Source organism: Trachypithecus francoisi, unplaced genomic scaffold (assembly GCF_009764315.1).
Source record: "Trachypithecus francoisi isolate TF-2019V2 unplaced genomic scaffold, Tfra_2.0 Lachesis_group6, whole genome shotgun sequence".
Lineage (NCBI taxonomy): Eukaryota > Metazoa > Chordata > Mammalia > Primates > Cercopithecidae > Trachypithecus > Trachypithecus francoisi.
This window is the reverse complement of record NW_022681471.1, coordinates 27,160,998-27,274,300: the sequence shown is the minus strand read 5'-3', so window position 1 is coordinate 27,274,300 and position 113,303 is coordinate 27,160,998. Positions and strand designations below refer to the sequence as shown.

At 41.8% G+C, this 113,303-nt stretch overlaps 2 protein-coding genes, 1 non-coding gene and 1 pseudogene across 3 annotated transcripts in view; 3 read left to right on the top strand and 1 right to left on the bottom strand.

Annotated features, from left to right (window-relative positions):
* The first annotated feature begins 22,346 nt into the window (after positions 1-22,346).
* LOC117078469 lies at positions 22,347-23,192 on the top strand (annotated as a pseudogene).
* Positions 23,193-25,514: 2,322 nt separating this feature from the next.
* GAB3 (GRB2 associated binding protein 3) lies at positions 25,515-95,451 on the bottom strand. The gene is given in 11 exon segments (XM_033202082.1): positions 25,515-27,655; positions 29,230-29,346; positions 42,468-42,570; positions 43,671-43,752; positions 45,805-46,024; positions 46,471-46,526; positions 59,951-60,217; positions 60,220-60,422; positions 60,925-61,141; positions 63,677-63,980; positions 95,328-95,451. Coding segments are annotated over 11 exon segments (1,758 nt in total). The 5' UTR covers positions 95,400-95,451; the 3' UTR covers positions 25,515-27,538.
* A 10,231-nt stretch (positions 95,452-105,682) lies between these two features.
* Positions 105,683-113,303, top strand: part of DKC1 (dyskerin pseudouridine synthase 1) — a 14,238-nt gene continuing 6,617 nt past the window's right edge. The window contains exons 1-9 of the mRNA XM_033201961.1: positions 105,683-106,007; positions 107,853-107,920; positions 108,394-108,480; positions 108,859-108,950; positions 109,163-109,347; positions 109,962-110,026; positions 110,222-110,348; positions 111,141-111,271; positions 111,681-111,824. Coding sequence (XP_033057852.1) covers positions 105,743-106,007; positions 107,853-107,920; positions 108,394-108,480; positions 108,859-108,950; positions 109,163-109,347; positions 109,962-110,026; positions 110,222-110,348; positions 111,141-111,271; positions 111,681-111,824 — 1,164 coding nt within the window. The 5' untranslated portion in view covers positions 105,683-105,742. The remainder of the gene's footprint in view (positions 106,008-107,852; positions 107,921-108,393; positions 108,481-108,858; positions 108,951-109,162; positions 109,348-109,961; positions 110,027-110,221; positions 110,349-111,140; positions 111,272-111,680; positions 111,825-113,303) is intronic.
* Positions 111,367-111,498, top strand: LOC117078653. Its single transcript, XR_004435091.1, has one exon. It is a non-coding gene; the product is annotated as a small nucleolar RNA SNORA36 family (small nucleolar RNA).

Here is a 113,303-nt window from a genome sequence, read left to right as displayed (position 1 = left end):
TTCCTTCTTTCTTTCTTCTTTCTTCTTTTTTCTTTCTTTTTTCTCTTCTTCTCTCTTCTTTCTTTTTTTTATTTATTTCTTTCTTTGTTCATTTTCCATTATTATACCTTAAGTTCTGGGGTACATGTGCGCAATGTGCAGGTTTGTTACATAGGTATGCATGTGCCATGTTGGTTTGCTGCACCATCAACTCGTCATTTACATTAGATATTTATCCTAATGCTATCCCTCCCCCAGTTCCCTACCCCCAGAGAGGTGTGGTGTTCCCCACCCTGTGTCCAAGTATTCTCATTGTTCAATTCCCGCCTATGAGTGAGAACATTTGGTGTTTGGTTTTCTGCGTTTGTGATAATTTGCTGAGAATGATGGTTTCCAGCTGCATCCATGTCCCTGCAAAGGACATGAACTCATCCGTTTTATGGCTGCATAGTATTCCATTGTGTGTATGTACCACATTTTCTTAATCCAGTCTATCATTGGTGGACATTTGGGTTGTTCCAAGTCTTTGCTATTGTGAATAGTGCCGCAATAAACATACGTGTGCATGTGTCTTTATAGTAGGAGGATTTATAATCCTTTCGGTATATACCCAGTAATGGGATGGCTGGGTCAAATGGTATTTCTAGTTCTAGATCCTTGAGGAATCGCCACACTGTCTTCCACAATGGTTGAACTAATTTACACTCCCACCAACAGTGTAAAAGCGTTCCTGTTTCTCCACATTCTCTACAGCACCTGTTGTTTCCTGACATTTTAATGATTGCCATTCTAACTGGCGTGAGATGGTATCTCATTGCGGTTTTGATTTGCATTTTTCTGATGACCAGTGATGATGAGCATTTTTTCATGTATCTGTTGGCTGCATAGATGTCTTCTTTTCAGAAATGTCTGTTTATATCCTTTGCCACTTTTTGATGGGGTTGTTTGTTGTAAATTTGTTTAAGTTCTTTGTAGATTCTGGATATTAGCCCTTTGTCAGACGGGTAGATTGCAAACATTTTCTTCCGTTCTGTAGGTTGCCTGTTCATGCTGATCGTAGTTTCTTTTGCTGTGCAGAAGCTCTTTAGTTCAATTAGATCCCATTTGTCTATTTCGGCTTTTGTTGCTATTGCTTTTGGTGTTTTAGTCATGAAGTCCTTGCCCATGCCTATGTCCTGAATGGTATTGCCTAAGTCTTTTTTTTCTTTTTGGTTTTAGGTCTAACATTTAAGTCTTTAATCCATCTTGAGTTAATTTTGTATAAGGTGTAAGGAAGGGATCAATTTCAGCTTTCTAAATATGGCTAGCCAGTTTTCCCAGCACCATTTATTAAATAGGGAATCCTTTCCTCATTTCTTGTTTTGTCAGGTTGTCAAAGATCAGATGGTTGTAGACGTGTGGTGGTATTTCTGAGGCCTCTGTTCTGTTCCATTGGTCTGTGTCTCTGTTTTGGTACCAGTACCATGCTGTTTTGGTTACTGTAACCTTGTAGTATAGTTTGAAGTCAGGTAGTGTAATGCCTCCAGGTTTGATCTTTTTGCTTAGGATTGTCTTGGCAATGCGGGGTTTTTTGGTTCCATATGAACTTTAAAGTAGTTTTTTCCAGTTCTGTGAAGAAAGTCATTGGTAGCTTGATGGATGGGGATGCATTGAATCTATAAATTACCTTGGGCAGTATGGTCATTTTCACAATATTGATTCTTCCTATCCATAAGCATGGAATGTTATTCCATTTGTTTGTGTCCTCTTTTATTTTGTTGAGCAGTGGTTTGTAGTTCTCCTTGAAGAGGTCCTTCACATCCGTTGTAAGTTGTATTCCTAGGTATTTTATTCTCTTTGTAGCAAATGTTCACTCATGATTTGGCTCTCTGTTTGTCTGTTATTGGTGTATAGGAATGCTTGTGATTTTTGCACATTGATTTTGTATCCTGAGACTTTGCTGAAGTTGCTTATCAGCTTAAAGCTGCGACAATGGGGTTTTCTAACATACAATCATGTCATCTGCAAACAGGGACAATTTGACTTCCTCTTTTCCTAGTTGAATACCCTTTATTCTTTCTCTTGCCTGATTGCCCTGGCCAGCAGAACTTCAACACTATGTTGAATAGGAGTGGTGAGAGAGGGCATCCTTGTCTTGTGCCGGTTTTCAAAGGGAATCCTTCCAGTTTTGCCCATTCAGTATGATATTGACTGTGGGTTCATCTAAATAGCTCTTATTATTTTGAGATACGTTCCATCAATACCGAATTTATTGAGAGTTTTTAGCATGAAGGGCTGTTGAATTTTGTTGAAGGCTTTTTCTGCATCTATTGAAATAATCATGTGGTTTTTGTCATTGGTTCTGTTTATGTGATGGATTACGTTTATTGATTTGCATATGTTGAACCAGCCTTGTATCCCAGGGAGGAAGCCAACTTGATTGTGGTGGATAAGCTTTTTGATGTGCTGCTGAATTCGGTTAGCCAGTATTTTATTGAGGATTTTCGCATCGATGTTCATCAGAGATATTGGTCTAAAATTGTTTTTTTTGTTGTATCTCTGCCAGGCTTTGGTATCAGGATGATGCTGGCCTCATAAAATGAGTTATGGAGGATTCCCTCTTTTTCTATTGATTGGAATAGTTTCAGAAGGAATAGTAGCAGCTCCTCTTCGTACCTCTGGTAGAATTCGGCTGTGAATCTGTCTGGTCCTGGACTCTTTTTGGTTGGTAGGCTATTAATTAATTATTGCCTCAATTCAGAGCCTGTTATTGATCTGTTTAGAGATTCAACTTCTTCCTGGTTTAGCCTTAGGAGGGTGTGTGTGTCCAGGAATTTATCTATTCCTTCTAGATTTCTAGTTTATTTGCATAGAGGTGTTTATAATATTCTCTGATGGTAGTCTGTATTTCTGTGGGATCAGAAAGGGTGATATCCCCTTTACCATTTTTTGTTGCGTCTATTTGATTCATTTTTTTGAGATGGAGTCTCACTCTGTCGCCCAGGCTGGAGTGCAGTGGTGTGATCTCGGCTCACTGAAAGCTCTGCCTCCCAGGTTCACACTGTTCTCCTGCCTCAGCCTCCCAGGTAGCTGGGACTACAGGCGCCTGCCACCATGCCTGGCTAATTTTGTGTGTGTGTGTGTGTGTGTGTGTTTGTGTGTGTGTTTAGCAGAGACAGGGTTTCACCATGTTAGCCAGGTGGACCTTGTGATCTGCCCATCTCAGCCTCCCAACGTGCTGGGATTACAGGCATGAGCAACCGCACCCAGCCTATTTGATTCTTTTATCTTTTCTTCTTTATTCATCTTGCTAGAAGTCTATCAATTTTGTTGATCTTTTCAAAAAACCAGCTCCTGGATTCATTGATTTTTTTTGAAGTGTTTTTTTTGGTCTCTCTCCTTCAGTTCTGCTCTGGTCTAGTTACTTATTGCCTTCTGCTAGCTTTTGAATTTGTTTGCTCTTGCTTCTCTAGTTTTTTAAATTTTGATGTTAGGGTGTCGATTTTAGATCTTTCCTGCTTTCTCTTGTGGGCATTTAGTGCTGTAAATGTCCCTCTACACATTGTGTTAAATGTGTCCCAGATATTCTGGTACATTGTGTCTTTGTTCTCACTGGTTTCAAAGAACATCTTTATTTCTGTCTCCATTTTGTTATTTACCCAGTAGTCATTCAGAAGCAGTTTGTTCAGTTTCCATGTAGTTTGCGGTTTTTAGTGAGTTTCTTAATCCTGAGTTCTAATTTGATTGCACTGTGGTCTGAGATACAGTTTGTTGTGATTTCTGTTCTTTTACATTTGCTGAGGAGCACTTTACTTCCAATTAAGTGATCAACTTTAGAATTAGTGCAATGTGGTGCTGAGAAGAATGTATATTCTGTTGATCTGGGGTGGAGAGTTCTGTAGATGTCTATTGATCCTCTTGGTGCAGAGCTGAGTTCAAGTCCTGGATATCCTTGTTAACCTCCTGTCTCATTTATCTGTCTAATATTGACAGTGGGGTGTTAAAGTCTCCCATTATTATTGTGTGGGAGTCTAAGTCTCTTTGTAAGTCTCTAAGGACATGCTTGATGAATCTGGGTGCTCCTGTATTGGGTGCATATATATTTAGGATAGTTAGCTCTTATTGTTGAATTGATCCCTTCTTTGTCTGTTTGATGTCATGGGGTAGTCTTATTTGGATTCAATCTGATTGGTGTCCTTTGACCTTTCAGTACCTGAATATTTATATTTTTCTCCACTTTGGGAAATTTTCTGCGATTATTTCTTTAAATAAGCCTTCTACATAGTTATTTTTCTCAGTCCTGCTTGAACTCTGATGACCCAAACGCTTGCCCTTTTGATGCTGTCTCATAAATCCCTTAATTTTTTCATTCCTTTTTATGATCCTTTTTTGCTCCTTTGATTGGATATTTCAGATGTTCTGTTGTTGAGCTCACTACTGCTTCTTCTTCTTGATCAAGTCTGATGTTGAGGCGTTCTATTGACGTTTTAGGGTTCAATTATTGTATTCTACAAATTTTTTTGAGACAGAGTATCTCTCTATCAACCAGGCTTGAGTGCAGTAGTGGAATCTCAGTCACTGCAACCTCCACCTCCTGGGCTCAAGCAATTCTTTCACCTCAGCCTCTCAAGTAGCTGGTACCACAGTCTTGAGACACCACGCCAGCCTATTTTCTGCAATTTTTGCAGAGACAGGGTTTCACCATATTGCTCACGCTGGTCTCAAACTGTTGAGCTCAATTGATCCACCTGTTTTGGCATCTCAAAGTGCTGGGATTACAGATGTGAGCTACCAAGCTCCACAAGCAATTGTATTCTTCATCTTAGGATCCTATTTGGTTTGTTGTTGTTGTTGTTGATTGTTTGGTTCCATTTCTTTGTCAAATTTCTCATTTTGTTCATGAATTGTTTTTTATTTTAATTATTTGTATTTTTGTAGTTCTCTGAACTTCTTTAAGAGGATTATTCTGAATTATTTCTCAGTTATTCATAGATCTCCTTCTCTAAAGGGTCTGTTACTGAAGCTTTATTAGTTTCTTCTGGTGTGTTGTACTTCTCAGGTTTTTTCATAATCCTTGTGTTTTTACATTGATGTCTGTGCATTTGAGGACATAGCCACCTCTTTCATTCTTTGCAGGTCTTCTTTGGTGGTAATAGACCTTTACTATTTACTCTAACCTGAGATTCTGAATGGGCCAGCTGGTTGCAAACATACCCAAGCAGTCTTTGGTGTCATGTTCTTGAGTTACTTCCCGTGCTCTGAGTTTGAATGGTAGTGCTGCCTCGGCACCATGGTCCAGTGAGACTGCTGGCTGGAGTCCACTGCCAGGTGGGGCTGCTGGCTGGGCTCTGCAATCAACTCTGATTAGGCAGGGTTGCAGTTGTCTTCCCAGGCCATGTGGTAATATTGTTTGGAATCTGTGTCGTGTTTCCTAAAGTGTGATGCCGTTGGCTAGTTTCTCCAGTGTAGTGCCGCCATTGGCTGGAATGCAGAGCAACCACCAAAATCTGTTCCCTTGTCAGTGTAAGCTCCACCGTATCCTCCATCTCCAACTTACCCCAAGTGTCCAACCCTGCTGGCACTCCCAATGTTCCCTGAAGTATGTGATAAGACTAAGCCTCCTCAAAGGGGTTCAGAATGGTGGGGAAGACAAATGTCAGCCTCCAACTCACTGCTCCCACGGTAGAAACTATGAGCTCAGAAAATTCTCTGTGTGTGGTACTGTGCCAGCCTGGAGGAGGGGCAGCAAGATCAGAAAGAATTGTTCCTCTTACCATCTGATTGTGGGCTTTCTAGATTCTGTAGTTCAAAGGGGTGTCTCACATTCTCTTCTGAGTTCTGTGGTGCTCACAATGGTAGTCTTGCCTTTTGATAGTTACTGATTGGATTTCTGTTTGGGAGAGTAAAGCTGGAGAATTCCTATTCTTCCACCTGGCTGAGGTCATTCCTATACTTAGATTACAATTTCTTCTTATTTATTGTTTTCTTTTCTTTTTTTTTAAGACAGGGGCTCATTCTAATACCCAGGCTGGAGTGCAGTGGCATGATCTTAGCTCACTGTATTATCAAACTCCTGGGCTCAAGTTTTTTTTTTTTTTTGAGACGGAGCGGAGTCTCACTCTGTCGCCCGGGCTGGAGTGCAGTGGCCGGATCCTGGCTCACTGCAAGCTCCGTCTCCTGGGTTCACACCATTCTCCTGCCTCAGCCTCCCGGGTAGCTGGGACTACAGGCGCCCGCCACCTTGCCCGGCTAGTTTTTTGTATTTTTTTAGTAGAGACGGGGTTTCACCATGTTAGCCAGGATGGTCTTGATCTCCTGACCTTGTGATCCACCCGTCTCGGCCTCCCAAAGTGCTGGGATTACAGGCTTGAGCCACCGCGCCCGGCCTCCTGGGCTCAAGTTATCCTCCTGCCTCATCCTCCCAAGTAGCTAGGACTACAGGTGTGTGCCACCATGCCAGGCTAATTTGTTGTATTTTTATTTTTGTAGAGTCAGGGTCTCACTATGTTTCCCAGGCTGGTCTCAAACTCCTGGCCTCAAGCAATTCTTCCACCTCAGCCTCCCAAAGCACTGCGATTATAGGCATAAGCTACTGTGCACAGTCTAATTTGCTTTCCTGTAGCTGATTTTCTAAAATATTGTTCTATCAGTTACTAAAAGGGGAGTGTGAAAATATTCACCTCTGTGGGTTTATGTATTTCTCCTTTTTTTTCTATGAGGTTAACTCATGTATTTTGAAGCTCTGTTATATTCAGTGCACACATATTTATTGGTCTTCTTCATGAATTGAACCCTTTATCATAATAATGTCCTCTGTCCCATTTTCTTCTGTGTATTCCATGGGTGATGAGAAAGGCATCCTGATGCGGCTGGTGGGGACCCGGTTAAGGAGCCATCTCCTAGGACTTGGCCGGTGCCCATCTCATCCCCACAGGCTGTCTCCCCACACACTGGCCCAGGTCCTGAAGCAAACCCACCCAGCTGTCGTGATTCCCCACTTTCCTCTGTTGTACCCCAAGCTGACTCCTGCATGCCTTTCCAAGGCCCTCCCCACCATGACCCCTGCCGCATCAGCCGGGCCCCTCCCCATCGCTTGACACCCCCATACAACCCACACCCCAGCCACCAGCTCTCACCTTGCCTGCTTTCTGCTACTTCCTCTATCCCTGTATTTCACTCGGCTGGGCTCTCTAACTTGAAGTTTCTCCAGTGGTGGGCTGGGGGGTGGGTGTTCAGGAGAGGAGGGTCTGTTCGGAGCTGCAATCTAGTCCTGCTTACTGTCCTCCATGATCCCAATTTCTACGCAAAATACATTTAAATACAGCGTTGCACACATTGTCACCCTCTCAGAGAGGCTTTTCTGGCCAGCCTCTTTAATACCGCATCCGGCCTTCCCCGCCTTCTGCCTGGTCCTGTCTGTCACTCCCTCTCCTTTCAGGCCCAGGTGTGCCGAGACATCCTGGCCAGGGTGACCTGCCCCGCAAACACCCAATTCAGGGCTCAGCCCGGGGACCCAGGCTTGAGCCAGCCGCTCCCCAGGACAGGAGGACGGCTCAAGACTGAGAGCCCCCTCCTCACCCATTCCACCACCCATAGCTTTCACTGGCACGAGGCTGACGATCTTCCAGCTTCTGTCACCTTGAGGCATCTCGGTCCAGAGCCGTGAGAATCTGGGGGAAGGGATCCCCTGGAGCTGGGCTCTGTATGGGGGAGCAGCTCCTCCCGTGCAAAGCCCCCATTTCCCAGCTGGGCTCTTCCCTCCCACACACCTCCCCCTCCGTTCTCCTCCACAGCACCCGTACAAACCACCAGCTCCTCCTCAGCCCCAAATGCCCCCTCCAACGACAGCACTTTCTCCTCCTCCTCTCTAGGCTAGGGTGCGGCCCTTCCCCACTGTGGTCTGGACTGTGGACTCGCCGTGCCCCACTCTTCTTCCCATTCCTTCCTGGCCCAATCATCTCAGCTTTTCCTCTTAAGACCCTAGAGAAAAAGAGAAAGTTAGCCCCAGACAAGCAGGAGGAGGACCTAATAAATCACAAGCAGACATCAGTGAAACAAGTCAAAGGCTAGTAAAAAATGCTATTGGCCGGGCCTGGTGCCTCACGCCTGTCACCCCAGCACTTTGGGAGGCTGAGGCGGGCGGATCACAAGGTCAGGAGATCGAGACCATCCTGGCTAACACAGTGAAGCCCTCTCTACTACAAATACAAAAAAACCAGCCGGGCGTGGCGGTGGCCCCTGCAGTCCCAGCTACTCGGAGACTGAGGCAGGAGAATGGCGTGAGCCTGGGGGTGGAGCTTACAGTGAGCCAAGATCGCGCCACTGCACTCCAGCCTGGGCGACAGAGCGGGACTCTGTCAAAAAAAATAAAATAAAAAATAAAAAAGGAATGCTATTTAACAACTCTGTGACAATAAATGCAATGACTTCGATGAAATGTATATTTCATTGAAAGATACATATTACTAAAACTGACACAAGAAAAAAAAAGGAGTTTTACATCAACTACCCATATCCGTTCATAATTAAAACCTTCCCACATAGAAAACTCCAGGCTGGATGCTCTATTGGTTAATGAATCAAACATTTAAGAAAGAATTCTGGCCCCCTGAGGTGGCTCCTACCTGTAATCCCGGCATTTTGGGAGGCCAAGGTGGGAGATTGCTTGAACCCAGAAGTTTGAGACCAGCCTGGGCAGCATGGTGATACCTCGTCTCTACTAAACCCAGAAAACATTAGCCAGGCAATGTACGCCGTGCTTGTAGTCCCAGCTGCTCGGGAGGCTGAGGTGGGAAAATCACCTGAGCCTGGGGAGGTGGAGGCTGCAGTGAGCCTTGACTGTGCCACCGTACTCCAGCCTGAGCAACAGAGGAGGTGCTGTCTCAAAAAAATTTTTTTAAATAAGGGGATGAAGATGTCCCTCTTATGGGGCAGACCATGTCTCAGGTACTACAGTCAGCCAAAGAACAGATCAAGTGGTCACTCCTTCTGAATAAGTCACCATTTCTGGCTCCTCACCTCCTTCCAAACAATGCACGTCTGCCGTGAATTTTCATCAGGTTCCCCAGCTGATGCTCTCAGGGTCATCTCGGGAATCACAGGGATCCTTAAATCTCCATCCTGTCTGTGGTTGCCGCATCCCTCCTCGCCCCCGCTCCCAACCCTCCCTATGCCCTTCCTGTTCCTTTGCTTCTTTGGCCTCTTTTTAACTTGAATTATTAGACTTTTTTTCTTTCCCCCCTACAGCATTGTTTGAGCTCCTTATGTATTCTGGTCATTAATCCCTTATCAGATGGGTAGTTTGCAAATATTTTGTCCCATTCTGTGGGTTGTCTCTTCACTTTGTGAATTGTTTCCTTTGCTGTGCAGAAGCTTTTTAACTTGATGTGATCTCTGGTTAAATAATTTTTGACAAGAGTGCCAATCCTGCAATCTCTTCAACAAACAGCGCTGGAACAAGTGGAATTACTCCTGCAAAAGAATGATGTTGAACCCCCATGTAACACGGTAAGTAAAAATTAATGCAAAATCGATCAGCAACCTAAATGTAAGAGCTAAAACCATAAAACTCTTCAAAGAAACCACAGGGTGAATCTACATGACCTTGGATTTGGCAATAGATCCTTAGATATGAAACCAAAAATACATGCAGCCAGACAAAAGATAGTTAAACTGGACTTCATCAAAATGAAAAACTTCTGTGCGTTAAAGAACGTTATCAGAAAGTTGTTTTAGTTTTTTATTTATTTGTATTTATTTAGTTTTTTATTATACTTTATGTTCTAGGGTACATGTGCACAACATGCAGGTTTGCTACATATGTATACATGTGCCATGTTGGTGTGCTGCACCCATTAACTCGTCATTTACATTGGTATATCTCCTAATGCTATCCCTCTCCCTTCCCCCCACCCCACAACAGGCCCCGGCGTGTGATGTTCCCCTTCCTGCGTCCAAGTGTTCTCATTGTTCAGTTCCCACCTATGAGTGGGAACATGCGGTGTTTGGTTTTCTGTTCTTGCGATAGTTTGCTGAGAATGATGGTTTCCAGCTGCATCCATGCCCCTACAAAGGACATGAACTCATCCTTTTTTACGGCTGCATAGTATTCCATGGTGTATATGTGCCACATTTTCTTCATCCAGTCTGTCATTGATGGACATTTGGGTTGGTTCCAAGTCTTCGCTATTGTGAATGGTGCCGCAGGAAAATATGTGTGCAGTGTCTTTATAGCAGCATGATTTATAATCCTGTGCGTTTATACCCAGTAATGGGATGGCTGGGTCAAATGGTATTTCTAGTTCTAGATCCTTGAGGAATCGCCACACTGTCTTCCACAATGGTTGAACTAGTTTACTTTAGTTCCTTTAAAATGGAGAGTACTCCTTCAGCGATTAGACGAGCCAGAAGACAGAAACAAAGAACTTCTGTTACTCACAGGTTATGGCGGCTACACGGAGGTCAATCAACATGTGCAGAGAGCGTGCGTGGACCTGGGGCACTTGCCTTTATTTGGGTCCAGGGAGGTGGTCAGAGCATCACAGTAGGGGGTGAGAAGATTAGAGCATTCGAAGCAAATGCCCAGGAAAAGGGGCCTAACCAAACTACATGGACCTAACCTAACTTTACATTTGGTCAAGCAGCTGGGTGTGTGTGTGGTACTGGTGAGGCGGCTTTTAGGGGAAGGAAAGTGGAATCGAAAGGCAGCGGTTGGGAACTGGGCTTAGGCTATTAACCAAGGGCATTGTGTGGCATCTGGGGACTCATGTCAAGACAACCAAATGGATGCCGGGGCAGCATGGTAATATTAAGCCTCAACCCAAAAGTGAAAAGACAAGCTGAAGAAAGTGAGAAAATATTTGCCAATCATATATCTGATAAGGGTTTAGTATCCGTAATACACAACACACTCCTAAAACTCAACTCATAATATACAACAAACTCCTAAAACTCAACTCATAATACACAACAAACTCCTAAAACTCAAGCAAAGCGATAAACAATTGAATTAAAGAATTGACAAAGACTTAGACATTTGCTTTAAGGTTATAACTTGCTTCTATGTGTTTTGCTGCCAAAATTTATGAAAGAGCTCTAATTAATTGCTTAAGATATAATAAGGGCTTAAATCATCATATTGTCAGAAAAGTAGAAACTTTAATGGCTTTAGGTCATCTGACTCCAATAATCTTTGAGAAATAAAGACAGTTTAAAGATTATTGGTAAATTAAATAAAAACTAATAAAATAAAAACATCTTCAAAATTTAGACATTCGGTCTAATTTAGGCAGGTCAGATACTGTTTGCTAGATGCTTTAAGGTTATAACTTGCTTCTGTGAGTTTTAACAATTGTTTGACTTCTCTGTTTTACATCCATTAGATTCTAGGTAAGGCCTGAGGACATATGGAGTTTGCCAGGTTCCCTGGCTAGGCTGGGAAGAGTCAGACATTGTCTGAAGCTCCGTGTGTCTTGGTCCTGGGCTTTGCAAGCTGATACATGGTTACAATTGCTTACTTAACAGGTTTTTCACCAAAAATAAAAGTTGCTGAGAATTAACACTGTAACATATATAATTGAGACTACTGGAGAAACAGTTTGACATGCAAAGTGGATAAGGAAAGAGGAATGTGTTTCTGACAAAAGGTTATAAGAAGGCATGGATATATAGTTTTTGTTCAATGGAAGGCAACTTTGGCTAGTTCAAAAGTTTTGAAGCATTGTCCTAAGCAGGAAGAATAAGAAAATACTGAAAGTTTAAACAAGTTGTAAAATATTTGTGAAAGATTGATCTTGTTAAGGAAGTTCTATGGGTATGAGCAAGCTGTCTGAAATTTGAAGGGATTATTTGGTTTTCCTGTAAATTAAACATTAAAATAAAAGCACATTGATGCAGGGCCAGAATCTGAGCCAATGTATCTGGTTTTCTTATAGCATTCGTCTTTTCTTTAACAAAAATTGTAAAGGATTATAAAAGTTTATGGAAATCTTACCTTATGGTCAAACGAATTGAGATTGGATAGATTTGTTTATAAGATTTTATTAAGAATTGGGTTAAAGGCCGGTCCTGGTGGCTCATGCCTGTAATCCCAGCACTTTGGGAGGAGTTCAACAACAGGCTGCGCAACATGGCAAAACCCCATCTCTACAAAAAAAATATATAAATTAGCTGGGTTTGGTGGCCAGCACCTGTATTCCTAGTTACTCAGGAGGCTGAGGTGAGAGGATCAGCTGAGCCTGGGAAGTTGAGACTGCAGTGAACCATGATCATGCCATTGCACTCCAGCCTAGGTGACAGAGTGAGACCTTGTGTAAAAAAAAAAAAAAAAAAAATGTGTTTAACATTAATAGATGGTACACAATTCAAAGGTGAAATTTGGCTTCTGTGTTGAACAAGATTTTCACGTACTATTAAAAGACAATGAAAGATTTTTGTTTTCCTTTTGAATAGATGACAGAAAAAAGAGGGAAGAAAAGACAGATTTAGTTGGCCTCATGCTACCTTTATTGGGTCTTGTTTAGAAAGCCAAGTCTTTCCTCTACCAACAAGTAAAGATTTTTGCCTTTTTAAAATTTTTGAGTTATCATTTTGTCTAAATAAATGACATATAGTAATCCGGGATTCTATTTTGTAATGTCAAGTGGTTAAATCTTTGATATGTAACAAAAGTTCCAAAGTCAAATTCTAAATTAAGTCCTTTTTTGACCTGGTCAACCCTTTTGGATATGAGATACCCTAAAGTCCAAAAGAGACATATTTGGCTTATTTGGTCTATTGAAGCCATATAGGAAACATTGTCAAATACAAAATCGTGTTAAGCTTTCTTTGGGTTATAATCATATAAATATATTCTTAGTATGTGTTCCAAAGTTGTATAAGATTCCTATAATCCTGATATGTTATCAGTAGTAATTATGATTGTTATGCTAAATTGTTTGTGCCACAGAGATGACCAGATTTCTTTGTTGTTTATGTCTTTAACTGTGGCTATTCTGAGGCTCATGTCACCCATAATCGCTTTTTTACTCTGATTCTTTATAATCAGCTCTAAGACTCTGACAGGTACTCTTGAATGCAGGTTTCTGATAACTTTGGAGACTGTGATATTAGAAAAGAGAAAAAAATTTCCAAGACTCCCATGGAGAGCTAATGTGTTCATGAATATCCAGCAAACCTAGAGTTAATTACATAGACTGAACTAACAAAAGACCAAAATAATCTTTTTATGATTTCTTGTTTGAAATATTGCTAATTCTTTTGTGTTTTCATGTACAGAAAAGCATAATTCTTTTGAGCTATTTACAGCTTTTAACAATTGGGTAAAGTACACTCCTGTGAGTGAAATTTGGAGTATATTTCTTTCTCTCTATCTGATTTATCCAGAATTTGAAAATGGTTTGTAAGTGTACTTAATTAATGGCAATGTGGTTACTTACATAAGTTCAATAAGAATCGTTCTCTGTTGTAACAGGACACAATTAGAGACAATGGTTATTTCCCCAAGGCTTTGACTGGAATGGCATGCTTTTAGCTATAAACAGACTGCTCTAAGGAATCATGATTGATTTGTAGAGCTGATAAAAGCCCCTTGGAAAAACTGGCCTCATAGCTTGTCTATGCAGTCCCTATATGGGGTTCCTGACCTGTGGTAAGTAAAGAATGTCACTTTCCTACAGACCTAGGATCCCCAGGTTATCTTAGGACCTCGAAAGGAGAGATGTTTACCCAGTCCATACAAATATTTGCAAGCACAGAAAAAACCATGCCTGGGCTTGAGGCCTTGAGAGGTCTCATCTAAGATTCCTTATGAATAAAAATTCCAGCAAAGCCGATTTTTAAAGGAACCTATTTGCCAAATAATTATTCTTCCTGCACTTTATCCAAATAATCAGGCCAAGCATCATAAGACTAAAATTTTGAAAATAAGTTTGTCCTACTATGATTTGTGTTTAGTAAGAATGGGGACTGGAGAGAGAAAAAATATGTTTCAGAAAAAACTATATAGTACACCTCTTGTTAGATTGTAGTCTTGTCCATTATCTTTGAGTTTTGCCTTTTAATATTATTATTACTTTCTGCAATGTGGACTAAATTGTGAATTCTTTCCAGACTATGAGTCCCTAAACTAACACTTTCAAATTTTTCTTCTATTTCTCTGATTTGGAACCAGTGAAATTACTGCTACCTCATTCCTTGTAATACAGATGAGAAAAACATGTTAGTCTGCCACCGACTCCCTCCTCTGTAACTAAAGACACTTTGAGTGTAAGATCTGGATAGGCTGTGCCCAACATTAACCTTTGTTTTTCTTTTGTTTCCATAAAAAATGTCATCTCCTGGATGGGATGCAGCTATTTAACTAAACAGACCCATTCTCAAGAACTAAACAGGGCTTATGATCACCTTCATGAATACTCATAGCTCCTTTTGCAACCTGTTAAATATATACTGAGCCAGGTGGTCATCATATCATCACAGGAACTCCAGTTACAATTGGCAGTGGGGAATGTGCACGATAGTTAAGACTAACTGCTGTGGATACATCCCCAATAATTAAAGAAATGCCTCGATAGCCCTGAGAGACATGCACCAACAAATCAAATCTACATCTGAACGAACATCATCGAGAGATCATTCATTAGCATCCTGGATCAGATCTGGATCATCGTGGTGGCAGAAGCTACTTTCAACTTTCGCCCCGGTTGCAAGAACAGTCACACTTCTTTGTGGTAGATTTTTACTTCTGTTGCACCCTCTGTATGGGAACCAAGACAGGTTTTCCCAGAGACTTTCCAGATCTTGTACCATAATGCTCCAACAAATCTTTAGAATGCAATCATTACTTTTGCCTTCCCTGCACCAGACACTCCCTACAGGGCAAGCTCTCATCTAACCATGTACCTACTTAGAAGCTCCAAAGCCGGAAATCTCTCCCATCAGGAGATTGCCTCAAGAGAAAACAGTCAATTTACAACCTAAGGTATGCCCACCATGAAACTCTGTCCCATCTGGAGTGTATCTTGAGACAGCAGCCACTTTACAACCTAGCTCTTTGTTCGCGACGGTGCCAGCTCGGCCACCTGATAGACAAGGCACTGAGGAGAGAGTCACATAGACCCCACATGTGCTCACTCCCTCCCCTGCGTACCCTTCATGCCAAGTCCCCCTTTAAAACCGCTGCTTTCAGTTACAGACATGATCATTGGATTGTGAGTCCCCTGGAAATCCACCAAAATCTCTTGTGGACATCACTGCATGTCCATATATACAAAGCAAGAGTTAAAGTCACATTTCTTAGTTTCTAAAAGCAGAGTGACCAGAGGCAATGTAGGGGTTCTCTTGTAATGATGTTGCAGCACTTAGCATGTTAATAAAATTAGTACATCTCAAGCCATGTGGAATGTCATTGTTCTCTTTTTTACCCCTGGGGATTTCAGGATTTGCTTCATCTCAGTAAGTATGTCAGAAAGATGACTCATTTTATCTCAGATGTGCTGATTATAAAAGTAAGTTCTGATTTATAGGAAGCTGCTAAATATTTCACAAGCGTTTTCCATTGCTATGGAGATAGAAAATTCACAAGGAGGGACTGTATCCCAAATCTTTCCATTGTTTTATTAATGTAAACTCAAAGAAAATCACAGAGGAAGTGTGGAAACGTGTTCAAATGGGAAATGATGATCATGAAAAATCATATTGGAGTATATTTCTTTCTCTCTACCTGATTTATTCAGAATTTGAAAATGGTTTGTAAGTGTGCTTAATTTATGGCAATGTGGTTACTTACATAAGTTCAATAAGAATCTGTTCTCCATTGTAATAGAACACAATTTGAGACACTATTCACAATTACAGACACTATTATTCACAATAGCCAAGAGGTGGAAGCAACCCAAGTGCCCATCAGCAGATGAATGCATTTGCACTGACGAGGATACATATTCTAACAAAATATGGATAGATAAGTAGTTACCATATTTGTGGTTCGTACTATGTGTATAGCTTTACTGAGTATGCACTGAGAAAAGCACAGCGCACCCCTATCAATATTGGTCAAGATCTGTGTTTCTCAAGGTGTAATCCAAGAGCACCAAGGGTTTCATAGATCAGGCCACCAAGGAGGTAGATATTCCTACATTTCCACTTGCTTTTATTTTTTTGGCAGGGGGTTGGGAGGATATGGTAAGATTTTATTTGAAGAAACTATCCCACATCAGAATTATTTATAAACCATCCATCCATTCCATGACAATATTTTAATTGGGAATAACTAAGGGTAATAGATTTTAGTGTTAAGATACCGAATATATCTAAAGAGGTACGTTCTGCGTACTGCATCTTTGTGTGAACATCTTAGAGGGTACTTACAAAACTTAGATGATATAACCTCCTACACACCTAGGCTGTATGGTGGAGCCTATTGCTCCTAACTACAAACCTGGATAGCATGTGACTGAACTGAAGACTGTAGGCAATTGCAACATAATGGTAAGTATCTGTGTATCTAAACGTATCTAAACATAGAAAAAGTAAGGCAATGCGCTCGGCAGCTAAGGCGTCACTAAGTGACAGGAAATTTTGAGCTCCGTTATAAACTTATGGGACGGCTGTGGTCTATGCAGTTTTCCGTGAACCAAAATGTCATTATGTGGTGCACGACTTTATTAAAAGGAATGACTGTCTAACACAGTAAACCTCTGTAGACCCAATGAATAGGAAAGAGTGAAGAGCTTTTCGAGTAGTATAATGCATTAGTCCGTTCTTGCATTGCTATAAAGAAATACCTGAGACTGGGTAATTTATAAAGAAAAGAGGTTTAATTGGCTCATGGTTCTGCAGGCTGTACAGCAAGCATAACAGCTTCTGCTTCTGGGGAGGCCTCAGGAAGCTTTCAATCATGATGGAAGGTGAAGGGTGTAGGGGTCCAGCCCCACGGGGTCGGTGGGTTTTTCTCCCCATGTGCGGAGACAAGAGATTGTAGGAATAAAGACACAGGACAAAGAGATAAAAGACAAGACAGCTGGGCCCGGGGCACCACTACCACCAAGACGCGGAGACCAGTAGTGGCCCCGAATGCCAGGCTGCACTGATATTTATTGGATACAAGACAAAGGGGCAGGGTAAGGAGTGAGAGCCAGCTCCAATGATAGGTAAAAATCACGTGGGTCACGTGTCCACTGGACAGGGGGCCCTTCCCTTCCTGGCAGCCGAGGCAGAGAGAAAGAGAGGAGAGAGAGAGAGAGAGAGAGAGAGAGAGACAGCTTATGCCATTATTTCTGCATATCAGAGGTTTTTAGTACTTTCACTAATTTGCTACTGTTATCTAAAAGGCAGAGCCAGGTGTACAGGATGGAACATAAAGGCGGACCAGGATCGTGACCACTGAAGCACAGCATCACAGGGAGACGGTTAGGCCTGCGGAGAACTGCGGGTGGGCCTGACTGATGTCAGGCCTTCCATGAGAGGTGGAGGAGTAGAGTCTTCTCTGAACTCCTCCGAGGAAAGGGAGATTCCCTTTCCCAGTCTGCTAAGGAGCGAGTGTTTTTCCTCGACACTGACACTACCGCTAGACCAAGGAGCCCTCTGGTGGCCCTGCCCGAGCATTACATAAGGCTCGCACTCCTGTCTTGTGGTCACTTCTCACTACCTTCCCTCAGCTCTAGCTCTGGTTTTTCCTAGGTTATGATTGTAGAGCGAGGATTATTATAATATTGGAATAAAGAGTAATTGCTACAAACTAATGATTAATGATATTCATATATAATCATATCTATTATCTATATCTAGTATAACTATTCTTATTTTATATATTTTATTATACTGGAACAGCTCGTGCCCTCGGTCTCTCGCCTCGGCACCTGGGTGGCTTGCTGCCCACAGAAGGGGAAGCAAGCACGTCTCACAGGGCTGGAGCAGGAGAAAGAGAGAGAGGGGGGAGGTACTACATACTTTTAAACAACTAGATCTCGTGAGCACTCGCTCACTATTGCCACACCAACACCAAGGCGGATGGTGTTCAACTATGAGAAACCGACCCCATGATCCAATCACCTCCCACCAGGCCCCACCTCCAACGCTGGAGATTACAATGCAACGTGAGATTTGGGTAGGGACACAGTTCCAAACCATATCACATAGTGTTTGTTTGATATCTTAAAACTAGTATATTTTGTCATTTTGAAATACATTAGATTAAGCAGGTGTGAGCTACACTAGGTGCTCTGGGGTCTCAATGTCCTGCCTGTGCATGGCTCTAAGGCTTCTTTCCAAGTTGATGTGTGTCTGCTTATATCTCTGTTCTTCAAATATTTCTTGCTCACACACATCTGAAAATATGTTCCAGGTGATTTTGCTATCAAGTGTGTATAGTTGCAAGGGGTAAGGTATCTGGTCTAGTGTATATAGCATATGTGTTTGAAGTGCATTCTGTGGGAATGCTGGAGTCTATATTCAGCTCATCCTAACGACAAAACACGTATGCCAAGTAACCCACATCATCAGTAAGCCAGTCTGACTTTCTATGAGAGAACGTTGCACTTTGTTTTTCCATGGCAATAAATGTGTTCATATTGTTCCATGACCACAAACTAACTTGCTTTTGATACATAATAGAGATGATAGATGGAGATAGATATAGAGTGTTAACTGAAGAAAGATGGACATAGAGGCCAAAGAAAATAACATTTATTTGGGAAACAAAGAATTGCAATTCAGGTACACTGAATCAGGCCAGCCCTGATAAGGCAAGGGCAGAATAAATTTTATACAGATTTCCACAAAAAGTTATTTTCTGAGGCAGTTCATTGGCTGTGCAGAAATCCCAAATTACAAACTTGTTCAGACTGGTTATTTAATGGAGGTACTCCCAGCTGAGAGATGTTCAAGGCTGGCAGATACTGACCTCAGTTGTGTATCAAACTCTACTGGAACATTCTGTGGTTTGAACTTTATCAGGTGTGAGTGCAATCTTCTCTCAATCTCCAGACTCCAGTTTACAAAGCCCTACTCTTAATTACTTCATTTTCTTTCATGATAGAGATAGATAGGACAGAGAGATGAAAGAAGGAAGGAAGGAAGGAAGGAAGGAAGGAAGGAGACAGGGATGGAGGCATAGAAGAAAGGAAGGGAAGGAAGGAGGGAGAAAGGAAGGAAAGAGGAAGGAAGGAAAGAAAGAAAGAAGGAAGGAAAGAAGGAAAGAGAGAGAAAGGAAGAAAGAAAGCGGGGAGGGAAGGAGGAAAGAAAGAAAGAAGGAAGGAAGGAAGGAAGGAAGCAAGGAAGGAAGGAAGGAAGAAAGGACTTTTTTCCATGAGTGTATCATCTGGATGACTGTGTATGCTGTCCGTTCAGCAGTTCTTGAGGTTTTTTTAAATTGTGGTAAAAAAACAAAACAAAACACATAACCTAAAACGTGTCATGTTGACCATTTTTATGTGTACAGTTTAGTAGTGTTAAGTATATTCCATCAGGCACACTTGCAGTCAGTGGACAGAACGTGCGAGGCTTTGCTGCTCTCATGGAATTGAGAACTTTTGTGCTTTGTCCTCTGAGACACAGATAAAGCACTTCATAGTCCTGCTGCAGAGTCCACTGTATCTGTGACACCTGAGAGAAAACATCTGGTCATAAATTTATTGAGTCTGCTATTTGCATCTCTATTAGCTAAGGTAGGGTTTCTCAAACTGTTGATGGAGACACCTGGGAGGGGAAAGGGAATGAAATCCATGTAGTGGGTTGCAGTATGAGTATGTGTGTGTGTCTTGACAGAGGGACAGATGGGAACTACAGGGAATTGTTTCACCTGTTTGTTTATAAAGGCAATTACATCGGAGCTGAGGAGGGCATCTTCACTTTCACAGTCATTCTCTTGATATCCTGGTCTAATCCCATGGATAAATTGTGTGTGTGTGTGTGTGTGTGTGTGTGTGTGTGTGCGTGCGTATTGACTCATGTTGAGACATAAATTATACACAGGCTCTGACCCACTAAATATTACCACCTGTTATTTATAATGAAAGTTAGATATTATGTTAAATGTGCACATAGGCATGTGTGTGTGTATAAATTATGTCTCTAGACTCCAAGACACACTCCACACTCATAGATCCAACTGCCTATCCTGACATCTGCAATTGCTTGAGAGAGAAAATTAACATTCCAAAACTGAACCTCTAATCTTTCCCCACTTCCAACTCTCTACACAGTGATTAATGACAGCTGTTCAGATCAAAAATAATATGCTGAATTCTTAGACTTTTCTCTTGGCCACACATCCCTTATACCATCTATTAGCAGATCCTTAAATTCACCTGTCAATAAAGCTGGCCTTGATAATATCTGCCACATAGTGAGGATTTCATCAGCTATAACATGCAAAGCATTTAAAATAATATCTAGCTTCCATTAAAAATAACAAGTGGTAATATTTTGTGGGTCAGATCCTGTTGTAGATGTATCACCTCTTTTATGTCATCTAACAACAACCATGACTCAATAATCTCTAGGTATATTAGGGGCTGTTACAACCCTCATTTTGCAGTTGGAAAACCTCAAGGGGCACATGCATGTGAGTGGGCATGCTCTCTCTCACACACATGCACTCAAACTGAGGCATAGGAAGGTTGCACAGTGTCATGAGTCCCTAGGAAATGGACCCAGCTATAGGACTCTGCAGCTTTTGCATATACTAAAAATAATGATCTGCTTGGAAATCCAAGAGAATACTCCCATCCAGTTGTTTAGGTGAAAAACCCTGGAGTCATTCTTGACTCCTTTCTTATTCTCATCACCCACATGCAATCCCTCTGCAAATTCTGTCATTCTGTCTAAGCTATCCAAGATCCAACCACATCGCACCACTTCCACTGCTGCCACTGTGGTCTGAGTTACAACCACCTCTTGCCTATCTGAGTGCAATAACCTCCTACCTGGTCTCCCTATTCTAATCTTAATCTTCTTATAACATATTCTCTACAGTGATCCTTTCAAGTCGTTAAGTCCAATCACATGTCTCCCCTACTCAATTCCCTTCACTGGTTTCCTTCTCACTCAGAAGATAAGATAAAATCCTTATAAGGGCCAATAAGGCCTTACATTGTAATCTGTGAATCCTCCACTACCTCTCCACCTTCTCTGCTATACTCTCTCTTACAAACTCCATACCAGCCACCCTGGTGTTGCAGCTGTACCTTCAATATTCCAGGGTTTCTGCTGAATGAGAGCTTTTGCACACTCTGCTCTCTCTGCCTTTGGTGCTCTCTCAAATCTAACTCATGGCTGGCTCCTTTATCTCCTTTAAATCTTCTCGATTTTCATCTCCTCACCTACTTCATCATGTAACTGCACCCCTCACAGACCAATTCACTGCCCTTTTCTTTTTGCCCATACTGCTTGCCACCTTCTAAAATACAGTATAATGTACAAATTTGTTTTGTATTTCCTGTCTCACCTCTGTCTTCGGTTGGTGGTCTAGTAAGTGTTGCGACATAACAAACCACCCCTAAACTTAGTGACTCAAAACAATGATGATCATTTGCATCTCCAGTTTGGGCAGCCACTGGGAGTAAGGCTCATGTCTGCTCCATGTGGCAGCAGCAAGGGTGGCTAAACCGAAGGCTGAAGGAAGGGGACAATTTTGTGCTGGCTGCCAGCTGGTAACACTCAGAAGAGTCTGAGGGCCAAGCAACTTGGTTCCTTTTCATGTGGCCTGTGCTTCCTCACAGCATAATGGCTGGATTCCAAGGATATATATATATCAGGTGGAAGATGTATCATCGCGTATGACCTGGCCCCAGAAGTCAGAGTCCCCTCTGCTGTACACCATTGGCCACGGCATCACTACCCAAGTTCTACTGGATGAGACATAGACTCCATCTCTTAATGGGGAGTGGCTAGATGCTGAAAGAGCAAGCAAGACAGAAAATATTGTTGCGACCATTTTTCAAGAAGGCAATGTATGAAAATTGGACACCCCAAGGCTGAGAACCCCTAGTGGGGAAAGCAGAGCAAAGAAGAAGAATCCAAGCAAGGGTGCAGTCCCAGAGGGAGGAAAGGGTCAGCCAGGTTCCACAGGGTAGGGAGAGTGAATTCCGAGCCATTTCCAGCTCTCTGCTCTTGCAGGTAAAGCAGCTCCAGGAGCTGAGGGGCTATCCTCTGAGAAGGAGCTCCAGGGGTGTAGGCTTCAGAAGGAAGAGCACATGGAATCAGAGAAAGGGGTGCCAGAGGACTTGGGCAGGGCACCAACACTGCCCACCACATCCTGCCAGAACAGAAGCTTAAGGAAAGACATATTTGTTTCACTCATTCTTATATATCCAGCACCAATAAGAATACCTCTTATGTAGCAGGTGATCATTAAATATTTGTTAAACTGAATGGAATTGTCAATGGAGATGAGGGCCTCGTGGATCTTACATGGACTAGGTTTCACACCTGCCACGCAGCGCAAGAAGCTAAAAGACTTCAGTGGCAGCTGGAGGATGAGGGCTGCCCTTGCCAGAGCCCTCTTAATTGGCCCTTCATGCTGCTCCTGGATGAGCCACCAACCACCTGGACCTAGATGCTTGTATGTGGTTGGAGGAAGAACTAAAATCTTTTAAGCGCATCTTGGTCCTAGTCTCCCATTCCCAGGATTTTCTGAATGGTGTCTGTACCAACATCACTCACATGCACAAGAAACTGAAATATTATATGAGTAATTATGATCAGTATGTGAAGACGCGGCTAGAGCTGGAGGAGAACCAGATGAAGAGGTTTCACTGGGAGCAAGATCAGATTGCACACATGAAGAACTACATTGTGAGGTTTGGTCATGGCAGTGCCAAGCTGGCCCGGCAGGCCTAGACAAAGGAGAAGACGCTACAGAAAATGATGGCATCTGCACTGACAGAGAGGGTCGTGAGTGATAAGACACTGTCATTTTATTTCCCACCATGTGGCAAGATCCCTCCACCTGTCATTATGGTGCAAAATGTGAGCTTCAAGTATACAAAAGTAGGCCTTGCATCTACAATAATCTAGAATTTGGAATTGACCTTGACACACGAGTGGCTTTGGTAGGGCCCAATGGAGCAGGGAAGTCAACTCTCCTGAAGCTGCTAACTGGAGAGTTACTACCCACAGATGGCATGATCCGAAAACACTGTCATGTCAAGATAGGGCATTACCATCAGTATTTACAAGAACAGCTGGACTTAGATCTCTTGCCTCTCGGGTCAGAAGCTCCATTTGGGAACTAACAGCTGCTACCCTGACCAGCTGCTCAGGACAGGACCCTGGGGCTACACTCCTGCATTGCTGCAATACTGCTCCCCCAGCCTCTCCCCTGCCCCTCAACCTGCCTTAGCTGCACTCTCTTATCTACAGCTGGACAGTAAGTGTTTCCTGCCCTCCTTCCAGTTACATCTGTCCATGTAGGGACTCTGCTGGCCGTTCCCTCCAGCCCCTTGCTGGTTACCTTACTCTGAGTGTGATGCAGTCAGAGGCACCTGCAGGTTAGCCCAAGGGCCCAAGCCCTGGATTTGGCCTGCGGAGGAGCTTAGGATCCTCGTTTTCTGGGTTTTGGTGATGTGGAGGAGTACCCCCAGCCCACCGCCCCGATTCCTTTTTGCTTCTGATTTGGAGCTCTGGACCAGGACCTTTGTCCTGGTCAGTTTTTAAATAATTATTTAACAGTGTGACTTTTAGACCTGCGTGACATCTACAAACTGCCCAATAAAGAAAGAGGAAGCCAAAAAAAAAAAAAACAAAACAAACTAAGTAAAATAGAGGTGTTTGACCATGAAGCAAAGCAAAACGGCTCCCCTAAAGCAGAGGGAACACATAGAGTTTATTGTTCCGCCTTTCCCACTGAGGTCCGCTCGGAATCTGTGTTTATATGTGGCGGCAGAGTGGGGTCAAGATTCATTTTATCCATCTGGATCATTCTGTCCACCTGATCACCCTGCACAGCCATCCAGTCCCAGCGGCTCTCCAGCGTCCATGTACGTGAGGGTCTGAGTCTCTCAGTTGGCCTTATGGGCCAACCTGCTGTTTGTGTGGGTCGGAGACTTGGTCTAGAGTGTGTGTGTAGGAAAAAAGTGTTCATGATTGGCCTCATACTTCACCAGGGGTGAGGCATTTAATGTGGCTTTTTGTCCTTTCTCTCTGCCCCAGGATCCCCCAGGCCTGTTCTCTCTATGCCTTTGGTCTGTTTCCCCCAAATCTGAGCCCGTCCCCTCTCTGTTTGTCCCTTCCTTGCTTCATGGCCTCGACATGCCACTGACCCAGCACCAGGGCATCTGGGAGACTCAGCTATGGAGAAAAGGCAGGTGGTGGCAAAAGAGACGCCTGCTGAGGACAGGCAGGCCTAGGGCAGTTGCCTTCTCATGCAAGTAATCATGAAGGTCATGTTATACATGGTGTCAGGGAGAGCAGCTGATTTTAGTGTCAATTATAAAAGCTAGTTTCCAACGAAGAAATAAAGAAAATGACAAGATATGGTTTGGCTGAGCCGAAGCAGTATTGATTACAGACACCTGCTCAACTGTTTGCGGTGAAATAACACGCACGTGAGTCAGGTTAAGTTCGTTGTACTTCAATGTCAAAGTGGTTATGAAGTCCATTTTCAAATATTCAGCTTTTAAAACATGATCCTTATTTATATTGGATGTCATCACTTCAATAAAAAAGAACTTAAGTCACGATTTCTCCTTATAAGACTTTTATTAATGCCAGAAATGAAACAGTAAAAACAAAATGAATTTGAAAAATCAGTGTGATTGGGGGTGCAGAGATGGTATGAACAGGGACTGAGGAAATAAGCCAGGTCTGAGGACAGCCTTCAGTTTCAACTTGGAACTTTTAAAGGTCACGATTCAGCTGATCCTGTGAAGTGGACTGTGCGGTGGGCAGGTCGCTTTGTGCCTTTAGAGCCAGGCTGTGTGCTGGACCTCGAGGCTCTTCCTTCCCCAAGGAAAGCTTAACTCCCAGTGCTCCTGGGTTTGTCACCTTCTGGACTTGCAGGCTTGAGACCCTTGGGTCCTCTGTCCTGCACTGGACAACTCCTGACTGGGAGGAATTTTCTAACGCGATGAGACAGAAGAAAATGAAACAAAAAGGAACTACAGAAAACAAAGTGGGGTTAATTGCTGCATTGCCCTGTTATGCTGATTCCCACATCTTGTAGGTCTCTGGGATCATTTCTGTAACAAACATCAGGCCCTTGGTCAGAAACATGGTCTCTCACACACCTCGATCATCTCCACCAAAACCAATCTTTTGACTTATGGTACCTTTGCTGGTGTCAGCTCAAAAACTACCTGTACTTTGTTTCCTTGAATCATTATGCTTTTGCATAGCCATCCTCTAACAGTTATCAAAGCCGGACATAATTGCATACACTCTGGAAATGAGGGGTGAGTCACCATTTTCAAAATTAAAATTTTAAAATTCTGACCCCTATCACCTTCCACACCTTTAATGCAGAGAGTGCCTATTCAGAGCATTCCATTTCTCAGTAATCACATCCGAACAGGTCACACTACCCATGTGTGTATTTCTTCATGCTATAAATACATTTCTGGGGGGGTCAATTGAGTGACATTTCACTACTGACATAATTTCAGCTATTCTTTTCTATCTCCAATCTGGTGTGCTTCTTGACACTCGGGCCTACAATGTTTTTCTGCATCAGCCTTTGTCAGATAATCAGTGATCCTAACACAAGTGCTCCACACATGGCAACTGGCAGTTTGAAGCCCTGGTTTCTTGCCTGAGTCTCTTTGCAAGTCACATGGGGAAGAAGGCAGCTCCTCACTGGCTTTGGCTGTGTGTGGTGATGCAGAGCTGGCTGTGGGGCTTAGGGAGTGGGGAGCCCTCTCCTTGCTCTGTCCAGGCTCACTAAGGACTCTGAACTCAGTTAAAATACTTAGAAATTTTCCCCCACTTTGTCCAAGGAAGAAAATAATGTCACCAGAACCGGCTTCTTTGAAAATCAATATGGCTTCTTTGAAAATCAAAATGACTTCTTGTATGGTCTGAAAAAAGACGACTTCGGCATTTACTTACCTGTGGGGTGACTGGAAATCCTGAAATCCTGTAGCAAAGTCTACAACTGCCCCAACTGCACTGACTATCATGGGCCTGACTGCCAATTTGATCTATCCTCATAAAGAAGACAAAATCTCAGTCAGAATGCAGGACCAGTATCTGCTTAGTTTCCAGCTGTAGGTGCTCAGAAGGATCAAGAACAGACATTAAATAACATTTCATGCCCAACTAACACCTTCATTCTGGGTCTCCTGGACCCCAGGACCTGTAAAGGAAGGGGTGACATGACACCCTCATTATAAAGTGGGAGTGTTTGTACTCTCAGTACCTAGTTACTTCTCAAGCAGAGGGGAGCAATTGGCTGGGAAACCTAAGAATGGAATTCATAGGTTTTTCCTGGTCATTTTTCTCTATCACTCCAAAGCTTGGGCCCATCATAGGATAGCCAGGGACAACCTACGCCTTCCCCAAAGTGGTAAAAATTCCTCTGCTAGCATTAGCCAGCTCACAGGGAAACACACTGCGTAGAGGACCATGAGAATGGCCTTCAGACTGACCATCAGTAGGTATTTCTAATTGTAACTACTGATGAGAGAGTTCCAGTTGAACATCGCACAAAGAAACCGTCACTTGACATGCACACCTTTCAAGTATCAAAACACCTGTTCAGATCCCTACTCATTTTGTGTCTGCAGGTGTTTCCCACATGTCTCCAAGGCTCACCCAATTAATCCATTTTGTCAAAATCCTCAGAGGAAGTATGAGGTAGAGGAATGAGTTTGCAATTGGCAGCCTGGACAACTGTATTCTAAGCCGGACTCTGGTCTTGGCTTTGTGATCATCTTGGGCAAAGCATTCCCTCCTCTAGTTCTCAGTGTTCTTTTCTTCAAAGTGGCATCAACAGTCTCTTCCATGCCTATCTTCCAAGGTCTTTTGGAGAAAACATGAGACGGTGCATGGGAAAAGACCAAGAGCAGCAGAATACCTGGCTACAGGTAGCTGCTTAATTGCAATGTCCTTAGAGCCACCAGTGTCATCTGATATACTTATCTCAGAGCCTGAGATCCATTGCCCCTGTCACTTGTCTTTCTTTGCGGATTGACATGACTAGTCTGCTGAAGTCCTTGGAGTAAGATTTTGCCACCATCACTGGGCTTGATCTCCTCAACTGTCTTCAGAGGCTGGAACAAGATGGTCTCCAGAGGCCCCTTTGCTAGGATAATTTCTCATTCTCATTGAAGCACAGGAGACAGGTCAGAATTTCAGGTATTGGAGTCAAATGATAAATCCTGTTGGTGGCAACACTCACTCCAATCTTTGCTCCGATAAGACAGGGGGGAGGCTAGATTCTCTCAGAGCCCCCTCAGGAAGGCAACTGCTTCCTTCTTTTGTTCCTTCAATGTATAAAGAGGTCTTCTTTCCTAAAGGTTCTGGCCAAGACCTTGAAAACTACACATTTTCTCTTGGTTTTGACCTGTGTTGACCATCAGTGTGTTTTTAGTTGAAAAGAAAAAAATAGAAAAAACTCAAACTGAGCCCCAAGTTTCCCTGTTTCTCATACTTTGGATTGCCTCTCATCCGTCCACTCCTGTTTTGTGCTCTGGAGAGCCTGTGTCTTCTGCTCATCCACTTGGACATAGTCTACTCTTTGTTCTTCTGAAAGGAGAAGTTTCTGAAGAAGGAGAACAAAAAGGTTTTCATTACATCTAACTTAAAATGTCAGGAAAATGTTTACCCTTTTGTATTAAATTACATTGTTAAATATTTGTTGCCCTTTTCTTTGTGTGGAAGCTTTATACTTTGTATATGCGCGTGTGTGTGCACAAACAGGCGTTGCTTCCCTCAACTTTGCTCTAGCCACTTGACTTGCTTTGACCAATATAATGTAAGTGGAAGTGACATGGCCTGGCATGGTGGCATGTGCCTGTAATCCCAGCACTTTGGGTAAGAAATACCTGAGACTGGGTAATTTATAAAGGAATCTTTATAATTGGGTATTTCTTCATAGCAGCATGAGAATGGACTAATACACAGGCCAAGGCAGGAGGATCACTTGAGCCCAGGAGATCAAGATCATTTTTTATTAAAAGATAAAAAACAGCTGTGGGTGATGGTGTGCAACTGTAGTCCCAGCTACTTGGGAGGCTGAGATGGGAGGATACCTTGAGCCCAGGAGATCGAGGCTGCAGTGAGCTATGACCATGCCACTGCACTCCAGCCTGAGTGACAGAGTAAGATCTTGTCTCATGAAAACAAAACAACAATAACAAAAGGGAAGTAACATGTTCCAATCATAAGGAGAAAAGAGGTATTCTGTGATTCTGCAATCTCTCTTTTTCCTCTGCCAGGAGGCCAGCACACTTCAGATGGGGGCTGCTTCTCTTGCCTGGGACCTGGACTGGAGATGACCTGGAACACAAAGGCTCTGGCCTGCAATAAAAGAGCCTTTGTGTTGAAAGTAGATAAGATTCGGGGTTGTTTGCTTTGAGTGCATAGTCTACCAAAACTGATTAATGCTCCTTTTATACTATTGCTCCCACCCTTCTTAACAGCTTTTCTCCAGTCTCGTATCAGGTTTTTGGAATGATATTAAAAGCAGAAAGAAGTAGGAGTTACCTCAGCAAAAGAGTAGGAAAGTCCTCCATTGTTTCCCATGCACTCATTCCTTACGCTGTACAGTGGGTGATACTAGTTCACAGCTATGATGACTTACCTGTATTAACTCAATTAATCCTCACAACAGTCCTTGACATAAGTGTTGTCATTTCTGATTTCCATTTTTCAGATGAGAATTCTACCCAAAGGGGTAGCTGCCCAACTTGGCATTCAAGGCCCCTTACTAAGGGGTTCCACTTCCAACTTACAGTTCTTTCCACTGCTCCCTCAGGTCTAACCAAACTAGGCTGTTACTTGTTCCCTAAACAGGATGTTCCTACACCTGGAGGGTCCTCTGCCTCACCCTCATTTCTGCCTGAGACATTTTTCTATAAACTTTATGGTCCAAATTTTGAAGTGTGAATATCACATCTATTTATACATATACACACAAAGAACACACCCTAGAAGGAAATACACCAAGATTTCATTCTGTCTGGGAGATGGGATTAGGGCTGATTTTAATATTCTTCATTATACATGTCTGCATTTTTCACACTTTCTAAGGAGAATATGCATGATTTGATCGTCAGAAAAGTCTACACAGAAATGGAATCACCTGGGGATTCTCAGACACAAAGCCCTTCCTACCTGCTGCATGGGGGCTGGTGATGCTGAATTGAAGTCCAGGGCCAAATAATCTAGGCTGAATTTCTTTGTCCACGTAAAAGCACCACTGCTCAGGGAACTGGTTGTTCGGTGCTCCTCCTAGGAACCAACATCGCAGGAGTCAGGTTATGATGTCTATCTGGGTTGCTCAAGGGAAGGAGGACAAGTTGTGGCTTCACCCAAGCAGATGCCGTCATATCGTAACAGAATAGTCTGATGAGACCTGAGTCAATCAGCCTGCATATCTGAGTGAGAACTGTAATTTCAAACAGAACATAGCCAATCTGGCCTTCACAATGAAACTATACCATTATTCACCATGGGAACAGTATGCCAAATTCACTCAAAAAGGAATTTGCTTCACGAATCTGCCAGGCCTGTGATACTTTAGAGATTAAACCCTGATGAGATCAACTATACATATTAAAGTTCTCGTGAAGGCATCCCAAATGCATTTAAATATAATTTGCACAATAGAGTTATAACACAGATGAAACTCAGGGCCCAGCTTCAGAAGTGAAATGCTACCGATCTATATCTTTGAAGCTGTTTCCCCTCTACCATCTTTCCTTCTCCTCCCAAGAGGTAAAGCACTATCTTGAATTTTGTGCTTACCACTCCTTTTACTTTTAAATATAGTTTTATGAGTATGCAAGTATCCTTAAATAACAGACTATTTCCTTTTGCCTGTTTTTGAATGTCATATCAACAGAATCACATTGCATACATTTTGGGTGGCTTCAGTTTTGTGTTCAATATTAGGTACTCCACATTCACTTGTGTTGATGCATTAGCCCTATTTCACTCATTTGCACTGGGTCAGATATTCCATTGTATGACTTATTTAACCATTCTGCCATCAAAGGATATTTGAGTTGCTCCCAGTTTGGGGGCTATTACAAGCAATGCTGCCATGGACATTCATGCACCTGTGGAGAATTCCAGGGCATTTACTTGGGAATAGAATCACTGGTTATAGAATATGAGCATCTTCAACTTTACTAAACATCACCAAACGATTTTCCAGAGTGAACCAATCTACACGTGTACCATCCTGGTCAACATTTGGTATTGTCAGACGTTTTAACATTTTTCCTACCTGAGACAGGTAAAATGGTATCTTACTGTGGTTTGGTTTTCCATTCCCCTGATTATTAATTAGTATGAGTACCTGCTCATATGTTGAAAGGTCATTTATTTCTCCTCTGTGAATTGCCTGTTTGGGTTTGTTTTGTTGTTTGGGTTCTTTTTTTTTTTTTTTTTTTGCCTTGTTTCTGGTTAATTTTTGTATTGAATTGTCTATTTTTCTTACTTACCCTGAGTACTTTTTCCTATGCCCTGGAGAGTAATCATTTGCTATCATGTATATTACAGATAGCTCATCACAGTCTAGCTTCTTGTCTTTTCATTTCTTTTTATGGGATTTATTTTGACTAAGAAATACTTTTAATGTAATATGTCAATCTTTTCCTGCATGGCTTGCACTTGCATTATGTTTAAGGAATCCTGCCTTATGCTGAGGTCATAATTTATTTATCTATATTTTTTCCTGAAATTATAAAGTTTTGTAATAGTTTGCTCCATGTTTAAGCAATAACCTCACTTGAACTGATTTTAATAATGTATATGGTGGAGCAATAGAAATAAAATTCATTCCATTTTTGTTGTTGTTTTTACTCAACATGGATAACTAGCTTCCCCCAGAATCAGCTTCAAAGTTCCTCAAAAATCTCTGTTAGGGAATTGGTAAGGTAATGTCTTTAATATTTGAGTCTTCCTATTCAGGAACATGGTCTACTTTTCCACTTATTTCATTCTCCTTAATGTCTTTTGATAAATTTCAATAATTTTCTCCACAATATTTTTTGTTAGATTTATCCCTAAATACCTACAGTTTGTTGTTACTGTAAATGGTAAGTTTCATTTAAATTCTTTTTTCTGTTTGTTACCATTATATAGACATCCAACTGGATTGTGTATATTGACTTTATATCCATCAATCTTGATATCTTTTATAATGTAATTATTTATTTTACTAATTTAGTAATTGTAATTATTTCTAAGTAGATTATTTCAAGTTATCACTCATATAAGCAGATTATTTTGAGTTACCACTTCATCTATGAATAATCACTGTTTGTCTTCTTCCTTCCTTTCTCATTTTTACTCATTTTGTTTCTTTAGGAGATATTTTTAGTGTTTAAACACTGAATATGATATCTACTATAGGTTCTATAAGATTCATTTTTTATTTATTATGACGTTAAAGAAAATTCCTCTATTCCTTGTTTACTAATAGATTTTTTCATGAATAGATGTTGAGTTCTATCAAATGCTTTTTCTGCATCTAGTAAGATAATATATCATTTTTCTCCTTTAATCTGTTAATGTGCTTGGTTGACTTAATAGATATTCCTGGTTTATGGTTGTAATAGCTCATCTCCCTGAGAATATTGGTAATAATAGAGTTTTAAAAAGGCTTTTCCTAGCCGGGCACAGTGGCTCATGCCTTTAAACCCAGCACTTTGGGAGGCCAAGGTGAGCAGATCACTTGAGGTCAGAAGTTCAAGACCAGCCTGGCCAACATGGTGAAACCCTGTCTCTACTAAAAATACAAAATCAGCCAGGCATGGTGGCGTGCACATGGAATCGCAGCCATTCGGGAGGTTGAGGCAGGAGAATCACTTGAACTTCGGAGGCAGAGGTTGCAGTGAGCCGAGATCACGCCACTGCCCTCCAGCCTGGGCGACAGAACAAGACTCCGCCTCACAAAAAAATAAAATAATAAATAAATAAAAAGGCCTTTCCTTCTGGCATAGTTCTTATTTTGTCTAATCTGTTTTGGTCTCAATCTTTCATGCTAGAGTTCTCCTGATATGTCACATGAAATCACTGACTGTTGCTTATACTTATGAGTGAAAGACCAAAAAGCTAACATGAAGCTTTGTGTACATGGATGGTGTTTGTCAACTCTGGAGTTTTCTGCAGGGTGATCCCATTGGGTGGTTATCTTAAGTAACCCTCAATATTAGGAACTACATTTTGCCACTTGGGCTGCTCAAATAGCCTGGAGAAATATTTTCTAATATCCAAACTCAATTGTAAAGGTCTGGTTGTCAACATTCTGGAAAAGGGCTTAAGAATGGTTCTCATATCCATTATGCCTATTTACTTAATCACTTGTTGTTAGTATAGTATTCATGGTCAAATATGTCTAGTATCCCCCAGTGCAGAGATCTTTTGTTTTACTCTCTCCAGAGAGACTGCACTTCAACTTTTCTATGAGATGGGGGATGGAAAGTCATAGTGTTTCACCTCCATGGAGTGAGGGAAGGGATCTTGGAATTTACCTGATGCCTTGACCACTACTACTTCTTTTACTTTCCCTTCAACCCTACTTCAGAACTACCTACTGTGGACAACTCCTGAATTCTTTGGGTAGTCTGAGTATAAGTCAAGTTGCTTCTTGCCTGCCTTCCACCACATTTAAGATTTAATTTTTTTTTTTTGCGGGGGGGAGGGTCTTGTAAGTCATTTACTACATATCTACCTGCATTCCAGTTTCCATATGCTACTGCTATTTTCTTCTCCAGTTCTTCATATCTTTGTGGATTTATGCCTTTAACAGATTTCTTTACTGTTATTTTAGAGAGTGTTTGGGGATGGAGAGAAACTGGAGGCTTGTGGTCAATCTTCCATCTGAGGTTCATGTGGCAGTACTTTATTTCTTTTTATGGCTGCATAATACAATGGAATATTATTCATTATATATTATACTACATTTTATTCACACATTCATCAGTTGATGATCATTTCAGTTGCTTTCCCTTTCTGGCTACTATGAAAAATGCTTCTACGAACATTTGTGTATGAGTATTTGGTTAGACATACTCTTCTGTGGGATTTTAAAATCTGCATCCATGAGTAACATTGGCCTACAACTTTCTACTTATGTAATTGCTATTTGTTTTATCAAATTATTTTAGCCTCATAAAGTAAGGTGAGCAATATTCTCTTCTCCCATTCCTGGTAGGTGTTTATATAAGATTGCACTTATATCTTCTTTTTGGTAGAAACTATCTGCAAAGTTTTTTGGGCCTTATGATCCTTTGAGGTACAAATTTTCCTACTGATTCAGTGTCTTTAACAGGTACATAAACATTCAGGTTTTCTACTTCTACTTGAGTCAATTTCTGATTTTTTTTTAATCCAGAGAATTTGCCTATAACCAAAGTTTTCAAATTTATTGGTACAGAGTTGTTCACAAAAATTTCTTAGGCAGTTAATCTCTCATGTATTTGCAATTATTATCTGTTTTTCATTCTTAATATTACTTACTTGAATTCATATCTTTTTTATTAGTTTAGTTAAATTTTAGTCTTTTTAAAGAGCCAATTACAGCTGTATTGATCCTCTCTGATTTTGTTGTTTATTTTGTTAGTTTCTGTTCTTGCCTTTATTCATTTCACTTTTGTAGGGTTTTTCTAAACCTATTATTATAAATTTTTTCCAGCAATCAGCCAAATTAAAGAAAATATACCCACCATGTATACTCCACTAACATTTTATTATAGTAACCTGCTTGTAAGTCTTTGGGCTTGTGGAGGAATGGTACCTTTCATGAATTGTGAGCAACTCTAGCATTATCCCTTGACATATTGCTTCTCTCCTATTTTTCTATAATCTCCTTCAACAACTCTGACTATACAAATATTTGACCTTCTTATTCTATCTTCCATGTCCCAAATTTCTTTCATCTCCATGTTTTTAACTCCTTGTTCTGATTTATTAGTAACTTCTTCATAAATTATCTTCCAGCTCACTAAATCACTCTTTGTGCTTAGTCTGCTTATCTGATCCATTAAGTTTCTAATTTCATTCTTGTTTTTATTTCTACAGTTGTAAATGGTCTTTTACAATCTACTTGGTCATTTTTAATAATATCTCATTACTTAATCCAACTTTCAATTTCTCATTTATTTCTTTAAATATAGTAAAACTACTTATTTTATATTCAAAACTCAGTATTTCCAAAAACTGCCTACTTCCACATTTGATTCTATTATTTGTAATTCTTATTAATTTGGGGGGTTGCCGTTTTTCATATTTTTGACCCCAGAGATTTCTTTTCCCTTCCCTTCTTTTCAGCTGAGTTTTAGATTTAAAAATGTATCATATTTATAATAAGAGGTGTTTTTCATGCTATCTTGCCTACCAAAGTGTCCCATCAAATTTTAAAAATAGAATAAATGTAGTTTCACCTCCAGTAATGTGGAATAAAGTAATTTTGACCACCCTTCCTGCCAAGAACAATTTTTTTTTCCTTTTTTGGTAGAAATTAAAAATTGTTTCTAAAATTTTTATGGGAGTAGAAAAGTCAAAGAAAAAAAAACCTTGAGGAGGGAAACAAAGCAGGAGGACTTACATTCCTTGATATTGAGTCTTATAAAGCTACAGCAACTAAGGGAGTTCATATTGTTCAAAGATAGGGAAACCAACAGAATAGAATTAAGAGTCCATAAAAAAACCCTACATATATGGATGCTTGATTTATGGCAAAGATGGCACTGCTGAATAGTCAGTAAATCATAGTCATTTTACATAAATGGTGCCAACCAATTAGATAAACATATGGGGAAAAATGAGTCTTGACCCCCATCTCACAGCACACACAAGTTAATTCAAGGTGACATAATCCAAATGTGAAGGTAAAACTAGAAAACTCCTAGGAAATAGCCATAATTCCCCCGAGATCAAATAGATGATTATCCTGTATTAAAGAAATTGAATTCACCCAGAGGGTTTCACTGGTGAATTATACCAAAAATTTAAAGAATAAACAAAACTAATTCTACACGATCTGTTCCAGAAATTAGAAGAGGAGAGAACACTTCCTGAGGAACCCAGCATGACCTTAATAACAAAACCACACAAAGACACTACAAAAACCTAAAGATCAACACCCATTAGGAACACAGACATGAAAATCCTCAACAAAATATTAGCAGATGAAATGCAGCAATATATACAAGGAGGTAATACACCATGACCAAATGGGGTTTATCTAGAGAATACAAGACTGGCTTAAAGCCTGGCACAGTGGCTCATGCCTATAAGCCCAGCATTTTGGAAGGCTGAGATGGGAGGATGGCTTGAGCTCAAAAGTTCAAGACCAGCCTGGGCAACATAGAAAGACCTTGTCTCTACCCCCCCCCAAAAAAAAAAAAAAAATCCCAAGAATCTGAAGAAAATAAAAACTTCCTAAAATTAATAAGTTAATTCAGCAACCTCAAACTCTTGGGCTCAAGGGATCTTCCTGTCTCAACCTCCTGATTAGCTGGGACTATAGGCACAGCTACTATGCATGGTTAATTTTTAATAACATTTTTGTAGAGACAGGGTCTCACTTTGTTGCCCAGTCTGGTCTTGAACTCTTGGGCTCAAGCCACTCTCCCACATCAGCCCCCACAAAGTCCTGGGATTACAGGTGTGAGCCACTAAACTCAGTCAATCATATTTCTATATACTACCAATGGGTCATTGGAAGCTGAAATTTTAAAAATACCATTTATAATAGCTCCAAAAATGAAATAATTTGATATAAATCTAATAGGACATGCATAAGATCTATGTAAAAATTACAAAATTATGAGGGGAAAAAAATCAAAGAAAATCTGAATAAATAAGCGGGTGTGGTGGCTCATGCCTGTAATCCCAGCACTTTGGGAGGCTGAGGCAGATGGATCACTTGAAGTCAGGCATTTGAGACCAGCCTGGCCAACATGGTGAATCCCTGTCTCTACGAAAAATACAAAACAATTAGCTGGGCGTGGTGGCGTGTGCCTGTAATCTCAGCTACTTGGGTGGTTAAAACATGACAATCACTTGAACCCAGGAGGCGGAGGTTTCAGTGAGTCAAGATTGTGCCACTGCACTCCAACCTGGGCAACAGACAAGACTCCGTCCAAAAAAAATTTAAAAACCCAATCTGAATAAATGGAGAGCTATACTGTGCTCACTAACTGGAAGATTCAGAATAGTAAAGACTCAATTCTCAAATGTATTTATAGATTTAATGCAATTCCAATTAAAAAAAAGTCTTAGCAGGATAGCTTTGTAGATAAAGAACATCTGACTCTAATTACACATGGAAAGGCAAAGGAAGTAGAATAACAAAAACAAGTTTTAAAAACAAGAATGAAGTTAGAGAAAATACACTTCCTGATTTTAAAATTTACTCCAAAGCTACAATAATCAAGACTGTGTGGTATAGGCAAAGAGACAGACAATGAAACAGAATAGAAAATCTACACAAATATGCCCAACTGATTTATTACAGAGGTGCAAAGAAAATTCAATGAAGAAAGAATTATATTTCCATAAATGGTACTGAAACATTTGGCCATCCATATGCAAAATGTCAACTTCGACTTCACCTCACATCTTACACAAAAATTAACTTAAAATGGATCACAGACCTAAATGTAAAACCATAATTCTTTTAGAAGGAAATAAAGGAGAAAATTCTAATGAACTAGGTTAGGCAGAGTTCTTAGACATGATAACAATCCATTAAGGAAACAAAATCAATAAATTGGACTTAATTAAATTTTAAATGTTTGCTCCGCAAAAGACAGAACGGAAAGAGAAGCTCCAGATATGGAGAAAACATTTGCAAAGTATATATCCATTGGAGGACTTGGTTTTTTTTGTTTTGTTTTGTTTTGTTTTGTTTTGTTTTGTTTTTGTTTTTGTTTTGAGACAGAGTCTTACTCTGTCACCCAGGCTGGAGTGCAGTGGCATAATCTTGGCTCACTGCAACCTCTGCCTCCCGAGTTCAAGCGATTCTCCTGCCTCGGCCTCCTGAGTAGCTAGGACTACAGGCACATGCTACCATGCCCGGCTAATTTTTGTATTTTTAGTAGAGACAGGGTTTCACCATTTGGCCAGGCTGGTCTCCAACTCCTGCCCTCAAATTATCCTCCCACCTCAGCCTCTCAAAGTGCTGGGATTACAGGCGTGAGCCACCGTGCCTAGCCCCTTTGGAGGACTTGTACACAGAATATATAAAGAACTCTCAAAACTCAATGTAAGAAAACAAACAACCTGATTTAAAAATTGGCAAAAAGATCAAACAGATACTCTACCAAAGAAAATATATGGATGGCAAGTAAACACACCAAAATATGTCCAACATAATTTACCATTAGGGAAGCACACGTTAGAGCCACACTGAGATACCAATATACATCCATTAGAAGGTAGAAATTTAAAAATCTGGTAATACCAACTATGCTGGCAAAGGAGGTGGAGCAACCGGAATTCTCATAAGTTGCTGGTAGGAGTACAAAATGGTACAGCCATTATGGAAAACATTTTGGCAGTATCTTACAAAGCTAAATAAACAATTGATGACTCAGTTAAACACACATTTGATGACCCAGCAACACCACTTCTAGGTATTTATTCTAGAGCTGGATTTCTCAGCTGTGGCAACTAATGACATTTGGGGCTGGATAGTTCTTTCTTGAGAGGGCTGTCCTGTGCATTGTAGGATGTATAGCAGCCCCCCTGATTTTTTTCCATTAGATGTCATTAGCACTACCTCCTCCACTCCAAGTTGTAGCAATCAAAAATGTCTCAAGACATTGCCAAATATCCCTTGAGGGTCAAAATCAACACTGGCTGAGAACCACTGCTCTAGAGAAATGAAGACGTCTATCCATGTAGAAACCTGTCATATACCACTAAGATCAGAAACAAGGCAAGCATGCCCACTTTTGCTACTTCTATTCAACAAAGCATTGGGAGTTCTAGCCAAAGCAATCATGTGAGAAAAAGAAAGAGAAGACACCCAAACTGGAAAGGGAGATGTAAAGTAATCTCTATTTGCTGATAATATAACCTTATATATAGATAACCCTAAAATTCCACACAAAAACTAATAATAAATTAAAAATAAACAAATTCAGCAAAGTTGCAGGATATAATATCAATACTCAAAAACCAGTTGCATTTCTATACACTAATAATGAACAATCATAAAAGGAAATTTTAAAAAATTTCATTTACAATATCATCAAAAAGAACAAAATACTTAGGAATAAATTTAACCAAGGAGGCAAAGACTTATACACTGAAAACTATAAGAAAGAAAGTAAAGGAGACATAAGTAAATGAAAAGATATCTGTGTTCATGAATTGGAAGACTTAATATTGTTAATATGATAATATTATGCAAAACAGTTTGCAGATTCAAAGCATTCCCCATCAGAATTCCAATGGCATTTTTTTGCAGAAATAAAAAACTCTGTCCTTAAGTTCACACGTATATTAAAGGACCCTTAAATGACAAACCAATCACAAAAAAGAAGAACAAAGTTGGAAGACTCATACTTTCTGATTTCAAAACTTACTACAAAGCTACACTAATCAAAACAGTGTGGTACTGGCATAAGGACAGACATATAGACCAAGAAATAAATACTTGCATATGTTAATTTTCAATGAGATTTTCAATGAGAGCACCAGGACCATTCGACATGGAAAGGATAGTCCAGTCTTTCCAACAAATGGTGCTGGGAAAACTGAATGTCCACAAGCAAAAGAATGATGTTGGACTCTAACCTTATACCATATACAAAAACTAACTCAAAAAAGATCAAAGATCTAAACATAAGAGCTAAAACTATAAAACCTTTAGAAGAAAACATAGGAGACAATCTTCATGACATTGGATTTGGCATCCCATTTCATGGATATGGCACCAAAAGCAAGGCAATAAAAGGAAAGAAAATTTTGAAATCAAAAACTTCTGTTCATCAAAGGACACTATCAAGAGAGTGAAAAGAGAACCCACAGAATGAGAGAAAATATTTGGAAATCATGTATCTGATAAGGAGTTAACATCCAGAATACATTAAAAAAATTCCTATAACTAAACAACAATAAAAAAGAAACAATCTAACTTAAAAATATGCAAAGGACTTGAATAGACAATTCTCCAAAGAAGATATATAAATGGCCAATAAGTAGATAAAAAGATGTTCATTAATCATTAGGGAAATGCATATGAAAACCACAATGAGATACCAATTCACACCCATTAGGATATCTATTACAAAAAATGATAAATAGGTCAGGCGTGATGGCTCACGCCTATAATCCCAGCACTTTGGGAGTCCAAGGCAGGCGGATCACATAAGGTCTGGAGTCTGGGATCAGCTTTGCCAACATGGTGAAACCCCATCTCTACTAAAAATACAAAAATTAGCCGGGCATGGTGGTACACGCCTGTAATTCCAGCTACTTGGGAGACTGAGTTAGGAGGATCGCTTGAACCTGGGAGGTGGAGGTTGCAGTGAACTGAGACTGTGCCACTGCACTCCAGCCTGGGCAATAGAGAGAGACTCTGTCTCCAAAAAAATAAATAAATAAATAAATAAAAAGTGTTAGTGAGGATGTGGAGAAATTGGAACCCTTGTGCATTACTGGCAGTAATGTAAAATGGTGCAGTCACTGTGGAAAACAAGTTTGGTAGTTCCTTAAAAAGTTAAGTATAGAATTACCATATGATCCAGAAATTCCACTTCTACATATATATACAAACAAGTTGAAAGCAGGAAGTCAAACACACACTTGTATGCCAATGTTTATAGCAGCATTATTCATAATAGACAATGGTAGGAACAACCCTAAATGCCCATTAGCAGATGAACGGATGAACAAAATGTGGCCTATACAGTTAAATATTACTCAGCCTTAAAAAGAAATTCTGATATATCCTACAATATGGAAAGAAGACAAACACAAAAGGACAAATATTGTATGACTCCACTTATACGAGGTACCTAGAATTAAGTTCATAGAGACAGAAAGTAGAACTTTACTACAAGAAAAGTATTTTTTGAAAACTGTAAAAGAAAGCTTCTAACAGTTCTAATTGCCTGAAAACTTGAAAAAAAAAATCCAAATGTCATTCCATGGGTGAGGGGACAAACAAGATGTGACACATGCATATGCTTGAACACTGCTCAGCAATAAAATGGAAGGAGCCATTAATACATGTAACAATGGATGAATTTCAAAAAAACCATTTTGAGTGAAAGAAGCCAGTTTTAAAAGGTACTGTATGATTCTATTTTTGTGGCATTCTTGAAAGGACAATACTATAGTCATGAAGAACAGATCAGTGGTTGCTAGGGGTTACAGGTGAAGGGAGGATGTGGCTGTAAAGAGGTAGCATGAGGGATTTTGTAACTGTTGTGTATTCTGATCATGGCGGTGGTTACACAAATCTCTATATATGTTCAAACTCGTAGAATTGCACACCAAGAGAAAGTCAATTTCACTGTATGATGTAAAAATGATCTAAAAACTTAAAAGTAATGTAATACCATAATACAAAATTAATGTGAGATTTAAGAGTCTAGAACTCTACTATAAAAGCTTTACAAAACTGTTGAAACTAAAGGGCCTGAAAAAGTGATACAGAAGAAATCCCATATATTAAATTATGTTTATTCTTCTAAATTTTCTATAATTTCACAAACATTTAAAGAAGAATATATGGCAAAACTTGTATTTCAGTAAAGCAAAACCGTGTTTTAGCCCCTGGCCTTAATTACTACATTCAGATCAGAACTTGCCCTTAAGAGAAAAAAAAAAACCAACTTACATATATACTTATGCGCAAAATCAAAGTCAAATCATACTAGGTTTGACTACCATATTGGGCTGTTATGTGGCACAAGTGAAATAATGTAAATCAAAGTCATATGAAACTGTCTTATTACTAAAGTTAAAAAAACACAATTGAACAAGATGGGATAGCCTTTAAACATTTTTATATGACAGTTCCCATGATCATAGCTACTATCAGCCAGTGTTCTGGGTTCTTAATCTGCTGTGTCATGTTGCCTACTAATACACGGAGACAGTCATTGATCAGTGATCATAAACCTAGGCAAACAAACGATTCTTAACTTTGTTGTTAATGAAACACTGATCTTTCTCACAATATCAAAGATCAGAAATGAACTGTTGGCATCTGCAATGACTCTGCACTTGCTTCCATTGGGTTTTAGATTCACTTCCTTTTTCTGTTCTCTGGAGACAGAGCACAGCTGTTAAGCATCATTTTATAAGAGTGTTTTCTTCTAGAAATTTCCCAAGGGCCATTACTAAGTGTGAGAAATATTGGGAAGACCGTAACAGATTTGTGTATGAGTCACTTTGCATCTGCATACGGTTAAGTGCACTTACAGCACAATTTGAATAAAATAAGAAGGCAAAATGAAGCATTTAATTATAGCTTAACTGGAGATTACTATTTTAGATTTTCAGTTGCTGATTATCCTTGCATATAGGAAGGCAGAAATGTCTTCTCAAGAGTATATTGTCACAGTGCCTTGAACATTGTCCTTCTAAGATCTCTTCAAAATTTCACAGCTCAAACAGAAGCTCTCTCTTGAGTTCCCTACATTTCTAAATTGCAGAACAGGCACTGTCATGGCTAAAGTATCTTCTAATTGCCAGAGGTGCTAAAAGTCCCTCTCCATCTTCAAAAGCCCATGTTCTCAATAGCATCCAAGATGAAGAGAACAGAAGGAACAACAGGCTAGAAGGGAAACATCAGGACTCTTTAACTGCGAATGGTTAATCAAGTCTGCATCCACTCAGGTCTACAGAACGATCCCATAATAGGAGTCTTCCAGAGGCTAATACACACTCACAGTCCAGGGCACTGCACCTTTCCCAACGGGACTCAGAGTGACTCATCCTCCAGGAAGGTTCAGAAACAGTCAGGACAGGGCCACCAGGTGTTCTGGTGGAAGGGAACAGGCAATATGTTGAGTTTTTACAATTTAAACTCTGGACATCCAGAGAACTACAAACCTATTGGGGTCAAACAGGACATCACAGCCTTGGTGAAAAGAATTGCTGGCATTGCCATTTTTAAATTAAGCAAGCCTCAGCCCTGGGTTATCTTGAAATACTGCAATCTCAAAATGGTATGAGGAGTCGAATGTTGCAAGAAAAAAAGCCAACTCCAAATTGATTTGTTCCAAGTCTAGAAAAGCTTATGGCCTGGTTTTACGATCAAGTGGTTGTTTTAAAATTGCACAGGGCTTACTGAAGGCTGTGTTTCCTTTTTAATGAGCTCATAAGAATATAGCTTGGGGTGAAGGATAAGAAGAGTGTGAAAAACATAAGATTACCATTTCGATGTAGCTTTCTTCCTCTTCTCTGGAAACAGGATTAGCAAAAAATCTTGCAGAATTAATACCATTTCTTTCTGGAGAGAGAAAGCTGGTTCGACTGCTAAGAATAAAAATATAGATGAGGTCAAAGCAATGTCTTACAGCTGCTCTGAAAGCCAGCCAGGAACTAACATGGCCCTCATGGGGTTCAGCCCTCCTCTTCCAGACACAACTTCCTTCCGGCCAAAGCAATTCCTGAAGAGGCAGAAAATGCCCAACAGTTTCTGCTCCACTTTGGGGCAAATGGCTCTCAATTCACAAAGGCTGCTTTTTCTCAGGCCCTCTATGTGACACAGCTCATGAGCTTTCTAAATGGACGAGGGCATCATATCCTTCAGAAAAAAATAAACTCCTTTGGGGCCTTCTTGTTTCTATTCAATGTAAGGAAAAGTGAGGATGTATGGCCATTCCTCTGATAGGACACAAGACCGTTCATCAACTTCCATCCTTCTTCTGAGTCAGAAGCATGAGCTGAGTCACAGTCTTGGCTGGAAATACAGCTCATTGCAAAATTCTGCTTTACAATGCAATTGCGTTTTGTGGCTTTAGAGTGAACCAAGAAACTCCTGAGCCACGCTCAGGACTAAATAGGCAACTTCTAAAAGGTGAGATGAAAGGGTGCAACTACATTTTGAAGTTTATCTACCCAGCCCATGAACCTGGGAACTCCCTTGTCCTACCCCATTCACAAAGTTGGGCTGGGGTCATAGCCAGTTCCACTGAGACTGGGGAACACAATTCTCTCTCCCCAGGAAATCTGAATTGGCATTGAAAAAGAGCCCATCTGTTGGTACTGCAGTTGTAGCATGTAAACAAGTTCAGGGGTATGGTACAGCTATCTTTGACCATGGGGATTGTGCGACAGAGAAAAGAATACTGCAAAGACAAAGAAATGCAAACATGTGAAGAGTGAAGCAGAAGTGAGCAGATTTCTTGGGTTCCCGATAGCACACTAGTTCCTGATTCCAGGATCCTGATTCCAGGATCCAGTCATATTCCTTCCTTTGTGATCTATAAAACAGCTCTTGCTCTCGATAATAAACCTCACCCCTCCTTTGGCTTAAACTAGATCAAATGGGCTTCAACTACATTTAATCAGAGGCCTAACACACACCAGGCATGTTTGTGCTGGATGAGGCTCTTTTGAGCAATCAGTCTTACCAAGGCACAGTGCGGGTCCTGGTAAGAGATGCATGTTCCCGGATGGTGGAGAGGTTTCTCAGGTCCAGAGGAGGTGGCCGTGCTACAAGACAGTGTGCAACATCCAGGAGGTCAAGGCCAGAATCTAAAGGCTATAAAACTATGACATTTCACTTTCCCAGCACACCAAATTCACATTTACTAACAGGCAGCACTGATAATGAGTGTGAATTTCACTGTCCCCCTCTTCCCTGCCTCACTGGGAGTAAAGACAAATACTGAGCAAATGGTCACATTACCTGCTGGAGGTTAACAACGTGGCAAGGCATTATTAAGAAGTCTCTGATATCACACGTGCTTCTAGTGTCAAAGGCACAGGATGAACAAAGCAGATGAAAGTCTCTGACCTTGTGGAATTGCAACACCTATTACCTCACACCCAATGTGTCTGAAGTGGAAATGTTACCTTTCTTATTACAGGCAGAGATGATCACCCAGGTCCTAGTCTTCCCCACCTACAATCCATTGTCCACCTGATGATCCTTCTGCCTAGGACATTCTTCCCCATCTCTTTGCCTCCAGACAAGATCAGGCCCCACAGCCTGGGCTCTCAAGTTCTCGTACTTACCCTTCACAGCACAGCCCCAGTTTGTGATAATACACTCATCTGTGATTTACCTGGGCCTCAACTGTGCTCCAGGAGAACAGGGGTGTATCTGGTCTGTTCACTGCAGTAGCCTCGGCACCTAGAGAAGCACTTGGTATCTGCCCCAACCCTTATTCCACCTCAGTGGCCCATCTTCCTGAGTTAGTCCTGGCCCAGGTATCCACCTTTGCATCCACTCACTAAATCTCCAACCCTGAGTCTATCAGACATCTTCTGTTGCCTATGACAAGGTCCTGCAGAGCTGTGCTGTCCATTGTCGTGACAACTAGCCACACGTGCCCATTTACACATATATGTAAATTTATTAAAATTAAATACAATTTAAAATGTAGTTCCTCAGTCACATTAGCCAAATTTCAAGGGTTCAATAGTCATTATTTCCAACATCACAGAAAATTCTGTTGTTGTTTCTGACCAGAATTAATGGCTATTTCCTCTGAACCTCATAAGACAGGATCTGTTCTCCTACTTAGCACTGATTTCATAATTCTATTCTGTGGTCCAGGTGGATTTTACATATCTTCCTCCCCCTCAGACTGAAAAAGCCTCCTTGCTTCCTCATCTTTGTATCCCACTCAGTGCCTACCACAGCACTACATATACAGCACATGCATTGTAAATGTATAAATGTAGTTTGACTGAAATTTAAGGGAATACGCCTGGAGTAGACCAGGCATGAGTAGTGGTCTTAGTTGGCAGCTTTGGGCACAGCCACCTGAAGTGACTTTTTTTGCTTTCTAAAGAGCAAAGAGAAGTCGGAATGGACAAGAGATCAGTCATTCTACCAATGCTTCCTTGTAATCACACAGCCAACTGGGAAGAGCAGGATGAGTAAGAATGAAGTTAACAAGTCACTCTGACCTGCTCTTCCTCTTTCCCTCTTTTCCTATCTATCTCCCTGTCTGTTCATGCTGCTCAACAGACCAGAGAAGCTGCCTGGGAGTAAGACAGAAGCTGCAGACACCCTCTGCACAGAGGAGTCAGCCTAATCATTGCCAAAATCCTCTTCTACCCCTGAATACCTCTGCACAGAACGATGAGTGACAAACTGCATGTGACTCGGTCTGACCTTCAGAATTGGTGTCAAAGGCTATTCCTGACTGCTTTACAGAGGCTGGCACTATGATTACATCCAAGTGCTGTCTAATGGGGAGATGCCAGGTGGATTCCATTCGAATCCACCATCACTTATCCCTGGGCTTGTTAGGGAAACAGCCAAAGACAGCCCTCTGGAATGAACTTGACTTTGTCAGCTGTATTTGCAAGGCCACAGCGCCTGTAAGTCCCCCAACTCCTATTATCATGACATCTGAGGCAGCAAGGTGCCCCAGCCCTTCCTATTCCATCCCACCCACTTCTTTCCTGACCTTATACTCTCTGGCCCTCTGAGATGGTTTCTCTAGGTCTTCCTTTAGAGAAACCTTTTCTATGCAACCACTGGAACCTTGCTCCCCTCCCCTTATACAGCAGGTCTGGTCAAGTGCTTACGTTTCCTCTGAGGCTTGAGATCTCTATTCACTGGGGGAGGTTCCAGGTCTGCAGGTAGCTCAGGCAACTGGCTTGAGATGCTTCCTGAGTTCATTGGAATGTAGTCATCAGGGCTGCAGTGGGGTCCAAGACCAGAGGCACCAGCCTGGGGGCTCATGGGCACATAGCTGTCTTCGATACTGGCTGAAGCTGTGGGGTACATCGGGGAGAACCTGCATGGCTGCAAAAGAATAGATGCAGATTGGGAACCACAGACCAGTCATCAAAATGGCTATCAGAGGGCAGCCAAAGCTGCACATATGGTTTCAGTTCCAAACTATCCAAGTATAACTCTGAACTACCTCAGCAAAGTCAGACAAGCCTCTAGCTCAAGTTCTGCCTCTGGACTTATCGTTTTAGTACAGGTGATAACTCTCCAAGATCTGACACTGGAAGACAGAGGGTTATTAATTTATGCAAATGCTTTAAGTATAAAGTGATGCCTTAAGTAGCTATACCAAGTTGAGCAAGTCCTGTAGTTCCCAAGCAAGTTCAAGTCTTCAGGGGCAGACTGGAAGAGTCCTCAGACACTCAGAGTGTTGAATCTTAAAGATTCAAGGGAATATATATAGATCAGGCTATTTTTGGTAAAATTGATGTGTAAAGGAACCTGAGTGTTGAACTTACCAAATTTAAACTAAGTCGCTTGTCTCGGTGTCTTAAGGATTGGCCTCCTACATCAGCTGCAAGAAATAAGCCAAGGTGGTGAGAAATGCAGAACAATATCAACTGAAACTAGACTCCAGAGAGGAAGAGAAGCATAACACAACAGTTGCTATTAGAGTCTAGCTGGGCAGTCAGAACACATTTCCCCAACAGATGAAAAATCAGACCAGATTTTGAAGAAGTTTCTAGTCGATGGCTTGAGTTCTCTCTGTGAATTAGGAGGAGATATAGCAAGTAATTAACAAATGCTTGTTGCATTTATTACATATAAATCTTCTGAGCTGGAGGTTTGAGGAGAGGAGAGAGGTTTGAAATATTCCTTGTAATGAGCAGGAGAACAGGGTGAACAGAGAAACAATTGCCTTGTGGAGCAGCATTAAGGGGTCAATTGAGGTCTGCGACCAGAAAAGCTCCTCAGATAGAGGCATAGAAAGGACATTTGGATTTATCCAGGATTAGAAACTCATCAGATGGATGCAATAAACAATGTGATATTAAAATTTAGAATAATTGTTGAATTTAAAGAGAAAATGTTCAGAAGGCAACAAGATATCTGGGCCTGGACTCAAATGAGATATAATTTGGGGGAATTTAGCAGCTTAGAGATGGCAGTCAAAACTGTAAGAGTAGATGAAATTATTTAGGTTGCAAGTGTTGAGAAAAGTGCAAAACTCTAGAGAATCCTAAGATTCAAAGAACTAAGAGATAAGTCAGTGAAGTATCTTGAGAAAGAGCAACTATAGATTAATGAGGAAACTTCGGGGGTATGGTGCCATGAAAGCCTCAGGAAGGAAAGAATGGCCAACGGTGTTGAGTGGTGCAGAGGAGTCCAGCAAGTGCTCCCAGCATGTGGAGGCCAGCGCAAAGCAGCCTTCAGCTCTCAAGAGCTTGGAGGTGTGAAAAGTCAGGAGGCCTCTAAGAAATAAACTTAAAATTCGACAACATCTTAAAATGCAAGGACAACTCCCAGCTCAGAATAAATGTGACAGAGACTGATGGAATTAAGCATATATATTATATATACATATATGTGTATATATATGTATACACGCTTACATATGTTTAAAGATGTACAAGTACTGATTAAAAGCCACTCTGAAGTCAGACTGTCTAGTTGTAAATCCCTACACCATCATGTATTAGCTGTGTGGCACTAGACAAGTTACTTACCCTCTCTATGTCTCAGTTTCCTAATTTGTAAAGTGAAGCCAATAATAGAACCTGTTTCACAGGACTTCCGGAAGGACTTAGAACACTGCCTAGAACACAGAAAGTACTTAATAATTCTTAGAAACTATTATGGAATAACGTCTTATTGTGGGACTTGCATGTGTGAGCACAAGCCCTTAACTCCCTTTCCACTACCTGACCCTTTTGAAGTCATCAAAGAACATAAATATAGGGAAAACTCTGAATCAAAGGCATAGGTATAATCCACGTGCCAGATACTTTAAGAGATTTATGACAGATAGAATGCAGATGGGATCAGAGTAAAGGAAGGCACTTTTTCTCTTATATGACAGCATTCATCGCAAGCTTCCCAAAGTGCCCTTGGGCCTTAAGGGAACATGCGCAGACAGTACTCCCCGTGGCCTGGGGTGGTGGTAGCTATGGAGTGAGTCTCCTCTGCCTTATACTGGGAAAAATCTAAAGACTACACAAGAAAACTATTAGAATTAATACACAAATTCAGTAAAGTTGCAGGCCACAAAATCAACATAGAAAAATCAGTAGCATTTCTATATGCCAACAGTGAACAATCTGCAAAAGAAATTTAAAAGTAATCCCATTTACAGTAGCCACACATAAACTTAAATACCTAGGAATTAACCAAAGAAGTGAAAGACCTCTATAATGAAAACTATGAGACACTATTGAAAGAAGTTGAAGAGTACACCAAAAAATAGAAAAATATTCCATGTTCATGTATTGGAAGAATCAACATTATTAAAGTGTCCATACTACCCAAAGCAATCTACAGATTCAATGCAATCCCTACCAAAATACCTATTATAGTCTTCACAGCAATAGAAAAAAATCCTAAAATTTGTATGGAACCATAAAAGACCCAGAATAGCCAAAGCTATCCTAAGCAAAAAGAACAAAACTGGAAGAATCACATTACCTGACTTCAAATTATATTACAGAGCTACAGTAACCAAACAGCATGGTACTGGCATAAAAACAGACACATAGACCAAAGGAACAGAATAGGGAACTCAGAAACAAATCCACACACCTACAGTGCACTCATTTTTGACAAGGTGCCAAGAACATACACTGGGAAAAAGACAGGCACATAAATAAATGGCGCCGAGAAAACTGGATATCCATACACAGAAGAATGAGACTAAGACCCCTATCTCTCACCATGTACAAAAGTCAAATTAAAATGGATTAAACACTTAAATCTAAGACATCAAACTATAAAACTACTACAAGAAAACATTAGGGAAAAAAGGCTAAGACATCAAACTATGAAACTACTACAAGAAAACATCAGGGAAAATCTCTAAGACATTTGCCTGGGTAAAAACTTCTTCAGCAATACAACAAAAGTACAGACAACCAAAGCAAAAATGGACAAATGGGATTACATGAACTTGAAAAACTTCTGCACAACAAAGAATACAATCAACAAAGTGAAGAGACAACCCATAGAATGGGAGAAAATACTTGCAAACTACCCATCTGACAAGGGATTAATAAACAAAATATTTAAGAAGCTCAAACAACTCTATAGGAAAAAAAAATCTAACAATCTGATTAAAAGATGGAACAAAGATTTGAATACACATTTCTCAAAAGAAGACAAACATGTGACAAACAGGCATATGAAAAGGTGCTCAATGTTATTGATCATCAGAGAAATGCAAATCAAAACTGTCTCAAAAGAGACATACATGCAGCCAACAAGCATACAAAAAAGCTCAACATCACTGATCACTAAAGAAATGTAAATCAAAACCACAATAATATGTCATTCCACACCAGTCAGAATGGTTATTATTAAAAAGTCAAAAAATAACAGATGCTGGTGAGGTTGCAGAGAAAAGGGAATGCTTACAAACTGTTTTTGGGAATGTAAAGTAGTTCAACCATTGTGGAAAACAGTGTGGTGATTCCTCAAAGACCGAAAAACAGAAATACCACTCAACCCAGCAGTCCCATCACTGGATATATACTCAAAGGAATATAAATCATTCTAACATAAAGACACATGTACACATATGTTCATTGCAGCACTATTCACAATAGCAAAGACATGGAATCAACCTAAATGCCCATCAATGCAGATTGGATAAAGAAAATGTGGTCCATATACACCATGGAATACTATGCAGCCATAAAAATTAATGAGATCATGTCCTTTGCAGGAACATATACAGAGCTGGAGGCCATTGCCCTTAGCAAACTAACACAATAACAGAAAACCCAGTGCCACGTGTTCTCACTTATAAGTCAGAGCTAAACGATGAGAACACATGGACACACAGAGGGAAGCAATAGACACTGGGGCCTATTGGAGGGCAGAGGATGGTAGCAGGGAAAGGATCAGAAAAATAACTAATGGATACGAGGCTTAATACCTGGGTGATGAAATAGTCAACAAACCCCTATGACACAAGTTTACCTATTTAATAAACCTACACATGTACCCCTGAACTTAAAAGAAAAGTTAAAATAAAAAATATATTTAAAAACTACAATGAGATTATCTTCTCACCCCAGTTAATATGGCTTATATCCAAAAGACAAGCAATAACAAATGCTTGTGAGGATGTGGAGAAAAGGGAACCTTTGTACACTGTTGGTAGGAATGTAAATTAGTGCAACCACTATGGAGAAGTTTGGAGGTTCCTCAGAAAACTAAAAATCGAGCTACCATATGATCCAGCAATCCAATGCTGGGTATATACCCCAAAGAAGGAAATCAGTGTATCAAAGAGATACCTGCACTCCTATGTTTGCTGCAGTACTGTTCACAATAGCTAAGATTTGGAAGCAACCAAAGTGCTCATTGACAGATAAACAGATACAGAAAATGTGGTACATATATACGATGGAGTACTCTTCAGCTGTAAAAAAGAATGAGATCCCGTCATTCAACAACATGCATTGAACTGAAGGTCATTAAGGAGGTTAAGTGAAAGAAGCCAGGTACAGAAAGACAAACATCACATGTCCTCACTTATTTGTGGAATCTAAAAATCAAACTGATTGAACTTACAGGCATAAAGAGTGGAAGAATGGTTGTAAGAGGCTGGGAAAGGTAGTCAGGGTGGGGGGCTGTGGGGGAGGTGGGGATGGTTAATAGATACACAAATTCATTAGAAAGAATAAGACCTAATATTTGATCACACAACAGGGTGACTATAGTCAATAATAACTTAAGTGTACATTTTTTAATAACGAAAAGAGTGTAATTGGATTGTTTGTAACATGAAGAATAAATGCTTGAGGGGATGGATACCCCATTCTCCATGGTGTGCTTATTTCACATTGTATGCCTGTATCAAAACATCTCATGTACCCATATATACACCTACCATGTACCCACAAAAATTAAAAAGAAAAAAGAAACTATAAAAGCAAGAGGAAACCAAACTGAAAAATAGTATAAGGAAATAAATAATAAGATCACATCAGAATTACAGAAAAAGTTGGTTCTTCAAAAAGATAAACAAAATCAATAAACCTAAAGACTAAGTGGTTTAGTCACTTAGTAACTAGAGTAAGAAAAAGCAAAGAATGCTCAGATAAATAAAATTAGAACTGAAAAAGGAGACATTACAATAGATACCAAAGAAATACAAAGGGTTGTTAGAGATTGTTTTGAACAATTATACATTAACAAATTTGAAAACCTAGAGGAAAAGGATAAATTCCTGGACACGTAAAACCTACCAAGATTGAATCAGAAAGAACTAGAAAACCTGAACAAACCAATAATGAGTAATGAGATTGAATCAATAATAAAAAAAGGTGTCCCAACAAAGTAAAGCCCAGAAACTTGATGGCTTTACTGCTGAATTCTACCAAACATTTGAAGAAGAAGTGACACCAATGCTTCTCAAACTATCCCCCAAAAAATGAAGAGGAGGGAATTCTCTCCAACTCATTCTCCAAGGCCAGCATCGCCCTGATACCAAAACCAGACAAAGACACAAGAAAAAAAGAAAACTACAGGCCAACATCTCTGATGAACTTAAATGCAAAATCCTCAACAAAATACCAGGATTAGTACCTAGGTTATGAAATCATCTGTATAACAAACCCTGCGACATGCATTTCCCTATGTAACAAACCTGCACATGTACCCGCAACCTAAAATAAAAGTTTTAAAAATTAAAAAATACTAGCAACCTGAGTCAAACAATACATCATAAAGATAATACAACATGATCAAGTGGGATTAATCTCAGGGATGCAAGAATGAGACACATTACATCAACAGAATCCAGGATAAAAACCATATGATCATCTCAACAGAGACGATAAAAAGCATTTGATAAAATTCAACATCCCTTCACGATTAAAAAAAAACTATTAACAAACTAGGCATATAAGGAACATACCTCAAAATAATAAAGGCCATATATGACAAACCCACAGCCAACATCATAGAGAATGGGGAAATGCCGAAAGCCTCTCCTCTAAGAACTAGAACAAGAAAAGAATGCCCACTTTCACCACTTTTATTCAACATATTACTGGACGTCCTGGCCAGAGCAATCAGGCAAAAGAAAGAAATAAAAGATATCCAAATTGGAAAAGAGGAAGACAAATTCTATTTGCACATGACATAATATTAAATACAGAAAAATTTAAAGATGCTACCAAAAAACTCTTGGAACTGATAAATGAATTCAGTAAGTTTACAGGATACAAAATCAACATACAAAAATCTGTAGCGTTTCTATACATCAACAATGAGCTAGCTGAAGAAGAAAGGAAGAAAGCAATCCCATTTACAATAGCTACAAAAAATTTCCCAGGGATAAATTTAACCAAAGAGGTGAAAGACCTGTACAATGAAAACTAAACTACAAAACACTGATAAAAAGAACTGAAGAGGACACAAACAAATGGAAAGAAGAATTAATATTATTAAAATGCTCATGGATCTGGCCGGACATGGTGGCTGACACCTGCAATCCCGGCACTTTGGGAAGCTGAGGCGGGCGGATCACCTGAGGTCGGGAGTTCGAGACCAGCCTGATCAACATGGGGAAACCCCATCTCTATTATAATACAAAAATTGGGCCGGGCGCGGTGGCTCAAGCCTGTAATTCCAGCACTTTGGGAAGCCGAGACGGGCGGATCACGAGGTCAGGAGATCGAGACCATCCTGGCTAACTCGGTGAAACCCCGTCTCTACTAAAAAATACAAAAAACTAGCCGGGCGTGGTGGCGGGCGCCTGTAGTCCCAGCTACTCGAGAGGCTGAGGCAGGAGAATGGCGTGAGCCTGGGAGGCGGAGCTTGCCGTGAGCTGAGATCCCGCCACTGCACTCCAGCCTGGGGGACAGAGCGAGACTCCGTCTCAAAAAAAAAAAAAAAAAAAATAATAATAATACAAAAATTAGCTGGCGTGGTGGCACATGCCTGTAATCCCAGCTACTTGGGAGGCAGAGGCAGGAGAATCGCTTGAACCTGGGAGGCAGAGGTTGCAGTGAGTCAAGAGCACGCCACTGCACTCCAGCCTGGGCAACAGAGTGAGGATCCATCTCAAAAAAAAAGAAAAAAGAAAAAAGAAAATGCTCATGGATCTGAAGAATTAATATTGTTAAATGACCACGCTACCCAAAGTAATCTACAGATTTAATGCACTCTCTATCAAAATATCAGTATATCAATTACATTCTTCACAGAAATAGAAAAAAACAATCCTAAAATGTATATGGAACCACAAAAAACCTTGAACATCCAAAGCAGTACTGAGCAAAAAGAACAAATCTGGGCTGAACATAGTGGCTCATGCCTGTAATCCCAGTACTCTGGGAAGCTGAGATGGGAGGATTGCTTGAGGCCAGGAGTTCGAGACCAGTCTGGGCAACATAACAAGACCCTGTCTCTACAAAAAAAAATTTTTTTTTCAAATTAGCCAAGTTTGGTGGCGTTAGCCTGTAGTCCCAGCAGCTTGGGGGACTGAGGTGGGAGGATCATTTAAGCCCAGAAGTTTGAGGCTGTAGTGAGCTATGATCACACCACTGCACTGAGCTTGGGTGACAGAATGAGACTTCGTTTCTAAAAAAAAAATTTAGAAAGAACAAAGCTGGAGGCATCAAACTACCTCAATTCAAAATATACAAAATTACAATAGCCCAAACAGCATGATATTGGTATGAAAACAGACACATAGACCAATGGTACAGAATAGAGAACCCAGAAATAAATCCACATTTTATGACGTCAACATAACATTTTTACCAAAACCAAATATGTCATGAGAAAAGAAAGTTACAGGATGATCTCCCTCATGAACATAGATTTTTTTTTGAAGTTCTAAACAAAATATGAGCAAAACAAATCTAGTAATTTATAAAAAGGAAAGGTATCATGATAAAGTTGGGTTTGCCAAGGTTAGTTTAGCACTAAAAAAAATTATCCAGTGAATTTCTTGACATTAACATGATAAAAATAATATGATTATAAGTGTCTCAACCACAAAAAATGATAATTATATTAGGTAATGTTTGTTAATTAGCTTGATTTTAATCATTCCATGATACGGATGTATATCAAAACATCATATTGTACCCCATAAATGTATACAATTATTGTCAATTAAAAATAAAAGAAATACATCTATGCATGACTTTAGAAAATAACAGTTAGCAAAGTAGAAAATATGTGAATGACTTTAACCTAATGAATGATATCTACAAACATCCACAGCAAACACATTGTAATGGTGAAATATTAGAAGCTTTCTATCTGAGATCAGGAATGATACAAGGATCCGTATTGTCACCATGACTATTCAGTAATGTCCTGGACTTCTTATCCCATGCAGTGACATAAGAAAAAGTAATGAAAAATATAAAGTTGTTAAAGAAAAAACAAAGCTATTATTATTTTCAGGCAATATAATTATATGCAAGAAAAGACAAAATAATCCATAGTTTTAAAAAGCTGGATATAAAATCAAAATCCAAAATGCTTTAACAAGAGCGCAAAGAAAGGAGAGTCTCTTTAATAATGGTGTTGGGAAAATTGGATATCCACATGCAAAAGAATGAAGTTGGGCCCTTTTCTTAGACCATATACAAAAAATTAACTTGAAATGGATTATAGACTTCAATGTAAAATCTAAAACCATTTAGCCCCTAGAAGAAAATACAGGAGAAAAGCTCATTGACATTGGTATTGACAATGATACTTTGGATATGATTCCAAATGCACAGGCAAAAATAGCAAAAATAAACAAGTGGAGCTACATCAAACTAACAAGTGTCTGCTCAGCAAAGGAAACAATCAACAAAATGAAAAGGCAACCTAGAGAATGAGAGAAAATATTTGCAAATCATATATAAGGGGTAAAAAGTAAAAATATATAAGGAACTCACATAATTGAGTAGCAAAAAAACTAAATAACCTAATTTTAAAATGGGCAAAGATCTGAATAGACATTTCTCAAAAGAAGACATACAAATGGCCAACAGGTATATGAAAAAATGCTCAACATCACTAACCATCAGGGAAATGCAAATCAGAACCACACAAAGTATCGGCCCAACCAAATACAAGTGTTGGAGAGGGTGTAGAGAAGAGAACCCTTGTACGCTGTTGGTGGGAATGTAAACTGGGATCGCCATTATGGAAAACAGTATGGAGGTTCCTCAGAAAACTAAAATATAACTACCTTATGATCCAGCAATCTCTCTTCTGGATACATATCCAAAAGAAATGAAATCAGTATGTCAAAGAGATATTTGCCCTCCTGTGTTTATTACAGCACTATTCACAATAGCCACAACATGTGATATGGTTTGGCCCTGTGTCCCCCAAAAATCTCATGTTGAATTGTAATCCCCAATGTTGGAAGGAGGGCCTGGTGGGAGGTGATTGGATCATGGGGGTGGTTTCTAATGGTTTAGCACCATCCCCCTAGTGCTGTCTTGTGATAGAGCTCTCACAAGATCTGGTTGTTTAAAAGTGTGTAGCACCTCCTCCTTCACTCTCTTCCTCCTGCTCCAGCCATGTAAGACATGCTTCCTTCCTCTTCATCTTCCTCCATGATTGTAAGTTTCCTGAGGCCTCCCTAGCCATGCTTCCTGTACAGCCTGTGGAACTGTGAGTCAATTAAATCTCTTTTCTTTATAAATTACCCAAATTATCCAGTCTCAGGCAGTTCTTTTTTTTTTTTTTTGGAGACGAAGTCTTGCTCTGTCACCCAGACTGTAGTGCAGTGGTGCGATCTCAGCTCACTGCAAACTCTGCTCCCAGGTTCAAGCAATTCTACACCTCAGCCTCCTGAGTAGCTAGAACCACAGGCGCCTGCCACCACACACAGGTAATTTTTGTATTTTTAGTAGATATGGGGTTCCACCATATTGGCCAGGCTGGTCTTGAACTTCTGACCTTGTGATCCGCCAACTTTGGCCTCCCAAATTGCTGGGATTACAGGTATGAGCCACCGCATCCAGCCTCAGATAGTTATTTACAACAGTATGAGAATGGACTAATACAACATGTAGTCAATTTGTGTCTGTCACTGGATGAATGGATAAAGGATATAATGGATATAAAAAATGTGGTATATATTCAGAATGGAATACTACTTACTCAGCCTTAAAAGGAATGATATCCTGTCATTTGTGACAACAGGGTAAACCAGGATGAGATTATGTTCAGTGAAATGAGCTGGGCACAGAAAAAAAAAATACTGCATGATTTCACTTATATCTGGAATCTAAAAAAGTCGAACTCATGGCAATAGTAAAATGGTGGTTGTCAGGGACTGGGGAATGCAGGTAAATGAGAATATGTTGGTCTAAAGGTACAAACTTTCAGTGAAGTGAGCAAGTCTGGGGGATCCAATGTACAGCATGGGTGGCCATGGATGTATTATTAGTTTGATTGTAATAATCAGTACATAATGCACGTGCATATCAAATCATCATGTTCTGATACATATGCATTCGCAGCTTGAATATACGAAATCTTTGTCAATCAAATATTTTAAAATACAAAAATAAAACCTATATAAATGGAAGCATATTTCCTATTCATGGATTGGAAAATTCAACATTGTAAAGATGTAAAATCTTCACAAACTGATCTAAATATGATGCAATCCTCCTCAAATCCCCAATATATTATATACGTGTGTCTAGAACCTGACCAGTTGACTATAAAATTGACCCTAGAATAGCCATTATATTCTTAAAGGCAGGAGGACTTGTCCTATTGGATATTAAGATAGAATGGTATAGTAATTAAGAGAGTGTGGTATTGGTGCAAGCTGGACAAGTGGGCTCCAAGGGATAGAAAGGAGACTCAGACCCTCACATACATGGGCACTTCATCTATGGCAGAGGGGGCGCTGGAGGGCCATGGGGGCAGGACAGCCTTGCAGGGTCATTGGATGGAGATCCAGATGGACAAAAATGAACCGTGACTTACTCTGCCACCATGCACCAACACAGATTCCAGGCAAATCTCGGTGGGAAAGGTGGAACAATAAACTTTATGCATTCCCTCTGCTTTATCAGAGCCATTTTGCTTCTAGGCATCACTGTTGTCTTGGTCTTTGTTTCATGGTCAAAACCTCTATTTTACTTAGTTTTAACCTTTGTTTGCCTTCATGTAAAATAACACAACCTAATTGTTTTATGTTTGTGTTGAAATTTCAAATTATTTCAAGTTTTTGTTCTTCAATTTAAGACTTTTGATTCATTTTCATATGTTATTATTCTACTGGTTTTATTCATTTCACTTCCTAAAATGTGCTTAACCACTTTCATTTTTCCCTTTTTGTCAACTGTTCACACATGTTAGCACATCCAGATCATTTGTGTAATCAGTATATACCTACTTCATAAGGACAGTCAAAAGGAAGAAACATATGTAATGGTAACATCATTAGGGACATTAGGGAAGGCTTTTGCCAGTAACTTAAATCCTCAGTCAGGCCGGGCGCGGTGGCTCAAGCCTGTAATCCCAGCACTTTGGGAGGCCGAGACGGGCGGATCACGAGGTCAGGAGATCGAGACCATCCTGGCTAATACGGTGAAACCCCGTCTCTACTAAAAATACAAAAACTAGCCGGGCGAGGTGGCGGGCGCCTGTAGTCCCAGCTACTTGGGAGGATGAGGCAGGAGAATGGCGGAAACCCAGGAGGCGGAGCTTGCAGTGAGCTGAGATCTGGCCACTGCACTCCAGTCCGGGCGACAGAGCGAGACTCCGCCTCAAAAAAAAAAAAAAAAAAAAAAAAAAAAAAAAAAAATCCTCAGTCAGAATGAGGGATTCATACAATTTGAAAATAAATTTGCACTCCTTCCACTTTCCATAATTCCTTGAAAACATGGCCTAAACAAGTAGTGATGTGTGGGTGATTATATTTCAATGGAGAGAGAAAGAAAGAGAAGAAGAAAGGAGAAAGACACAGAGATAATTAGTTTCTGTGTCTGTGTATCTGAGAGATACAGACTGATGTAAGAAAGAAGAGCAAAATGTTAAGGTTGGTTGGCTCACGGCAGAAAGATGAGGTGGCCCAGCAAAGCAGTAAAGAAGAGGTCACTGAAAAACTCTAGGGAGACCCCCTGAAACTATTGCTACAGAATAAAAGATGAAATGCTCCTGATTATTGTAAATACAAAATTGCATGCAGGATTGTGTAAAGACAATGCAAGGTTGGGCTGCCAGAATGAGCCAACAGCGTATGATGTGCTTCCCCTGCAGAGAGCCTATGAATGGACATGCAGTCAGGGAGGTTTCACATCACCAAGATTCCTATCCCAGAAAAGCAGATGTTCATAGCTCTGGGAATGGAATGTGACCTTGTGGAGAGCCTATAAACGGATGCATGGGGGGGGTGCCTGTCCACATGGATAAGATAGGGCTATAAACGTCCTCAGCTTGCTGCAGCTCTTCTAGGCCTCTTTAGGGTTAAGGCATGCCCCATTCTGAGAAATTCTGGTCTAACCAATTGTCTAACTTCACGTCCTGTTTCTATGAATTGTTTGTAACCAGCTTTTGCTGCAACTGCTACTGCTGATTAATATCTTGCTAATCATAGGTTATGGAAAGATGGTGTGCCTGCTTTAAGGCTCTGTTAGAAATTCTGGATGCACACACTATACTGTAAATTCTTATCTCTGTATACTGTACTTCTGCATACAGATGTTATGTTAAAGAACTACTTAATCCCCATGTGACTATCTCACCTCATAATCAAATGACCCTAAAGCCCTCACTAACCTACCCCTGCCCTCACTAAACTTAATAATAAATGCTGGCATATCCAGTGCATTGTTGGCACTACGGGACCAGAAGGTGGTGACCCCCCTGGACCTAGCTTTCACTATCTTGTGTGTGTTTGTTATTTCTCGACCTGCCAATCCACCTGGGAACAAAGAGAGAGTCCCATTGCATTGTAGGCTGCTGGCCAGATCCCGCAATAAAAAAAACACACTGAATGGGCTTAAGTTGGCTTTCACCAAACTGCTTCTGAAGGCCAGAGAGGCCCAGGTGGAAAGAAACAGGTGGAGGAAGATGGAACTGCAAGCAGAATTGCAAGATAATCTCGTGAGGATAAATGGCCTTATAGAAAAGGGCAAAAGAGGGCTGTAAGAGGGCCCTTTGTACAGCCAGTTAGAATTTGGAAAGAACAAGTCTAGTGGGATGATGAATGAGGCTGATGAGATTGCTGAAAAATAGAAGGCAGTGATGATCTGTGGTCTCAGGGCTCTCTATGTATGTGAGAGACAGGCAAAGAAGGGAATGGGACTGAGTTGAGACAAAAGACATCAACTTTTGTACCAAGTGGGTCCCTGAGTGACTCCAAAAAACACTAGGATCTCAGATTCAGGTGGAAAGCTTACCACATGGGCAAGGACTTGCATGGGCAAGCCCATCACAAGGGACCAGTGTTCCAACCTATTGCAGCATCTATGGGGACCTAAATGTCTCTCCTGGTGGCCAGGCTCAAAGGAGGGGTGGGGGGATCTGGGAACAGAAGAGTGCTGCTTTTAGGTTATATGCTTCCACCAAGGATCCAGCCCCATTAGAAGATCAGGCCAGCTTGAGCAAGGGACAAGCACATATGTACACAAGTACACATTACTGATGTGGCTTTTTACCAAGCTGTACACATCAAGGTAATTCTAATCTAGCCCCATTGGTTGGGTCCATTGGCATGACCTCACATGGACACAAAGAGTGAGGAGGAGCCAGGGTTTTCTTGGCGCCTGAATCTTAGGACCCAACACTTACCTTTCCAGGTTCTCATGTTGTCTAAACCAGAGAGAGAGATTCTTCTTGGAACCAGAGTGCATTCTGGCTTCTTGCTGCCACTGTGTGTACTCCACTCCTCTTGGTGCCGTTCAGACAGATGGCTTGGCTTAGGAGGGCGAGGAGGTGGAGTGTTGGACATAATGTCTAGTTCTTTTGCTCCACAGGGTAAGGAACCTTGATTTTTATCTACCTGAATGGTGGAACTTAAGGAACTTTCCAGCAATGGTGAAGAAGACAAGTGGTCCTGGGTGGCCCATTGATTTCTCTACTCCAGATCAGGGCAGGCTGAGGCCTCGAGGATGGCACCTCCTGAGCTCCATTGCCATGGCATGAGGGGTGGACCAAATGACTGGACGGGAGCGGCTGCAGGCAGTCAACAAAAACGTCATCAAATGAAGCCTGTTCCAATGAACGGTCTGAGTTTGACCAGCTATCACATCTGGTGGGTAGACTGGGGAAGAAAAGCATGTAAGTTGGACTAAAATGCAGCCATCCACCTACCACAAAACCAACACTGGCCTCATTCCCATCCCCCCAGTACCACCTTGCTTGCTACTTGCACAGCCACATTCCCTCTACAACACTCAGTTACACCAACCCCTTGGTGTGGCAAAAGAAAAATGGTTTGTTGATTTTTTCATCCTCTAAGTATCAGATACACATGAAAATGCAAGGCTAGAAATGAAACCACAATGCTGAAATGCATGACTCATTCTGTTTAGTATGCTACATGCTTCATCTTTCACAGTGGTTCATAGCAATCTGTTCCTTCCCATTGGCAGGAAGAGAGATGAGAGCAGACACACCCACTAGAAAATGCTACCACTGAATGGACTAATTTGGTGAAGCACACTGAACACATCTCAGCTACAGACTCTGCAAGAGGAGGCAGTGTGACTCTAGAGAGCATGCTAGCAGGCCCAGCTCAGACAGAGTCCTGGATATAAACATACCTGGTATGGTGCAGTCTTCCAGTCTCGCAGTTGGACAAAACCAGATAATCTGGAAGGAAGAGAAGCTCTGACTCACTTCTTGTTTCCTCAGTGGCTACAGCATTAGTGTTTGGGTCATCTCTTGGCAAGGAGGAGCTGGCAGCATGGGCGGTATGAAGGGAGCTGGCAGAGGATGGCTGCAGGGAGGAGGGCGTGTAAGAGAGGCTCTCCATAGAATCTGCTGGAGAAATCATTTCCCAGGTTAATGTTTAAGAATGGCTATAACATGCACTCAACATTTCTCAAACAGCATCAAAGAAGCCAAACAGAAGATGCAAATCACAGCTGGTGTTTGTACTGATGGAGGAGACCATTTCCCCAAGCTATAAACAATGTCTGGGAAAGAAGGCCAATGTTTCAAGAGCAAAGTGTTGAATCAATTAAGAGTAAAAAACCCAGCATTCTTGGCCTAAAACTCCGCAGTTAGTCTACACACAGCTTCTTTATGGCCCTCAGCAGCAGCCCTGCATCATTGTTTTTTCACTCAACAAACATACATACATATATATGTATGCATAACAAGTCCATGCATATAATTATATATGTACTTGTGCATATACGTATGTATATCTATACATGTTTCTATAGGTATATGTCTATATAGAATACCTATCACATCTACCATGTGCCCAGAATGCCACTAACCTCACCATACAGACAAGACAAAGATCCTGCCCTCATTGAAGTTTAGATTCTAGCAGAGAAGATAGACAAATAACACATAAATAAAGAATCCTGTTCATCACTGTTATAAGTAAAGGGAAGGAAAGAAACACTGTGCTGTGGTGGCTGGAAAAGCACATTCCTTTTTCTCAAGCAGCATAACATCCTCCCCATCACCTGAAAACATGGCCCTTAAGATGAATTTGAATCAGGAACCAATGAGAACTCCAGATCAGAAACAGCTAATGAAAAGCCTGCTTTTATTTCCCCTTTGAACCAAGTTAATAGTCCAGGATTCCTGAGTCAGGATGACCCAGAACTGCCTGGGTTCAAGTCCAGGCTCTACTCCATAGCCATGACTACATGGCCTGCCTTCTCCAAGTTTCCTTTTCTATAAAGTGGAGATAATAATCACACATAGGCCATAGAACTGCTGTGGGGACGAGACGAGTTACTATACAAAAGCATTTCAACAGAGCTCCTGGCGAGGGTACACACACAATGTGTTGACTACTATATGGTTGCTGGAGACAGAACCAAACACTCTGTGAAAAGTCACAAGGAAGCCCTTTGGGTGTAATTCTCAGATGAAGAGGACCCTGCTCTTACGTGGTTCTAAAAACTGAGGGGGGCTACAGAGAATGGAAAGGACCACAGGTGAGTTTTCTGGCTTCCTCCAACTTCACGCCAGGGCAGGCTCTCCAGTACCTTACTCATTCCTATTGCTCTTGGGTTATTGGGAAACGTATTATGTACATATGTTTTAGGATAACACCTGGATAAGGAAAGAAACAGAGGAGACATATAACACAGTATATGACGATATACCTATTTAGGGCAGAAGGTGTGCAATAGGGTGGTAAAGAGCCAGCAGCAAGGCTGGAGAAGTTGGTCAGGGAGGCTCTGCTTGATTTGCATAATGTCAGACTCTAGCCAGAACCTACTTAATGCGACTTTCCAATTAGGTTTTGTCCATTGTACCAAGGATAAAGAACTTGCCATCACTTCATTTCCTTTTATTTGAGTGTTCTCAATGCTCAGCAATATTACTGAATAGCCTCACTTAATACGCTTCCCTGGTTCACGAAATGAAAAGGAATGTGTTCTCTTGTGCCTGTCCTGGAGGGAGATACAACTCTGACTCTCCATTGCCACCTAGTGTTAGAGTATGGATATTTCAGTGGCAGATGGCGGAAACCATACAGTAACCCTTAAAATGTTGAAGCAAGTATAGATCACAGGATTTAGGGGTCAAGTTTTGTCTACTAGACTAAGAGGCTAAAAGAAATCAGATTCAAAATCTCATATTTTGAGGAAAAGGGCATGTTGCAATAATGTCAGGGGCTCAACAACAAAATCCATGAAGGGAAGTGAATTGTAACCCTAGGTACAATATACCTGGTAAATTACATAGGAAGAGTTGTGTGTGTGTGTGTGTGTGTGTGTGTGTGCGTGTGTGCGTGTGGCAGAGAGAGAGAGAGTCTGGGGTACTCTTCATGGGTCAATTGCTCCCACTGTCCAGAAATGGCCCAGAGCAAACTTACAACTAATTTCCTCTGCAGAGAACTTGAGACATTTGGAGGTATCAGGAAATCTTTCTTGCCTAAGGTAAGTAGCCAAGTTCTCTCTTTCTACCATTTAGTGATGAACAACCCAATAGGCACCAGAAATACTGGAGTTCCACAATGTTTTGAAGTGTGGCAATATTTGATATTTCTAGAAAGTCATGAGTGTCAGCATCATGGGAAGACATCCTCATCCACATTTGACTTTCACTGTGGTTGAATGAGAGCAAAGACATGAAGGGGTTTTAAAGCCATTAAAGTAACCTGCAATGCTCAGTGTGTGTATGGATTCTGCCTTCCCACATTTGGACTGAGTAAAAGAGGGCTATTTCCAGTACCATATTTGGTAGGAACAGTTCTGATATAAATTAGCCTGCCAAAACACCCTCGAGGAGGCAGGCTTGGCATCTTGAACTGTTTTTCTGCAGTAGCCCTCCAGTCCTGGGATACCCCTTAGCACATGGGAGCCCCAACTCCGCTCTTACCTGCGCCATCCTCCAGGTGGCCAAGGTTGCAGACCTGACTGATGCTGTGCACCCACACCTGCATTTCTTGCTCAGTTTTGGCCACCAGGTAGAATGTACGGGAAGTAGTCTTGACAATGAACACGAAATTATTCTGAAATTCCTTCCGAACAAAGCCGGGGCCCACATGCTTCCACACTGCACACTCGCTGAGGTCTATCACCCGGATAGGCTTGCTGGAGTGCTTGTTCCTGTAGTACTCCAAGACATCGGGGTTGCCGCTCATGCGGCCTCGCCGGAGGACAAACCAGCGCTTGCGCCAGGCCTGCAGAAAGGCAATTCAATAAGGAGTTACTGGACCAATTTCTCTTGCTTCTCAGGCTATGCCAAGAACCCATGTCATGACAAGGACAGCAGGAAGGAAGCAAATCAGCCATTCTAATGATGAAACGCTTTGTATTACAGGACTAGTGCCCATCTTCAAGTCTACTTTATTGGATGATTTTAAGGACAGGTAAGGATATGAGAGTCTAGTAATGGGATTCACACCTACAGTTTGAAGGACCAGAATTATACAATCATTGAAATTGATGCAGCAAAGGAATGTAGTACAAATGTAACATATACTTAAGCTTTCAAAGAATCTTAGCAATAAAGAACTAGAAGGAAGCTTTCTTACTATTATCTATCTATCTCAGTTCAAGAGCCAATATCATACATTAAAATCAGATGCAAATCACAAGTGCTCACCACTGCACCAGTATCTTCTAACATTGTTATTTAAGTTCTACACAACTGGCCAAGAAGGAAAATCATACACATTGGAGAGGAGGAGAGAGGATTGCCAGTGTCTAAAGGTGACAAATTGTCTTCCATAAAACTCCCAATGATGATTAAAACACTAATAGAATTCTCAGAGAATTAACTAGCCTGCCTAGTTACAATTCCTATGTAAGAGACCCTAAGTGCTTTACTATAATCCATTTAATCCCTAAAACTATACTATGGGAGGGGTAACTATTACTATCTCCATCTTATGTCTGATAAAACTGAGATTCAGAGAGATTAAGTAATGTGCCCAAGGTCATATAGCTAAACAGCTGTAGGAATGAATTTGAACTCAGGTTGGGATGGGAGGATCAGTAATGGATTTGAAGTCAAAAAAAAAAAAACTAGAGGAAGTGTATTCAGCTCTTCAGAAACATCTGACTGTAAAGGGGGAAGCTCTGGGGCCAAGGGATTTTTTAAAGATGGGAGACTCTTAAGCATTCACCCCCTAAGTCACAGTGTTTCTCAACAAGGGATGGTCTAATTCCTCTCTGGAGCATCTGAAAATATGTGGGTTTTGCTTGTTATAAAGGCTGGAGATGGGGTGGGGGGTGAGGCATGGCAGGATTGGCCTCAAGCTATCAGTGCCTCTGTTTTGAAACACTGTAAAAACTAAAAGGAACTTTCGTTAATGGAATAGGAATCTTGGAAAGAGCCAAGCCTGGAGGTCAGATGAACAGGTAAAGCTCAGTCCATGCTCAGAAAAGAAAAGAGAATGATATTCCACAGAAGCCAGTGCCAAGATATGACAGGTCTCTTTTGTGCCACTGAGAACTACTGAGGATGACCTAGGGCTCCTTGGCTCCCCACTCACCATTGACCTAGAATGTTTGATGTATACAGTACCATCTTGGCTCAGTACAAAGAAAGGGTGCAGATCTCTGGCCTGGGGAAAGAGGTATTTACAATTGACCAAAGCCCTAAGGAGTGCCCTGGATCTGTAAACTTCCCTGCCCTCTCATGGAGCCAGGGGGAAGGAAATGTTTGAGTTCCTTGTCTTCTTACATTTAGGTGCCCTTTGTTCATCAAAGGGCCAGACAGGCCAGCCTGCATGGATAGCATATGCTTACTTTCTGCGGTAGGGAACTATGGCATGAACCCCAGTTGGGAATTGAGCACAGAGAAGGATGACGGGCTGACCGCAGGGCTCTCTTCCATTGGAGACACTCAGTGTTGCATAGGAGAGATTTATAGCTCTGTGGTTTTCTCTCCCGTGCGGTAGCATGTGTGACAGCAGGAAGTGTGGGGTTCTGCCAGGAGGTACAGCGACCCCTGGGACAGGAAGTCTTTTGTATCTCTAGCTTCATTTGTGTGTGATACTTTTTAAGCCCACCAGCTTTGACCAAGAGGCCAGGAAAAAGGAAAAGACACTATTTGGAGTATTCTCAGCTCCCTCCCTGCTCAGAGAACATGAATCTGAGATGTCAGAGAATCCAAAGAAGCACTGACCTCCAATTATGCCTTAGAATAAAAAGCCCTTCCAGGACTGTGGCAAGGGGCAGCAAGCAGAAGGAAGGCAGTCACTCTGTGTCAGGTTGGGGCAGGTGAACCCTGGTTTGCTCTTGCCCTTACAGACAGTATACGGCTTTGAGAAGAGGTCTGGCCATGAGTCAAACAAGGAGACAAACTCAGGAGACAAACAACGTGGTGTGATTAAGTCCACGTTTTTAAGACAGGAAAAATAACAGCATGTTTGTATGCTCGTGGGGGTCACCCAAGAGGGAGAGAAAAATTGATTCAATGATGAATTCCTGTTGCAAAAACATGGCATTGGATGGGAGTAGAGCCACTAAACATAAGAGAAGTAGCTCGAGTCTTGCTGTGGGGTTTGAAAGTGGGAAACTTGGGCTTCTGGCATCAACTGAGGCAAACAGGAACATAAAGCCCAGGTCAGGGAAGGGGCTCAGGGGATAAGAGAATGGCATGTGTGCCTGCTGAGGAGGGAGCATGGGGTGCTCCAAACTTTCCAAAAGCCACTTTGGTGGGGGAAATGTAAAGAGGAACTTTGTTGCACTTCCCAAAAATGATTCTAAAAGAGGAAGTCAAACTGAGCACAGAAACAAGTTTCACATTAACTGCTCTTAGTGTTATGGAGACAGTAGATTTCTTATCTTTTAATAACAATATTGGAAGTAACACCAAGAGTTTATTTATTGAGTGTCTACTCTGCACTATGCATCCTGCTAGACAATGAAGATAGAAAAGGGGATTAGAGCTGGTCTCTAAAAGGACCTCAGTCTCTAGCTGGGATAGGGAGAAGGGTAGAATTATGATATGGGTAGATTTCAACTCAGGATAGTGAGCGGTCTAGCAGAAGAGTGAACCAGGAGTGGTGGGAGTGCAATGGAAAGAGTGACATGAAGAAGTTTGGGCTTTATTCATTCATTCAACAATTACCTATTGATAGCCTACTAATATGCTGGACACTGTGCAGACACTGGGGAAGATGAAGTGAGCAAGTCACAGGCCCTGCCACTCACAGTCTCATGGGCAACAAGGGAGTGAGCAGATGGATAAACAGACAATTGCAATCAGTGAGATAAGTGCTACGATAAGGCAAAACAAGATGCTATGGGAACAAACAAAAGAGACATCTCTCTCAGATCAGTTGTCTGGGGAGGCTTCCGGGAAGAAGTGGTGACTAAGCTGAGGCTAAAGTGGGGCAGGAGGAAGCAGCATGCACAAAGGCATTAAGGTGGAAAGGCTGAAAACTTTGCATAAGTAGTTCAGCAGGGCTGGAAGGCAGGCATGAAGGTGGGAAGGAAAAAGAACAGTCACACAGTAACTTAAATAGGATGTAGCATAGTCTTGATGCTAAATCATGCAAAATTGCCAGTGTGTCATCCCTTAGGTTTTTAAATCTCTACATAAGAGTTGTGATTATGCAAAAACAGAAATGGGTGTTCTTGGAGCTCTTTGCTAAGTAGGTAAAACCAGAGGCCACATATAGTTCTGTTCCACCAGGCTTACAGGCTTCTGGAAAATGGAAGACATGTGACAAAGCCCCTGAAAGCAGTCAGTCTGCCAGCACCAAAGTGAAGCTTTTTACAATGAAACAAAGCCACAAGGAATGGCGAGAGCCATCTCAAAAGGACTTAGGGGCTAACCTGAAGAGGTTACCACTGGCCATATATGAAAGAATTTTTGCTTTCATAAATATGGTCATATGCTGCATGACATTATAGTAACAATGAACCACATATACAATGGTGGTCCTGTAAGATTTTTTTCAATCCTCCGAGACATCTGAATCCCATAAAATTTAATACCATATTTTTATTGTACCTTTTCTATGTTTAGATACACAAATACCTACCATTGTGTTACAATTGCCTATGGTATTCAATGCAGTACCAGGCTGTACAGGTTTGTAGCCCAGAAGCAATAGGCTATACCATATAGCCTAGGTGTGTAGTAAGCTACGTTTGTGTAAGTATACCCTGTGATATTTGCAAAGTGACTAAATCACCTAATGACACATTTCTCAGAACATATCCCCATCATTGAATGATGCATGATTGTATAATCACTATAGTGGCTTGCAATCCACCAAATATACTTAAATCCATGAGTTTATTGTGATATTAGAAAAAGAATTTGTCATCTTCAGAGGATGTAAGGGAACTACTTCATTTCCTTGAAAACTAGTTAAGTAAAGGGAAGAATCAAGCATTATCCAACCTTTGCTATGTGAGCTGTCCCACTTGGGTAGATGAAGGGAATGTTTCTTTATGAATGTATTCTGATTAGTAATGGAAAAAAAAATGACAGAATTAGAATATCCCCACTTTGCTATCCCCAATGAATTAATAGGTATAGCTATTAAGCATCAACAGCTGCTAACTTGGGAAGAGAAACAATCAGACATTTTGTGCCTTTGATAGCCTGATATGAGGGTGCAATCAGCAAAGAAAAGCACAGGAAAGGAAGCAATCAATAAAATGAAAAGGCAACCTATATACTAGGAAAAATATTTGCAAACTACATTAAAGGATTAATATTCAAAATTTATAAAGAACTCTTACAACTCAATTGCAGAAAAAGAATTTAAAAATGGGTGAAGGATCTGAACAACATTTCTCCAAAGAAGACAGAAAAGCCAGGCGCAGTGGCTCAAGCCTGTAATCCCAGCACTTTGGGAGGCCGAGACGGGTGGATCACGAGGTCAGGAGATCGAGACCATCCTGGCTAACACCATGAAACCCCGTCTCTACTAAAAAATACAAAAAACTAGCCGGGCGTGGTGGTGGGCGCCTGTAGTCCCAGCTACTTGGGAGGCTGAGGCAGGAGAATGGCATAAACCCGGGAGGCAGAGCTTGCAGTGAGCTGAGATCCGGCCACTGCACTCCAGCCTGGGCGATAGAGTGAGACTCCGTCTCAAAAAAAAAAAAAAAAAAAAGTCAGAAAAATGTCTAGCAGGTATCTTAGTCCATTTTCTTTTGCCATAACAGAATATCTGAGATTGGATAATTTATAACAATATTAGTTTATGTTGCTCATGGTTCTGGAGACTGGGAAGTCCAAAGGCATAGCACCAGCATCTGCTCAGCATCTGGTGAGGATCTGCTTGTTGTGTCACCCCATAGCAGAAGGCAGAAGGGCAAGCAAGTGCATGCAAGAGCAAGAGAGAGCTGAACTCACTTTCAGAAAAAATCCACTCTCTCTATAACAAACCCACTCCCTTGACACTGACATAAACCCATTCATGAGGGCTGACTTCATGGCCTAATTACCTCTTAAAGGTCTCACCTCCCAACACTGTTGCATTAGGGATTAAGTTTCCAACACACAAACTTTGGAGGACACATTCAAGTATAGCAACAGGTATATGAAAAGGTGCTCAACATCACTAATTACCAAGGAAATACAAAGGAAAACCACAATGACATATCATCTCATATTCATCAGAATGGCTATTATCAAAAAGACAAGCAATAACAAGTGTTGGTGAGGGTGTGAAGAAAAGGAAACCCTAGTATACTGTTGGTGGGAATGTAGATTCATACAACCCTATGGAAAACACTATAGAGGTTCCTAAGGAAGTTGAAATTAGAACTACCACATGACCCAGCAGACCCTGACCCAGCAGACCCTCTTCTGAGTATAGAACCAAAGGAAGTGAAATCACCATCTCATAAAGATATCTGCACTCCCATGATCAGCACAGCATTAATTGACAATGGCCAAGATATGGAAACATCCTAGGTGTCTGTTGACAGATAAGTGGATAAAGATATTGTGGTATGTGCATCGCATCACACTATGAAATATTATTCATCCTTAAAAAGGAAGGAGATCCTGCCATTTGCAAAAATATAGATGGATCTACAGGACATTATGGTAAGTGGAGCAGGACAGACACAGCAAGACAAATACTGAATGATCTATCTTGTATGTGGGGGGAAAAGGTCAAATGTACTGTGGTATATTTATAAATACAAAAAAAAAATCTTAAAACAATTCCTCTGTACAGGGCATATTTGTGGATTCATTCAATCAATATTTACCGAGTGTCTACTACGTGTCAGACACTGTGCATGTAAAGAAAAAGGGTGCTATGTTTACCAGGGAGTTCATAAGCTCACAGGATGAGGAAGGAAAGCAGAGGTTTATGCTCAATGTCCAGCATCACTACCAGATGTGAAGAGGGGGTCAGAGTATAAATAAGAGATAAGTGGAGGGGTCTGAACCTAAGAAGTTCAGAGATGGGTCAGGAAGTAAAGAGTACAAAAGATGATGGTGAACACTTCAGAACAGAGGGTGTGAGGATGCTGGGACCTGAGGGCTGCCCTCTCTTCTTACTGAGATGTTTGCATTTTATGGAAACATAAAATTGCAGGATTGCTGGCTTCAAGTAGCTGTGCTGGACTTCACCTTCTCCCCTCAGTCCTTCTCTGCCGGGTAGGTCATGAGCAGCTTGGGAAGCCAAGATGGAAAAGTGTGAGGTCAAGAGTTCAGGATAGACTGTGAAGATAAGCCTGGGTCAAGAGGATCTAGAAAGCAGAATCACTATGCAAACAAGTATCCACAACAGTAACTTAGAGAAATGGAGTACAAAAATGGGTGTGGTGGAGGCACTGAATTGAAAGTCAGGAGACCTGAATTTGAGTTCTGATTCTACTTTTGACTTTCTGTGTGACTTTGAGCACACAGTACTTGAGTAACTCAGCTTCTGCAAACCTCAGTCCTGTCACCTGTAAATAGAAATAGTAAACCCTGCCCTGTCACCCTTATGGTATAATTGTAGTGAACCAATGAGAAACAATGGCAAAACATTATCAGTGTAAAAGTGACTTATAAAATGACAATGTGGGCTAGGGGCGGTGGCTCACGCCTGTTATCCCAGCACTTTGGGAGGCGGAGGTGGGCGGATCACTTGAAGTCTGGAGTTCAAGACCAGCCTGACCAACATGGTGAAACCCCTTCTCTACTAAAAATACAAAAATTGGCCAGGTGTGGTGACATGCACCTGTAATCCCAACTACTCAAGAGGCTGAGGCAGAATTGCATGAACCCAGGAGACGGAGGTTGCAGTGAGCAAGATCGGGCCACTGCACTCCAGCCTGGGCAACAGAGTGAGACTTCATCTCAATAAATAAATAAATAAATAATAAATAAATAAATAAAACAAAACAAAATAAAATGACAATGTGACTATTGGCCACCAGGGCTCATGGCATCACTTGCCCTGGGGAAACTGCTTCTCTCCATACTATAAAATGATGAGCTCTGAGGGCTTTTCCAGCTCTGACCATCAAAAGATCCACTTCCCATCAGCCTTTCCTGCCACAGCAACCAAGCTGACTCATTACCACCGACCAGTATCATCTCTAACAACAAAACCCTGCAATATCCTGTAACCTTGTGTAAAGGTGTTTGTGCTCATTTCTAGTCTCCTCCAGGAAGGTGTGTCTAGGTCACAGGCTTGTTAGTTTTTATAAAATTGTTAGAGAACAGTTTAATCCCATTCTTCTGAGAGTAAAAGCTACACATTGTTCTCATCTTAAAACAATCCAACTTGCTGATTACATAGTTAACAAACATCTCCAAGTTTGTTTCCTAATGGAGTGAACAAAGGTGTGAGTACTTGCAAGGCTGAAGTGGGTCCTATGCAACGGCAAGGTGTCACCCACCCCGCCAAATTCATATGTTAAACTCCTAAGCCCCCAGTATCTCCAAATATAACCTTATATGGAAATAATCTTTAGCAACTTACAGTGAGGTTATAATCAAATATGACTGGTGTCTTCATAAAAAGGGGAAATTGGAACATAGAAATGCATAGAAGGAAGACATTGTGAAAAGACACAGAGAGAAGATGACCATCTACAAGTCAAGGAGAGAAGCCTGGAACACATCCTTCCCTCACAGCCTTGAGAAGGAACCAATCTGCTGACAGCTTAATTTCAGACGTCCAGCCTCCAGAACTGTGAGACTATAATACACCTCTCTTGTCTAAGCCACCCAGTCTGTGATACTTTGTTACAGCAGCCCTAGGAAATGAATACACTCTGCAACCTTTATTATGCATCTGAATCACCTGGAAGGACTTCCACTTCCAGCCACATTAGTGTACTGGACACTGAACTTGCCCCCTACACATAAAACCAACTAGAAAAGTAGATCAAATAAATATATGAAATAGACATTAGATGGCAGTCAGTGCAGAGCTGTGGCCTGTATAAAAGGAAAGCAAAAGAGGTGAGTCCCTGATCACCCTGGCTTTCATCCTGTAAGCACTTTCTCAACCATGGCCATCTCACAGAGTTGAGAAAGCAGAGATCGGAATTCTGGGTGGTGAGGTGGCTAGAATTTGCAGGACAAAGGACCACAGAGAACACAGCTATGTAGAGAAAGAGCTCTAGAAATCTACATAGGTGTTTCCCCATGAGACTTTGGCTGAACACTAACATTCATGTGTGTAGAGTGAAACCCCATGAGGTGAATCCTAAAACAACTACTGAAGACCCCAAATCTAAATAACTGCCAGAGCTCTGGCTGAGAGATATTTGAGTGCTTTTTTTATCAGCCATAATGGAGAGACCTGGAACATTCAGTAGAGACTCAAGAAAGGCCACACCTTAGAAGCAAGAGTAAGGCCAAACTAGCCCTAGAGTACAGGCTGCTCTAGATTTGCCCTAAGAAAGCTTAAAAAGAAGGCTTGGAATGATCAAGCTCATCAGCAAGTTACTGAATTGGTGGCCAAAACAAAGTTCAACACTCTAAGGGAAGACAAAAGTAGACACTCAATAATATAATATTTACAATGAAAACATCCAAGAAATTACTAAATATGTAAAGAAGCATAAAAATATGACGAATAACCAAAGGAAAAATCAGTCAATAGAAAGAAACCTAGAAATGACAGAGATGGGCCGGGCGCGGTGGCTCAAGCCTGTAATCCCAGCACTTTGGGAGGCCGAGACGGGCGGATCACGAGGTCAGGAGATCGAGACCATCCTGGCTAATACGGTGAAACCCTCTCTCTACCTAAAAATACAAAAAAAAACTAGCCGGGCGATGAGGCGGGCACCTGTAGTCCCAGCTACTCGGGAGGCTGAGGCAGGAGAATGGCATAAACCTGGGAGGCGGAGCTTGCAGTGAGCTGAGATCCGGCCACTGCACTCCAGCCTGGGTGGCAGAGCAAGACTCCGTCTCAAAAAAAAAAAAAACAAAAAAAAAAAAAACAAAAAAAACAAACAAAACAAAAACAAAAAAAAAAAAAGAAATGACAGAGATGATAGAATAAGCAGACAACTTTAAAACAGCTGTTATAAAATTTGAGATGTAAAGGAAAATACGAACATAATGACAGAAATGGAAGTTACAGACAAGAAAAAAATGGAACATGTATAGGTAAAAAATACAATATCTGACCCACACAAAAAAATACACTAGATGGGCATAATAACATCTTAGACACTGAAGACAGGAATCACCAGAATCACCCAGAGAGCTGTTAAAAATGCACATTCCTGGACCTCAGCTCCAGAGATCCTCATTCACCAGGCCTGACTTGGGGACCAGGAATGTGCATTTTAGCAAGCACCCCTGCAGATCACAATGCATAAAAGTAAGTGGTCACAGATGAAAACAAAATAAGTGAAAAGGGATGTCAAGAGGGTAGAAGGAATTGAACTGTGATCACTAATAGACCGAAGATACGAGAAGAGTGTGGCATACACAAAACCTACTTGAAAGGGAAAAGTATTCTAAATGGTAGTTTGGCTGTATCCTCAGGGTACAGAGGAATAAAAAACAGTTTCATGAAACTAGTTGCTTATACCTCAGGATATATGTATTATCAACAGAAGTGGAATTCGCCTATCTCGAAACCACAGTCTCAAGATGGATCATTTCAGCAGTGAATTCCTCATCTTTTATGGGCTGTGAACCTTTTAGAGAACATGATTAAATACATGAATCTTCTTTTGTCAGAAACATGCATGTGTGTGCCTGTGCACGCACACACACATACACACAAGCTGTTCTGATGGCACAGGCACACACATCTAAGAGGTCTGTCAAACTTAACATGCCCAAAATGCAGCTTTTATTTCATGCCCTCTTAACCCACTCCTCTCCCAGCCTCCCAATACCTCCCAGTGGTACCACCATCCTTCCATTTTCTAAATACAAAAACTTTGGTGTGATCTTTGCTTCCACTCTCCACTAGTGGTTGACTCTACTTTCAAAACATTCCAAATCAGTCCACTTCTCTGCATGCACCACTCCTGCCCCACAACCACCCTAGTCCGAGTCACCATTGTCTCTCACCTGGGTAATTGAAATAGCCTCTTGTCTTCCCACATCCACTCTCAACTCCCCCCATAAATTCATTCTTAACAAAGAAGCCAGTAACATTTTAAAATCATAATCAGATCATGTTGTTCCCTTGGTCAGCACCCTCTAAAGGCTTCCCAATATATTAATAACAAAACCCAAAACCCTTCACGTAGACTAGAACGTCCCACATGAACTGGCTTTGCCTGTCTCTCCCACTTCACATCTCAGCCACTCTCTTGCTCTTCCACACTAGTGTTTTTGCATTCCAGAACATGTAGAATATTCTCTCCATCTTGGGGACTTTGCCTTACTTGTTCCTTCTTCATGGAATACTCTGTCACACAGATCTCTGCATGGCTGTCATGCAGATCTCTGCTTCCTGTCATTGAGACCTGAACTTAATTGTCATCTCTCAGAGAGACCCTCTTTGATCATCCATATTGAAGTGGCCAGCCTCACTGGCCAGTCACAGTCATTCTCTGCCTCCACCAGTAGAATGTGAGCTCCTGGACAGTAGAGGCCTTGTCTGTCTTGATCACTATTTTATCCTCTGGGCCTAGTAGTGCCTGGCACAGGATAGTCGCTCAGTAAATACTTGTTGAATGAATGAATTGTACACGTGATTTCATGATATCACAGACCTAGGTTTAAAACACTACTCTTGAGGAACAAGACTAGTATTGTGGTTTATAGCAAACCTAATTACCAGAATTTACTCATCACATATTTATGTGCTGGGAGCTGGAGATGTAACAGTGAACCAGATAGACATGGTCTCCAAGCTGGAACTTAGGCTGTCAGGCAAGGTGTCATATCAGAGTTTTAACTCAAAATCAACAAATACACTATCCAGATACCGCAGCATGTTGTTCAGGATTAAACTGAACAACGAACAAGGCTTGGAAGTTTGGACACGTTCCTTCTGCACTCAATTCTACTTGCACAGTAAAATAAACCTGGCTGGGTTACAGCAAGTTTCACTTCTTTGGCTCCAGAATTCACTCCAATAAAATTGAAGTGGCCCGCCTGGATTGTATCCATTGTCAAAAGACACAGAAATGAACTGAGAAACATCCTGAAAGTCTCTGAGGCTGTAAAGAGACACCTCTGATTTAAACTACTTTTCTGGTGAGAGTGATTATTGTCCCTTTGTTTCAGCAGAATTGGCCCTCTGCCCCCTCTGCAGTGGTGAAATCCCAAAGCTATGAAGTCATTTCCTTCACATGTGCACAGGAGGGGTCAGCAACCTGCCTTCAGAGCCAGGCTTTCCAACTCAGGCTGAGGGAGGAGAAGCTATATCTATCTGAATTTGGAGCTCTGTGTTTTGATCCTTCAATATTGCTGTCATTTCAGCAATGGCACTTTTTGACTGAACCTGCCAAAAGGAATTGTGTGGGCCTCTTCCCCTCCTGACCCATGGACGTGCTTCATACTGTCCTGGCCAAGAGCGTCTACAGCGCCAGGATTTTGGTGCTCAGATTCTGATTGTTCTGATTGCTTACAGGTGTTGGTCTCCTTCTGCACTGCTTTTTCAGTGGCCTTACTGACCAGGTAGAGGAGATGCCTCAGATTAAAAGACAAGGAGGAAATAAAAATGTTCCTAAGAACCTACCTGAACCAACTGTGAAAGGCTTTCAAGTTGAATGTAAATTGGTGAGACGTTGGAAATGGAACTAGCTTGGGGAGCAGTTGGAGTTACAGACAGAACACAGAAATCCTGGAAACCAAGCCACACCCAGTGAACAGCAACTGGCTCCAACTTTCCCTGGAACTTTAGCCTGTGCTGACCTAAACTGTGTGCTCTGTGAAGGCAAGGACGTTGCCCATCTTGGTCCCTAAAGTACCTCCAACATCTTTAACAGTCTTGGCATACAATACATACTCAATGTGTTGTTGTGGACAGAATGACTGACTAAAGTATGGCTATAAAGGGGCAACACAAGGGATCTTTGTGATGGAACAGTTCAGTATTGGTTTCAGTGGTGGGTACACGACTCTACATAGGTGATGAAATCACACACAGCTACACATGTGCACACATGCACGTGCAAGGGGTGACACCTACAGCTGCTCTTAGAGGGTATCAATGTCATTTGCTGGTTGTGAGACCACACTAGAATTATGCTAGATGGCGACACTTAGGGAACCGCGGGAAAAGATGCACTGGTCTTCCGGACATTTCGTTACAACTTCCTGTGAATCCAGTGATTTCAAAATAGTAAGTTTACAAAAAGACACTCAATCCAAAGGAAAATTTAAAAGTGCAGAAAAAGAAACCTAGAAAAGACAAATAGAAAGCACAATAAGACGCTTGACGTCAATCCAAAGGCACCCATAATTACTTAAAATGTAAATGGACTCAATGCTCTTGTGAAAAGACATTTATCCAAGGCCTACTGTGAACCAAGCCCTGTGATGTGTGCAAGGGAAACAGCGATGAATACGACCCAGGCTGTGCTTTTATGACGCTTGGTGCAATGAACCAAGAACTGGGCCAAATGCTGTTAATGAGTGCCACCTGAACGAGTTTGTAACTGACAGAGGTTTGGAGCGATGGAAGATGAAGCTAGAGATGTGGCCATAGCAGACAAGTTGCAAGGAGAATTAATAGGACTGGGTCACCAAATGCATGTGGGCCACCAGGGAGAGGAAAGGATTCAGACTGAATCACAGGGTTCTGGTTTGCAATTAGCAGATAATACTATTGCGTAACATGCTATCAAGGCCTCATGGAACAAGGGCAAATGAGCTTTCACTGATGACATTTCTTTCTCCTACAAGTTTTTATCAACTTACATTCCTAATCTTGTGCAGTGGTCAAGGCAGCTACTACCCTAATTTTCCAGAAAAAGAAACTGGTCCTCAGACAGATGCAGTGGCTTGCTCACTGATTAACAGTGAATCTGAACCCATGGCTCCCCCATTCGGTGTTCAACAACATTGTTTCAAATTCTTTGAAATTAAAGAAGAGAGAAAACAGAGAGCCACAGTAAGGAGAGGGTATGTGGCCATTCAAGTTGGTTGATGATCCTTCAAGATAGCTTAGAACTTTACCAGGCAAGTTTTCAAGCTGGTTGCTCCTGCCACACTCTGCAGTTTGCCCTGGGGGTATCTGGAGGAAAACAGTCATGTGCTAGAGCACTTTGAGCACTGTTCTATCACATGGAACTGTCAAAGTTATTTCCTCTGATTTAGCTCTGTATTGCAAAGTTGGATATTTCTGTCCCTTCATGTGCAAACATTCTTTGGAGTCCAGAAGACACAGAGAAAAGAAGGAAAGAGGAATAAGACTTGCTCTTGTCTGATTTACTGACTTTTCATTTCCTTTGACACCCTTCCTCACCCCTGCTCCTCTGACTGTGGACAACTTTCCCCTACGGTGTTTTTCTTGTTCTTGTGTTGCTATTGACATATACTTAGTAGATTCTAGTTACTGTTTAGAAAACCTAACAACTCAATTACTGACTGCCACTTGCAAGGCCCCTAGGAATCTTGGATGTGGTCCCAGAACATGAAATGAAATAAAGCATTTGGTAACAACTTAGAGATTTTTGGTAACTTCCCAAGACCTGCTCCTCTAAGCTGATCTCTCGTTCTCTGCCCAGTAGCTACACCTTGAACACACTCACGAGGCTTGGGGGGTGTTTATATGTTGCAAAAGGTAAGCATCATTAAAGAAACAGAAATCTGGTTAATTTTCTATATTCTGCTGAGCTTTACTCAAGAGGGCCCTTTCCCTCTGCCTTCTACTTCCTTGCCAAGGGGGGCCACAAAGGTTGGGAATTTCCAGGAGCAGGTTACACACTTCTCCTCTCTGTCCTGGCTCAATGCCACTAGCCCTGGCATTGCTGGTGACCTTTCAGCCTGATGGCCTGTAACCTTCTGCTCCCTGCCAGATAGAGTTGGACTTGTCCAAGGCATGGAATAACTTCCTGTGATTGTCCTGAAGATGGCCTGGCCCACAGGATCTGCTTCCATAGCTTGTCAACAGAAGCAGAAAAGTCCTGTATCTCTACAGTATGGTGGGCCTTGGAAGGAAGAATCCCGAGGAGAAATGTTCAGCAAAGATAAGCATGCCAACAGGGCTGTGTTCAAGTACAGCCACACTACATGACATGGACTTGACCTTCCTCATGTATTGTCAACCAAAGTGCCACTGAATATCCTGGCTAGTTGCTCATTATTTCTTGTGTGGCAGGATCTTCGAGGTCATTAAGACCAGCTAATCAAATTTGCAGGTGTTTACAAACCTGGGAGGGTCACCAATATGTTAGGTCAGGATCAGGATGCAAAATTATGGGTTGAAACAATGGGCCAAAACCAACTGAGGAATAAAGTTATTTTAAACTCTGGTAAGTTCTGTGATACATTAAGTATCTGAGATGCAGTGGAGGTAATCAAATCTGGATGGAGGATCAAGGAAGGTGCAATATGGAGGAAGTGACGGTGCAGCTGAGCTCACCAGTTGTATGAGACCAATGTGGTTGAGGGGAGGCTCTTCTAAGCAGAGGTACTTGCAAAACATTAAGAATAACTCCAAAGTGTTAGGTATAATTAGTGTTGATGGTTACACAACATCATGAAGGTACAGTAGTTAATGCCACTGAACTGTCCCCTTACACATGGTTAAAATGGTCAATATTATGTTATGTATCTTTTCCCACAAGAAAAGTAATGAAAAATGTTACCCTCACATCCATGGGTGTCCCCTAGGGATATTCCCCATTGCCCAAGCTGAGTGCACTGATGTGGTGGCTCCTGGGATTGTCTCCAAAGGAGTCCATTAACGATGAGAACATATCAGTACCAGAGTCACAGACAAACATGAAGTAACACAGATCCCTCAAAATATGCAATAGCAATATTAATAGCTAACATGTATATCCCAGGAATTATTCTAAATGCTTTAAATTAAATTAAATCATTTGGCACTCAGACCCCATGGAAGTAAGTACTCTTTCTAGGGCATTCTATACGTATAGAAACTAAGGCACAGAGAGGTCGAGCACTTTGCCTAAGGCAAGAGCGAATACGTAGCAGAGGTGGCCATGAAATCAGATCATCTGCTTCAGTCTGGTTCCTAATCACAGACTACGTGTGATGTCGAGAAGTTGTCATCCACTGACTACAGCTATGTAGGTCAAAGAGCTTAGCACATCAGAAGAGTGAGCAGTGGGTGAGGAGTCAAAGAGGAATCTCATTCCACGTGAAGAAAAGCATGAGCTGAATGACTGGGATTGTGGAAGAGTGTGTATTCAGTTTAAAAAGTCTAGGAGAGGAGAAAAATACAACATCATATTGTAAAAACGAGCTCATAGCACCTCCTCCTATTCTTTTTCCTAAAATACATGAATTTGGAAAGCATTCAGAAAACCTCGTATCTTGTGTTATTGGGCATAATATAATCTGATGTTTAATACTGAAGAAAGTCTTTCTCAAATGTCCCAACAGTGCCTGGTGCCTAACAGGGACTCGGTAAATCTTGTTGAATTAATTAATGAATCTCTGTCTCATCCCACATATAATAAAAATAAATTCTTCCTGGATTAAACGTTTACAATGAAATAAAGAAACTGACAGTACCGAAAACATAGAGGTAGACACTTACATAATACTGGCAGCTGGAAGGCTTTCTAACCATATATGAATTCCTAAAAAGTAGAAATGCTTGAAACACCTAAGTGCTATGTGTGAGTCTAAGGGTGGGAGGGAAGAAAAGAGATGACAGGGGAAGGAGTGAGCCATTCTAGAACGGGTCCCAGCACCCCACGGTCGGTGGGAAATCCAGCAGTCAGCTACAGCCCCCAAATGAATTTTTTCGGAGTGGTTCATCACTTCTAAGTACTCCTCTGGCTGGAGGAGGTTGCCAAAACCACCTCCGAGCCCCTGGCCAGCATATAACCTTGAGTCAATAGAAGCTGCTCCATCAGAGACCACAGGGCACCAGTGTTTACTCAAACTCCTGTCTCAGCATGGGAGAAGTTAAGACCCCAGAGAGCATCTGCATGCTGACTTATCCCCAGGTACCTGGAGAGGAAAAGAACATTCTCAATTTCAACTTGGTTTCATTACTTGCTTGGCTCAAAGCACATCAACTAGACGGAAGAACCCTTTATTGTTTACAGTTCCAGACAAACTCTTGGCCTCTTCACTGTTGAACCAAATGCCCTTTCTTTCCTCCCAAGAACACATGTGCAAGTTAGGGTTCCAAAATGTTTGCTGAATGAATCAGTGAGCACTGGTCCAGAACATGTCAATATGCACACTCGGATACAACACCAACCAGTCTCATTTTCAATTCAATGTATGTTATTTTTTATGTGTCATGCCCTTTGTGAACTGCTGTGAACTGTCTGTGAACTGCTGTTCAGGTATGTTGCCCATTTTCCAATTGTGATGCTGATCTTTTTCTAATAATTGATCAGGATTACTCATAAAGGTGAGAATATGAACTCTTTGCTTGCCTTGTACGATGTGAAAAACTTTCACATTTTGTCATTTGTCTTATAAGTTGGTATTGTTTTTGAAGTACCTAAAACAGTGTTCAGCATATAGGAGACACTCACTAGATTATTTGCTGGAGAATTGACTGATAAATAAATGAGCAAAGAGATACGTTTTATTTTCATGTAGCAAAAATCCTTGTCTCTTCCTTTATAGTTTTTCCTCTGCTATCATGTTTAGGAAGATTTTCCCAACCCCAAGATCAGATTGAGATTCAATAACATTGTCCCTTCTAGAAATTATATTATTATTTTGTTTTCTTTACATTTAAATACAACACATCTGGAATTCGTCTCTCATATCTACGCTAAGTGAGATTGATTATAATTTTCTTTTTTGTACTGTAATCTCCTTATGTAATTTGGTATCAGGGTCATACTAATGTCATACAATGAACCAAAGGCGTTTGCATCTTTTTCTGTGTCAGTTTCAAGAGTATGAGAGTTATATGTCCTTTAAAGCTTAAGAGATCTCAAATCTAAGACTTTCTGAGTTAGTTATCTGTCCTGGAGGTATTATCTGACAATATTTTTCATATCTTATATTTACTTACAATGTTGATTAGTCTAACATTTCAGGGGCTAACACTTTGAAGAGTATACCTTTTTCTTTTGGCAAAGTGATGTTAGAATTCTCATTTGGTGTGAAAATTTGGGTGGGGTTAAATTAATGTTTAAACCTCAGTTTAACTTCTAATTACACTGTTCTCCTGGCTAAAGACCCTAAACCACTGATTTTTTGTTAGCACTAAAAGCCACAATGTAACAGACTGGCTTCTTGTGAAATAGGAACCAATACTGCCAGAACTGGAAGCCTCTAACAGGAAGTCATGACTTAGTGGTGAAATAACTAAAGAAAAGGAGGGGACAGAAAAGCAGCCATCCCCTTTGGGGCCTAGCTGTCATTTTGCTGCTGTTGCCTTTTTGTAAGTAATAGCCAAAGCTTTAGCTTGCTCTAGAGCATGGTGACATTCTTAGGTGCAAAGAAGGCAAAATAGGCTGAATTACTTGGATAGAAAGTCTCCAGTGAAAGGCTACAAATATGAGTAAGTCAAACAAATAATCACTGTGCGGAATGCTAATATTGTAACAGAGGGAAGTCCAGGGCCTAAGAGGGAGGATGGGAAGGTTTTCGCCCACACACTTCGCAGGTCAGTGGGACGTTCTTACAAGGCTCTACTTGGCAGGAAGACACTGTGTTTTCAGGCACTGGGCACAACCCACAAGGGAAGGAACCCCGACTTTGATGTAGCACACTGCAGGCCCTGGGGAGACAGCGCTGAGCAAGGCGCTCAGGGAGGGAGACAGACAAGTAAACAGAGGGGCTGCTTTGCAAGGGAAGGAAACTGACTTTGATCGCTGTTTCCACTCTAAGGCTTGCCCTTAGCTACAGAGACAGCAGATCTGGAGCCACCCCAGCCAAGGTTTCCCAGCATGCTTTCAGCACATCCAGCCTGACTGAAGTGGGGGCCATCCTCCTATTACACGATCTGGAAGCCTTCTCCACTCCAAGATTATCAAAACATTTTCTATGTTTTCTTTTAATCTTTTATGTTGAATTACACATAAATGTGTATCTAATAAACAAAGCATGAAAAGAGCTTCTATGAGGCATTAAGATAAATATGAATAACCTAATAGAAAAACATGGGCAAAATATATGAATCAGTATTTCACAGAAAAAGAAACAGAAATGGCCCCAAACTATATATCCATATCTAATTTTAAATGAGACATCTTTGCATATAAGACTGGCAAAAATGTTCAAACATGTGCAATGTATCTTAATGTCATTTTTCATAATGACTAAAAATCAGAAAGAAACTAAACATCTATCAAAAGATAAAATAAATTATGGTATGAATAAGCAAAGCACACACAAGTCCCTCCACCCCAGTCTATGCTTATATTTTGGCAATCTCGGCACTCTTGTGTGCTGTGATTATTTGAGTTCCATTCCGTTCATCCCATTTACAAGTCGGAGTGAAATGAAGAGTAAAGTCTATAATTCCAAAAGCAAATTTTCAAAACAATTAAATACAGACTGTTCACAAGACATCTTTCCAGAATGGAGCCCATGGGGGTAGTTGGGGGCTCCCTGAGCCTGTTCCTTCCGCACGCTTCCAAATCTCAGTACATGGCAACTCTATCCTTCCAGGTGCTCAGGCCAAGACGCTGGAATTCTTGACTCCTTTCTTTCTCTTGCACAGAATAACCAATCCATCAGAAAATCTTGCCGGTTCTATCTTCAGAATATACCCCTCTCCACGCACCTCACCTGTATCACTCCACTAGCCCCCAACCTGGTCTCCCTGCTTCTGCCCTGGCCCCTACAGCTTGCAGGCAGCTGCCAGAGTGATCCAGTCACAATTCACATCAAATCATGTCAGTTCTGTTCTCAGAACCCTCTGGTGTCTTCCTCCCTTACTCAGATGAAAAGCCAAAGGCTAAAGTAAGGCCTCTACTTGCATCACCACTCTGACCTCATCTGCTCCATCCCTTACTCCCTGGGCTGCAGCCAAGCTCACTGCTCTTGGAACATTCCAGGTGTGTTCCTGCTTCAGAGGCTGTACACTGTCCATTCCCTCCCCTGATTAAGGAGTGGGCTATGCCATTCCCAGACACTTTGAGCTCTCTAACATGCAAGCAAAATGGTCTCTGGTAGGCCAAGAGCAATCTCTCAAACAGAAGCTGCCACTGTTGGAAGTGAAAGCCCCCCAAAGTCGGGGGAGAGGAGCACATCCTCCAATATCTTTCTGTGGTACTAGTACTAGCAGTACTAGTAATACAATATGAATTGGTCACCTTTATTGGCTACTTATGAAGTGCATTACATATCACTCACTACATCCTCACAACAACCCCATGACGCAGGATATTGGTCAAACTTGACAAGAGCAGTTTTGATGGAGTGGTGGAGTAAACACGTGATTAGGAGTGAATGAGAAATAGAATCTCACCATTTGTAATCCTTAATGAATTAATCAATTTAAGCATTAAGCATCAGTGGCTGCTACAATCACAAAAAGGGAAACAACCAGATATGATTTTCCTCCTAATGGAAGTACAATAATACCATCTAGGAAGGGTTCGTTATATTATTCTCTCAGAAAATAACAACATATTTGAGTGCTGACTGTTATCATCTAGAGCCAAGTGGATCCACATACTGCCATCTTCCAATTTAAAAAGAGTAAAATGCTAGAGTTGAAGTTTTCTTTCTGCTTTTCTGTGGTGTGTACGTATTTTGGTGCTAAGAGTGGTTATTCTCCTGAAGATCTTAAAGTCTTATATCAGATTCATGATAAAGGTTTAAGGTATTCATCAAATGCAGGGGCAGGGAGGATAAGCCAGGGTTGGACCTGAGTGACCTCTCTGCCATTTAGAGAGCTTGTCCCAAAGCATTTAGCCTGTGGAGGAACCAGTCCAGGGGTTTTTCCTATTAAGACTTCTAACCAGTACACTTTATCCTCAATCTCACAAACACCTATTGGCAGAACTCATCTAAAACACACACTTCAGGCCCTAAAGATGTAGTCAGCCCTTTGCAAAATTGTTGACTTTGAGTCCATCTCACCACTTGGTTGTATTTCTTTCTTTATTAGGCCTGGGTCTGGTAGCCTGGGTCACTGGTTTTCTGGCTGACACTGCAAATGAATAAATACTTTCCTCCCATTTGCTTCTTTCACTTTTAACTACCATCTCATCTCCTTTCTCTTCCACTGCCATGCTTCTTGCTGTCCTTGCTACCCATTTCTTCCTAAACCATTAATATTGGGAATCCGCTTTGCTAGAAAGACTCGGAAGCTCCACTTAGACTTCAGGCCCAAGTAGCTTTCTCCAATTCAGCTTTTTTAGTGATAAAACAGCTGTTTTGCATCCATCTTCCTTATCTTGTGCCCCTTGTCCATTCCTTCTCTGTGCCCTATCAGTCAGAGCCCTGGGAGGAAAGACGGGTGACTGGCATTACCACTGCAAGGTATTTAGGGTTATCCATCGCTTCTAATGGTCTCTCCTCTTATCTCTTCTCAGTTCTGCTGACACTTTTCCTCTTACTCTCTAACTGCGGTATCTCCCAAAATTCTGCCCTAGGTCCTTTTCCTTCTTACTCATCACACCCTCCTTGGATAGTCTCATCCACCCCCATAACTTTAACTACTTCCTATACTCCAGTAACCACCAAAACTCCATCTGGAGCCCAGGTCCCTCCCGTTGGCTGTAGACAAATTTACCCACGGAGACTTCAAACTTGGTATGTGCCAGCCTGAATGTACCAGTCTCACTGACTTGCCCTCAAACTGGGTTTTTTCTCCCATGCTCTTGCTCACAGTGTCTGTATGACATAGTCAGTGTCCAAAAAGATGTGGTGTAAAAAATCAATTACAGGCCAGGCGCAGTGTAATCCCAGCACTTTGGGAGGCCAAGGCAGGAGGATCACCTGAGGTCAGGAGTTTGAGCCTGGGCAACACGGTGAAGCCCCGTCTCTACTAAAAATACAAAAATTAGCTGGGCTTGGTGGCAGGTGCCTGTAATCCCAGCTTCTCAGGAGGCTGAGGAAGGAGAATTGCTTGAACCTGGGAGGAGGAGGTTGCAGTGAGCCGAGATTGCACCACTGCACTCCAGCCTGGGCAACAGAGTGAGATCCTGTTTCAAAAAAAAATAAAAAAGAATCAATTACAAAAATGAATAAATTAAGATGAAATTCAACAGTAATAATGTAGGTCCTGTTCCTGGGCTTAAGCAAAACACCAATAGCACAAGAACAGACTGGAGAAAAGATAGCTTAGCTGAAACACAGAGGAAAACTAAGTCCGTTTGACAGGAAGCTCAGTGTGAGTCAACGGTGTGGCGTGGCTGCCAGAACAAAGCTAATGGAATCTCCAGCTGCCTTCTCAGAAGCACGATGTCCAGATGAGCAATGATGGTCCTGGAGGAGTTTATTTAGTTCTGGTACCAGTTCAGAGGAAATATACAGGACAGTGAGGGAACTCAGAACTCTGTTCTATCCTAAGGAATGACTGAGTAAACCAGCAACATTTAGGTTGGATATTTGCAGGGCTCTCAAATTGAAAAAGAATTAGAGGTGTTCTGTATATTCTAAAAAGAGGTAACACCAGGACCAATTTCTCGCAGTCAGAACTATCACACGATTATTTGGGTAGCATATTATGTAACCGGTTTCCTGTCATTGGAAGTGTCCAGATAACAAATGACTGGCAAATGTGGCCAGCATTGGAGTTGCTGTAATTCATCTTGGGCTAATCACCCTTCTCCACATCCCTACTCCTGCCAAGTTCAAAATCTTTAATTATGCCCTCTCTCACATACCTTATAATTAAGCAATCAACATTTCCCATTGATTATTTCTCTAAAATATTCTCATATTTTCCCTTCTGCTGCATTCACATTAATACCCTGGACTAAGTCGCCTTGCATAGGAAAGAAGATTTTTTTAAAAAGGACATCTTCGAATATCATCCAATCAACCTGACTTTCAGAATCTAAGTGGCAATCTGGAGTAACATTGTCAGTTGTTTTGGCCACCCAGCATCTGCACCTTTTTCTATATTTGGGAAATTCCCAACCTTATAAGTTACTGGGACAGAAGAGACCAACTCCAGTTACAGAAGCAAGAAATGACGGGTCCTTTCTCTTCCGACCTCCCTGACTATGAAGGTACAGATTCGGATCGTCTTTCCTGACAGTTTAACCTCAAGATTGTTTCTGCAGATCCCACAGCAGTACTTTTTATCTGCGTAATTAAATCATCATCTAGTTACCTGAATGACATGCTCACTGAAGATAAGGTTTTAGGGGAGTGGGGAGTGGGAGCCCAGTGTCAAAAATTAAAGTTTTTATTAAAGATATATGATTTTAAAAAACAAAGCTTCTCAGTACCATGCCCTGAAACTTATTAACAGAAGCTGTTTTTACATATTTATACCATACTTAAAGTATACTCATGTCATCCATGTGTATTGCAGCACTATTCACAATAGCCAAGCTACAGAATCAACCTAAGTGTCCATTAATGGATGAATGGAAAAAGAAAATGTGGTACCTACACACAATGGAATACAATTCAGCCATAAAAAAAGAATGAAATCCTGTCATTCACAGCAACACAGATGGAACTGGAGGTTATTATATGAAGTGAAATGAGCCAGGCACAAAAAGACAAATTTCACATGGTCTCAATCATATGTGGGGACTAAAAAACTTGATGCCATGGACACAGAGAATAGAACAATAGATACCACAGACTGGGAAGGGTGGGGAGTGAATGAAGAGAGTTTAGTTAATGGGTACAAATGTACAGTTACATAGAAGGAAGAAGTTTTAATGTTTAATAGCAGAGTAGGTGACTATACTTAGCACATATAAATGATAAATACTTAAGGTGATGAATACCCCAAACAGCATGACTTGATCATTATACATTCTATGCATGTAGCAAACATATGTACACCATAAATATACAAAATACAGCCAGGCGCAGTGACTCACGCCTGTAATCCCAGCACTTTGGGAGGCTGAGGCAGACGGATCGCCTGAGGTCAGGAGTTTGAAACCAGCCTGACCAACATGGAGAAACCCTGTCTCTACTAAAAATACAAAATTAGCCGGGCATGGTGGCACATGCCTTTAATCCCAGCTACTTGGGAGACTGAGGCAGGAGAATCGCTTGAACCCAGGAGGCAGAGGTTGCGGTGAGCCGAGATTGTGCCATTGCACTCCAACCTGGGCAACAAGAGTGAAACTCCATCTTTAAATATATATATATACACACATATATATATAGTATCAATAAAAGAAAAAGATGAACTGAACTCTGGCCACTGACATGGAGACAATTCTAGGATAAATTTTTAATGAACGGAGTAATGTACAGAACATTGTGTATCTTTTGTGTTAGAAAAGGACGAATAAGAAATTGTATATGTATTTCCTTGTGTTCATATGAAGAAATACTGAAAAGATTAAAGAAAAAAATTTTGAAAATGGTTATTTGAGGGGTAAGGGTAAAAATAGGGTGGAGGAAGGCGGAGGTGGAAGGAGTTTTCATTAAACATTTAAAATATATTTTTTAATTTTTGAAACATGACTGCATTACCTATTCGATAGCAATTTTAAAACTAAGGCAAAAGTAGGAGAATAGACAGGAAGATCAACAGAACTGCCCCAAAACAGACCCAAAGAAAGATTTAAGATTTAGGTTACATTTAAGATAAGTTTCTAGAAACAGAAACATAAATAGCTTTTATACTTGAAGAGATGTTCTACCTCACTCAGAAAGAAATTTAATTAAAACAAGATGCCATTTATCATCTATTGATTTTTCAAAGATAAAAACATTTAATAGTACACTATATTTGAGTGGGTGCAGGAGGACAAGCACTTTCATACTCTGTTGCTGAGAGTAAAAATTGGCATTATACATTTACATGCACTTCGACTCAGCAATTCAACTTCTAACAGTTTTTTTTACAAGCATAATTGCACATAACCACAAAGACCAATGTACGAAGATATTCACCGCAGTATTGTTTACAGCAGCATGAGACTGGAAACAAGAGAAGCTCTATCATAGTATCTCCACATAGTGAAATATTATGAAGCTGTTATGGACTGATATGGACCAATCTCCAAAATACATTAATAAGAAGGAGGTTACAAAATAGTGAGTATAGTGTACTACCATTTGTGCCAAAAATGGGGAATTATATGTGCTTGTATATGCATGGAATATATCTGGAAGGAAAATCAAGAAACTTGTCTCAGAGAAGAAATATAAGGGGTCTCCACTTCTAGGAATGAAAAAGATGCAAAGAACATCCTTCCCACTATGACAAGAAAAGCTGGACAAAACACAAAATCTTCATTTTATTAAGCCTGTCAGAGAGTGGAAGTCACAAGGCACCCAGTGATCTGACTTCCAAAGAGGGATGACAATCCCTTCCCACGGTATATAGGGCTCATGGAGGAGATCCCTCCCTTAGTGGTGATCCTAAGTACAGAGACTTCCAGTTGCTGAGGTACCCCATGACCCAGAAAACAAGCTACCTGTGTAGCCAACCCAGGTCCCTGGCATTCCTCTTCACCATAACAGGAAATAGTCTCCTATAATTAAAGTGGACATCTATAAACAGGATTCTCATTTAAGCTGAAGGAATTCACTGTTCAATCTGGAACAGAATTTCCCCCTCTTGGCACCACTTGGACCCATTTGGGCCAAATTCATGGTGATGGAGGACTGTCCTGTGCATTGTAGAATATTTAGCAGCATCCCTGGCCTCTGCCTACTAGAGAATGCATCCACAGAGATACGGTTTGGCTGTGTCTCCACGCAAACCTCATCTTGAATTGTAGCTCCCATAATTCCCACATGTTGTGGGAGGGACCCAGTGGGAGATACTGAATCATGGGGGTGGGCCTTTCCCATGCTATTCTCATGATAGCAAATAAGTCTCACAAGATCTGATGGTTTTATAAAGGGGAGTTTCCCTGCACAAATTCTTTCTCTTGTCTGCTGCCATGTGAGACGTGCCTTTCACCTTCCACCATGATTGTGAAGCCTCCCCTGCCACGTGGAGCTCTGAGTCCATTAAACCTCTTTCTTTTGTAAATTGCCCAGTCTCTGGTATGTCTGTATTAGCAGTGTAAAAACAGACTAATATATGTGGTGTATTAGTCCATTCTCACACTGCCATGAACACATACCCAAGACTGGGTAATTTATAAAGAAAAAAGGTTGGGCCGGGCGTGGTGGCTCACGCCTGTAATCCCAGCACTTTGGGAGGCCAAGGTGGGCTGGATCACTTGAGGTCAGGAGTTCAAGACCAGCCTGGCCAATATGGTGAAACCCGTCTCTACTAAAAATACAAAAATTAACCAGGCATGGTGCCAGGTGCCTGTAATCCCACCTACTCGGGAGGCTGAGGCAGGAGAATTGCTTGAACCCAGGAGGCAGAGGTTGCAGTGAGCTAAGATTGTGTCACTGCACTCCAGCCTGGGTGACAATGCAATACTCAGTCTCAGAAAAACAAGGAAGATTGTAGCATTAAATGCTTATATTAGAAAATAAGAAAGGTCTCAAATCAGTAATTTAAGTTTCCTCCCTAAGAAACTAGATAAAGAAGTGATTAAATTAAACCCAATGCAATCAAAAGGAGGAAAATAATAAAGATAAGAGGATAAATTAACGAAATAGAGAAAAGCCTTGAAAGACACTAACGACACTCATTCAAGAAGATATGGATAACCCAAATAGCCCTATATCTATTAAAGAAATACAATTTGGCCGGGCGCAGTGGCTCATGCCTGTAATCCTAGCACTTTGGGAGGCCAAGGCGGGTGGATAACCTGAGGTCAGGAGTTCGAGACCAGTCTGGCCAACATGGCGAAACCCTGTCTCTACCAAAAATAAAAAAATTAGCTAGGCATGGTGGCGGGCACCTGTAATCCCAGCTACCCGGCAGGCTGAAGCTGGAGAATCTCTTGAACCCAGGAGGTGGAGGTTGCAGCAAGCCAAGATCGTTCCACTGCACTCCAGCCTGGGTGACAAGAGTGAAACTCCATCTCAAAAAAAAAAAAAAAAAAGACAAGAAAGAAAATTTCTAGTGATAGCCTTCCCAAAAAGAAAAGTATAGGCCCAGATGTTTTCAATGGTGAGTTCTACCAAACATTTAAGGAAGAAGGAATACAATTCTACACAACATCTTTCAGAAAATACAAGAAGAGGGAGAACTTCTGATTTCATTTTATGATGCCAGCATTATGCTAATATCAAAACCAAAGATAGTATAAAAAAGGAAAACTGCAGACCAATATCCCCCATGGACAGAGACACAAATATCTTCAGCAAAACTATCAGCAAAGCAAATCCAGAAATATATGAAAAGAATAATATGTTACAACCAACTGAAGTTTATTCCAGAAGTTTAAGGTTGGTTCAACATTCAAATCAAGCAGCATAATTCACCATAGTAACAGACTAAAAAATAAAAAACATATCATCATTTTTATAGATGCAGGAAACGCAACAAAATCCAACTCATGAGAAGAAGCCTCAGGAAACTAGCAATATGAGGGAACTTCCTCAATTTGGTAAAAGGTGCCTACAAAAAGCCTACAGCTAACATACTTAAAAGGTGAAAAATGGAATGCTTTCCCTCTAGAATCAAGAAAAAGTCAAGGATGTCTGCTCTCGTCATTTCTATGCAACATTTATAGTATTGCAGGTTGCAACTACAGACAACGCTATTAGGACTAATAAGTGAGTTTAGCAAGGCTATGGGATATGAGGTCAGTGAAATCAATTGACAAACCAATTCTAAAATTGTTATAGAAAAACAAGGGACCTAAAATAGCCAAAACAACTCTGAGAAAGAAAAAGTCTGAGGGCTAAAATAACCTGATTTCAAGAATTACTGTAAAGCTACAGTCATTAGTCATTAAACAGCATGTTGTTGGCATAGAACACATAGATCAATGGAACAGACTAGAGAATCCAGAAATAGATCTACATGGATATGGTAAATTGGTTTTTTTTTTTTTAAGACAGTTTTGCTCTTGTCGCCCTGGCTGGAGTGCAATGGTGTCATCTCAGCTCACTGCAACCTCCACTTCCGGGGTTCAAGCGATTCTCCTGCGTCAGCCTCCCAAGTAGCTGGGATTACAGGCGCCCATCACAAATTTGTAAAAATACAATTTTTTTGGTATTTTTAGTAGATACAGAGTTTCACCATGTTGGCCAGGCTGGTCTCGAATTCCTGACCTTAGGTGATCCTCCAGCCTTAGATTCCCAAAGTGCTGGGATTACAGGAGTGAGCCACTGTGCCCTTCAGGTAAACTGATTTTTGATGATGTTTCAAAAGTAAATCAATGGAATAAAGGAAGTCTACTCAATAAATAGTACTGGAACAAATGAAATTGGTATGCAAGAAAAGAAACCATGATATAAACCTCACAGCTTTTATAAAATCTACTCAAAATGGATCATAGATCTAAATATAAAATGTAAATATATAAAACTTTCAGAGACAGACCAGGTGCATTGGCTCACACCTGTAATCCCAGCACTTTAGAAGGCCAAGGTGGAAGGATCGCTTGAGGCCAAGAGTTGGAGACCAGCCTGTGGGCAACATGAAGAAATCCTGTCCTCTCTACAAAAAATACAACAATTAGCAGTGCGTCGTGGGGAGCAGCTATAGTGCCAGCTGCTCAGGAGACTGAAGTGGGAGGATCACTTGAGCCCGAGAAGTCAAGGCTGCAGTGAGCCATGACCATGCCACTGCACTCTAGCCTGGGTGACAAAGTGAGACCCTGTCTCGAAAAGGAAACAAAACTTATAGAAAAAACAGAAGAAAATCTTCAGGATCTCAGGCTAAATGAAGAGTTGTTAGATTTGACATTAAATCCATGATTCATAAAAGAAAAATTGTATTGGGGATTTCATTAAAATTTTTAAATTTTAGTTCTTCAAAAGAGAATGAAAAGACAAAAACTATGAGCTGCTAGAAAATATTTGCAAATTAAATATGCAACAAAGAACCTATATCCAGAGAACCTATATCCAGGGACAAAAGAGTGCCTGGCTCTTGTCATTGTTTTGAAAACTAAATGAGTTAATACAAGTTCTTAGTGTAGTGCCCGGCACATATAAACATTCAATAAAAGTGAACTATTATAGCTTTATTATCACTGTTATTATAGGATTCTTTAAAATGGATAAAATCGATGCAAGCCAAATGTTCACCAATAGAGAAATTGCTATATTATATGTATTACAAGGAATATTTGACAATGCTTTAAAGAACGAAGTAAATCTATATGTACTAACCTGGAAAGATGTCCAGAATTTTTGTGAACAAGGCAAATTGCAGGACAGATAGTATATAATATGATCCCAGTTGTGCAAAAAGAAAATTATATATTTTCTGAAAAATTTTGTAGAATGGTACTCACTAAACGGCTAACCGTTGTTATCCCTGGGTTGGGGAGTGGAATAAGGAGGAGAGCAAAGGGAAAGTAGGGGGTAGGGGAAATATAAAGGGGGTCTTCATGTTTCGTTCTATTTATTAAAATAAGAATATATTTCTTGTGAAACAAAAAATACAAATGAAAATAATTATCTTTTAAAAGACCAATGATAAAAAATAACTTTCTGATTGTCTTCACTGATGGATTCAAGTGGATGACGTACAAGCCTACTTTGGACTGAAAGGTTTGCCTAAAAACTGCCTGAGCTTCCATTTGTAATAGCAAACATTGATGGAGTGCTGCTTGCTGGCCTGACAGCACGAAGAACTGAGTTATTGTCCTGGTTGTGCCAATAACTAGTTTTGCTATGTTATTATTATAAATGTTAAACTATAAACTGGAATCAAGTCCTTTTTTTCTGTCTTCCCAGCCTGTAACACAGGGCCTAGTTCAGAGTTAGCGCTCCGTTAATGGGAGGGAGTGACAGGAATTGAATTTAAGCAGCTGCAACAGCCCTGTCCAGGCCCCGTCGAAGTGACACATGATCACCATCTAGTGGTAAAAAGAATTCCTGCAAAATTTAGGTATGAAAGGAAAAAGAATTCTTTCTTTGGTGTGTTCCAGGGACAGATGCCAGTCAGCAAAAAAAGCATTGACTATCTATGATCTTTCTTAGAGAGAGTTCCCAACCATCAAGGTTTATGTCTTGGAGTGTTGGTAAGATGACACCTAGGTACTCTTGTGTCTTAAGTCTGGTCCCTGCCCCATCATCACACGTCCCACATATCTCTAAGCTGCACGGTGTCCACTCCTGCCACATCCCCTATAGGAATGAACCACATGTGATAATAGGCACACACACCCACGCCTTTCCAAAGTTGATGAAATACTAATAAACTTCCCTAAGCCAGTCTGCTTAAGATACAAAAAAAGACTGGGGAATAAAATACTCTATAATCTTTGCCCTCCAGGTCCACCATCTTTCTGTATCATCTACTAAAACTGTCATTCCAAAGGACAGCAAGGAAACCCGTCCTGAGCCAACATTTCAAGCACTGCTGTGTGACAAAAGCCTCACCTGCTCATGCAGGTGATGGGAGCAGGTTTTCTTCTCTTCCCTCCTTTGAGTAGCTTCACAGTTAAGGAAGCAGCTGGATAATGCAGAGGCCAAGAGATATTGGACCCTGTGCTTGGGGACTCCTGGACTCAAAAGCAAATGATGTAGGGACACACTGGCACTTAGAGAAATCTCAGTATTTATACACCCCTGATATTCACATGCTAAATAGAACAACCTTCCTCTAAAATTCTGTTCTGCAGAACAAACAACAAAAATCTTTTCAAAGACCCTTAAGAGAGAAACACACACTGTCTAGCCTGGGGTGAATGGGGAAAGAAGATTTGAGCAACTCTATGTTCAGGAAAATCTCCTGCCACACATTCTGGAAGTATTCATACATTATTAAAGTCTTTTTATAATCCCACCTCTTGAACTTCCACACAATATGTGCCTCATTTATGTGGGAACAAAAACAGTGGTGAAATTTGGCCAAAAGAGGACAGCAGTTTGAGAGCACTGTATAGACAAGAGCACAAGGCTGAACCACATTTGGGGTGGGCTGCTTTGGATGAGCGCAGGCATGGGCGAGTTTGTTCCTACCACCGTGCAGTGAAGTTGCAGAGAAATTAGGAATTAAGAACAAGATGATTCCATGCAGCTACTCCCAGCCTAAAAAAAGCAAGAAGCCCTAATATCTATTTATATGCAACTCCCTGGGGACTGAAGTGGTTCTTCCTAATGGCTGAAAAACACTGAGTAGCAATCAGGTCTTTAAGCAGAATGTTTCTAAAACCTTATCGTGAGGACGCTGATGGAGATAATGAACGTTTGAGGTGTCGATAGCACATCTTAAAACAGTAATGGAATATGTCGGAAGATACGCTCTTCCAAGTATTCCTAATTTCTTACTAGTGAAAGTCAATTGTCCTGCTGGCACTATAAAAGCGTGGTGTCAGCATTAAGAAGAAGTTGAAATGGGTTACACGATGAGAAACGAGTTACACTGTGTAGGGTTCCAGACAGCAGTGTCCGATGACAGCTACAAGAGCAGCACTCCGCACTCCTTACGGTCCTGGGGGAATGCAGGCAACTCCCCGCCGGCTGTCAGTCTCCCTATCCCCTGCCGCGTCCCCCTCGCAGGGCAATGGGTCTCAGAGCCACCCCCCGCCAAAGAAAGGGGCACGCTTTCGAGATGTCACCCTGGCCGCTCCTGCACGGCGACTGGTGCCTGAGGTTTCAGCCCCACCCGCCTCCCTCCGCTAGAGTCAGCGGCGGTCTGGAGTCCCTGAGACCCGCGGGCAGGCGCCACCTGGTCTCCGGCCCGCTGCCTAGCACAGCGGCGACGCTGGCTCGACGTGCGATTTCGCTTTCCGTCCATCGGCCTCACCCGCAGTCCCGGGCGCTGGGAGCGGCTGCGCCTGGCGCGCCCAGAGCCCCGCGGCTCCCCGCGGCCGCCCCGCGGGCGGGTGCCCCGGGAAGCGAAGGCCGGGCGGGTGGCGGCGCCCCTACTCACGTAGCGCTGTAGCTTCCTCTCGGGGGGCGACTTAACGAGCCAGCCGGTGCACACTGCGTCGCCCGCACTCATCGTGGCCGCCGCCGCCGCTTCCTCCAGCTGGGCCAGCCGCCCGCGGCAGAAGGAAGTCGAGCCAAGGATGCCGGCGGGGCGGGCCCAGCGCCCGCCCGCCCAGCGCCGCCCCGAGCGGCCGCTGCGACCCCCGCCTCCGGCCGCTGCGGCCCCCGGGGAGGGAACCGACGCCGCCCGCCCCCCAAGACGGCGGGAAAAGCAGGCAGCGAAGCCTGGGAAGCCCCTTCGAGCAAGTGCAGCGCCGCCAGCGGCTGTGCCCAGGGGAGCCTATGCAGCAGGGCGCCTGCCACTCTCACCCAGGGTCAAGAAAAAGCGCTCGGAAGGAGCCCTGCGACCTAATGGGAGCACAGCCTGGAACCTGTTGCCCTCATGCCCCATCCCCAATCAGCCACGCCAAACGGGATGGTCCCTGGGCCTCAGGGACCCTGGAGCCAAAAGCGACGTACCGCCCACAACTGCCATGTGCATAGTTCACGGAGAAACAAGAGCACGACCCCTCTTTGACTTCCCCATTCCACGTGATTGTTTGCAGACACTGTGTTTTCTATGTCCCTCCCCAAAGATCGTTGTGTTGAGTGATAAGCTTTGCCGGCTGAACGGTCTAAATGCCTTGATGAACCCAAATGACCCAAACTCAAAAGGTAGTGCTGTTTGCAGTCTCTTTGACGCTAAGGTTTTAAAAGATGGATCTAAAGTTGATTGTGCCAACTAGTGTGCTGACCACGCTAAATAAAAATAACAATCATGAGCACTTAACACTTTGACCTTCCTTACTGCCAAGCGAACACCATGCCAGCGATTGTGCTAAAGCACTTTACAGGCGTTATCTCATTGAATCCACACAAACACCCTGTCAAAGGGCTCTTATTATTATCTCAATTTTGCAGGTTACTAAAATGAAAAACAGGATGACAGTGTCACTTGTCGAGAGCCACACAACTAGAAAATCATCCATAGGAAGCCAGAGCTGTGCCAAGAGCCCATCCACTTAAGCACCACCCTCTGCTTTTTGTAGGCATCATCTGTGTGACGTTTGCTAGCATCTTCAACAAAATGACCATCCTACCATCCTATCAGGCCAGGTGCTTCAGGGTGATGAGCTAACATGGTAACACTAGTGGAGTCCATCAGCATGCACACACTGGCTTACAATGATTTTCTTGTGTGAGATAATGTCAGTGTGAATAATGGGTTCAGTAAGTCAATGGGTGGGAGTGCCAGCAGAAATGTGAATTTTTAAAAAGCGAATCCATGTACAAAATTAGTACCTGTTCAAGTGAGAACAAATCGCTGCCCCTTCCAGATGGCAGTCCAGGTGGCTGGCTGGTCCCTCCAGGGAATGCTATGTTATTAGGGGTTCATTGTTTGTCTCTGCCTGTGGGCAGCTCGAGCACTTAGCAGTGGCTGTGGCCATATCAACTGTTGCCAGTCCCTGAGAGCCCCGCTATGCATTGCTAATTATCTAAGTCTTGCTCACACCTGTGTTTAAAAAAGAATCCGTTAATTATACTTTCCTCATTTCAACCCCTTGAGTTTACCATTTGCTTCCTTTTGAAACCTTGACCAATAGACCTGGTCATGAGGAACTCCCTATGACATTCTAGGTGTGAGTCCAGGGAATGGTGATCATGCAGCAGCAGGGGCCACAGAGATGTGAGCCACCTGCTCAAGCAACTTTCCTGTACCTTCCAGACCTGCTTGAGTCTGGTCTCAAATATTCCACTTCCAATTGAGGACCAAGTAGCACCAAATGTATCAGGGGCAGCTGAAGTTACATGGTTCTTTGGTGCCCCACGGCCAAGCATTCAGACTTTGCCACAGCCCAGGAGCAAGCTGGAAGCTGTTGGGCAAAAGGAAAATACTTCTTTTGTGGTTGAGGGCATGGTTTACTTCAAAACTCTAGGGGTTTGCTGTATGTTCCTCCTATTGGGACTTGCCAGAGGCTTCATGTAGCCTCCCAATGTGTCAAAGGTTCTGTACCTGTTGAATGTACATAGTCATAAGGGTCAAGTGGCCTGGACCTGTCACAGAGCCTTTTTTTGCCCTGGATCTCTCCCTGAAAGCATGCAACCCTACAGATTACTTGCATTGGTGCGGCACAATTAAGTGTAGCATATGTTGCCTACAAAATTCAAACACCCACACCAAATGCTGTGCGTCTTTCTGAGTGGTAGGTGGTATGAGGTACAACAACATGTTGAATACCCAACGTGGTCCAGACCATCTAAAAACTTTGCTGAGGTTCAGGCTCTTGAGTTTTCATGGGGCTTATCACCCGCCCTGTGGTATACTTGTATCTTAATAAAGCATCTAGAGTATTCGCTACCTCTTGATCATCAGGTCCAGTACATATGTCATCCGTGTAATAAACCAGCACGACATTCACAACAATCGAATTCCATTCAACGTGGATTATGACAGTGAGCCAGATAATAGATACAGCCTAAAGTTGTACTTCTGTTCCTGCCAGATGAAAGTAAGCTGCTTCTAGTGTTCTCTGCTGAATGGGAAAAAATAACATTTGACAGATGGATAGTTGTATCCCAGGTGCCAGGGGGCTGTGTTGATTTGCTGTAGGAAAACAGCATCATCTGGAATAGCAGCTTCAGTTCGAATCACAACCTGATAAATTCTACAATTACCCACGATTAATCTCCAAACTAGCCAGATGGGTTAAATAAAGATGTGATATGAGTAATTATTCCTGTATCTTTTAGGGTACACTGTTCTCCTTGCTGGAGAAATTGAAATTGTTCCTTCATGGAAACCCATCCCAGTTTCTCTGCACTCTAGCCTGGGAAGAGGAGAGAATTTGAATAGCAAGTGATTTTTGGCACCTGAATTCCCTTTGTGGCTTCCCCATTTATTTTTTATTTAAAATAGACTTTGTTTCACAGTTCATTAACTTCTGTAAATCTTATAACTACAAACTTGTGAAAATAAATGCCCACTATTACAGAAGAGTTTCTATCTCAATTACATCATGATGAGTCAAAGTGGCTATGCATCTAACTTATTCGCTATGAAAAGAAAATTCTGGATCACAGACAGGCATGGGAAACAGTTTCACATGTGTGTGAAAGCCAATAATGAGGGAAAGGACTGCACCTTCCTATATCTCCCACCTCCCATCCACCTCTTGATTTAATACATTGAAGAAGTATGTGAATTAAAGGCCTGGAGTGCCATGGCACAAGTTCAGATAGGGGAACACTCTTTTGCCTAGATAGGCATCCATAAAGGACTTCTCTAAGAGTTAAAATCATCTAATATTCATCTGGAATATGAAATTTGACTTTATTATTATCAATGATAGTCTTTCATCATATCCATTATTGTTGTATTTAAAATTGCCCAAAATTGGTCAGGTACGGTAATTCACACCTGTAATCCCAGCCCTGTGGGAGGATGAGGCAGGAGGATCCCTTGAGCTCAGGAGTTTGAGACCAGCCTGAGCAACATAGGAAGACCCCATCGCTAAACAAACAAACAAATAAATAAATAAATAAAATATTGCACAAAATTGTTGTCATAAGTCCAAATCAAACACTTCTCAATTGATTCCACAAAGCCAGTATTACTCCGATACTTCCAGAACCAGAAAAAGTTAAAAAAAGAAGGCTATATGCCAATATGCCTCATGAATATAGACACAAAAATCCTTAGAAAAATATTAGCAAATAGAATCCACAAATACATAAAAAGAATTATACACCATGCGTCTCAAGATGCAAGGCTTGTTCAATATTTGAAAACCAATTAATGCAATACAGTACATTAACAGACAAAAGAAGAAAAATCACATGATTTATCAGTTGATGCAGAACAAGCATTTGACAGAATTCATGACAAAAACTCTCAGAAAACTCTCAGAAAATGGGGAATTTCCTCAGTTTATTAAAGAACATCTGCAGAAGACTTACAGGTAACATCATACTTACTGGTGAAAACCTGGACACTTTCCCCCTAAGACTGGAACAAGGCAAGAATATCCACTCTCCCCACTTGTATTCAACATAGTACTAGAAGTCCTAGTTCAGTACAGTAAGATAATAAAAAGAAACAAATTGCATAAAGATTGGGAAGAAAACGTCTCAATTTGCAGAACATAATTGTCTCCACAGAAAATCTCAAGGAATATGCAAAAACAACTCCCCAAACTAATAAGTGAGTTTTGCAAGGTTGCAGGATAGAAGGTCAACATATAAATCTCTTTATACAATTTCAAGGCTTATTATAAAGCTACAGTAATCAAAACTTTTTGTATTGGTGAAAGGATAGACATATAGATAAATGGTATGGAATAGAGAGCCTGGAGATAGGCTCACATAAATTCGTCCAACTGGTTTTTGACAAAGGTGCAAAAGCAATTCAATGGAGGAAGGATAGTCTTTTCAACAGACTGTAGCAACTGGATGTCCATAGGCCAAAACCAAACAAAATACCTCAACCCAATCCTCACACCTGATACAAAAATGAACTCAAAATGGATCCGAGATTTAAATATAAAATGTAAAACTACAAAACTTTTAGAAGATAAAATAGGAGAAAATCTTTGGGACCTACGACCTGGTGATGAGTTCTTAGACATGGCACCAAAAATACAATCCATAAAAGAAAAACCTGAGGCCAAGTGCACTGGCTTATGCCTGTAATCCCAGCACTTTGGGAGGCTGAAACAGGAAGATCACTGGAGCCCAACAGTCTGAGACCAGCCTGAGCAACAAAGATAGACAGCGTCTTTACACCAATTTTTTTTTAAATTAGCCAGGTGTGGTGGTGCACACCTGTAGTCCCTGCTACTCAGGAGATTGATGCGGGAAGATGGCTTCAGCCCAGGAGATTGAGGCAACAGTGAGTCACAGAGCGAGATCTCGCCCCCCCCCCAAAAAAAAAAGAAGAAGAGAAAAAAGTGATAAATTCGACTGCATCAAAATTAAAACTTGTGCTCTACAAAATATCTTGTTAAGAAGTATAAAAAGACAGCCAGGCATGGTGGCTCACACCTGTAATCCCAGCACTTTGGGAGACCAAGGCTGGTGAATCACCTGAGGTCAGGAGTTCGAGACCAGCTTGGCCAACATGGTGAAACCTTGTCTCTACTAAAATTACAAAAATTAGTTGGGCGTGGTGGTGGGCCCTTGTAATCCCAGCTACTCGGGAGGCTGAGGCAAGAGAATTACTTGAACCTGGGAGACAGAGGTTGCAGTGAACCCAGATCATGCCACTGCACTCAAGCCTGGGCAACAAAAGTGAAACTCTGTCTGAAAAAAAGAAAAAAGTATAAAAAGACAAGCTACAGACTGGGAGAAAATATTTACAAATCATGTATCTAACAAAGGATTCATATCAAGAATATATAAAGAATTCCCAAAAATAAACAGTAAAAAAAAAATCCAATTAGAAAATAAACAAAAGATATGAAGAGACATTTCACTGAAGAGGATATACAGGTAGCAAATAAGCCCACAGAAAGAGGTTCAGCATCATTAGCTATTAGAGAAGTGCATATTAAAACCACCATTACCTACTCATCTAAATGGAAAAAAAAAAAAAAGTTAGCAGGCCAGGCGCAGTGGCTCACGCCTGTAATCCCAGCACTTTGGGAGGCTGAAGCGGGCAGATCACCTGAGGTCAGGAGTTTGAGACCAACCTGGCCAACATGGTAAAACCTCATCTCTGCTAAAAATACAAAAATTAGCCAGGCGTGGTGGTGCATGCCTGTAATCCCAGCTACTACGGAGGATGAGGCAGGAGAATTGCTTGCACCTGGGAGGCGGAGGTTGCAGTGAGCCAAGATCGAGCCATTGCACTCCAGCCTGGGCAACAGAGCAAGACTCCGTCTCAAAAAAAAAAAAAGGTCAGCAAAATCCCCACATTGGGCCCGGCATAGTGGCTCATGTCTGTAATCCTAGCACTTTGGGAGGCCGGGGCAGAAGGACTTCTTGAACCTAGGAGCTCAAGATCAGCCTGGGCAACATAGTGAGACTGCGTGTCTACACAAAACACAAAAATTTGCTGAGCATGATGGTGCACGCCTGTAGTCTCAGCTACTTGGGAGGCTGACAAGGGAGGATGACTTGAGCCCAGGAGGTTGAGGTTGCAGTGAGATGTGATCACACCAATGAACTCCAGCCTGGGTGACAGAGTGTGAGACCCTGTCTCAAAAGAAAACAAAACAAAATTCCCACAATGATTTCCTGACCTACAGAATGAGGCCATCATGGCAGAAAGGCCCAAGTGGAAACCCCTAGACTTTCCCCTTCTCACAAAGTGTAAATCAAAACAAATAATACCACATACTTAGGAGCAATTTCAGAAATTAGTTCCCTCACCAAAGACTTGAAAAATGCAGAGAAGAAAATTCCTATCACACCCTCATTTAATTCATCCGTTTGGCCTGCACAGCAGTTGGTTAGGTCTTGCTGAATGTGGCAGTTCTAAACCAGGACTCCAAAATTCTAGACACTCCTCCCATTGAGAGGTGGGGTTAATGTTCCCTCCCCTTGAACCTGAGCAGGCTTGTGGCTGCTTCAACCATAGACTGCAACAAAAATGGCATGATGAGACTTCCAAGGCTAAGTCATAAAAGGTGATGCAGCTTTTTGCCTTTTTCACTCTAATCCTTGCTTTGGAGGTCCTGAGCCACCAAGTACAGACTCCAGCTGGTCTAAGGCTGCCATAAAGAGAGGCTGTGTGTAGTAGGTGCTCCAGTTCCAGAGGAACCCAGCCTTCCAGCCATCCTAGTATAGGCAACAGGCTGAAGAAGCTTCCGGATTATAGCCTCCAGCCATCCTGTCACCCCTATCCATCAAGTCATCTCAGCCGAGACCTCAGACATTACAGAGCAAAGAGAAACTATTCTCACTGTGTCCTGTCTTAATTTCTAACCTGAAGAACCTGTCAGCACAATGAAATGGCTGTTTAATGGCACTAAGTTTGGGGATGGTTTGTTATGCAGGAGTAGAAACCTAAACCGTGGACATTAAACGGCTGTGGATTACTGAAAGCATAATCAGATGGTTATTTCAATTGCTGCTATGGTTCCAGATGTGATCTATTTGCTAAAACAATTCCATACCCCTTCCAACATTCTGTATGCAGCTGTTGATCTGGGCAATGATAAAGTGGCCTGTTGAAGATTCTGCTGTGTTGCTAGCTGGGACACAACACTCTTGTGAGGATCTGGACCATACGCTGAACTAGAAACCATTAAATGGTGCAGTTTTCTCATGGTCAGAACGTAAGAGGTCTGGAAAACAGAGTTGATGTGGGGAATGGCATATCTCACAGATATGCTGAATAATCTGCCTTCAGAATTTTTGCTTCTCAACCTCATGACTTTGTACCTGGCTGGTTTAGATTCTAGTACCCAAGAAAAACATGCTTCCACTTATGAGAATCACTCCACTAACCTGGAAACAGAGCCACTTGGCCACTTCTGGCTCCTCATGCCATTACCCAATCCTCCCCTCTCCAGCTGACTTCCAGTTACAACTCGTTGGCCAGCACTGTGCCACATGGCCACCCGAACTGCAAGAGAGGCCAGTAAATGATGTGACAAAGGATCTAGTCACAGGCCTGGAGACGTTGGGGTGGGAGAGTAGGAGGGAAGTGCTTTTGCTTCCCTGCTAATTCCCTCAGGAGAGAGTAAGGGAACCTGCAATCAGATAAACGTGGGGGTTGTTTAACAATGGAGGCTCAGTAAGAGTTGGGGATCCTGGGGACTCCCAATTCTCCAATTTACTCCCATTTCCAATCCCAGTGTTCTATGCTTTTCTGATCATGGCCCCAACCTTTACTAAGGGAACTGAGAAGGCTGTGAATTCACTGAGTTTTGTAATTTGGAAAGGTGATGGGTCAAAATTTTAAAGTTTGGTTTTTAGTTGTTTTATTCTTGTGCCTGTAAAAGATAAGTACTTCCTTAAGCATTGTTACAGAAATCCCTGGATTTCTGTCTGTGACCCAAACCAAAAATTCGAGGAATTTGGCTGTCATTTAAATGATCCCAAACAGTCATGAGCGGCCATCCTATCCCACAATTCTTGAAATCTTGTGCAATCATCACCAAAATGTAATTTTAGAACCCTTTTTTATCACCTCAAAAGAAACTCTGTGCCCATTAGCAGTCATTCCCCATATTCCCCTAAATTCCTAGGCCAAGGCTACCACTAATCTGCTTTTTGTCTCTAGATTTGCCTAGTCTGGATATTTCCTATAAATGGAATCATACAAAATGTGGCGTTTGGTGTATGGCTTCTTTCACTAAGCATAATGCTTTCAATGTTGTATCCATGTTGTAGCATGGATCAGTACTACATCCCTTTTTATGGCTATAATATTCCTTGTATGAATAGACCACATTTTGTTTATCTATTCATCTGTTCATTTTGGTTGTTTCTACCTTTTGGCTATTGTGAATAGTTCTGCTATGAACATATGTGTAGAACCATCTGTCTAAAACTCCATTTTCAATTCTCTTGGGTCTATACCTAGGAGTAGAATTGGTGAGTCATATGGTAACTTTATGTTTAACCTTTCAAGGAATTACCAGACCATTTTCTAAAGTGGCTGCATCATTGTATTTGATGACGGAGTGCTGCTTCACATGCCCAACTTCATGGTTTGCTCAGACAACACCCAGTTTATCATGGGCAGCTCAGGTCTTAAGAGCACGTGTATCACAGTCTTTCTGTTTCAGTAAATAATTACAGTAAGCCAGGAGCTTTTCCTCCTGGCAAATTATTATTTTTTGTGTGTGGAGGTTTTAGCTTTAAGTTTATTTCAAATTCCAGAGGGCTGAACTGTGAGTCTCTTACTAAAGCTTGGAAAAGGCTCTGTGTAACATCCTAATGGGATATGCCATCTCCAGAAAATGGCCCACTGAGTGTCATGCTTCTTGTTTAGCAAGCAGAGGGTTCCAAGTAAGGCAACTTGTCTTTCTCTTTGAAGGGACCATCTCAACATGCCTCAGCCCACTGGATGCCCAGGAAGCTCACTGAGGTGTCACCTCCCTGAATTTTCAAGGGGCTTCTCTCTCCCTGTGGTGAAATATTTGCTACTTCCTAAGCATCAGGTCCGCTCTGCATGATGTCTTGGGGTACAGTGAGATGATCAAATCAGTTTCCAGGGAATCAATTATGATAACGTGCCAGAGGCTTCCTTTGATCTTTCCTTCCATTATCACCCTCAGTCCTTGAGTCAGGAAGCCCCTGTGGGAATTTTTCCAGCTACCAATTTACTGTTTATTACAAGTATGGATTCAAGAACTGGGGAGAGAGTCACAGGGTGGCTGATAGTGAAAGGGACGTGGGCTGACTCCACTTCTGACCATTGGACCACAGTGGCTTTCTACTTCCCCAGCGATTAACACAGGCTAGCGCAAGCCCCTAGGAAATGGCCATGGGTCCCAGGAGAAGGCAGGAGGCAGGCTTCAAGTACACACTTGTAGCGTTACATATGCCTGGTCTCACCTTTACAGGTTCACCTCACAGGCTCTGGCCTGTGGACTGACTAGATCTGGGAATTAGATGAGGCACTATGATTTTCCATTGTGGTGATTCAAGGCAGGATGCCTTTAGCCAGACCTAGAGTTACCGGGGTTATACAGATCATGATGGCTTACTACAGGACACTGTGATCAATTAGACACCATCAAAGATCCCTGGGGAGAAATCAGTTTGGTTCCAGCTTCCAGCCCTGCTGCCTATCATGATACCCAGGCTCATCCTGTTTCTATGAGATTTAGTGCCAGTGCTTTGTCTCTGCTGTTTGGCGTGAAGCCCGGTCGTGGAGTTCGAATTGAGGTGTGCTGTGAGCATAAACGTACACTCCGGAAAGTCTTCGTGAGGGGAGAAAAAAAATGTAAAATATCCTATTCATACTGTTGTGTTTTGCCTATATATGGAAATGATAATATTTCGGATACGCTGGGTTAAAAAAATTCATTATAAAAATCATTTTCACTTCTTTTTACTCTTCTTTCATGTTGCTGCTGGAAAATTTAAAAGTCAACATGTAGCACGCACTCTACTCCTATTGGCCATCTCCTCTAGCTGGATGGGAACTGCAAGCAGCAAAGGGCTTTCAACCTCTCCGAGCTTTATTTAACATGTTCACTTATTAATCAGGACTGATCCAACACCAACCTGAAAGGGTCGGTGTGAGAAAGCAAAGAAAGAGGTACTATTTACGGAGCGTTCAGCCGTGAGCCCAGGCGCAGGCGCGGAGCTGAAACCGGAGGTGAACCGGTTACAGCTGAGGCCACGCCCACAGACTCCGGGCTGCCCGGGCGGGCGGCAGTCGCGCTTCCAGCCTGGGCCAACCGGGCTGGTTGAGGCTCGATGCTCACGCGCGGTCGCGCCCTCCGTACTGGCCAAGCCAGCAAATCGCATTGCGCGGACTACCAGCGCGCGCCTCGGATTCCGCCCCCGGGACGGCCCCGCCTCCTCCCGCCCCGCGGCAAGGCACGCACAGGGCGGTGCGCGGGTGGGTGGGTCTTAGCAGCGCTGCCTGACGGGACCGAGGCGGCGGGAGTCTGCGGTCGGTCTCTCGGCTGTGGTCCGGGCTGTACGCACGCGGTGCAGGGTAACATGGCGGATGCGGAAGGTAAGGGCTGCAGGCGTCCGGGCCGTGCTAACTCCCGGCGACTCGGGGAGCTGGGGGTGGGGGAGATGGTATCGGGGCCCGCGCACGCCTCCTTCTGGTTCCCGCCGGCGTGTCGGCCTCTTCTCCGCCCGGCCTTAAGCCGGCCTTGTCGCTCGGCACTGGCTCCATGGCAAGGGCGCGAGAGTGGAAGCCCCTTGTGGTGACTTAGTATGATGGGGCTCGGCTCTCTCACCTCTCTGGGATCCGGGTCGCCGTCGAAGGACCTCTGCCGTGCTGCCCACCCTGTGGTGGCGGGGGACGTGGCAGTGTCTGTGCTGCTGCCAGCCCGGACGCCGCCGTTACAGCTCCATGCGACTAGGGGGGCAAGGGTAGTGGAAACGGGCCGAGAAGAAAAGGAGCCGAGGGACCCCGGAGCAGGGATAGAGCTCCGAGTTGCAAGAAAGTTCTAGAGGCCACAAGCCTGCGGGGACAGTCGAGTGGTCGCTTGTGGAACTTTCCGGCCCGCTGCCTGAGTGCTTCTGTTGGATATTTAAGCCCTGCCATAGCCACGTGGTGAACCGGAAGGGAAGCCGACACGTGCAGTAGCCTGCAGTCAGTTACCCAGCCATGCGACCCATATATTTGGCCTTACACACTGTTTTCTGGCTTACCTACGGATATACGTTCTGAGAAATGGGTCGTTAGGCGATTTCATCATTGTATGAACATCAGAGGACTCTTACACAAACCTTGATGGCATAGGCTACGACACACCTAGGCTGTATATGGTGTAGCGTATGGCTCCTAGGCTACACACCTGGACAGCATGGCACTGTGCGGAATGCTGTAGGCAGTTGGAACACAGCGTCGAGAGTTTGCGTATTTAAACATGTCTAAGCAGAAAAAGGACAGTGAAAATATAGCACAGGGCCGGGCGCGGTGGCTCAGGCCTGTAATCCCAGCACTTTGGCAAGCCCAGGCAGGCGGATCACCTGAGGTCAGGAGTTCAAGACCAGCCTGGCCAACATGGTGAAACGCCGTCTCTACTAAAAATACAAAAAAATTAGGTGGGCGTGGTGGTACACGCCTGTAATCCCAGCTACTTGGGAGGCTGAGGCAGGAGAATTGCTTAAGAACCGGGAGACCGAGGTTGCAGTGAGCCGAGATCCTGCCACTGCGCTCCAGCCTGGGGAAAGAGGGTCCCCCCACTCAAAAAAAAAAAAAAAAAAAAAAAAAAAAAATATATATATATATATATATAGTACACAAGGTTATAAGTGGTGCACCGGAGGGCACTTACCATGAATAGAGCTTGCTGGGCTGGACGTTGCCCTGGCTGAGTCGGTGACTGAGTGTGAAGGCCTCAGACTGAAGACTACTGAAGACTTCGTAATCTGTATACCTAGGCTACACTAAATTTATAAAAATATATTTTTCTTCAGAATAAATCAACCTTAGCTTACTGTAACTTCATAAACTTTTTACTTCGACTATTGTAATAGTACTTAGCTTAAAACAAACACATTATTCAGCTGTACATAAATATTTTCTCTTTATATCTTTATCTTTTCTATTTAAAAATTTTTTAATTTTTTTTTTGTTAACTAAGGCACAAACACACACAGCACACACAGTAGCCTTGACCTACACAGGGTCGGGATCATCAAGACATCACTAGGAGATAGGAATTTTTCAGCTCTGGGCCACGTCACATACGCAGTCTGTCCTTGCAAAACATTATGTGACATGTGACTGTAATCGTAGACCTAAAATACATTTCCTACCTGCCCTAATTTCGGTCTTTATTTTAACTCTTGTTTCATTTATTCTTGGGAAAATTCCCGAATCCTGTGTTTGTTTTTTTAGTAATTATTTTGCCAAAGAAACATAAGAAGAAAAAGGAGCGGAAGTCATTGCCAGAAGAAGATGTAGCTGTGAGTAGTAATGTGTTTGACTTCACTTTGACTAAAAGGTTTACTTAAATAACAAGCTAAAAGAAAGAGGTGTTTTTAAAGGTTTCCAAGGAATGGGCCAGCATTGGTGGTCATTGTGTAGATTTGAAAAAGCATTGAAATGAGACAGCCCTAGACAGTCCGAGTGTCCTTCAGGCATAGCTTACTAAGTGGTGCTGGCCTTAACCAACTGCTCTCTCTGAATTTCTCTTCCTTATGCCACCCACAGACCCACCATCCCCCTTTCTCTGTAAATGTTTGGACCTATCTTAGTGGCATTTCACTTCCCCTCTGTACTCCTGGTTCATTTCTTCTCTCTCTTTCCCTTGGAGGTCCCAGTGAAAATGCATAGGAAGCCTTATTTTCTATTTAAAAGGCATACATTTCCGTGGCAGTAATGGAATTGTTCAAATCGGGTGGGAAGTTTAATAGGTTATATTTCTGTCCTGTCGAAGGAAATACAACACGCTGAAGAATTTCTTATCAAACCCGAATCCAAAGTTGCTAAGTTGGACACGTCTCAGTGGCCCCTTTTGCTAAAGGTATGTGGTTAAAATCGTGCATCAGGTGAATGCCTGCTTTTATGTTATTTCCAAGTGTTAAGCAATTGATTGAGAATACTTACTGCTGGCATCCTTGACTTGAGGAAATGCCCACTGATACAGTTTAAAGCAGGATTCCTTAAGGTATCTGAAATGAAGAACCAAGTTTTTAAAAAAATTTGCAGTGCACTTGACACTGTTGTAGAATAAATGTCCCCACAATGTTAAATTGCTAAGTTTGTAAACAGTTCTCAGTTTTTGTACTTAGTCCATCCTGCAGACCTATGCCAGTTTGTGGGCCACATAGTGGTACTGACTCTTTTTTTACATGTGCTCACGACATGGTATTTTGTTTTGTGTTGTGTCGTTGCTTTGTAGAATTTTGATAAGCTGAATGTAAGGACAACACACTATACACCTCTTGCATGTGGTTCAAATCCTCTGAAGAGAGAGATTGGGGACTATATCAGGTAAGTGTTGGGAGGAGGCACTGTGCAAACTTACTTTCTTTTGAAAATGCTTTCACACCAGCTATTCAAGAAGGCAGTGACATGCCAGAATAGCTTTGTCTTGAATATATAACCTGTACCCACAGTGAATTCTTTTTCTTTTAACTCTAGATCTGTTGTTTCATTGGTGCACAGGAGTGGGTGATACATAATTTTTTTTTTTTTCATTCTAGGACAGGTTTCATTAATCTTGACAAGCCCTCTAACCCCTCTTCCCATGAGGTGGTAGCCTGGATTCGACGGATACTTAGGGTGGAGAAGACAGGGCACAGTGGTACTCTGGATCCCAAGGTGACTGGTTGTTTAATCGTGTGCATAGAACGAGCCACTCGCTTGGTGAAGTCACAACAGAGTGCAGGTATTTGGGAGAGGGAGGGAAGACTGGCTAGAGTGGAAAGCTTTCTGTATTTCCCTTCTATGTTTTGTCTGCTGGAAACTATTTCTTCGTTAGGGAAAAAAAAATCCTAAAGCAGAGATACTGTTTTGGTTTCTGTGTACCTTCTGTCCCCTGCCAGATCTTGGTGGTCCACCCTTTTTGGAATTCCACATACTAAGCATGTATTCATCAAGCTGACGGGATCCATTTGTAGCCTGGAGGCAGAACTCTGTCCAGGTTCAGCTCTCAGCTTATCACTCTAGGCTTCTCACTCTGTGCCACTGCTTCTGCCTAAAGTATCCTTCCTTCATTTTTATCTGAGAAAAGTCTGCTTATCTTGCAAGGCTTTTTCCAAGCAGGTTCTACACTGGGTACTCCCAACTGTCCCTGTCAGTACATTGAATTCCCAGTGAGAGAGTGTCTTCATTCTTTCCTACATCATCACCATGAAATCTGTCTTCATGCAGATTTTATAGAAACACAAGGTCAAACTGCTTGCTTTTCCTGTTGTGCAAAATGGGAGTGACTGAGCATATAAGAAATATGAAAAACAGAAAACTCAGTGGCCAAACCTGACTACTCTTGTCATTTTTCAGGCAAAGAGTATGTGGGGATTGTCCGGCTGCACAATGCTATTGAAGGGGGGACCCAGCTTTCTAGGGTAAGTCTGCAATTGTAGGGAGGACACCCTTTGTTGATTTGGATCTCTGAGCCCCTAAACATCTGGAGATGGGTTAGCTGTCCTGGCTGACTCCATTTGTGCCCTTTTCAGTCAGCTGCCACAGCCAGCCTGGACCAGTGACTGCACATTTACATTCTGATGAGGGTGTTTGTTTTGGTTTGTGTTTGTTCTTAGGCCCTAGAAACTCTGACAGGTGCCCTATTCCAGCGACCCCCACTTATTGCTGCAGTAAAGAGGCAGCTCCGAGTGAGGACCATCTACGAGAGCAAAATGATTGAATACGATCCTGAAAGAAGATTAGGTGGGTCATTAGGTCTGTGAGTGGCTATGAACACATTCTTCAGGATTCTGTTCTCTTGTTAAAAGTAGATGCCCTTGAAGTTGAAGACTTTCTGAAACCTGCCCTACAGCTGGCATATTGTCTGTGGGCAATAGTTTTTATTATCTTTTGTTAAAAAGTGAACAGTGCCTAGTAAAGTGAGATGGCTTTTGCACTTTTTATGATGACTGCTTCTGCTGGAATTGAAATGTTTTCATTCTGCATTTGTGTAGTTCGGTGCTTTGTTCAAAGGTGTTTTCGCCAAAGTATGTTTTGCATGTGTTTTTTACTTGTTGCAATTTTGACTGCTTAGAAGTTTCTGTTGTACAAAACATCATTTAAAAGGTTTTTCTGTTGAATCCAGAGTCTTCTCCAGATTGAAGCCTATGTGTAAAATGCTACCAAATGGCAAAAAGCAACAATAAACAGTTGGATTTTACTTTTCTTTTAAACATAGCAATACTTAGCAGGGCTGGTCAGATTAAGTTGTCAGAAGTAAATTTAAGACAATGCCTATTTTCCTCCCATCCATGAAACATACCATGCTGAATATACCTGCAACTAACTGTTAAAAATTCTGTTAATATCAGAATTACAGATCTTTAAATACAGCAAATGCTTATATTTTAAGAAGTGGTTGCCCTTGGCGTATTGTGTTAGTCATGCCCTCTGTCTGTCACCTCTAGTCTTGATGGCTCAGATGAAGGATAACCATTTCGCAACCAGTGATGTATTTATAGTAGGTGCTGCTTTTCTTTTGTGTGTATATCTTAGGAATCTTTTGGGTGAGTTGTGAGGCCGGCACCTACATTCGGACATTATGTGTGCACCTTGGTTTGTTATTGGGAGTTGGTGGTCAGATGCAGGAGCTTCGGAGGGTTCGTTCTGGAGTCATGAGTGAAAAGGTATGTGTTATGGGGCTAGAAGTTTTAGAGCTTGTTCTTAACATCTGCCCGCCTTTGGTGGCACTCCACTTGCTTCATGTTGTGGGAAAGGCGCTTTCCAAAGTGTTGAGTTCAGTCCAGGGCAGCTTTCCTGTTCTGTTAATTAAACTTTGGGACATTAAAATGGGCTAAGGGAGATGATTGGGTAGGAAGTATTATTCTATTCATTTGCCTCCCAGCCTACAAAAATGCCTGCTTGGGATCTAATACTTCAATGGTTAAAGATGCCTGGAAGAGCCAGGACTGAAGAGGCCGAAGACATAATGAGCTTGGACTAGTAGACAAGTTACATTCAGTTTTAGGAAGTTTGGGATCTGATGGGCCGAGATGCAAATAAACTGAATTATTTTCATACATGGCTGCTTTTCAGGACCACATGGTGACAATGCACGATGTGCTTGATGCTCAGTGGCTATATGATAACCACAAGGATGAGAGTTACCTGCGGCGAGTTGTTTACCCTTTGGAAAAGTTGTTGACATCTCATAAACGGCTGGTTATGAAAGACAGTGCAGTAAGTTCCGGGTTAGGAGTTTATATTTGGACAGAACATACTCCAAAGATGAGGCTTGCTCTTTTTATTGTTTTCCTTGGGTTTTATTTATTTATTTTTTCAAGTCCAAACCAAGTATACTAATTTAAAGTAAAAGTTTAATGGTAGGAATACTTAAAAATAAGGCACATTAGGCCGGGCACAGTGGCTGATGCCTGTAATCCCAGCACTTTGGCAGGCTAAGGCAAGAGGGTCGCTTGAGCCCAGGAAGGAGTTTGAGACCAGCCTGAGCAACATAGTAAGACCCTGTCGTCACAAAAATAAAAAATAGCCAGGTGTAGTGGCACATGTCTATATTCCCATCTACTTGGGAGGCTGAAGTGGGAGAATCGCTTGAGCCCAGGAGATCAAGGCTGTGAGCTGTGTTTTTATGATGATCAGAGAGTTGGCCTTTTATAAATTAAAGCATACTGTCTTTTCTCTAACTTGAGGGATAAAAATTTCTGGATATTTAAAATGTTTGTAGTTGGTAATTATTTATATTCAAATCTTGTACAGATGTTTGCATATTTTGTATGTGTATAGGCTGTAATACATACTGAAAGATGGCACCATAATAGTTGAAAAAACTCAGTCGCAAAACAGTGGACAACATAAATGTGATATCCTCTCCTTATCAAACCGTTGGCTTCTGGGTGAATGTAAAGGGAGGGTCGAATGTGATCAGCAAAAGAGATCTAGGTGAGTGGAGATGGCATGAGGCAGATGGGTGCCTTGGGCACCATTGAACTTCTGGAGAGGAAGCCTTAAGTTGTACCCACTGATCTATAAATTCTGCACCAAGACTTTTGGGTGATTGGTTCAACAGGCCTCAGTAATCTTGTTTTCAAGTTCTTTAGGAGCCTGTTATTGCCTGGATCTCTAGTAAATCTTTTCTTTCTCCTGATAAGGAGGAGAGAGGAGCAATTAAGGAATGCCAAGGCTATTTTTATGTTTAAAATGAAAATACCGACCAGGTGCAGTGGCTCACACTTGTAATCCCAGCACTTTGGGAGGCCAGGCCAGGCAAATTGCTTGAGCTCAGGAGTTTGAGACCAGCCTGGGCAATATGGTGAAACCCTGTCTCTATTAAAAATACAAAAATTAGCTGGGCGTGGTGGTGCATGCCTGTCATCCCAGCTACTTGGGAGGCTGAGGCACGAGAATCACTTGAACTTGGTAGGCGGAGGTTGCAGTGAGCTGAGAACGTGCCACTGGACGACAGAGGGAGGTTCTGCCAGAAAACAAAAAATAAAATGAAAATACCTGTGAGTCTCTAGAACCTGAAAACCTGAAAGTCTTCTTTACGAATTTTCAGTCTTGTGTGTACAGTGCAGAGAGGTGTGTAAAGTGCAGTGAGGTGCAGAGAGTGGTGCCTAGCACAGTGAGGAGGCTGTTGCTCTTCTGAGTCCCTTCATGCACCTGGCAGCTAGTGGGCTATCAGTGCCATCCCTGTTTCAT